The sequence below is a fragment of the Papio anubis genome, chromosome 17 (assembly GCF_008728515.1).
Source record: "Papio anubis isolate 15944 chromosome 17, Panubis1.0, whole genome shotgun sequence".
Taxonomy (NCBI): domain Eukaryota; kingdom Metazoa; phylum Chordata; class Mammalia; order Primates; family Cercopithecidae; genus Papio; species Papio anubis.
The window spans coordinates 6,421,344-6,562,715 of NC_044992.1; the positions used below are offsets into that span (position 1 = coordinate 6,421,344).

General features: G+C 46.9%; 5 protein-coding genes, 2 long non-coding RNA genes and 1 pseudogene across 21 annotated transcripts; 4 read left to right on the top strand and 4 right to left on the bottom strand.

Annotated features, from left to right (window-relative positions):
- Positions 1 to 29,381: 29,381 nt before the first annotated feature.
- On the bottom strand, positions 29,382 to 91,977 carry LOC103878624. Of its 8 annotated transcripts, none has more exons than XR_001896189.3 (6): positions 91,785 to 91,977; positions 89,659 to 89,739; positions 89,396 to 89,489; positions 34,048 to 34,144; positions 32,060 to 32,169; positions 29,382 to 29,738 (listed from the first exon to the last, which is right to left on the bottom strand). It is a non-coding gene; the product is annotated as an uncharacterized LOC103878624 (long non-coding RNA). The 8 variants fall into 8 exon arrangements; XR_638863.4 differs by lacking the exon at positions 29,382 to 29,738 and adding an exon at positions 30,764 to 31,105; XR_002517960.2 differs by lacking the exons at positions 29,382 to 29,738; positions 34,048 to 34,144 and adding an exon at positions 30,764 to 31,105.
- On the top strand, positions 75,916 to 90,351 carry ALOX12 (arachidonate 12-lipoxygenase, 12S type). The gene is made up of 14 exons (XM_003912209.5): positions 75,916 to 76,130; positions 76,715 to 76,916; positions 78,087 to 78,168; positions 78,281 to 78,403; positions 78,519 to 78,622; positions 78,872 to 79,032; positions 80,231 to 80,374; positions 81,490 to 81,699; positions 85,234 to 85,320; positions 85,830 to 85,999; positions 86,445 to 86,566; positions 89,347 to 89,447; positions 89,556 to 89,726; positions 89,843 to 90,351. Exons 1-14 carry the CDS (start codon positions 75,996 to 75,998, stop codon positions 90,020 to 90,022), a joined length of 1,992 nt encoding a protein of 663 aa, XP_003912258.2. The 5' UTR covers positions 75,916 to 75,995; the 3' UTR covers positions 90,023 to 90,351.
- A 33-nt stretch (positions 91,978 to 92,010) lies between the features above and the next one.
- Positions 92,011 to 97,103, top strand: C17H17orf49 (chromosome 17 C17orf49 homolog). Of its 7 annotated transcripts, none has more exons than XM_017950301.3 (8): positions 92,011 to 92,346; positions 93,252 to 93,328; positions 93,725 to 94,456; positions 94,640 to 94,734; positions 95,359 to 95,460; positions 96,082 to 96,272; positions 96,491 to 96,595; positions 96,838 to 97,103. In XM_017950301.3, exons 3-8 carry the CDS (start codon positions 94,436 to 94,438, stop codon positions 96,900 to 96,902), a joined length of 579 nt encoding a protein of 192 aa, XP_017805790.1. In that variant the 5' UTR covers positions 92,011 to 92,346; positions 93,252 to 93,328; positions 93,725 to 94,435; the 3' UTR covers positions 96,903 to 97,103. The 7 variants fall into 7 exon arrangements, with proteins under 7 accessions (XP_017805790.1, XP_017805792.1, XP_003912259.1 ...); XM_017950303.3 differs by having other exon boundaries at positions 92,158 to 93,102; XM_003912210.3 differs by having other exon boundaries at positions 92,224 to 92,350.
- On the bottom strand, positions 95,403 to 99,356 carry LOC103878622. The gene is made up of 3 exons (XR_638859.4): positions 98,960 to 99,356; positions 96,650 to 96,969; positions 95,403 to 95,599 (listed from the first exon to the last, which is right to left on the bottom strand). It is a non-coding gene; the product is annotated as an uncharacterized LOC103878622 (long non-coding RNA).
- Positions 99,357 to 102,619: 3,263 nt separating this feature from the next.
- BCL6B (BCL6B transcription repressor) lies at positions 102,620 to 109,236 on the top strand. 2 transcript variants are annotated; one of them, XM_003912212.4, is made up of 9 exons: positions 102,620 to 102,698; positions 103,260 to 103,450; positions 103,681 to 103,902; positions 103,999 to 104,346; positions 104,674 to 104,798; positions 106,058 to 106,222; positions 106,306 to 106,436; positions 106,551 to 106,688; positions 107,112 to 109,235. In XM_003912212.4, exons 2-9 carry the CDS (start codon positions 103,272 to 103,274, stop codon positions 107,226 to 107,228), a joined length of 1,425 nt encoding a protein of 474 aa, XP_003912261.1. In that variant the 5' UTR covers positions 102,620 to 102,698; positions 103,260 to 103,271; the 3' UTR covers positions 107,229 to 109,235. The 2 variants fall into 2 exon arrangements, with proteins under 2 accessions (XP_003912261.1, XP_017805794.1); XM_017950305.3 differs by having other exon boundaries at positions 102,654 to 103,450; positions 107,112 to 109,236.
- Positions 109,237 to 114,950: 5,714 nt separating this feature from the next.
- On the top strand, positions 114,951 to 119,169 carry SLC16A13 (solute carrier family 16 member 13). Its single transcript, XM_003912213.5, has 4 exons — positions 114,951 to 116,151; positions 116,298 to 116,441; positions 117,366 to 118,103; positions 118,808 to 119,169. The coding sequence occupies exons 1-4, from the start codon at positions 115,953 to 115,955 to the stop codon at positions 119,008 to 119,010; spliced, it is 1,284 nt and encodes a 427-aa protein (XP_003912262.1). The 5' UTR covers positions 114,951 to 115,952; the 3' UTR covers positions 119,011 to 119,169.
- Positions 119,170 to 120,681: 1,512 nt separating this feature from the next.
- On the bottom strand, positions 120,682 to 122,699 carry SLC16A11 (solute carrier family 16 member 11). Its single transcript, XM_003912214.5, has 4 exons — positions 122,371 to 122,699; positions 121,989 to 122,132; positions 121,057 to 121,824; positions 120,682 to 120,969 (listed from the first exon to the last, which is right to left on the bottom strand). Exons 1-4 carry the CDS (start codon positions 122,570 to 122,572, stop codon positions 120,740 to 120,742), a joined length of 1,344 nt encoding a protein of 447 aa, XP_003912263.2. The 5' UTR covers positions 122,573 to 122,699; the 3' UTR covers positions 120,682 to 120,739.
- Positions 122,700 to 129,902: 7,203 nt separating this feature from the next.
- LOC101017214 lies at positions 129,903 to 130,876 on the bottom strand (annotated as a pseudogene).
- Between the last annotated feature and the right edge of the window lie 10,496 nt (positions 130,877 to 141,372).

Here is a 141,372-nt window from a genome sequence, read left to right on the forward strand (position 1 = left end):
AAACATACTTTGGCATAAACACTGTATTATATGCAATTACTTTTTGTAAAATAATTTTTGTAAAGCCATCAGCTATATATCCAAATGATTTTTCACCTGAGGTGTAAGACAGGAAAATGTTTAAATCAATACATAAATCAAATCATCTGCACTGGCATTGTTAACCTAGAAGCAAGTGGCTGCATAAAGAATAGTAAGAGCAAGGATATTTAGTCCATACTTTCAAATGGGGCTTGATGATTTGAAACAATAAAGTTGTTCACTGGCAGAATTTCCCACCAAGTCTGTATAAATTATGTGTTATTTGATAAAAGATAGCCACAATGAAGCTAATTTTTTTATCTTCAGTATTTGCTTTTAAGAGAAAAATCCCAAAGCTTGTAGGGATTTCTAATGCCAAAAAAGATGATGAAATGGGAGAGTATATTTAGCAATCACAGTGACTAAGCTCATGGTAACTGGCATATGTATAATTTTAGTCTGCATTCCAATTATTTAAACTGAGATGTTCTTGATCAGTTGAACATACTGTGAGTAGACTATCTCTTTCTCCGAGAAACAAGATGGACAGATCTTCAGAGAATGGCCCCACTGAAGCTCACTGGTAAATGAGCTTTCTCCAGATTTTGCTGATTTCCTGAGTTTTTCCGTAATTCCTCCGTGCCCTGGCCATTTTCTGATCATGGCCTTCCCGTTGCCCTTATTCCTCAAAGTTTGGCAAATTTTTCTTCGTTTTTTGATACAAACTGGAAACTGCCTTTGGTTTTATCTACTTACTGAACACAGATGCCATCTTGGGATTATACCGAGATTTGTGAAGTTATTCAAACAGAGCATCTTCCTGCCTTGTCCTCCCTCTTGCTGGAAAACAGCAGACTGTACCACCTGGCTTTCGGTTATGTTCCACAAAGATCAATGAATAGTTCCTTCAAAATAGAAGTCTGCAGCATTATTTATTAAAGTTCTCCAATTATAAATAGATTCCTCTGTAAGCAACACTCCACAGCAGTTGGAATCTCCTCGGACATGGGGACAATCACTGATGAAAACCAGGTAAGTGCAGCCATAAAAAAGGATGAGTTCGTGTCCTTTGTAGGGACATGGATGCAGCTGGAAACCATCATTCTCAGCAAACTATCGCAAGAACAGAAAACCAAACACTGCATGTTCTCACTCATAGGTGGAAATTGAACAATGAGAACACTTGGACACAGGAAGGGGAACATCACACACCGGGGCCTATTGTGGGGAGGAGGGATGGAGAGGGATAGCATTAGGAGATATACCTAATGTAAATGACGAGTTAATGGGTGCAGCACACCAACATGGCACATGTATACATATGTAACAAACCTGCACGTTGTGCACATGTACCCTAGAACTTAAAGTATAATAAAAAAAAAAAAAAAGAAAGAAAAGCAGGTACGTTTTGAAGATCTCCAGTTGAATGTTGCCTCAGTACCTCAAAAGCATCTTCAAATGCTTGACCCAGCTTGTCTCGTTCAACACAAGTTAATGCTTCACTAATAAACTGATGATTCCGTCCATCAGCGCCCAATCTAGCATGTACTTGTAGAAGTGGAAAGAGTCTTCCCCTCCTTTGAAACACCCACCTGCACCCCCCATCACCCACTTTAATTTTGTTAAAGCAGTTTTGAGTTGGGTTTCTGTCATCTGCTACTGAAAAGTTCCTGAGTAATTTATACCTGAGAATGAGATAATTTAAGTAACAGGCCCTAACATATGAAAATAGCTGAGATAATGTGGGGTGCAAAACAGAGAGGAGATAATTATTCCCATTCCTAAATAATTATTTGAAAATTTTTGTTATATAGTAGAAATGCAACTCGCTATCTGATGGTTTGTTAAATCTTTGGACACAGCCCCAAGAAAAATAGCAAGATATTGAACATTACCTGTGGCCTCAAATAATATTTTATGAGAAAAGCAGAAGTTCAGTCCAAGCTATACTATCTAAAAGCAGAGAGGGAATAATGAAACTTCATTTTTTTAGAAAAATCTTTATACCTATACCTTGCAATCCTTGAGGACTGGGAGTCAGAATTTGTAAAGGCCAGATTCTGCATCCTAAGCTAAAATGTGTGAAGACAAAAACAAAGAAATAAAGAAATACCATACTAAAATATTGGGAAAGAAATTGAAAAGGACACAACAAAATGAAAAGATATTCTAGGTTCATGAACTGAACTACTTAATATTGGTAAAATTATAATACTACTCAAAGCAATTTACAGATTAAATGCAATCCAATTACATTATCTACAAAAATAGAAAAAACAAATCTTAAAATGTACATGGAACCACAAAAGACCCCAAATAACCAAAGCAATCCTGAGCAAAAGGAACAAAGCTGGAGGCATTACACTACCTGACTTCAAGTTTTACTACAAAGCTATAGTAACCAAATCAGTATAACACTGGCATAAAAACAGACAGAATAGACCAGTGGGACAGAATAGAGAATGGACATGTAAATCCACACATTTACAACCAACTCATCTTCAACAAAGGTACCAAGAACATATAATGGGGGAAAGGATAGACTTTTCAATAAATGGTGCCAAGAAAACTAGATAACTATATGCAGAAGAATGAAACTAGATCCTTCTCTCGTACCATATACAAAAAAATCAAACCAAGATTGATTAAAAGATTAAATCTAAGACCTCAAACCATGAAACTACTAGAAGAAAACATTGAGGAATCACTCCAGGACGTTGGTCTAGGGGAAGATTTATGTCAGATCTCAAAAGCATAGGCAAACAAAGTAAAAAGAGACAAATGGGATTATATCAAGCTAAAAACTTCTGCATAGCAAAGGAAATAATCAACAAAGTGAAAAGAAACCCCACAGAATGGCAGAAAATATTTGCAAACTAGCCACCTGAGAAGCTGTTAATAACCAGACTCTATAGGGAGCTCAAACAACTCAATACCAAAGGAAAAAAAAAATCAAATTTAAAAATGGGCAAAAGATCTGAGTAGACATTTCTCAAAAGAAGCCGTACAAATGGCCAACAGGCGTATAAAAAATGTTCAACATCACAAATGATCAGAGAAATGCAAATCAAAACCACAATGAGATATCATCTCGCCCCAGTTAAAATGGCTTTTATCAAGAAGACAGGCAATAACGCAGGCTGGTGAGGATGTGGAAGAAAGGGAACCCTTGTATGCTGTTGGTGGGAATGTAAATTAGTACAGCTACTACAGAGAACAGTTTGGAGGTTCCTCAAAAAACTAAAAATTGAACTACCGTATGATCCAGGAATCCCACTCCTGGGTATATGTCCAAAGAAAGGAAATGAATATATCAAAGAGCTATCTGCACGCCCATGTTTATCGCAGCACTATTCACAATAGCCAAAATATGGAACTGATCTAAGGGTCCATCAACAAATGAATGGCTAAAGAAAACGTGGTATATACACACAATGGAATATTATTCATCTGTAAAAAGGAGTAAAATCCTGTCATTTGCAGCAACACAAATAGAACTAGAAGTCATTATGTTAAGTGAAATAAGCCAAGCACAGAGAGACAAATACCACGTGTTCTCACTCATGTGGGAGCTAAGAAAAGTGGATCTCATGAAGGTAGAGAGTAGATTGGTGGTTACCAGAAGCCAGCAAGGGTAGCAGAAGTAGGGGATTCAAAGAAGTTGATAAATGGATACAAATGTAAAGTTGATAGAAGAAATAAGCTCCAGTGTTCAATAGATGTGTAGGGTGACTATAGTTTACAAAAAGATACTGTACACTTCAAAATAGATAGAAGAGAAAAATGCAAACATTTCTAGGATAAAGACAAATATTTAAGGTGATGTATACAAATTGTATGAACATATTAAGTTATCGTGTGTACCCTGAAACTATGTAACTTATCCATCAATTTTTTAAATTGTTGAAAAAATGATAAATGAATAAATAAAATATTGGGTCTTGGATGAGCCAGAAAATTTGGGAAGTCTGATTCTCTCTCAAATATCATATTCTAGGTATTTTTTCCCAGACAAAAGCATCATACCCCTTATAAAAATGCATCCAGTAGGTTATAATCTTGGGGGAAATGCCACATTATATAGCTTCATTTTTTCGCTCTTGTCGCCCAGGCTGGAATGTGATGGCGTGATCTCGGCTCACTGCAACCTCCGCCTCCCAGATTCAAGCAATTCTCCTGTCTCAGCCTCCCAAGTAGCTAGGATTACAGGCATGAGCCAACACACCTAGCTAATTTTTTTGTATTTTTAGTAGAGATGGGGGTTCTCCATGTTCGTCAGGCTGGTCTCGAACTCCCGACCTCAGGTGATCCACCCGCCTCAGCCTCCCAAAGTGCTGGGATTACAGGCGTGAGCCACGGCGCCCGGCTCCCCTTCAAGTCTTTCACATTGTCCAAATCTGACAGCAAAGAGAAAGCATGATTTTGGGAGATGGGGAAAAGCCAGAATAGATTATTGGCAAGAAATAGAAACCACAAGGTGAGGATCAAGAGTCAAGGGCCAGGTTTAGACAAGATCTCTGGATGTGGTTATTATGCCATAGAATCATCAAATTCATGTCAACTGAGGTTTTAAATACTGGCTAAAAACGCCAAGCCCGGAAATAGGTGTAATTCTTCAGTCCTTCAGTAAATACCCAGGCTATTAAAGTAGGTCATTCCCAGAAATGAAATCCTCCTCGCATCTCTCTTAGAGGTGGCCATGGTGGACACAAAACATAGATATTTATCTTTGGAAGAAGGAGGTAGATCTGTTTTTGAAAATATATATAAAGTATAGTTGTATTTGAAGAAGCAGAGGCATTTTTGAAACTATATGTACAATTAGAATGATATGTGAATATATATACAACCAAAGATACAGGGGGTAAAATGAGGTAAAAAATCTACTATTATTCACTATACAGCACTCATTCTCAACTATCTTCTCAGATCTAAACTTTACTTTTCTGTGGAGAACCCCTTCCCTGTGGTGAGGACAGGGCCAACACTGACTTGTCACCATGATGACATCAGTGGGTACATGACCTAGACTCAGCAAATTATGCCACCCATAACATCGGCTACCATGATCATTTAAGACCTGGACATGAAATCTAAAGTAGGTTCTCCATGGACATTTTCTGAAAGGTATTAGAGAGTGGGCGTAATGGCTCACATCTGTAATTCCAACATTTTGAGAGGCTGAGGTGGGAGGATTGCTTGAGCCCAGGAGTTCGAGACCAGACTGGGCAACATAGGGAGACCTCGTTTCTATGAAAAATTTAAAAATTAGCTGGAGGCCAAGGCGAGTGGATCACAAGATCAGGAGATGGAGACCATCCTGCCTAAGACGGTGAAACCCCATCTCTACTAAAAATACAAAAAAATTAGCTAGGCATAGTGGTTGGTGCCTATAGTCCCAGCTACTTGGGAGGCTGAGGCAGGAGAATCGTGTGAACCCGGGAGGCGGAGCTTACAGTGAGCTGAGATCTCAACACTGCACTCCAGCCTGGGTGACAGAGTGAGACTCTGTCTTTAAAAAAAAAAAAAAATTAGCCAGGCATGGTGATGCACACCTGTAGTCCCAGCTACTCAGGAGGCTGAGGTGGGAGGATCACTTGAGCCTGGGTGGTCAAGGCTGTGGTAAGCTGTGATTGCACCACTATACTCCAGCCTGGGCAACAGAGCAAGACCCTGTCTCTGAATAAATAAATATAAAAGTAATTTTTTATTATACTTTAAGTTCTGGGATACATGTGGAGAACATGCAGGTTTGTTACATAGGTATACACATCCCATGGTGGTTTGCTGCATCCATCAACCCGTCATCTACATTAGATATTTCTCCTAATGCTATTCCTTTAAAATGAAAGGTATTAGGAAGATTTCTTTCCACTGTCAGTCAGGAGAGGAGATGGATGTGGTGCTACTGAAGGTCGCCTTGCCACTCTGCAGTAAAAGAAATCTCTGCAACTAATTTGAGGGAATCACAGCTGACAGATGTAAAGAGGACACAGAGCCCTCCTCACATTGTTAGAATTCCTGGAACTAAACAAATCACTCCTTTTACCTTCCAGCTATGTAAGCCTCCTCCTCAAAAAAAAAAAAATCATTTTTTGTTTAAGTTGGTGTTTGGTTTTCTGCAATTTAAAGCTTTAAAAATCCAACTCAGCAACAACAAAACACAACCCAATTTAAAAAGGGACAAAAGACTTCAACAGACATTTCTCTGAAGATATATAAATGGCCAAAAAACACACAAAAAGATGTTCACTGTCATTAGTTATTAGAGAAAGGCAAGTCAAAAGCACAATGAGATACCATTTTACACCCACGAGGATAGCCATTTCTTAAAAATAGAGAATAAATGTTGGTAAGGATGTGGAGAAATTGGAACCTTCATACATTGCTGGCGGGGATGAAAAATAGTGCGACCACTGTGGAAAACAGTTTGGTGATTCTTCAATAAATTAAACACAGAATTACCATACGACCTAGTAATTCCACTCCTACATACGTACCCAAGAGAACTGAAACCAGGTGTTCAAATAAAAACATTTCCATTTGTTTACAAAATGTTATACACCAATGAACACAGCAGCTCTATTCATAATACCCAAAAGGTTAAAACAATCTAACTGTCCACCAACAGATGAATAAACAAAATGTGTTTTGATATCATAAAGTTAAATGTTATTCACCCATAAAAAGGAATGAATGAAAAATACAACATGTATGACCCTCAAAAACATTATGCTAAGCTGGCCGGGCGTGATGGCTCACACCTGTAATCCCAGCACTTTGGGAGGCCGAGGCGGGCAGATCATGAGGTCAGGAGTTCGAGACCAGCCTGACCAACATGGTGGAACCCCGTCTTTACTAAAATACAAAAATTACCTGGGCATGGTGGCATGCACCTGTAGTCCCAGCTACTCGGGAGGCTGAGGCAGGAGAATAGCTTGAACCCAGGAGGCGGAGGTTGCAGTGAACTGAGATCGCACCACTGTGCTCCAGCCCTGGGAGACAGAGTGAGGCTCTGTCTCAAAAACAAACAAACAAACAAAATTATCCTAAGTAAAAGAAGCCAGACACCAAAGACCACATACTGAATGATTCCATTTATACGAAATGTCCAGAATAGGCAAATCCAGAGAGATAGAAAGCAGATTAGTGGTTGCCATGTGCTGAGAAGAGAGAGAAATGGAGAGTGACTGCTTAGTTAGCACTTCTGTTTAAGGTGATTTTTAAAAGTTCTGGACCTAGAGGTGATGGCTGCATAACATGGGTGAACAGGCTTAATGCCAATGAATTGTACACTTTAAAATGGTTAAAAGTTCACCATAATTTTAAAAACATAAAAGGACCTGACTAATTTAAGCTCCCTCTGCACCATGTAGTCAGGAACTAGGACTTAGAGCTGGCATCGAGTGGAAATTTGTCAAATAAAAATAGCTATCATTTCGGATTCTTAATGAGTCACCAACTGTCCTAAGTATTATTTTACATATTGTAATGAATGCTTTGTGAAACAAAAGCTTTTGTGGTTGTTCCTGATTATAAATTTTATCTTTTTTTAACTTTTATTTTAGGTTCAGGGGTACACATGCAGGTTTGTTGTATAGGCAAACTGAGTATCATGGGGTTTTGGTGTACAAACTTTTATCACGCAGCTGATAAGCATAGTACCCAATAGGTAGTTTTTGATCCTCAGCCTCCTCCCACTCTCCACCCTCACAAAGGCCTCAGTGTCTACTGTTCCCTACTTTGTGTCCATGTGTACTCAACGTTTAGGTCCTACTTCTAAGTGAGAACATGCAGTATTTGGTTTCCTGTTCCTGCATTAGTTCACTTAGGATAATGGCCCCCAGCTCCTTCCATGTTGCTGCAAAGAACATGATCTTGTTCTTTTTTATGGATGCAGAGTATTCCATGATGTATATGTGCCACATTTTCTTTATCCAGTATATCGATAATGGGCATTTAGGTTGATTCTGTGTCTTTGCTATTGTGAGTAGTGCTACAATGAACATATGAGTGCATGTGTCCTTATTGTAGAACAATTTATTTTCGTTTGGGTATTGATATGGTTTGGCTGTGTCCCCACCCAAATCTCATCTTGAACTGTAGCTCCCTTATATAATCCCCATGTGTCATGGAAGGAACCCAGTGAGAGGTAATTGAATCATGGGGGCAGGTTTTTCCCAAGCTGTTCTCATGATAGTGAATAAGTCTCACGAGATCTGATGGTTTTGGAAAGGGCAGTTCCCTTTACACACTCTCTTGCTTGCCACCATGTAAGATGTGCCTTTGCTCCTCCTTCACCTTCCGCCATGATTGTGAGGCCTCCCCGGCCATGTGGAACTATGAGTCCACTAAATCTCTTTTTCTTTATAAATTACTCAGTCTTGGGTATGTCCTTATAGCAGCACGAGAATGGACTCTTGCAGGTATATACCCAATGAGATTACTGGGTTAAATGGGTAGTTCTGTTTTTAAGTTCTTTGAGAGGCTCCACACTGCTTTCCACAGTGGCTGAACTAATTTACATTTTCACCAGCAGTGAATAAGCATTCCCTTTCTTCTGCAATCTCACCAGCATCTGTTATTTTTCAACTTTTTAATAATAGCCATTCTGACTGGTGTGAGATGGTATTTCATTGTGGTTTTGATTTGCATTTCTCTAATGATTAATGATATTGGGCATTTTTATGTTTGTTGGCCACATGTATGTCTTCCAAAAGCTTTTTTTCATAATGAAATTAAGCTTTTAGATTTGCTAGCCATTTGTTTTTAAGAAGAGAGCTTTTAAAGTACCTCAGAGTAGCCTTTAATTTGGGGAGGAATACAGTTTGGTCACTTACTTACACAAAAGCAAGAACCCACCTATTGTTCTAGAGAAAATAGCAGGATTTTCTTTTGTGGGGGTTTGGAGGGGTAGGGAAGATTAACAGGGAGCAAAAGTTTAAATGTTGGTAGAAAAAAGTAGGTGGTACCCCCCCCTTGCCTCCTAAAACAAGGACCTTCAAGAACGAACAGACTAAGGATCCGAGTGATTTCCCTTTGATTTTGTAACTTACTGACATATTTCTAATAAATTGGAATATCTCCAACTGAAGTAAGCTGGCCCTCAGATAACCCCAGAGAAATCTTAAGAGGGCCAGAGGTCTGGAATACGTGCACGAGGGCTAGGTTAACATAGAGGAGAACTTAGTCTGTATCTCATGCTTAACACCAGCCCTGACCAAGCACTTGAACTCTGAGCCCGCCTAGGTGAAAATGACTGCTTATATATGTGACCTGAAGGGATTTGAACACTTCTATGGGTTGACGCCTGACTGGAAGTAACGTTGGAGAGAAGAGGTAGCACACCCTGAGAATTGCTGACCTCGAAGTTGAGGTGATTCCTGAAACAGGGCCAACCTTTAAATAAGCTTCTCACCTTTCTATTTTCACCAACATCTCCAGGAAGTGATGAAGACAAAAACACCAGGGGACGATAGGGCATTTAGAGGACGAATCAACCTTTCTTGTTTCTTCCCTCACAGTCAGTATTAATAAAGACGAATTCCTTTAGACTATCACAAGAAGATACTGCAGAGGAAAGATAAAGCTTCTTGCAATTAAGAGGTCACAGTCATTATAATTTGAGCATGAAAGGACTGGATGAAGAGAGATGTGGCCAGAGTTCTAGTTCTTGTTTTGGAGGACTAGATGGTATCAGATTAACCCCTCTGCCAAAATTATTTATAAACTCTGGGCAAAATATAACAAACAAGTCTTTGAAGGGACTGGGGATAAACCTAAGCAGGCAGAAACTGAGCAGGGAACAGACAGTCCTCAAAATGAAGGAAGCACGTGAGATGAGCCTCACATTTACTAAGATGTTTCTCCTGAGGGACTTCCCAGCTTGCTGCTGCACACAGCGGAAGAGATCTCAAACAGAAAGCAGCAATGTTAGGGGATGTGGAGCCAGAGATTGGAGTTTGGGGCTTCCAGAGAAGCTGAAAATTGAGGAAATTCCCAGAAAACGGGGACCTATGGAGGGAAAACCCAAAATCTGCTTGCAAATCCCCTTCAAATCCTCAGCTGACTCCTAACCTTCATGTGCACAGGAGAGAATCTAAGGGATACAGCAAAAAAAACTAGCAGCTCGGAGGCAGCTGAGCATATTTTAGCAGCTTCCTACTCTTAAAGGCATCTGAGAAATCCTGTGGCCAGCCAGGTCCAGTTCTGTTCTGCCCATGAGCAGTAAATCAGTCACACTGACACAGGTTTTGCAAAAGAGAAGATTTATTTGCAGAGCTGCCAAGTAAGGATGTAGGAGAACAGCTCTCAAATCTGCCTCCCCAAAGGTAAGGCTTACAGATATTTCTGGGTTAGGGAAATGCGATGGTCTAAGGGTTGGGGAAGGTGATTGACAGTAGGGAAAAATGAAGTCACCGGTCTGTTCTGTGCAAGCAGAGCCGGAGTTCCTGGCATTTCACAGGACACACGTACAGAAAATGGCAGCATTAGCATGATCTGAAAGTAGGATTTTTGGCACTCTGACATCAAAAGGCCACCTCTTGGGCACTTGAACAGGCCCAGCTGATGCGCTGGTGGTCTCAACCAGTTTGAACTGAATGGTAGCTAGCCTAAGTTTCTAAAAGACAAGAGAAGTGACCATTACCATGGTGACCTACGAATGTTATCTATAAAGTAGCCAGAGAAGGTTACGTTTTAGTGTTCAGGGGGGAGGCCTTCAGCTACCACCACCATCAGCTTCATGGAGAAAGAGAAAACAAACTAAAAGCAAGCAATCGAAAGCAAGCAGGGCAGGCCAACCTGATCAAATGAGTCCCTGGGTTCCAATCCCTTATCTTTTGCATTTGTGTACTGAAATATTTATCTAGGAAATGAGGTGATGGCCTCGATTAGCTTCAAATCAATTATGAAGAGTAAAGGAGTAAAGAGGAAACAAGATTGGCCATGTGTTGATAATTATCAAAGCTGAATCATGAGCAAACACCTCCTCATATAAATAGTCCTTAAAAATCAGATTGCTTACAGAATAGCAATGGTTGGACTTACAGTTAACTTCTCAGGTGTCTCGAAACATCTATGGAAAGCAGAACAGTGAAATGACACCTTCTAGGAATTGTGCGCATGTGTGAGGACATAATGTCTTTGTTTTGTCCCCAGAAATTCCTCAATAATGGAAATTCTAAATTATATATATATTACATATATATAATTATATATTATATATTTATATATAATTTATATATATTTTTTGGAGACAGAGTTTCACTCTGTTGCTCAGGCTGGAGTGCAATAAGTTTATAAAAACGGTTGAAGATAACGATGAAAAATATTGTGTATAAAAATTTAGAATTAAAAGCAGACTCAAAGAGGTACCTGTGCACCAATGTTCAGAGGTATCGTTCACAATAGCCAAAAGGTGGAAACCAGTCGAGTGTTTGTGGATGGATAAATGGATACACCAAATGTGATATATACAGAGTGGAATATTAAGCCATAAAAAGGAATGGAATTATGATACATCCTAAAACATGGATGAACCTTGAAAACATGTTAAGTGAAATAAACCAGACACAAAAGGATAAATGCTGTGTGATTCCACTTATATAAAGTACCTAGAATGAGTGAATTGTTAGAAATAGGAAGTGGATTAGAGATTCTCAGGGGCTGAGGAAAGAGGAGAATGGGAAGTTACTGTTTAACAGGTATAGAGCTTGAGATGAAGTTCTGGAAACGGACAGTGGTACTGTTGCACAATAATATGTACATAATGCAACTGAATTGAACACTTAAAATTATTACAATGGTAAATTTTATATTATGTATATTTTACCACAAAAAGTATATATCCACATATATAAACCACATACATATACAGATATAAACACACACACTATATATCTAGTAAATTGTTTTTCTTCTATCAATTGCAGAAACAAAAAACTGAAGGCAGAAGTATATCTAGGGAAAGTGGTTCACTTCATATTGATTAAATGTTCAATTCATCAGGAAGATATGAGTTTAAATTTGTGTGACCCTTATATAATCTCAAAACATATGAAATAAATACTGAACTACATGGGGAAGCAGACAAGACCACAATCCTAGCAGGAAATTTAATACACCTTCCTGAATAATTGATGGAACAAGTAGATGAAAAATCAGTAAGAACATAGATTTGAACACAATTAATTGACTTGATCAAGAGGACATTTATAGAACACAGCACCCAACACTGCGTACCACACATTCTTTTCAGGAACACGCAGGACCTTTACAAAGTGAATCACGCTGGACAATAAAGTCAGTCTCAAAGTTAGGAGACTGCAATCAGGCAAGACATGCTATGGGTAGTATGAGCAAACAAGCCAGACCTCAATAGAAATGACCTGTTTTGAAGATGGCATGATATTAACACAGGGATTGACAGGTAGAACTGGAATAGAAGAATGAGAGCCCCAAAACAGGCATATATGGACACTTCATTTTCAACAGAGGTGGTGTCACCAGCTGAGGGTAGTTGTCCAGGTTCTTGGCGTTTTGAACAAAGAACTGGACAAAATGGACAAAGCAAGGCAGCAAAAGCAGAGATTTGTTTTAAACGGAAGTACACTCCACAGGGCGGGGAGTGGGCTCATGCAAGCCGCTCAAGAGCCTTGGTTACAGAATTTTCTGGGGTTTCAATTCCCTCTAGGAGTTTCCCATTGGCCCCCGACCAGTCTGATTGGTTGCAGGAGGTGGCCAATCAGAGGTACTTTCATTTTTCAACTGCCAGGCAGAAAAAGGAAGGACAGCCACTGTCGCACAGAAAAAGGGGGGGTTGAAGAGTAGCCTCTGATATCCAGTGAGCATGAATGGGCCTTAGGTTTCCTGCCTCCAGACCCTATTCTCCTGCCTCATTTCCCCCCTGAGAGACATGATCCCCGTAAGTCTTTATGTGAAGCAGAGGGACTGATGGTCTTTCTGTAACTGCTTCATACTGACTTGACTGACAGTCTCTACCCATTGGGAATCACAGAACTCTCATCCTGCTCTGTCTAGTGGAGACAGGGTAGTTTCTTGATGACCAGGGGTGGTGAATTCATTTGGAACTGGCTGGAACCCTTACTGCACGATCATCTCCAGGCAAGAGGAAATGAATTTAGTTAAAAGATTTCATGGGAACTTCAGGAGGTGGATACCTATGCTGTCAGGAATGTGTGTTATAGAAATGAATTAAAATATTCTACTTAATTACTAGGAAGTGATTCCAGCTATTTGAAAGAAGGCAATTAATCTGCAAAAAGATACAAAAACATGACTGTTATCCAGCCTACAGTAACTATGCAACAAAAACACCAAGGAAAGCTGGTAGGCATTTATCTTTTGGCTGTCTTCTAAACAGGTACTTCAGGGCTGCCACAGGTTCACAGGTGTAGTGGCTGATGGGAACTTCAGGTTCCAAGTCCGGGGCTTCAGGTATCACAGACTTGATCCTTGAAAGGTGTATCCAACTATCTAATCCTAGTACTTTGACTGCAGAAGGCGTGGCCAGTATCACGGAAAACGGTGCCTTCCATTTGGGTTGTAATTGCTGAGCAGGTGACCCCTCCTTCCATGCTTTAACAAGCACCTTATCCCCTGGCCTGATTTGGGGTTGCTGGTTAGTTCCCATTGTGGCAAGCCTTTGCGTTCCAAACTTCTGTCAAACCTGCTGACATTGTCCTAGGTTAACTAGGTATTTTACTAAACCAGCTGTTTCGGAATCAGTAATTAGATCATTAGTTAAGAAAAGCCTTCTGTAATCCCAGCACTTTGGGAGGCCGAGGCGGGCAGATCACCTGAAGTTAGGAGTTCAAGACCAGCCTGACCAACATGGAGAAACCCCCATCTCTACTAAAAATACAAAATTAGCCAGGCGTGATGGTGCATGCCTGTAATCCCAGCTACTTGGGAGGCCGAGGCAGGCGAATCGCTTGAACCCGGAAGGCAGAGGTTGCAGTGAGCCAAGATCGAGGCATTGTACTCCAGCCTGGGCAACAAGAGCGAAACTCCATCTCCAAAAAAAAAACTAATAGCCTTCGTATAACATTTCATATGGGCTTATATTAATTTTTGCTCTAGGGGTATTACAGATTTTTAAGAGAGCTAGGGGCAGAAAGCTGAGCTAAGCTTCTGATGTTTCCTGATCAAGCTTAGCTAACAATTGTTTCAGAGTCTGGTTAGCCCTTTCTACTTCCCCAGAGGATTGAGGCCTCCATGCTGAATGTAAATAGTATTTGAGTCTGAGAGCCTTAGCAACCCCTTGAGTTATTTGGGAGATAAAGTATGGGCCATTATCACTTTGGAGACTCTGAAGTAACCCAGACTGGGGGATTCTTTCTTTTAAGAGAACCTTATAACCACAGTAGCCTTCTCTGATCTGGTAGGGTAAGCTTCGACCCAGCCAGTAAAGATATCTATTAGCACTAACAAAAACGTATATCCTCTGCCAGCTGACATGTGTGTGAAGTCTGATTACCCGTCTTTTCCTGGGTATGTTCTATCAGCGTCCTCTAATAGAACTCCCCTCTGGACTGGTTCTGTTAGAGGCATTCTGTGTCCTGGGCTGTTCCGTGCACACAGTGAGCAGGTTTGACAGACATGCTTAACCACAGAAGATCAGTGAGGCCCAGTGAAGAGCCTGTTAACCATGGCCAGGGTGGCTTCTCCCCTCATATGGAAAGAGTCATGCAGGGTTTTTACAATTCTCCATCAGGCTGCTTGAGGGAGATGTGGGTTTGATACCATATACCACCAGGATCCTTGTTTTTGTCCCCCTTGCTCCTTTATTAACTGTTTTTTCTGTGGTGTGTATTCAGGCTCCACTGGGGAATCACAGAAAAGAAGTCGAGCCGGAATCTGTTGGGATTGCACCCGGAGAACTACGGCTTTCGCTTCTCTATCAGCCTTTCTGTTTCCTTGTGCTGTAAGGGTTAAGTCCCTTTGATGCCCCCTACAATGAATGACAGCTACAGCCTTTGGCAGGTGTATGGCTTCCAAAAGCTGCAGAATTTCAGGCCTCTGCTTTATAGGGGAGTGTTTGCTGGTTAGCAGCGCCCTTCCTTTCCAGATTGTAGCATGAGTATGGCAAGGGTTACCTTGCCCCGTGGAACCTCCCTTACTTCATCATTTACTGCCTTAGTTATTCCCTTTCTCATTCCTCCAAGGAGAGCCTCAAGAAATTTAGCCCCGTTGTTCATTCTCACGGGAGCATTATAGTCCCAATTAGGATCACTTGTGGGGACTGTGTCTGGGCCCAGGTGATTGCCCTGAGGGTTTTGGGCAAATAAATCGTCTGCTTCCCGGTGGGCAGCCTCAAAAGATTCATTCCTTTTCAAAGAGGGTGCAGGAGGTTGCTAAAATGAACTGAACATTTCTCCATGAGAGATAAAGGCTAAGGTCGAAGTTTGGAATCCATCTGCTAATTTCCTGGGATTCTCAGAAGAGCTTCCTAGCTTTCCCTGACATTGTTGTATATCAGTTACAGAGAAGGGGGCCTGCACTAGGACTGGCCCCTGGACTCCTGCTGCTTCCTGAAGGGGTAGCGGGGCTGGAGGGAGAGGGGAATATGGTGTTCCCCTCCGAGTGTGAGGCGGACCTACTAGGGTTCAGTGTTTGGGTTTTAGCCTCAGGAGCACTTGGCAAGGAGCTACATGGGGGCGGTTATGTTCACCCTGAAAGGTTCACCTTATGAAGGGGGGTCGTCTATAATATCTAGTCCTGCCTTCGGACTTTCTTTGCGGGAATGATTAGGTTTTGGCGTGGGGCCGTGAAGGCCTGTACATATGGTATTTCTGACCATTTGCCGTGCCAGAAAACAGCTGCTGAAAGACTGAAAAAGAGAAGGACTCAGGTCCCTCACCCAAACCGGGTGGTGGTGATCAGGCGCTTCCACGTGGAAACCTTTCAGTTTCCCTGAAGAGTGGCCCCGACCAGAAACCTGGGGTTGCCTCCGTGCCTAGGCGCTGTCCACCGAGGGTCCCGAGTTGGAGAGGAAAAGAGAAAGAGGAAAAAGAGAAAAATAAATCCCAAACGTTGGGCTTACCTCCTGGCTGGTTCACCAAAATATGTTACCGGTGGAGGGTGGCTGGCCAGGTTCTTGGCGTTTTGAACAAAGCAATTGGACAAAACACACAAAGCGAGGCAGCGAAAGCAGAGATTTACTCCAACAGAGGACAGCGGGCTCAAGCAAGCAGCTCCAAAGCCTGTTACTGAATTTTCTGAGGTTTAAATACCCTCTGGAGGGCTCCCATTGGCCCCCGACCAGTCTGATTGGTTGCAGGAGGAGACCAATCAGAGGTACTTTCATTTTTCAACTGCCTCGCAGGAAAAAGGAGGGGTTGAAAAGGGATGAATCGGGCTTGGGTACCGAACCTAAGCCCACTTCAACCCCTCCTTTCCCTCATAAGCAGCATGAATCAGCCTTCGGCTCCCTGCCTCCAGACGCTATTCTCCTGCCTCAGTGGTAGTGTAGATCAGGCGAGGAAGTAGAAATTCTGATAGACAGTGCTGGGACGGGAAGTGTCCATATGGAAAAGAATGGAACTTGACATCATACATAAATAAATTACAAGTAGATGAAAGGTCTAAACATAAAAGGCAAAACTAAGCAATGCATATAGAAGTGTCAAACTACAAACATTTGCAAGGAAGTGATTGTCACACGTTTGGAGAGTGGTTACTAACAGGAAGAGGAAGAGGTTTATTGCAGGTAGGGGATGGAGTCGGGAGAGGGACTCTGTCCATAGTCTAACTCTGGGTTGTAGCTATCTGGGTACTTTTTAATTTGCTTTAAATTATTTTTTAAATTGTATATAAATATGGTGGCCTTTTGTATATTTTATACAGTCCATACTAAAAATGGTTAAGAAAAAAAACATGACATATTTATTTAAAGATAACCATCACCATAAGTTAAATCATTGAGTAACTTAAAGCTCACAAGTAATATTTAAGAATACCCAGAAAATTCTTGTCCTCCTAGAAAATAAATATAGCCAAAAAGAACAAGAGCCCTCAAAAGTCCAAACTGCACCGTTTGGTAAGTCCCCCACCATTTCACAGACCTTGGTCAAAGTGGAACATTCCACGGGGGTTCGGGCTGTGAGAAACAGCCTTCCTCTTATCCTATTCTGCTAGGAGAAAATGCAAGGAACACCACACTCCACCAGAACAAGGGCCAAACCTCCTGATCAAAGGAACATCTGATCACTATCCTGTCAGACAGCAAGCCGGACTGCCCAGGCCCCTCCCACCCACACCCGTAAGTACCCCGGCCTATAAGCAGCAGTGGGCACTGACATTAAGCTGGTCCCCACCTCTATAAGTTTGTCCTGGACATAAATGCCTGCGTTTGCTGTTGAGCCATTCTCTTTTCTCTCTCTCTCCCTCTCTCTCTCTCTTTCCTTTTCTTTTTTTTTTTTTTTTTTTTTTTTTGAGATGGAGTTTCGCTCTTGTTGCCCAGGCTGGAGTGCAATGGTGCGATCTCAGCTCACCGCAACCTCCATCTCCTGGGTTCAAGCGATTCTCCTGCCTCAGCCTCCTGAGTAGCTGGGATTACAGGCATGCGCCACCACGGCCAGCTAATTATGTATTTTTAGTAGAAATGGAGTTTCTCCATGTTGGTCAGGCTGGTCTCGAACTCCCCACCTCAGGTGATCTGCCCGCCTTGGCCTCCCAAAGTGCTGGGATTACAGACTTGAGCCACTGTGCCCAGCCTGTGTGTCTTTCTTTAACCCTCGCCTCCGTTCAAAACCTAACAAAAAGCACAGGCAACAAAATTAAAAATAGACAAATGGGATTACATCAAACCAAAAGGACACAACTGACCAGCATTAACATTAAAACAGAGATCTTAAGACTGACAAAACAGACTCTTTGTAGCAACAAGATAATAAATTTCAACCTGACTCTAGTATAGCCTCATATGCCAGATAGTAGACCCTGAAAGAAATCAAAGGATTTCACCCCAAAATAGATTTCTTTGACATACTTTGAAATGGCCTTGCAAAGCTGTCTTTTGTGGGGAAAATCTACATTCTGTAGAGCATCCCCTTCCCTTTCCAGGTCTTTTCCTGATCCAGGAGAGATGAACTAAGAGTCTGGCACCTTTTTAGCTCTGGTAAGAGACATGTACCACCTATGCTCTCTGAAGTCTGCTGCCTGGAGACTTCATCTGCATAACAAGAACTGGTGCAAGACAGGAAAGCCCCCAAATTGAGGCTAAGCCCTGAAGGGGTCTTGGCTTCACCCAGCAAAGAATTCAAGAGTAGGCCAGGCGCGGTGGCCCAAGCCTGTAATCCCAGCACTTTGGGAGGCCGAGATGGGCGGATCACGAGGTCAGGAGATCAAGACCATCCTGGCTAACACGGTGAAACCCCGTCTCTACTAAGAAATACAAAAAATAGCCGGGCGAGGTGGCAGCGCTTGTAGTCCCAGCTACTCGGGAGGCTGAGGCCGGAGAATGGCGTGAACCCGGGAGGCGGAGCTTGCAGTGAGCTGAGATCCGGCCACTGCACTCTAGCCTGGGCGACAGCGTGAGACTCCGTCTCAGAAAAAAAAAAAAAAAAAAAAAGAATTCAAGAGTGAGCTGCTGCTGTTAAATAGCAGCTTTCAGTGAAGCAGCAGTGTACTAGCAGCAGCAGAGGTCCTCCTCCTTGCAGACCAGGGTTACCCCATAGGCAGTGTGCCCAGAGTAGCAGCTCAGAGGCAGGTCTGCACTCATACCCACTTCTAATTATATGCAAATTAAGGGGGTTATGCAGAAATTTCTAGAATGAGGGTGAGAGCTTCCCAGTTGTCAGGTCATTGCCATGGAAAGGGGCAGTAACCTCCAGGTGTTGCCATGGCAATGGTCAACTGACATGGCACACTGGCATATGTGTCTTATAAGGAAGTGCTTCTGCCCCACCCTACCTGCCCCGCACCCGGACCTGTTTTTAGCTAGTCTTTAACTGGTTTGGTGTCCTAGCCCCACCTCTAGAGTCAAGTCCTGCCTCCCACCTCAGAATCTTGGTCTTAACCCAGACAATTCCTTATCTTAACCCAGACAATTCCTTTCTATTGATTCCAGGTCCTTAGATAATAACAACTTGGCTGGGTGCAGTGGCTCACGCCTGTAACCCCAGCACTTTGGGAGGCCAAGGTGGGTGGACACCTGAAGTCAGGAGTTCAAGACCAACCTGGCCAACATGGTGAAACCTCATCTCTACTAAAAGTACAAAAATTAGCCGGACGTGGTGGTGCACGCCTGTAATCCCAACTACTCAGGAGGCTGCAGCAGGAGAATCACTTGAACCTGGGAGGTGGAGGTAGCAGTGAGCCTAGATCGTGCCATTGCACTCCACCCTGGGTGACAAAGGGAGGCTCCGTCTCAAAAAAAAATAAAAATAAAAAAGATAACGTAACTCTTTCAACCAATTTCCAGTCAGAAAATCTTTCAATCCACGTATGACCTGGAAGCTGGTACCCTGAGTTGTCCCACCTTTTCAGGCTGAATTGACGCCCATCTGACACGTATTGATTGGTATCTGTGAACTTCTGTCCCCCTAAAATATATAAAATCAAGCTATGACCCGAGCACCTTGGGCACATGTTCACAGGACCTCCTGGAGCTGTGTTGTGGGCCTTGGTCACTCATTTGGCTCAGAATAAACCTTTTTAAATATGTTACAGTTAGTTCTTGTTGTCAACAGCCTCCTGTCACTTTCCCTTGAGAAGACACGCTTTTGGAGAATACTCCCAGTGCCCACCTTTCTTGTGCCAACTAAGAAAACTTCTCTTCATCATAACCTGCATTCTCGTGGAGAGTCGCTTGTTACTCACCAGGCAAACAAACCCTGGTTTTCCAGGTAACAGTCGGTCCTCTGTATCCACAGATTCCACCTCTGCCATTACACAGGGCTAAGTGTATGTAAAACCTGTCATTTAGAGCCATGTGATTTAAAGAAAATTATCTCACTCATGGATTTGATGGGTGCTGATACGCACCTGGCTATAAGCTATTGGTGTATCCACAAGCTCTTTGGAACAGAAACCCAACTATTACAACAGACCCCGAAATTTTGTGAGCGCTCAAAAATTTCTGCTCGAAAAATAGATTCTCACTTTCTGCTTAATTTTTCTGTAAATCTAAAATTTCTCTAAAGTCTATGAATTTAAAACCTATATACTCTGGCAATGGGTAATATTGTCTTTAGGAAAAACTGGTAGTCAGTGGTTCCTTGTTAAGCAGTTACAAAATTTAAGTTATGGCATTTCTGACTTCAATTCTAAGAAGCAAAACTAAAGTAGATGTGTTTTGCTTTAGAAAGAATGTAAGGAAAGCTGATTTGTGAAGTAAGTACTTCCTAAATGAAGATGAATTCCTGTTTAGATAAATCAGGAGAGGAAGTTAAACTGAGTGAGCGTGGGAAGGAAAAAAAAAGATTCCTTTGAGAGATGTGCTGTTTGAGCATAATTGAAAGTGACTGAGATGTACAATAATGAGGGAACCAGGCAATAATTCATTAATGGAGGAGCAGCATTACTCTAAACAAATATTTGCTTTTACATAATTAACCAAACTAAAATGATCTGAATGGAAAAGTAGTTTGGAGTATTAACTATGTACATGATTACTCTCAAGCAGATTACGGGCATAAATGGCCGTTGTATTTCACGTAACTGCCCATCAATAGCTGTCAAAGGAATCTCAACCCTCCACTGACCACAGTTCAGATAGACTTTCCATTTAGATGCCTGTTTGGTGCCTCAAGGTCTTAGACATTGCCGAAATGACAGTTGTCCTGGATATTTCCAGGAACACCAGTTATTATGCTCAGAATGTTATGATAACTCTTCTATTTATTACCTACAGCTAACAATCTAATGATGGTTATTTTATAGTGTCTCTGGAAATTGGAAAGGTAATCATAACTTCTACAGACAGAGTGCAGTGAGACTTAAAAGAAAAAGGCCTGAATTATATAATTAACAAATATCCATTTTTAAGCATAAAATCCTTTGGGTTTTTTTATTATTTTGGGTAGTGTTAGGTACATAGCTATGAGAAGGTATCCCAAGCCCGTTTTCTCCTCCCAGTCTTGTGTCCTAAAATTTTCCTAATGTGTCAAGAGAGTGTCACTATAGCCCTGTGACTTAGTAGATATCGCACTAATGAGATATTGACTCAGGATGAAGCTGGGAGAAAGTAAAGGAATGCCTAAACCAGAGATCTCTGCCAAGATTCACACCACCACCTTTCAAAACTTTGCAGCCTACGAAGAGCCAGATATTGCATAATCCAGATCATGTTTTCCAATATTGTCAATGGAAAATCCTAAAGTAAGAGATTCTCAGAATCAGAGATACTACTTCAACCTAGATTCTTGTCTCAGTGTGGATGATAAAGACAAACAGGTTTAACTCTGACTTGGTACTTTCTTCCATGTTCCTAAGCTATAATATAAATATGCAATACTAGAAGGTCATAACTATCCACAATAAAATGTCAATGCATTTATTTATTAATATGCTTCATTTCAGACAGAATTAACAATCTTATTCTTCTGACACATAGCACTTAGTGAGCCCCGTGAATAAACTCTTGAGGGAACCTTAATCAGACTCTGACTAAATACAGGTTTTGACAGATGTCTTAGTCCATTTTCTGCTGCTATAACAGACTATCACCCACTGGGTAATTTATAAAGAATAACAGTTTATTTGACTCACAGTTCTGGAGGCTAGAAAGCCTAAGTAATATGGTGTCAGAATCTGACAAGGACCTTCTTGCTGCATCAACCCATGGCAGAAGGGCAAGCAAGCACACAAAAGAGAGTGAGAAAATGGGGACATAATTCCCACGATAACTAAGCCACTCCCATGATAATGTTAATCTATTCATAAGGGCCAAGTTCTCATGACCTAATTACCCTTTAGAGGTCCTATCTCTTAATACTATCATGATGACAATTAAATTTCAACATGGGTTTTGCAGGAGACATTCAAACTATAGCAGCAGGTATAAGCAGGTTTAAGTCAAAAGTCCATTGCTAGCTATGACTTACTGATGGGAGCCATTGAAACAGTTACACACATAGGAAACTACCTTGTTTTGACTCTTCAAGACATTTTGTACCAGATTATATTGGATTATACGTAGGGTGGAAGCAGGTTTTTGCATGCCCTCACTTGCCTTACATATTTCCTATGTTAGGCTCTTCTGTGAAAACTTCTTGTTAATTTTTTAAATCTGACACTTACTGAGTAACTCTACATTTTTGCACTTCTCGTTTCCAGTAATCCATTTTATCTCTGATTATTTCTTTGTCTTCATTACTGCCGTTTTATTTTAGCCTTGCAATCTATTTGATCTTTTCACTAATATTTCTTAGCCTTTTTTACTCATTTTCTATAAATTCTAGGTCATGCTTCAGCTACTTTGGTACCCCTTTAAATTCTTTAGTTTCTAATAAGCTTTTCAGAATTCCTAAGGATAGCTAAGTAATTAAACATTAGAAAAAGTGCCTTTAATTGTTATAAACAATCACTGTTATGTCACCTATTAAATGTAAACATTTCCATAAGAACCAGTGTAGTTTTTTCATGATCACTGGAAACTTGCCCATTTGTGGGCTAGAGTGGTCATGTGAAAAACTCAACAACGAAACCATTTCCCATTTTACAATTTTGTTTTTTGGGAAATTTGTTAAATTATTAGATTATAAACCATATCAGACATACAAAAAAGTATAAGCATTTTATATGAAGAAATTTCATAAGAGTAGTCTCTTGTTACTCTTTTTATCATCTTACGCTGAATGACTTTCTTATTTTTTCTATTTAAAAGGTTTGGGAGCCAAATGCTTTTGTAGGGGTATTAAATAAAATGTATAGGAGGTCATTGGTTTTGACTGAGCTCCTATACTAAGCCCAACAGACCAAACCAAAATGGAGTCACTCATGCTACAGGTCCACATCATCAACACAAAGCTAAGTTGTTTATCTGACCTTCCAAGAAATCAGGAGAGTGAGACATAACAGTCAAATACCCAAACAACCCAATTTTAGCTGGTATGATAAGGAAGTCCACTCTGCTTTAATCTTTACAAGGGAAGTAACTCTGAAACAACCCGTCTACCTTTTATTTTCTATTTCTGCTTTCCTCAGCCATTTTCTGCCTATAAAACCAACCACCTCTGTTCAGCTCATCAGAGCACTCATTCTATTTTGTACGATGAGGTGTTACCTTATTCTAGAATTCTAGAATGGCAAATAAAAACCAGTTAAGGTCTCTAAATTTGTTGTAATTTTGTCTTTTGTTTTTTGATGGGGGTTAGCCACTTTTGTATCCTCTGATAATATTTTATTGTGTACAACATGTACACCTGTACACCATTCTCCTTCATTTGTTTACAGATATGGCAATTTTTTCTTCATGTCAAAAATATCTACGTCTATTGTAAAAAAAAAAAAAAAAAAAAAATTAAGTAATTTGGATGAACCGAAAAGAAGAAAAATAATATAAAAACTATACAAAATTCTACCACCTTGAGGTGTTTCTTTTTTGTATACTTCCTTTTGTATAACCAGGGAGGAGGCCTACACTGCTTATTTCTCCTTATGAAGGAATTTCCCCTCGTATAACTCCTGTTGCTAATGCTGCCTTATTGTGTACCACGTGGCCCCATTCCACGAGTCACGCAAATCACACTGATGATGAAAACCTACCTATATTAGTCAAGGTTTAGTCAAGAAAACAGACACCACCCTAGACTTTTCAAACCAAATAAAGAGGAACGTTAATAAGGAAATCGGTTACACAGGAAATGGAAAAGCTGAGAAGCCAAACACAGGATGGGGTGATGAGGCAACTGAGAGGTCGGCAGCAGCCAAAAGCAACGGCCACGCTGGAACTAAAGGGTCAACGGGAGAAGTCAGTTTCATCAGAGCACGGAAGCTGAGGCCAAACCAAAAGAGCCAGAACTAAGGAGAGGGTATTTCCCCCATGGGAGCTGGAACCACAGAGCGAGTGTTTGTTTGGGAGGAACTGGAGACACACAAGAAAAGCTGTCACAGAAAACAGAGAAATAGGGGGCAATATCCTAGCCTTTCCCCTCCTCCCACCCTCCAGTCATCTGCTATCATCTTTCTGTGGCCAAACTTACCCAGAAGACTTCAGGCAAAGGAAACGATGGGAGGTGGGGTGGGATGGGAGTAAGCACAGGCAGCTGGCCAACAATTGTCTAAGAGTAGCCCCTGAATTGACTGGCCACACATCACCTATGGCATAGTCTTGCCAAAAATGTTTAAGCTGAATCTAATCATGAGGAAATAATCAGGCAAATCCATATGGAAAGACATTGTACAAAACAACCAGCCTAGACTCTCCAAAACGTCAATGTCCTAAAAGACAAAAGAGGACAGAGAACTTATCTAAATTAAAGAACATAAGGGAGGCTCATGCCTGTAATCCCAACACTTTGGGAGGCAGAGGCGGGAGGCTCACTTGAGCCCAGGAGTTCGAGACCAGCCTGGGCAACATAGTGAGACCCCATCTCTACATACAAAAAAGAATCAAAAAATAAGGCGGGAGGATCACTTGAACCCAGGAGGTCAAGGCTGCAATGAGCCATGATCAAGCCACTGCATTTCTACCTGGGAAAGGGAGGGAGATCCTCCTGTCTTTCAGAAAAACAAAACATTAGGGAGACATGGCAACTAATTTTGATGTGTGATCATAGATTAAATATTGGATCAAAAAAGAATGGCATATAAAGGGCATTATGGGGCAATTGTGGAAATATGAATATAGTTAGTACACTAGATAGTTGTATATACATGTTAAATTTCTTGAGTGTGGTAATTTGGTTGTGGTTATGTAAGAGAATGCCCCTGTTCTCAGCAGATACATGCTAAAGTATTTAAAGGTAAAATGTCATGATGTCTTCAACTAACTCCATATATATATGTCATATATATATATGTCACAGAAAACAGAGAAATAGGGGGCAATATCCTAGCCTTTCCCCTCCTCCCACCCTCCAGTCATCTGCTATCATCTTTCTGTGGCCATATATATATATGCATGGAGAAAGAATGTGTGATCAAACAAATGTGGCCAATGTTAAAATTGGTGAATCTAAGTGAAGCATCAATAGGCATTCATGGTACTGTTCTTGCAACTATCCCAAAGGTTTTTTTGTTTTTTTTTTTTTTGTTTTTTTTTTGAGACAGAGTCTCACTCTGTTGCCTAGGCTGGAGTGCAGTGGCACAATCTCGGCTCACTGCAACCTCCGCCCCCCGGGTTTAAGGGATTCTCCTGTCTCAGCCTCCTGAGTAGCTGGGATTACAGGCGCCTGCCACCACACCCAGCTAATTTTTATATTTTTAGTAGAGACGGGGTTTTACCATCTTGGCCAGGCTGGTTTGAACTCCTGACCTCGTGATTCACCCACCTCGGCCTCCCAAAGTGTTGGGATTACAGGCATGAGCCACTGCGCCCGGCCCCAAAGGCTTTTCAAAATAAAAACACAGGAAAAAAAAAAAAATAGGATGGCCTTTGACCTCTGACCACTGACACAAGGTAAGGAGATGAATTCAACCAACTGTTCTTAGGAATTTAAACCTAAACACAGAAAAAGAATTTGCTACTTAGCAATAAAATTGGAGGTGACAGAAAAACATGTAGAGTTCAGCTACAGCAAACTAAAATTATGTACACACCAAAATTATGAGATGGAAAAAAAGATACGGCAAGTTGTTTACAAAAATAGCTGCCACAAATGCTCCTCATCTAGTAAGCACTTCTCCCATCATGAGGTGAAATCTATGTCTCCCTGCGTTCTAGACTGGCCTTGTGACTTACTTGGACCAACAGAATGCAGAGGTGACATGGTGCCAGTTCTTGACCACCAAGAGGCTTGACATCTTGCATTCTCCTTCTCTTGGAGCCCTGAGCCACTATATAAAGAAGACTAACTGCCCAGGAAACAACAGATGCTGGAGAGGATGTGGAGAACTAGGAACACTCTTACACTGTTGGTGGGAGTGTAAATTAGTTAAATCATTGTGGAAGACAGTGTGGCGATTCCTTAAGGATCTAGAACCAGAAATACCATTTGACCCAGCAATTCCTTTACTGGGTATATACCCAAAGGATTATACATCATTCTACTATAAAGACACATGCACACGTATGTTTATTGTGGCACTATTCACAATAGTAATGACTTGGAACCAACCCAAATGTCCATCAGTGATAGACTAGATAAAGAAAATGTGGCACATATACACCACGGAATACTATGCAGCCATAAAAAAGGATGAGTTCATGTCCTTTGCAGAGACACGGATGAGGCTGGAAACCATCATTCTCAGCAAACTAACACAGGAACAGAAAACCAAACACTGCATGTTCTCACTCATAAGTGGGAGCTGAACAATGAGAACACATGGACACAGGGAGAGGAACATCACACACCGGGGCCTGTTGGGGGGTGAGGGGCTAGGGGAGGGATAGCATTAGGAGAAATACCTAATGTAGGTGATGGGTTGATGGGTGCAGCAAACCACCATGGCATGTGTATACCTATGTAACAAAACTGCATGTTCTGCACATGTACCCCACAACTTAAAGTATAATAAAAGAAGAAGAAGAGGAGAAGGAGGAGGAAGAGGAAAAGAAGAAGAAGAGGAGGAAGAGGGAGGGGAAGGGGAAGGGGAAGGGGGGGAGGAGGAGGAGGAGGAGACTGACTGCCTGCTGGAGAGACTGGTCTGGCCAGTCCTTTGCTGTTGTAGACACCTGTGCTGAGCCACACATGTGAGTGAAGCCACCCAGACCCTCCAGCCCCAGGCAGGGTGGCCCAGCCAACACTACAGGGAGCAGAACCAAGCTGTTCCTGTCAATCCCTTCCCAAAGTTCAGCATTGTACGCCAACAAATAAGTAGTGGTTGTTCTTTTAAGACAATACATTTTGGGGAGATGCATTATACAGACAATTCCCAACCCACAAGGGTTCAACTTGGTATTTTTCAACTTTAGGAAGGTGCAAAAGCGATACACATTCAGCAGCAACTGTACCTCAAGTACCCATACAACCATCCTGTTTCTCACTTTCAGCATCATATTCAATAAATTACATGAGACAGTCAACACTTTATTATACAATGGGTTGTGCGTTAGATAATTTGGCCAACTGTAGGCTAATGTAAGTGCTCTGAGTACATTTAAGGTAGGTGAGGCTAAGCTACTTTAGCCTAGGTTAGGTGTATTACATGCATTTTTCACTTAACGATATTTTTGACTTACAATGGGTTTATCAGGACACAGCCCCATCATAAACACAGGAGCGTCTGTATAGCTAATAGGGAACAGAGCAGACAGACACACAGAGATGCCTGCAGGAAATGCTAAGTTTTACTATTCCAGTTCCTTCCTTGCGTAGGCTCAAAACAACTCCTACCCTTTCTGAGTCAAACTGAGCAAGTCTCTGTTGCTTACAGCGAAAAAAGAGCCAGAGAAAAAAATGGCTCTTCCTGGCTGCTCTGCCTATGGAGTAGCCGTTCTTTTATTCCTTTACTTTCTTAATACACTTGCTTTCACTTGAAAATAATAAAATGTAGGGCCCGGCGCGGTGGCTCACGCCTGTCATCTCAGCACTTTGGGAAGCCAAAGCAGGCAGTTCATGAGGTCAAGAGATGGAGACCATTCTGGCCAACATGGTAAAACCCCGTCTCTACTAAAAATACAAAAATTGGCCGGGCGTGGTGTTGCACATCTGTAGTCCCAGCTTCTCGGGAGGCTGAGGCAAGAGAATCGCTTGAACCCGGGAGGCGGAGGTTGCAGTGACCCAAAATTGTGCCACTGCACTCCAGCCTGGCGACAGAGCTAGGCTCCATCTCCAAAATAAATAAAATAGGCCGGGCGCGGTGGCTCATGCCTGTAATCCCAACACTTAGGGAGGTCGAGGCAGGCGGATCACGAGGTCAAGAGACGGAGACCATTCTGGCTAACATGGTGAAACTCCGTCTCTACTAAAAATACAAAAAGTAGCTGGGCCTGGTGGCGCGCGCCTGTAATCCTGGCTACTCAGGAGGCTGAGGCACGGGAATTGCCTGAACCCTGGAGGCGGAGGTTGCAGTGAGCCAAGATCGTGCCACTGCTCTCCAGCCTGGCAACAGAGCCAGACTCCGTCACAAAAAAATAAATTAAATAAATAAATAAATAGTCTCTTCTTATCCTTTCTCTTTGCAGGTATTTTTGTTATCCAAAGATTCTGAATAAATATCTCTTATTTCTACTTGTTTCATTGACTTCTCCTTTTATTGAGTAACAACACCTGATTTTGAGACAGAGTCTCTCGCCTGTCGCCTAGGCTGGAGTGTGTGCGCCGGATCTCGCCTACTGCAAGCTCCACCTCCCAGGTTTACACTCCATTCTCCTGCCTCAGCCTCCCGGGAGTAGCTGGGACTACAGGCGCCTGCCACCTCAGCCCCGCTAAGTTTTAGTAGAGACGGGGTTTCACCGCGTCAGCCAGGATGGTCTCTCGGCTGGAGTCCCGGACCTTTTGTGATCCTCACTGGCCTCGCCTCCCCAAAGTGCTGGGATTACAGGCTTGAGCGACCGTGCCCGGCCAACACCTGATTTTTAAAATGGTTTGTTGTAAAATGCATCATACAAACAGAAGGATGGATAAAATTTTAAAAGTAATGGCAAATTAAAAGTAATGGCAAAAGCCACAATTACTTTTGCACCAACCTAATATTATAATAATAAGGTAAATAATCATCCACCCAGTTTAAGATATAAAACATAACCAGTCCTTTAGAAACCTCTGCTTATCCCTCCCCAACTGTGGTCTCTTCTCCACCCACAGTGATAACCACGATGATGACTTAATGTTAATCATTCTCCTATTTCCTTTACAGTTTTCCACCAATATATACATCCCTAAACAGCATGACTCAGTTTTGAAAAACTGAGCAGCAAGCACCAATCTAGAAGAATAAGGAAAGGGTGATGTTACCACTGTTTGAGGAAGGCTCAGGAGAAGATAAACTGAACGGCCTCTCGGTCATTGTCTGGCTTCAGCTTCCCTAAGCATTTATAAGAGCCTTTTATGGGAAAATCATTGAGTCAGATGGTGAGTAACACTGGGAGTCACCGGGCTCAGCACAGGTGAGACATACGGTGGCACTGGAGAATGGGCCGGGTTTTAGATGTTTGACAAGGACATAGTCAGAAGGAGATGGCTGTTCTGTATATTCTGCTCATCACGACTTCCCGTCCACTTCCCAGAAGAGGTCAAGGCAGAACATTTCTAGACAACACCCACAGCAGATCAAGTATCAGAGCATTGGAGGAATGAGCAGGAACTTTATCAGCATGTGGACAAAATAAGGTCAGTACAGAGGAAAAATCTGGGCCAGACTCTGGGTATTGAGTCCTTGATTTAAAAGTTAGCGTGATGGCAGTGGGGACGGTGGTGATGGAAGCCCTCAGTGTGTCTCTCCTTGGAGTCCTGGTGTCCCGCTTCTTCAGGCTGGACGTGTTTCCTTCTGCACCTAGTTCATAACTGTCATTCTGGACTCTCCCATCACCCTTACCCTAGAGTCCCTTCACCACTCTCCTGTGTTAGATTCCTACCTGTTGTGCCCCATGTGTTCCTTCTTGGCTTGTCCTCTCATTCAAGAAGCACAGCCTCCAGTAGCCCCTTAAGAAAGAATGCATGTGAAGTAAATCTTGCATATCTGAAAATGCCCTTATTTTACACTCATATTTGGTTGATAGTTTAGCTGGGTACAGAATTCTAGGCTGGGAATAGTTTTTCTTAAGAATTTTGAAAAGCACTGCTCTGGTGTCTCTTGCCTCTACCATTGTTTATCGAAGCCGGCAAAACCAAAGCTGATTCCCGATCCTTTATATTTGATCTTCGTATGTACCCTCTCCCTTGCTCTCTAAGCTTTTACAATCTCTTGGACTCTGTGTTCTGAAATGCCATGACAATGTGTCTCCACAGGTCTTTTTTCATCCATTTTTCTGGGCACTTGAAGAACTCTTTCAATCTGGAAACTCATGTCCTTCATGAGTTTTGAGTAAACTTTTCTGTATGGTTTTATTGATGACTGCCTCTCCTACATGTTCTTTTTCTCTCTTGAACACATATTATTCAGATATTGAACACGCCAGTCTTAATCTCTAATCTTCTTTATCTTTGCTTTCCTATTTTTCATCTCTGTGTCTTCTTGGGCGATTTCCTCAAGTTTATCTTCCAACTCTTCTGTTACATTTTTCAGGTCCACTCTTTGCTTTAATTTTTAAGGGCCCTTTTTCCTTCTCTTGAAATGTATCGACCGGGCGCGGTGGCTGAAGCCTGTAATCCCAGCACTTTGGGAGGCCGAGACGGGCGGATCACGAGGTCAGGACATCAAGACCATCCTGGCTAACACGGTGAAACCCCGTCTCTACTAAAAAATACAAAAAACTAGCCGGGTGTGGTGGCGGGCGCCTGTAGTCCCAGCTACTCGGGAGGCTGAGGCAGGAGAATGGCCTGAACCCGGGAGGCGGAGCTTGCAGTGAGCTGAGATCCGGCCACTGCACTCCAGCCTGGGTGACAGAGCGAGACTCCGTCTCAAAAAAAAAAAAAAAAAAAAAGATGTATCATGATCTTATTCTGCTCTTATAACACGGGTACAATCTATTCTGTACCTTTCCAAGTATATGAATAGTAGACTTTTAAAGTTTTTATATCCTTGTTTATTCTATGGGGTTGTTTTGTTTTTCTTTACTTTTGTTTTGGGCTTTATAGTCAAGGTCTGAAGCAGCATCTGATTCTTCTTTGAAGAACTGCTACCTCCCATATTCTCAATCCATGTGAGTGAATTGCATCATTTGCTAATTCTTTCAACTTAAATAAGAAACTTGTGATCCCCCTACACTTCAGCTCTGAAAAACTCTCCTACTCTGTTTCAGGGGAGGTAAATTCAGATTTTAGTTCTGGCCTCTCTCCCATTGCAATAGCTTTGAATAAAGACTTCCTTGCCTACTTGATTTTATCCTGTGCAATTTTTGCGTTGACATCTATATGCAAAAAAAAGAAAGAAAGAAACTTGCTTTAGTTTGGATGTTTGTCCCCTTCAAATCCCATGTTGAAATTTGATACCTAATGTTGAAGGTGGGGCCCAATGGGAGGTATTCGGGTCATGGGGGTGGGTCCCTCATCAGCAAATTAGTGTCTTCCCTCAAGGGTAAGTTCTTCTTCTATTCATTACCAGGAGAACTGATTGTTAAAAAGAGCCTGGCATGGCCTCCACACCTTGCTTCCTTTCTCACCATGTGATCTCCGCACATGCTGGCTTCCCTTCACCTTCTACCATTAGTAGAAGCAGCCTGAGGCTCTCACCTAATGCAGATGCCAGTGCCATGCTTCTTGTAAAGCCTACAGAACCATGAGCCAAATCGGCCTCTTTTCTTTAGAAATTACCCAGCCTCAGGTATGCCTTTATAGCAACACTAAATGGACTAAGCCAATAATTAACCTGCCTGACCTTCAGTTTCTTCATCCATACAATGAGGGTGGATATGGCATCTGTTTCAGTAGGATTGCCAAGAGAATTTAGTGAAATAATACAGAGGACACAGATTATGTGTTCTTTTCTGGCTTAGGAAGGTTAAATTGCTTAAAGTTACACATCAAATCCTGGGACTTAGACTCATAATCTGACACATAGTCAATACTCAATCAATTTCAGCTATCATTATTATGACATAGTTCAAATGGGACTCACACCTCCTCTCAGTTAAAGAGAGGAGTACATGAGCCAGACCTGGCCAATGAGATTCAGCCCTAGGATTTTTGCTAGAATGATTTGAAAGGAAATTCTCTTGTCCTGTTAGATTATTAAATTGGTAAAGCATAATCCCAGAGCTGCCGGTAGCTCTCTTTAACAATGCTTTTAGAGAGTCTATCTGAAAGTAAAGCCAAACCAAGAGATGGAAACAGATTACTGAGGATGAGGCTGGATGCAGTCTTACCTGAAGACATTTTGACCCTGGACTTTCCAGTATTATGAATCAATATTTTCCTTTTCTTTCTCTTAAGCCATTTTTAGGTGAGTTTTCGTTACTTGCAATAGAAAGAATCCCTTGTAATGCAAAAAAAAAAAAAAAAATACTGTTTTGAAACTATGTATTTCACTGACTATAACATTATCATATATTCATGTTATTAAAACTATTCTTCAACATTATTTTGTGTCTGGTATTTTATTTTATGAAGTCCATATTAGTGGACAGATACATTGTTATGAATTTTCAGTATTATAAATAACACTGAAATGAATATCCTCATAGCTAAATTTTTGTGAATATCATGATTGCTTCCTGAAACTAAATTCCTAGAGGTGGAACTTCTGGGTTAAAAGTTGCATGAAATATTAAGAGTTTTGTTATATATAGTAAAACTGACCCCTTGAAAGGTGATACCAATTTTTGGTTTCACACCAGAAACATATAAGAATGCCTATTTTCTCCATCCATTGCCTATAGTTGGTAGTATTTCTCTTAAAATCTCCACCAAGTTAGTAACCTATGCACAAAAATGGTACCTCACTTTACTTCATATTTATTTATTATCTACCGTGCATAGATTTTTCATTAATTTGTGCTAGATTCAGTTTGTTACTATTTTATTTAGGAATCCTGCATCTATATTCTGAAATTGGTTCTTCTGGTACTCTAAGTGCTCAGGCTTTTTTCTGGTTTTATACAATAAATTTTAAACATAGAGGTTTGAAGATGGAAAACCTGGGTTCGAGTCTGAATTCCACAATACGATGTGGAACCTTGGGCGATTTAATTTTCCTAACCCTGAAGAAGAGTAACGCAGTGGAAAGTGAGCCATTAAACCCCCGCAGAACCTGGAAAGGCTCAGCCCTGGGAGGTTCAGGGTGGAAAGGTGAGCCACAGAGCCAAAATCAAGGGGGTGCTTAACAGTGTGTCACAGAGGATCAACCACCAAATCCCCTCCTACCCCACACATGCAGGTGAAAAAACTGTTGTGTATACTGACTGTGGTTGTGGTTACATGAATCTATACATGTGTTAAAATGTGTAGAACTGTATACCAAAAAGCTAATTTTATTATATGATAATTTTTTAAAAATTTTTAAGAGGCATAAAAAAAAAAGAATACCAAAGGAAGGCTAGGGAGGTGTTAGATTTTAATAGAGACAAGAGACATGTCAATCAAATACAATATGTGACCCTGGATTTGAACCTGGATTCAAGGCACCTGATTTTATTTATTTATTTATTTACTGATATAGAGTCGCTCTGTGACCCAGGATGGAGTGCAATGGTGCACTCTCTGTACACTGCAACCTCTGCCTCCCAGGTTCAAGCAATTCTCCTGCCTCAGCCTCCCGAGTATCTGGGACTACAGGTGCACGCCACCACGTCTGGCTGATTTTTGTATTTTTAGTAGAGATGGGGTTTCACCATGCTGACCAGGCTGGATGTGAACTCCTGGCTCTCAAGTGATCTGCCCGCCTGGGCCTCCCAAAGGGCTGGGATCACAGGCGTAAGCCACCACACCTGGCCCAAAGTAACTAATTTTAAAAAGACATTTTTAAACACTAGTGAAAATATAAATGCATACTATTAAATGATATCATGGTATTATATATTACGATATGATAAATGATATGGTAGTTATGTATGAAGGCTGTGTATTTTTAAAGTCCTTATCAATTAAAGACACATACTAAAATATTCAAAGGTGAAATGACATGATGTCTGGGATTTGCTTTAAAATATTCCAGAATATATATATATACACATATATAGTAAATACATGGAGTACAACAGAATAAGAGTGGGATTTTTTTCTCTTTATTCACTGCTGTGTCTTCAATTTCTACAAGTTTGGGGGTATGTGGTAGATACTTAACAAATATTAGTTGAATGAATTAGTTGAATGAATTCATCTTATTGCCTGTCTCACAAACTGTGACTGTACATACCTTTACTGATGTCTCTATCTCTTAGCTCAACTATCACTCCTGACTTCTCCCATGTACAGTACTGCAAATGCTCATTGATGAATCCACGTCTAAAATCCTGCTCAGATAGAAGGAAAAGTCTTCACTGGTAAAGTTCAATAAGCAGAGTCATCACAAGTTTTCCATTTTCTTTTATAGTTTTCACTGTACATATGAGCCCATGATAATCTGGCCCCTGACCAACTTTGCAATTACACACTCCCACTGTCCCCTTCCGTGAAACCTACATCCAAGTCCCACAAAAAACTTACTGTCCGTCACAAGCACCTTGATATATTAAATTTCTGTGCCTTTGTACCTGGAGTTCCCTCTGCTTAGGATGCTCTTTTCTCTTTATACATCTGGTAGTGAGTTCTGTTCATTCTTCAAAATTCAGTCCAGGAGTGAAATCAGTAACAGGGCAGAATAGGATGCTCCAGCTCTCATCCCCCCATAGAAACACCAGTTAAGGCAGGCAGTGACAGATAAGAATCATTATGTGAGAGGCCTGGAGTCTGGCTGAGGTTCCAGCACCCCGCTGGAGCAAATCAACCCAAGAGTGGAAGCATCGAAAAGGGTAAGAAGTGCAGTTCCACTTTACCTGCATCAGCCCTCCCCCAAGGAGGCAAAGCTTGTGCTGAGAGAAGCTCCTTTGGCCTTCAATCTCTCCACAGGGGAAGGTAAAAGCATAGTGAACACTTGGCTTCCCTAGACTTGAAGAACATTGCCCAGGAGGCTCACTTCTGTCTCCCTGCCCAGAATACAGAGGGTCAGCATGACTGATCATCTAGGAACAGGGAGAAGGGAATGGAGTGCACAGCAACCAGCATGTGGTTTCAACAACCAACCACAGATGCTGCCAACTAGCTCACAGACTCCAGCAGGAGACTTGCCCACAAATCCCACCAGATGACTCACCTGAGGACCCTCCACCCAATGAGTCTACGCAACCTGCATGCCCCACCACCATGTATGGGGTCCAACACACCACTGTGCATGACCTACATTAACTGCTGCTGAGAGAACATGAACATTAACAACAGGCATGGATCTTAGCAGCTGGCTCAACTGTGCTGGACTTACAGGAAAATATCAAGCAAACTAATATACATATCGTAGAAATCCCAAAAGGACCAGAGAAAGAGAAACGCAAGGAAAGCTTATTTTAAAATATAATGACAGAAAACTTTCCAAATCTGTAAAGAAAACAAAAACAAAAACAAAAACACCCAGATCCATTAAGCCCAAAGAACTCCATATACATTGAGAATAAAGAGGTCTTCACCAAGATGCATTATAATCAAATAGTCAAAAATCAAAGACAAAGAGATAACTTTTTTCCTTTTGTTTTATTTTATTTATCTTTTACCTCCTCAAATTCCTTTTACCAGAGAATTTTTAAAGCAGCAAAAGAAAAACAACTCAATACATACAAAGAAACCTCCATAAGACTATCAGTGGGTTTCTCACCAAAAACCCTGCAGACCAAGATAGAGTGGAACGATATACTCCAAGTGTTGAAAGAAAAAAAACTGCCAACCAAAAACATACCCAGCAAAGCCGTCCTTCAAAAAGGAGAGAAAGACAAAGACCTTCCCAGACAAACCAAAACTGAGGAAGTTCATCACCCCAGACTTGCCTTACAAGAAATATGAAAGGGAGACCTTCAAGTTCAAATGAAAGGAACATGTATCAGCAACATGAAAACATATACTCACTGACTAAGGTAAGTATAGTCAAACTCACAATTCTCTAATACCATGATGATGGTATATAGTTGGATACACAATATAAAAAGCTGTAAATTGTGATATAAATAATAAAAATGTGAGGGGAGAAGTAAAAGTGTATAATCTTTGTATGTAATAAAAATTAAGTTGTTACCAGTTTAAAATAGACTATTATAACTATAGGACGTTTTATGTAAGCCTCCTGGTAATCACAAAAACAAAAAAAATCCTATAGTAGATACACAAAAGATAAAAAAAAAAAGAATCAAAGCATACCACCACAAACAATAATAATAAAGCCACAAAGGAAGACAACAAGAGAGGAAGAAAGGAACTACAATTAACAAAATAGCAATAGTAAGTCCTTACCTATCAATTATTACTTTAATGTATATAGACTAAATTCTCTCATCAAGAGGCATAGAGTAGATAAACGGAATTCTTTTTTTTTTTTTTTTTTTGAGATGGAGTCTCGCTCTCTCACCCAGGTTAGAGTGCAGTGACCTGATCTTGGCTCACTGCAACCTCTGCCTCCTGGGTTCATGCCATTCTCCCGCCTCAGCCTCCTGAGTAGCTGGGATTACAGGCACCCACCACCATGCCCAGCTAATTTTTGTATTTTTAGTAGAGATGGGGTTTCACTGTGTTGGCCAGGCTGGTCTTGAACTCCTGACCTTATGATCCACCTGCCTCGGCCTCCCAAAGTGCTGGGATTACAGGTGCAAGCCACCGCACCTGGCCGATAAATGGATTTTCAAAAATAAGACCCAACTATATGCTGTCTACAAGAGACTCACTTTTGATCTAAGGACACAAATAGCCTGAAAGTGAATGGATGAAAAACACATCCCATAAAAATGATAACCAAAAGAGAGCAAAGGTGGCTATACTTACATGAGACAAAATAGACTTCAAGTCAAAAACTGTCATAAGAGACAAAGAAGGTCATTATATATACTAACAAAAAGGTCAATTCATCAGGAAGACATAAGACAGCAATACATAGTAGAAGAAATCAATACCCCCACTCAACAATGGATGGATCATCCAGACAGAAAATAAATAAGGAAACAGTGGAATTAAACACTAGATACCAAATAGATCCAGTGAACATATATGTGACATTCTATCCAACAGAAGCAAAATACACATTCTTCTTAAGCCCACATGGAACATTCTCCAGGATAGATCACATGTTAAATAACGAAATAAGTCTTAACAAATTTACGAAGATTGAAATCATATGAAATACCTTTTCCAATCACAATGAAATGAAACTAGAAATAATAGGAGGAAAATTGGAAAACTCACAAATATGCAGAAATTAAGCAACACACTCCTGAAAAACCAATGGGTCAAAGAAGAAATTCAAAGAAAAGACAAAAATATCTTGTGACAAACAAAACCAAAAAAAAAAAAAAAAATACCAAAATGGGATGTATGGGATGCAACAAACGCAGTTATTGCAAGGAAGTTCACAGCAACAAATGATTACATTAATAAGAGAAAAGATCTCACATAAACAACCTAAAGTTACACCCCAAAGAAATATAAAAATAAGAACAAAGCCCAAAGTTAGCAAAAGGAATAATAAAACTTAGACCAGAAATAAATGAAATAGAGACTAGAAAAACAATAAAAAGAAATCAATGAAACAAAGAGTTGGGTTTTTGAAAAACACAAAATTGATAAACCTTTAAACTAAGAAAGAGATGAGATGTAAATAAAATTATAACTGAAGGATGAGTCATTCCAACTGATACCATGAAAATACAAAGGATCATAAGAGGTTACTGTGACCAATTATACACCAACAAATTGGGTAATGAAAAAATGGATAAATTTAGCCGGGCATGGTGGCTCACGCCTGTAATCCCAGCACTTTGGGAGGCCAAGGTGGGCAGATCACGAGGTCAGGAAATTGAGACCATCCTGGCTAACACGGTGAAACCCCGTCTCTACTAAAAATACAAAAACAAAAATTAGCCAGGCACGGTGGCAGGTGCCTGTAGTCCCAGCTACTCGGGAGGCTGAGGCGGGAGAATGGCATGAACCCAGGAGGCGTAGCTTGCGGTGAGCCGAGATTGCACCACTGCACTCCAGCCTGGGTGACAGATCAAGACTCTGTCTCAAAAATAAAAATTAAAAAAAGAGGATAAATTCTCAGAACTTACAACCTACAAAAACTAAGTCAGGAGAAATACAAAATCTGAACAGAGTACTAACAAAGACTAGATGGCTTCACTGGTGAATTCTACAAACCTTTAAAGAAGAATTAATGCCAATCCTTCTCAATTTTTTCCAAAAATTAAAGAGGAGGGAACACTTCTAAACTCTTTCTACAAGACCAGCGTTACCCTGATCCCAAAGCCAGATAAGAACACTACAAGAAAAGAAAAATACAAGACAATATCCCTGATAAACACAAATGCAAAAATCCTCAATAAAATACTAGCAAACAAAATTCAACAATACATTAAAAGAATAATACACCATGATCAAGTTAGATTTATTCCTGGAATGTGAAAGTGGTTCAAAATACACAAATCAATAAAAGTGATTCATTACATTAACAGAATGAAGGGTAAAAATGATCATCTCAATAGATGCAGAAAAGCATCTGACAAAACTTAAAATCTTTTCATGATAAAATCTCTCAACAAATTAGGTACTGAACAATGTAACACAACATAATAAGGCCATACATGACAAGCTCACAGCTAGCATCATACTTGACAGTGAAAGTCAAAAGTTTGCCTCTAAGACTGAGAACAAGACAAGGATATCCATTCTCACCACTTCTATTCAACATAGTACTAGAAGTCCTAGCCAGAGCAATTAGGCAAGAAAAAGAACGAAATGGCATCCAAATAGAAAAGGAAGAAGTTAAATTGTCTCATTTGCTAACATGATCTTATATGTAGAAAACCCTAAAGATTCCACCAAAAAAACTGCTAAAACTAATAAATGAATTCAATAAAGCTGCAGGATACAAAAATCAACCTACAAATATCAGTAGCATTTCTATACCCTGACAATAAACTATCCAAAAGCAAAATTAAGGTAACAATCCCATCTGCAATAACATCAAGAAGAATCAAATACTTAGGAATAAACTTAAATAAGGAGATGAAAGACCTGTACACTGAAAACTATAAAACATTAATGAAATACATTGGAAAGTCACAAATAAATGGAAAGATATCTGCAGGACAGTTATTTGGGGGGAGAGGGTCTTGCAATGACTTAGTTCTTCCCCGTTTATTGCTTGTAGTTCCCAAGAATAACTATAAAATGTGCTGGGAATTCACCATCGTGAGATAAGGAGTTGGCCAGAATAGCCCAGGTTCTATTCCAGTCCACCCTAGAAATAAGATGTCCTTCAGTGATTTAGCCCAGTATGTCATATATCCCAGGGTATTAAAAAAAGCCAGCCAGGTGCGGTGGCTCACACCTGTAATCCCAGCACTTTGGGAGGCCAGGAGTTCGAGACCAGCCTGGGCAACAGGGCAAAACCCCATCTTTACTAAAAATACAAAAATTAACCAGGCCTGATGGCACACTCCTGTAGTCCCAGCTATACAGGAGGCTGAGGCAGGAGAATCTCTTGAACCCAGGAGGCCGAGGTTGCCGTGAGCCAAGATCATGCCACTGCACTCCAGTCTGGGCAACACAGTGAGACCCTGTCTCAAAAAAAAAAAAAAAAGCCAGGGTAGGCTGCTTTTCTTGAGAAGGACCCTCAGCTGCAATACAGGTGGAGCACACACATGTGACACTCCATCCACCACAAGCAGCTTTCCAGAGACTCGGGGAATGCTTGCAGTAACACTGGGCTTCTGTTGTCCCTTGCTGCCTATCTGTAGGTAATAAATCCACTATATTTAATTTGTTGCATATGAGTGTGTTCAGTCTTACTGGACTCAGGGAAGTTGGTAATCAGTGAACAGTAAACCTATTCCACAAAATTCCATGTCCATGAGTAGGAAAAATCAATATTGTCAAAATGTCTCTACTACCCAAACTGATCTAAAGATTCGCTGCAACCCCTTTCAAAATTCCAATGGCATTTTTCACTGAAATAGAAGAAAAACAAAATCCTAAAACTTGTATTGAGCTACAAAAGACCTCTAATATCTAAAGAAATTGTGAGCAAAAACAAAAGAGCTGAACACAAACATTAAAAAAAGAAACTAGACCTCATTTATACCATACACAAAAGTCAACTCAAAATGGATTAAAGACTTAAATGTAAGACCTGAAATCATAAAAATGTTAGAAGAAAACATACAGGAAAGCTCTATGACATTGGTTTTGACGATAATTTGGGGGGTCCATCAAAATCCATATCCATTTTCGGACATGGTACCAAAAGCACAAGCAACAAAAGCAAAAATAAATAGGATTATATCAAACTAAAAAGTTTCTACACAGCAAAGAAAACAATCAACAAAATGAAAAGGCAACCATAGAATGGGAGAAAACGTTTGCATACCATGTATCCGATAAGGGGTTAATATTCCAAATGTATAAGGAACTCATACAACTCAACAGCAAAAAAAAAAACAACCTGATTTTAAAGTGGGCAAAATACCTGAACAAACGTTTTTCCAAAGGAGACATACAAATGTCCAACAGGTATATAAAAGGGTGCTGAACATCAGTCATCATCAAGGAAATGCAAATCAAAATCACAATGAGACCTAATCTCACACCTGTTAGCATGAGTATTATCAAAAATTCAAAAATAACAAGTGTCGGCTGGGCGCGGTGGGTCACGCCTGTAATCCTAGCACTTTGGGAGACCGAGACGGGCGGATCACGAGGTCAGGAGATCAAGACCATCCTGGCTAACGCGGTGAAACCCCGTTTCTACTAAAAATACCAAAAAAAAATTAGCCGGGCGTGGTGGCGGGCGCCTGTAGTCCCAGCTACTCGGGAAGCTAAGGCAGGAGAATGACGTGAACCCGGGAGGCGGAGCTTGCAGTGAGCGGAGATTGCACCACTGCACTCCAGCCTGGGCGACAGAGCAAGACTCCGTTTCAAAAAATAAAATAAAATAAATAACAAGTGTCGGTGAGGATGTGGAGAAAAGGGAACTCCTATACATTGTTGGTGGAAATATATATCGGTACAACTCATGGAAAATAGTGTGGTGGTTCCTCAAAAAATTAAAAATAGAACTACCATATGATTCAGGAACTCACTTCTGGGTATATATCTGAAGGAAACCAATCAGTATCTCTGGATGTGTGCACTCCACGATCACTGCAGCATTCTCTGCAATATTCAAGGTGTGAAAACAAATGTCCATTGATGGATGAATAGACAACAAAATTGTGGCATATATATATACACACACACATATATATATGATGGGATATTATTCAGCATTTTTAAAAAGGAAATGATTCCATTTGTGACCATCATATGGACCTAGAGGGCACTATTTTAAGTTAAATAAGGCAAGCACAGAAAGACGAGTATAAGATCTTACCTATATGTGAAATCTAAAATGGTCAAATTCAGACTGGGCGCAGTGGCTCACGCCTGCAATCCCAGCACTTTGGGAGGACGAGGCGGGCGGATTACCTGAGGTCAGGAGTTCGAGACCAGCCTGGCCAACATGGTGAAACCCCGTCCCTACTAAAAACACAAAGATTGGCTGGGCATGGTGGTGGATGCCTGTAGTCCCAGCTACTCGGGAAGCCGAGGCAGGAGAATCGCTTGAACCCGGGAGGCAGAGGTTGCAGTGAGCCGAGATTGTGCCACTGCACCCCAGCCTGGGCAACAGAGTGAGACCGTGTCTCAATAAAAACACAAGGGATGCAGGGAGGGGAAAATGAGGAGGTGGTAATTACAGGGTACAAAACTTCAATTATGCAAGATAAATAAGTTCTGGAAATCTACTATGTGGCATACTTCCGGTAGCTAACAATGCTATATTTTGTACTTAAAATTGCTAAAAGAGTAGATTTTATGTTAAGTGTTCTTGCCAAAAAAAAAAAAAAAGCACCACACATCATCATCATCATCATCATTATCACAGAGGGGGACAGGAGGAAACTTTGGGAGATGACGATGGGTTTGATGGTCATGTTGGTTTCCCAGGAATATATTTATCGGCAAATTCATTGATGCGTGATCATTAAATAGGAATAGCTTTTCATATCAATCATATCTCAATAAAAGTGGTTTTAAACTTTTTTTTAAGACTTCAGTATTAACTTCTCATTGAAAACTCCCCTGACTCTTCCAATCTCTGTGCTCCTAGGCTTCAGTCAGGATTCTTCTTTTCTTTCTTTCTTTTTTTTTTTTTTTTTTGAGACGGAGTTTTGCTCTTGTTGCTAGCCCAGGCTGGAGCACAATGGAGCGATCTCGGCTCACCACAACCTCCACCTCCCAGTCCCAGGTTCAAGCGATTCTCCTGCCTCAGCCTCCCGAGCAGCTAGGATTACAGGCGTGCGCCACCACCCCCGGCTAATTTTGTATTTTTAGTAGAGATGGGGTTTCTCCATGTCGGTCAGGCTGGTCTCAAACTCCCGACCTCAGGTGATCCGCCCGCCTCAGCCTCCCAAAGTGCTGGGATTACAGGCGTGACCCAGCACTCACACCAGACCCAGGCCATGCCAGTCAGGATTCTTACACACTTTATTTTTGTTGTTACTGCAAGGCTTCTTTTCCCAGTAGACAGTGGGTCATAATAATAATACTTATTATCATATACTAAACCAGTGCTTACTAGTTACTATTCCAATCATTTCACTCGTATTGACCTTTAATTTTCGCAAATATCATTCAGTGTAGGTACTTCTTTTCACAATTTACAAATGAAGCAACTGAGGCACAAAGATGAAATAGCTTTCCCAAGGTTACACATCTAGTAATAACGGAGACAGAATTGCAAACACGGGTCGTCTGGATCTGTGGTCTGCGCTCTTAACCACTATTCTACGCAGAACAGCCTCTCCACACAAAGTGCTGGGTGCTTGGCTGCAACCTCTGCCGAACGTCATTTTAAGGTTTGCCAAATGTATTTGTCTAAAGAATGCGTTTGGTCAGGCACGGTGGCTCACGCCTATAATCCCAGCACTTTGGGAGGCCGAGGCGGGCAGATCACCTGAGGTCAGGAGTTCAAGACCAGCCTGGCCAACATGGTGAAACCCCGTCTCTACAAAAATACAAAAATAAGCCAGGCATGATGGTGCGTGCCTGTAATCTCAGCTACTCAAGAGGCTGAGGTGGGAGAATTGCTTGAAACCTGGAGGTGGAGGTTGCAGTGAGCTGAGATCACACCATTACACCCTAGCCTGGGCAACGGAGAAAGACTCCATCTCAAAAAAAAAAAAAAAAAAGATATCAATTCTTCCTAGATTGATCTCGGCATCAATAAAAATCAAAACCTCAGACAGCTATTTTATAGAAGGGGACAAGCAGAATCTCAAGTTTAAATAGAAAAGTAAAAGATCTAGAATATCCAAAACAATCTAGAAAAATAAGAACAAAGTTGGAAGACTTATACTATCTGACTTTCAAGACTTAGCTAACTATAAAGCTAGCTCAGTAATAGATATTAATATATGAAACAGTAATATATATTATTAGCAAGAGTATTGGCATCAGGATAGACATATAGATCAATGGGACAGAGTCCAGAAATAGACCTACATGTATATAATCAATTGATTTTCAACAAAGGTATAAAGATAATAGAGGATAATCTTCACAAAAGGTGCCAGAATAATCGGATATCCATATGCAAAACAATGGCGCTCAACATCTCACACCATGTAAAAATAATTCAAAATAAATAACAAACCTCAGTATATGAATGGAAGCTATAAAACTTTATTTATTTATTTATTTATTTTTTTTTTTGAGACAGAGTCTCACCCTCTCTCCCAGGCTGGAGTGCAATGGCGCGATCTCAGCTCACTGCATTCTCCTTCTCCTGGGTTCAAATGATTCTCCTGCCTCAGCCTCCCGAGTAGCTGGGATTACAGGCACCCGCCACCATGCCCAGCTAATTTTTGTATTTTTAGTAGAGACGGGGTTTCACCATGTTGGCCAGGCTGGTCTCAAATTCCTGACCTCATGATCCGTCCGCCTCAGCCTCCCAAAGCTATAAAACTTTTAGACAAAAAACGTAGGAGAGAAATGTTGTGACTTTGGCTCAAGCCAAGTTTTCTTAAATAAGACACAAAAATACAAGCTACCAAAGAAAAAAAAAAAACTTCATCAAAATTTAAAACTTATTATCTTCAAAAGACACAGTTAAGACAATGGAAATTTCAAGTCCAACAAAGCTTTCTTTTTTAAAAGACAGCAAAAACTCAAGGCACTGACTGAGAGAAAAAAAAAATTGTAAAACATGTATCTAATAAAAGATGGTATTCAGAATATATAAAGAACTTCTACAACTTCATAACAAGAAGACAGCCCAATAAAAAAAAAATGAGGACAAATTTGTTAACAGACACTTCACTGAATAAGCTATATGAACAGCAAACAGGTACATGAAAAGATGCCCAACTTCATCAGTCACCAGAGAAACGCAAATTAAAACTAGAATGACTAAAACTTAAAAGACTATTAAAACCAAACATTGGGGAGGTTTGTAGAGCAAGTGGAACATCGCTGGTAGGAAAGTAAAATGGTACAACAGCTGTGAAAAAGAGTCTGACAATTTCTCATAAAGTTACACACACAATTACCACATGACTCAGCAATTCCACTCCTAAGTGTTTACCCAGGAGAAGTGAAAACAGTCCACACAAAGACCCAACAACATATGTTCATAACAGCATTAAATTACGTTCAAAGCAGCCAGGCGCGGTGGCTCATGCCTGTAATTCCAGCACTCTGGGAGACCGAGGTGGACAGATCACGAGGTCAGGAGATCAAGACCATCCTGGCTAACACGGTGAAACCCCGTCTCTACTAAAAATTCAAAAAATTAGCCGGGCGTGGTGGTGGGCGCCTGTAGTCCCAGCTACTGGGAGGCTGAGGCAGAAGAATGGCATGAACCTGGGAGGCGGAGCCGAGATCAAGCCACTGCACTCCAGCCTGGGCGACAGAGCGAGACTCTGTCTCAAAAAAAAAAACAAAAAAAAAAATTACGTTCAAAGCAGCACTGTTTCCTAAAGCCAAAAGCTGGAAACAATCCAAATGTTCATCAACAGGTTGATGAAATGGATGATCAAATTGTGACATTTCTATACAATGAAATATTGCTCAGCTACAAAAAGGAATGAACTTAAGATTAAATAGATTAAATAAGATCAAATAGAGGCACTTCTTCCTATACTTCTCACTAAGTATAGCTAAAACCATGGATATTATAGACAAAACAAACACTAAAAAGCTCTTAAAGGTGGAGAGAAGACAGAGCAGGTGGAAGCCTTGGGACCTTGGGAATGGCATGGCAGTGAGTCCCCTGGGTTTTCTTTTCCTCCTCATATATCTGGAACTGGATGCTGGAGAAACCACTGGAAAGACCAATGGGCACAAACCAAAAAAAAAAAAAAAATCCCCAAGAAAGCCTGGTCTCTCTGGCCAAAAGACCAGAAAGGAGTAATTTGGCAAGACAGAAAACTTTTAGACAAAAATCACACCATCCTGGCCAAACATCATGGAAAGAACCACAACCCTGTTACCATCCCATTAGCAAATGCTGAGTGGCAGCCTGGATTTCTACCCTCACCTGGCTGGGACAAGGCACATTTAAAATTCCCCCGCTGGGCTGGGTACAGTGGTTTAAGCCTATAATCCCAGCACTTTGGGAGGCTGAGGGGGGTGGATCACTTGAGGTCAGGAATTCAAGACCAGCCTGGCCAACTTGGTGAAACCCCGTCTCTACTAAAAGTACAAAAAAATTACCCGAGCATGATGGTGCACGCTTGTAATCCCAGCTACACAGGAGGCTGAGGCAGCAACATCACTTCAACTTGGGAGGCGGAGGTCTCAGTGAGCTGAGATTACGCTATTGCACTCCAGCCTGGGTGACAGACTGAGACTTTGTCTCAAAAAATAAAAAGACGTTTCAATGACCAATTATAAACACACTTGAAACACATAGAAAATGAAAACTATCAGCCGGGATATAAAAAATTTAAAAAGAACCAAATGGAAATTTTAGAACTGAAAAATAGAACAACCAAGGTAAAAAGCTCAGTATATGGGCTTAATAGCAGAATGGGGGAAACAGAGGAAAACTCAGTGAAATGCAAGACAGAATAGAAATTGCCCAATCTTGGCCTGGCGCGGTGGCTCAAGCCTGTAATCCCAGCACTTTGGGAGGCCGAGACGGGCGGATCACGAGGTCAGGAGATCGAGACCATCCTGGCTAACACGGTGAAACCCCGTCTCTACTAAAAAATACAAAAAACTAGCTGGGCGAGGTGGCGGGTGCCTGTAGTCCCAGCTACTCGGGAGGCTGAGGCAGGAGAATGGCGTAAACCCGGGAGGCGGAGCTTGCAGTGAGCTGAGATCCGGCCACTGCACTCCAGCCTGGGTGACAGAGCAAGACTCCGTCTCAAAAAAAAAAAAAAAAAGAAAAGAAAAAAAGAAATTGCCCAATCTGAACAACAGAAAGAAAATAGGAAAAGAAAAAAGAAAAAAAAGAATCTCAGGGACCTGAGGGGCTACAACAGAGGATCCAGAAATCACATCACTTTAGTCACAAAAGGAAAGGAGACAGGGGGTGGAGCTGAGAAACTATTCAAAAATATAATAAATGAAATTTCCCCAAATTTGGCAAAAGATCTAAATCTACCTTAGCAAACCCCAAACAGAGTAAACTCAAAGAAATCTATGCCAAAGACACATCATCATCAAATATCTAAAAACTATCCCAAGACAAAGAAAAAAAAATTGAAAACAATGGGAGAGGCAGACAACGTTATACCTTCAGGAAGAAATAATTTGAGTGACAGCAGATTTCTCATCAGCAATCACGGAGGCCAGAAGGAAGAAGAATAGCCTTTTTGAAATACAATCGCACATCACTTAACCATGGGGATACATTCTGAGACGTACATCACTCTGAGAAATGCATCACTAGCCAATTTCAGTGTTGTGCATACATCATAGAGTGCACTTAAACCTACGTGGTATAACCCACTACACACCTAGACTATATGGTATAGTCCATTGCTCAAAAAAACTGCACAGCATGTTACTATACTAAATATTGTAGGCAATTGCAACACAATTGTAAGTATTTGTGTATCTCAACACAGAAAAGGTACAGTAAAAGTATGGTATTAAAGATTCAAAATGGCACACCTGTACAGGGCACTGACCATGAGTGGAACTTGCAGAACTGGAAGTTGCTGTGGGTGGGTCAGTGAGTGAGTGGTGAGGGAACGTGAAGGCCTGGGGCATTGCCGGACACTCCTGCACACTTTATAAACATTGTACATCTCCCCTACACTAAATTTATCTTTAAAAACTTCTTTCGGCCAGGCACGGTGGCTCATGCCTGTAATCCCAGCACTTTGGGAGCCCGAGGCGGGCAGATCATGAGGTCAGGAGTTCGAGACCAGCCTGATCAACATGCTGAAACCCCGTCTCTACTAAAAATACAAAATTTAGCCAGGCATGGTGGTGCGCGCCTGTAGTCCCAGCTACTCAGAGGCTGAGGCAGGAGAATCACTTGAACCCGGGAAGTGGAGGTTGCGGTGAGCCGAGATGGTGCCACTGCTCTCCAGCCTGGGCGACAGAGTGAGACTCTGCCTAAAAAAAAAACAAAAAAACAAAAAACAGAAAACTTCTTTCTTCAATAATAAATTAACTTTAGCTTACTATAACTTTTTTACTTTATAAACTCTTTAATTCTTTTTAACTTTTTGACTCATTTATAGTAATGCTTAGCTTAAAACACAAACATATTTTACACTTGCACGAATTTTTCCTTTATATCCTAATTCCATAAGCTTTTTTCTATTTAAATATCTTTTTACTTTTATTTTATTATTATTATTATTTTTTTTTTTTTTTTTTTTTTGAGACGGAGTCTCACTGTATCGCCCAGGGTGGAGCATAGTCGCACCATCTCTGCTCACGGCAACCTCCGCCTCCCAGGGTCCAGCAATTCTCCTACCTCAGACTCCCGAGTAGCTGGGATTACAGGCACCCTCCACCATGCCCGGCTCATTTTTGCATTTTTAGTAGAGACAGGGTTTCACCATGCTGGCCAGGCTGGTCTCAAACTCCTGACCTCAGGTGATCCACCTGCCTCGGCCTCCCAAAGTGTTAGGATTACAGGCGTGAGCCACCGCACCCCACCTATATATGCAGGTTTCTTACAAAGGTAGATTACATGATGCTGAGGTTTGGAGTATAACTGAACCTGTCACCCAGGTGACGAGCATAGTACCAAATAGGTAGTTTTTTAACCCCTGCCCCGAGCCCTCCCTCCCCACTCTTGTATTCCCCAGTGTCTATTGTTCCTGGTTTTATGTCCATGTGCACCTAATGTTTAGCTCCCACTTATAAGTGAGAATATGTAGTATTTGGCTTTCTGTTTATGCATGAGTTTGCTTTGGATAATGTTCTCCACCTGTATCTATGTTGCAGCAAAGGACATGATTTCATTCTTTTGATGGCTGCATAGTATTCCATGGTATAGATGTACCATGTTTTCCTTATCCAGTCCACCATCGATGGGTACCTAGGTTGATTCCATGTCTTTGCTGTTATGAGTGGTGCTGCATTGAATGTATGGATGCATGTCTTATTGCTGGAATGATTTATTATCCTTTGGGTGTATAACCAGTAATAGAATGGCTGGGTGAAATGGTTGCTTAACTCTTAGTTTTCTGAGAAATCTCCAAACTGCTCTCCACAGGGGCTGAACTGATTCACATTCCCACCAACAGTGTACGAGCATTCCGTTTTCACTGCAGCCCCATCAATATCTGTTATTTTTTTTTACTTTTTAACAAAGCCCCTTCTGACTGCTGTGAGATGGTATCTCATTGTGGTTTTGATTTGCATTTCCCTAATGATTAGTGATTGTGAGCATTTTTTTCATATGTTTGTTGGCTGCTTTTATGTTGTCTTTTGAGAAATGTCTGTTCATGACCTTTGCCCACTTTTTAATGGGGTTATTTGGTTTTCGCTTGTTGATTTATTTAAGTTCCTTATAAATTCTGACATTAGGCCTTTTTTGGATGCGTAGTTTGCAAATATTTTCTCCCATTCTGTAGGTTTTCTGTCGAATCTGTTGATGGCTTCTCTTGCTGTGCAAAAGCTTTTTAATTAGGTCCCACTGGTCAATTTTTATTTTTCTTGCAATTATTTTTGAGGATGTAGCCATAAATTATTTGCCAAGGCCAATGTCGAGATTATTTCATAGGTTTTCTTCTAGGGTTTTTACAGTTTAAGGTCTTACATTTAAGTCTTTAATTCATCTTGAGTTAATTTTTGTTTATGGTGATAGGTAAGAGTCCAGTTTCAATATTCTGTATATGGATAGCCAGTTATCCCAGCACCATTTATTGAATAGGAAGTCCTTTCCCCATTGCTTGTGGGGTTTTTTTGCCGTGTCGAAGATCAGACAGTTGTATGTGCAGCCTTATTTCTGAGTTCTCTATTCTGTTCCATTGGTCTATGTCTCTGTTTTTGTACCACTAACCACTACCATGTTGTTTTGGTTACTGTAGCCTTATAGTATAGTTTGAAGTAAGCTGGTGTGATGCCTCTGGCTTTGTTCTTTTTGCTTAGGATTGCTTTGGCTATTTGAGCTTTTTTGTTGTTGTTGTTCCGTATGAATTTTAGAATTTTTTTTCTAATTCCGTGAAGAATGACATTGGTAGTTTGATAGGAATAGCACTGAATCTGTATGTTGCTTTGGGCACTACAGCCATTTTAATGATACTGATTCTTCCAAACCATGAGCATGTTTTTCCACTTATTTGTGTCATCTATAATTTATTTCAGAAGTGTTTTTGCAGCCCTCCTGTAGAAATCTTTCCCTATCTTGGTTAGCTGTATTTCTATGTATTTCATTTTCTTTGTTGCTACTGGAAACGGGATTGTGCTCTTGACTTGACTTTCATCTAGATTCTAGATGTTATTGGTGTATAGAAATGCCACTGATTTTTGTACATTGATTTGGTATCCTGAGACCTTGCTAAAATCATTTCTCAGATCTAGTAGCCTTTTGGCAGATTCTTTAGGGCTTTCTCAGTACAAAATAATATTGTCAGTGAAGAGACATAGTTTGACTTCTTTTCCTATTTGGATGCCTTTTATTTCTTTCTCTTGCCTGACTGCTGTGGCCAGGACTTCTAATACATTATGTTGAATAGGAGTTGTGAGGGTGGGCATCCTTGCCTTGCTCCAATTCTCAAGAGAAATTTCTTCCAACTTTTGCCCATTCAGTATGATGTTGGTTGTGGGTTTGTCATTGATGGCTCATATTATTTTGAGGTATATTCCTTCAATGCCTAGTTTGCTGAGGGTTTTTATCAGGCAGGAATGTTAGACTTTATCGAAAGTTTTTTCTGCATCTATTGAGATGACCATATGATTTTTGTTTTTAATTTTGTCTATGTGGTGAATCACATTTATTGATTTGTGCATATTGAACCAACCTTGCATCCCAGGAATAAAGCCTACCTGATCATGGTGAATTAACTTTTAGATGCGCTGTTAGATTCAGTTTGCTAGTATTTTGTTGAGGATTTTTGTGTCTGTGCTCATTAGGAATATTGACTTAAAGTTTTCCTTTTTTCTGTCTCTGCCAGATTTGGGGATCAGGATGATGCTGGCTTTGTAGAATAAGTTAGAGAGGAGTCCCTTCTCCACGATTTTGGGGAATATTTTCAGTAGAATTGGTACGAGCCCTTCTTTGTTCATCTGATAGAATTTGGCTGTGAATCCATCTGGTCCGGGGCTTTTTTGGTTGGTGGGTTTTTTTTATTACTGATTCCATTTCAGAACTCATTATTGGTCTGTTCAGGGTTTTAATTTCTCCCTGGTTTGATCTCGGAAGGTTGTGTGTTTCCAAGAATTTATCCATTTCTTCTAGATTTTCTAGTTTGTGTGTATAGAGGTGTTCATAATAGTCTCTGGAGATCTTTTGTATTTCTGTGGGGTCAGTTGTAATGTCATCTTTGTAATTTCTGTTGTGCTTATTTGAATCTTCTCTTTTTTTTTCTTTGTTAATCTAGACAGCAGTTTATTAATCTTGTTTACCCTTTCAAAGAACCAACTTTTGGTTTCATTGATCTTTTGTATGGATTTTATGCATTTCCATTTCATTCAGTTCTGCTCTGATTTTGGTTATTTCTTTTCTTCTGCTGGCTTTGGCATTAGTTTGTTCTCGTTTTTCTAGTTCCTTTAGGTATGATGATAGAGTGTTCATTTCAGATCTTCCTAACTTCTTCACGTGTTTAGAGCTATAAACCTTCCTCTTAACACTGCTTTGGTTCTTTCTTCCTTCCTTTCTTTGTCTCTTTCTCTTTCTCTTTCTCTCTCCTTCCTTCCTTCCTTTCTTCCTTTCTTTCTTTTTCTTTATTTCTTTCACAACGGAGTTTCACTCTGCCGCCCAGGATGGAGTGCAGTGGCACGATCTCAGCTCACTGCAACCTCCGTCTCCCGGGTTCAAGCAATTCTCCTACCTCAGCCTCCCAAGTACCTGGAATTACAGATGCGCACCACCATGCCTGGCTAATTTTTGTATTTTTAGTAGCGATGGGGTCTCACCATGTTGGCCAAGCTGGTCTCAAACTCTGGACCTCAAATGATCTACCCACCTTGGCCTCCCAAAGTGCTAGGATTACAGGCATGAGCCACCGTGCCCGGCCTTAATGCTGCTTTTGCTGTATCCCAGAGATTTTGGTATGTTGTGTCTCTGCTTTCATTAATTCCAAACAATTTTGTGATTTCTGCCTTGATTTTGTTGTGTGCCTAAAAGTCATTCAGGAGCTAGTTGTTTAATTTGCATATAATTGTGTGGTTTTGATCTTCTTAGTAATTTTTTTCTTTTTAAACTTTTTTGTTAAAAACTGGCCAGGCACAGTGGCTCACTTCTGTAATCTCAGTTACTGAGGAGGCTAAGGCAGGAGGATCACTTGAGGCCAGGAGTTCAAAACCAGCCTGGGCAACATAGTGGGACCCCACCTCTACAAAAAAAACAACAAAAGATGTACATGGGACCTCTTAGTCCTATCTTTGCAATTTCCTGTGAATCTAGAATGATTTCAAATTAAAAAAGGCTTTAAAAATGAATGAGCTACATACGCCCCTTCAGAAATGAGATATTTTGTATATGATTAATTTTAGAAAGATTTTGAAGCTGGAGTTTGTCCATGTGATTTAAGATCAAAGTATAGTATAGTATAATTATAACGTTCACATTATAATTTCCTATCATAATAGTCTTTATTTATACCTATTAAAGTATTGCTTTGCCATGTGGTTTGTTAAGAATTTTTTGAGACTGAGTCTCACTCTGTCGCCAGGCTGCGCAGGGCGACCTGCTCACTGCAACCTCTGCCTCCTGGGTTCAAGTGATTCTCCTGCCTCAGCCTCCTGAGTAGCTGGGATTACAGGTGCACAAAAATTTTTGTATTTTTAGTAGGGACGGGATTTCATCATGTTGATCAGGCTGGTCTCGAACTCCTGACTATGTGATCCGCCTGCCTTGGCCTCCCAAAGTGCTGGGATTACAGGCGCGAGCCACCATGCCCGGCCAAGAAATTTTTTTAGGTAATGAATTACCGATAGCCACAATAAAGTGAATAAATTACAAAGACATGATGCTGAGTGGATAAAACCAGATACAGAAGAGTATATTATAAACAATTCTATTTATATACAGCTTTAGAAAAGACAAATCTATAGTGACAGAAAGCAGACCAGCTGTTTTCCTGGGGCCAGGGAGACTGACTGGTATGGGCACAAAAGAACATTGAAGGTAATGAAAATGTTCCCTATTTTTATGTAGTGATGGATACACGGGTGTATCCTTTTGCTGAAACTTGGAAACGTACATTTGAAACGAACACATTGTATTGTACATGAGCTATACCTCAGATACACTTGATTTAAAATTCCTTCACAAAACATTAGAAAGATAATCAAATTATATCATTTTATGAAAAAAAAGAACAAAATAACTTAAGATACAGTAAAATATTTAACTGTATATTTTTGTTATAAAATATGGCATATTTGGCCATTTGGGTTTAAGATGATTGAGAGAGTCCAATCCAATTGTAAGACATATCCTACACATATCAAAAGCCTTACTAACATTGATATTTGTATAAAACAAAGTCATATATTGTGCATCCTCATATTATCCTCAAAATCTGATAGGTGGAACCTTAAAGGCCTGTTTTCATTGATCGGTCACTTCACTGGCTGTGCAGAAGTGTATCCCACCATAAACCAGAAAGCAATCACAGTTGTACAGATATAATGAGGGGGAAATGCTGCTTCAATAGAAGACTTTCTTGATATACTCTACTCAGATTACAGGAGACTGAGATCCAGCTACTACTTGAAATATTTTACTTAGCCATTATACAAAAGTACAGGGTCACCACAAATAACCCCGAAGAGAACCCCAAACCTAAAAATTTTTTAACAAATTTCAAAACGTTGGTGATAAATTCTCTGTACTATCTTTGCAATTTTCCTGTAAATCTAAAACCATTCTAAAATTTAAAGTTTATTTTGTAAAGCTATTGTTTTATAAAATCAATCACGGAATATTTTTTAATGTTGGTCACACTGTGGCATGAGCGGGTAGTGTGACATTTCTGAATCACATATCAGTGGAATCTTGATGTCACCAATTTTACATGTCACTTTTTGAGGTTAGGTGGAGACCGCACGTCCTCACAGATTAATGCTGTAAAGTAGATTTATGAAAGGGAGACTTTAAAAACCCCACCCAAGACACACTCCCAAAAAGAGTATTGCTGCTGCTTGCAAAAACACCTCCAGATACCAGAAACCACTGAAAAGATAATAAATATTACTATAAAATTAACACAAACTAGTGCCGAGCATGGTGGCTCACGCCTGTAACCCCAGCACTTTGGGAGGCCAAGGTGGGTGGATCACCTGAGGTCAGGAGTTCAAGGCCAGCCTGGCCAACATGGTGAAACACTGTCTCTACCAAAAATACAAAAATTAGCCAGCCGAGGTGGTGGGCACCTGTAATCCCAGCTACTCGGGAGGCTCAGACAGAAGAATCACTTGAACCTGGAAGGCAGAGGTTGCAGTGAGCCGAGATCACGCCATTGTACTCCAGCCTGGGCAACAGAGTGAGACTCCGTTTCAAAAAAAAAAAATTAACACAAACTAACTGGCCAGCGTAAGGTGATCTCTACATAATGATAGAGAAATTTGGAAGATTATCTGTGTAAAAATACAAGTTGAATAGGAGATGCCAAATCAAGGTGGCTGACTTTAAAGGACCTCCTCTAGGAACTGGTGGACAGAACTGTCGATATGATTTGAATATCTGGCCCCTCCAAATCTCATATGGAAATGTGACCCCCAGTGTTGGAGGTGGGCCTAGTGGGAGGTGTTTGAGTCATAGGGGCAGATCCCTAGTGAATGGCTGGGTGCCATCCTTGAAGTAATGAGCAGTAATTAGTTCATACAAGATCTAGTTGTTTTGAAGCGTGTGATACCTTCTCCCTCACTCTCTCTTGCTTACTCTCTTGCCATATGACATGCCTGCTCTCCCTCTGTCTTCCAACATGACTGGAAGCTTCCTGAGGCCCTCACCAAAAGCAGAGGCTGGCACTATGCTTCTTATACAGCCTGCAGAACTGTGAGCCAAATAAACCTCTTTTGTTTATAAATTACCTCGCCTCAGGTATTCCCTAATAGCAACGCAAAGCAGACTAACGCTAATACAACTGTCTTCTATCCCTCCTAAGTTTAATGGGCAGGAACCAATATAATAGTAAAATAATAGTAATAATAAATTCTCCTGAAAAAAAAGGGGATGACTACTTCCAACTACATGAAGAATTTAAAAAGAAATATTAAATAGTGAGTCAACATAAAACCATAAGGCCAGTTACCAGGCAATCTTCTCATACCCAAATGCGTCGACATTTATCGTGGCTGACCCACCCATAGAAACATGAAAAAAAACCTACGAGGTGCCAACTTCCCATGCCTGAGGGGTGAAGGTCCCAGCAATTTCGAGAAAATATCCCCACAAAAAGGACCCAGGTGGTTGGGCACGGTGGCTCACGCCTGTAATCCCAGCACTTTGGGAGGCCAAGGGGAGTGGATCACCTGAGGTCGGGAGTTCGAGACCAGCCTGACCAACATGGAGAAACCCTGTCTCTACTAAACACACACACACACAAAAAAAAATTAGCCAGGTGTGGTGGCGCATGCCTGTAATCCCAGCTACTCAAGAGGCTGAGGCAGGAGAATCACTTGAACCTGGGAGGTGGAGGTTGCAGTGAGCCGAGATCCCACCATTGCATTCCAGTCTGGGCAACAAACGCGTAACTCTGTCTCAAAAAAAAAAAAAAAGGAGGCAGGTATGAGAATAGCAAGAAATTCACTCCACGTGCAAACTCGCTTGCATAAATCCTGGACTGCCAGGAAGAATGCCACTTACAGGCTGCTACATTGTTAGTTTTGTAGCCCCAGTCTACAGCTGCCCAGTGCTCCAGCCTACAGACCGTACCTCTGCTTCACCTCTGGCATTACTCAGGGCTCTTTTGTCCACATGTAACAGAAAGTGAATTCAAAGTGGCTTTTTAAAATAGGCATTCTTAGGCCAGCAGTGGCTCACACCTGTAATCCCAGCAGTTTGGGAGGCCGAGGTGGGCGGATCAGCTGAGGTCAGGAGTTTGAGACCAGCCTGGCCAACATGGCGAAACCCTGTCTCTACTAAACATACAAAATTAGCTGGGCATGGTGGTGCTTGCCTATAATCCCAGCTACTCAGAAGGCTGAGGCAGGGGAATCACCTGAACTGGGGAGGCAGAGGTTGCAGTGAGCCAAGATTGCACCACTGCACTCCAGCCTGGGCAACAAGAGTGAAACTCCGTCTCAAAAAAATTAAAAATGCAAAAATAAAATAAAATAGGCATTCTTGTCTCACATAAGTTGGAGGGAAACAGAAAAGAAACAATAAAAATAAAAGGAATTTATTGGTTCCTATAATATAAAAGCTCAGGGTTAGTCTGACCTCAGGCATGGTTGGATCAAGGGGTTCAAAGAATATCATCAGGACTCAGGCTCACTCTCTTGCTCCCTCTCCATGACCTCGATTTGCTTTCCTGTATGTTGGCTTTATTCTCTGATAGGCTTTCTCCAAGAGGGTCACTGGAGTCAACAGGCCTGTAGTCTACCAGCTTGGCAGCCACCGTGGAAACACAAAGATTTCATTCTATTTCCATCAAAGCCCCAGAAAAGGCCTCTTTAGCTCTGATTAGCCCATCGTGGATCATATGTCCGTCTCTGAACCAATCACTGTCCAAGAAGATGTGATACTCTCATCGACCAGCGTTCAATGAGGACCTACTCTCCTAGCAGTAGACTAGCAGAAAAATAGTAGGACACCCTGAGATTCACCAGAAATATCACAGGTGAGTAAAAGCAACAACAGCCAAAGAGAACAGGAATCTCTGGCTGACTGAGCAGGTTTTCAGGCTTTGTTCTTCCAAAGATAATAACCCATAAAACTTAACAAGCCTCTCTAAGGAGTCTGGGGTTGTTATGAGTTATTATATGTAAACAGCACTTAGGAAAATGTCTGGCCCAAAGTGAATACTGTAGAACTGTTAGCGAACATCATGGAAGAAAGATCCTGGGGAAGGGAAAAGCACATACTCTAGTAGTCAGGGTGGAGGCACAGAATTGTGTAAATATTAAAAGGAGTGTAACCTAATTTTGTAACAAACTGGTGAAACAGGATATATGAGTTAAACTACTTTTTGCTTCTTTGATTCATAATTTGAGAATGACAAAACTGTTTTAAAATAAATCTTTTCCGTCACCAACACAAGGGGATTTGATATAAAATAAAATATCTGGCCAGGTGCGGTGGCTCATGCCTGTAATCCCAGCACTTTGGGAGGCTGAGGCGGAAGGATCCCTTGAGTCCGGAGTCGCAGAGCAGCCTGGGTAACATAGGTTGACCCTGTCTCTACAAGAGTAAGAAAATTAGCTGAATGTGGTGATGCCTGCCTATGGTTTCAGCTACTTGGGAGGCTAAGCCAGAAAGATCACTTGGGGCCAGGAGATCGAGGTTGCATTGAGCTATGATCACATCACCACACTCCAGCCTAGGTGACAGAGTGAGACCCTGTCTCAAAAAAAAAAAAAAAAAAAAAAAGAGAAGAAGAACAAAATATCCAATACTGGTTATAAGATGATGATGAACTCATAGATACTGCAGTCTACCCTTCTATACCAAATTCTAACCACAGAAAGAATAGAAGCATATTATAAATAAATTAATAATTATGCTCAAAAACCAGAAATGCTTGCTGGACTGGGGAGAGAGAACATGCTAAAGGCAGAAATCATACTGAGGTAGGAGGCAGGTGGGACTCATCTCCAGACCAGATTGAAAACTGACTGAAGGCTGGGTACAGTGGTTCACGCCTGTAATCCCAGCACTTTGGGAGGCCGAGGTGGGCGGATCACCTGAGGTCAGGAGTTTGAGACCAGCCTGGCCAATATGGTGAAACCCCTTCTCTACTAAAAATATAAAAATGAGCCAGGTGTGGTGGTGCGCACCTGTAATCCCAGCTACTCAGGAGGCTGAGGCAGGAAAATCGCTTGAATCTGAGGTGGAGGTTGCAGTGAGCCAAGATTGCACCACTGCACTCCAGTTTGAGCGACAGAGCCAGACTCCATCTCAAAAAAAAAAAAAAAGAAACAAAACTGACCAAAACCAGAAGAGGCGCTGAAAGAACCTCACTGCCCATCACCGTAAGACGCTCCTATCAGCACCATGACGATGTACCATTGCCACAGCAACACCCAGAAGCTCCTGCCCGTTTCCTAGCTATCCTGAATAACCTGCCCCTTCATTAGAACGTCACCAAAAGTGGGCATAAATATGGCTTCACACCACCCTGGGCTGTCCTCTCGGACAGGCTCCGGCGTAGCCCTGCTCCCCGGGAGCAGTCACAGAGCTGTGACACGGCCACCTCCTCAGTAAAGCTGCTTTCTTCCAGCACTAGCTTGCTCTTGAATTCTTTCCTGAGCAAAGTCAAGAACCTGCCCTGCATCAATACTAGACTAGATGGAAAGGGGGAACTGTAGCCTAGAGTACCTGCAGGAATACACAGGAATACACAGGAGACTTCTCCTTCAGGAGGAAGCAAAGAGCATGCCCTGAGGCGTGGTAGCCACAGGAAGCACTCCACAGGGAGTGTGGAGCCATCACACCCAGCACACACGCCTCCCATACACCTCATGAGCAGCCCAACCCACCCACTCCCAGCTTTCAGTGAAAATAAATACCTATCAGTCGGGCGCGGTGGCTCATGCCTGTAATCCCAGCACTTTGGGAGGCCGAGGAGGGCAGATCACGAAGTCAGGAGATCGAGACCATTCTGGCTAACACGGTGAAACCCCGTCTCTACTAAAAAATACAAAAAATTAGCCGGGCGTGGTGGTGGGTGCCTGTAGTCCCGGCTACTCGGGAGGCTGAGGCAGGAGAATGGCGTGAACTCAGGAGACGGAGCTTGCAGTGAGCCGAGATCGTGCCACTGCACTCCAGCCTGGGCAACAGAGGGAGACTCCATCTCAAAAAAAAAAAAAGAGAGAAAGAAAATAAATACCTATCATTCCATCGCCTAGGTATTATGTATTATGCCAAGCAATGCATTTGCTCTTTTTCCTAATGCTCTCCCCCTACCCTCTGCCCTCTCCTGACAGGCCCCAGTGTGTGTTGCTCCCCTCCCTGTGTCCATGTGTTCCTATTGTTGAGCTCCCACTTATAAGTGAGAACATGTGGTGGTTGGTTTTCTCTTCCTGCGTTAGTTTGCTGAGGAAAACGGTTTCTAGCTTCATCCGTGTCCCTGCAAAGGACATGATCTTGTTCCTGTTTATGGCTGTATGGTGTATAGGTACCACATTTTCTTAATCCAGTCTGTCACTGATGGGCATTTGGGTTGACCCCATGTCTTTGCTATTGTGAATAGTGCTGCAATGAACATAAGTGTGTATGTATCTTTAGCAGAGTGATTTATATTCCTTTGGGAATATAAATCCTTTATATTTGGGAATATACCCAGTAATGGGATTGCTGGGTCCAATGGTATTTCCCATTCTAAAACTTTGAGGAATCACCACACTGTCTTCCACAATGGTTTAATTAATTTGCATTCCCACCAACAGTGTAAAAGCACTCCTATTTCTCCGCAACCTCATCAGCATTTGTTCTTAACTTTTAAATAATCACCATTCTGACATGGCACACATTTATCCATGTAACAAACCTGCACATCCTGCACATGTACCCCAGAACTCAAATGATTTAATTTTTTTAAAAAAAGAAAATAAACACAAGGTGCAACCCTGACAGCAGTGGCAGCACCCTCTCCCCAACTGAGCTGTGAAAGCCAAAACAGCAGTCTAGTAAATAACATCAACTGTAAACAGCTGTGCTTCAAAAAAGACTCACCAAACAGTTGAGAAGTTCCTAACACCATAAGAGAGAAACAAACTCAAAAAATTGGAGGAACTTACACCCAATAAAATTAATAAGGTATCAGGATATGACTTTAAAATAAGTATAATGAATATCTTCCAAGAGATAAATGTGGGTAGTACAATCATGAAACAAGAACTGGAAGTTACTGAATGAAGCAATTTGTGATCTTCAAAGTAAAAAATCAGAACATTTGAAATTAAAACTCAATGGCAGGATGGACGGAGCTGAAGAGCCAACTTGTAAATTGGAGGACTCAGCTAAGCAGTTCTCTGAAAGTGCAACACATAGAAATAAGGCTTTGTAATGTGAGGAAGAAACATTGAAAAACATGGAGAATAGGTCCAGAAGTTCTAATCAGCTTCTAACAGTTCAAAAAGGAGAGACTAGAAAAATGGTAGGAAGGCACTATTTAAAGAAATAATGTATTGCAATTAATTGTGAAGGACTGAACCAATGCTCCCTTCTTCACTCCCCTCCCTTCCCATGAAAATGCCAGTTGATGGGTTAAAAAGGAAGGCATAAACCTACCAATACAAAAAGAATTGCAAAGGATACATGAGTATATAAGAGATGGCATCTGACTGGGCGTGGTGGCTCACACCTGTAATCTCAGCACTTTGGGAGGCTGATCACCTGAGCTCAGCCTGACCAACATGGAGAAATCCTGTCTCTATTGAAAATACAACATTAGCCAGGTGTGGTGGCGCATGCCTGTAATCCCAGCTACTCGGGAGGCTTAGGCAGGAGAATGGCTTGAACCCAGGAGGCAGAGGTTGCAGTGAGCCGAGATCACACCATTGCACTCCAGCCTGGGCAACAAGAGCGAAACTCCGTCTCAAAAAAAGAAAAAAGAAATGGCATCTACATTTTGGTAGCTGAAAGCAGATAAACAAGGGGTCATCAATTCGCAGACCAGGGAAAGTTAAAAGTCAAATGCCTGCAGTATGCAGAAGCAGCAATAAGCACAAACCCTGAGAAAGACTCAGGAAGGGGAGTACAGTCGTTCCCCCTTATCTGTGGTTTTGCTTTCCCTGGTTTCTGTTTCCTGCAGTCAGCCACAGCCCAAAAATAGGTGAGTACAGCACAGTCAGATATTTTGAGAAAGGCCACATTCACCTAACTTTTTTTATAGTAGACTGTTATAATTGTTCTATTTTGTATTAGTTATTGTTGTTCCTCTCTTTTTTCACATTTTTCTTTTTTATTTTTCTATTTATTTATTTTGAGATGGAGTCTTGCTCTGTCACCCAGGCTGGAATGCAATGGCACGATCTCAGCTCACTGCAACCTCCACCTCCCAGGTTCAAGCGATTCTCCAGCCTCAGCCTCCCGGGTAGCTGGGATTACAGGCGCCCACCACCACGCCCAGCTAACTTTTTAAATAGTTTTTTCTTTATTTTAATTTGTATTTATATTTGTTTATTCCTAATGTTCTTAATCTCTTACTAGGCCTAATTGATATATTAAACCTTATCATAGAGATGTATGTACCATATAGGAAAAAACATCCATAGTATCCCTCAGTGTTCATGGGGAGATTGTTCCAGGACCTCCCATAGTCTAAGGAAAGTCCCCCCTCTCTCATACCAAAATCCTTGGATGCTCAATCCTCAAATGCTATATAAAATGGTGCAGTATTTGCATTTAACTTACGCACATCATCCCATACACTTTAAACCATCTCTAGATTACTTATAATACCTAATAGAATGTAAACGCTATATAAATAGTTGTAATACTATATTGCTTAGGAAATAATGACAAGAAAAATTCAAAAATTTTGAATTGTGGTCAGTGCAGATTCAAATTTTTTCTCATATTTTCGATACACGGTGGGTTGGATCTATGGGTTCTGCCCCCATGGATAAAGAGGGCTGACTGTATCTATAGGTTTGGTATGTCTATGGTTTCAGGTATCCACTGGGGATCTTGGAAGTTGAAAGATCTCGCCACTAGATAAGGGGGGCTACTGTACCAGTAACTCCTGAAGGTTACTGAAGGTAGGGGTACACATGAGGCTGAACACAGTAGAATTGATGGAAAGTCTATATAAAGGCCAGGTGCAGTGGCTCACGCCTGTAATCCCAGCACTTTGGGAGGCCGAGGCGGGTGGATCGCCTGAGGTCAGGAGTTTGAGACCAGCCTGGCCAACATGGTGAAACCCCATCTCTACTTAAAATATAAAAATTAGCTGGGCGTGGTGGTACGCACCTGTAATCCCAGCTACTCGGGAGGCGGAGGCAGGAGAATTGCTTGAACCCAGGAGTCAGAGGTTGCAGTGAGCAGAGATCATGCCATTGCACTCCAGACTGGGAGACAAGAGCGAGACTTCGTCCCAAAAAAAAAAAAAGAAAGTATATATAAAAAGCAAATGAGCCTCATATTCCTTTATCAACCATTCAGTGGGGCAGTTCCCCCTCCCCTCCTGCAGAAGACTGGAAGTTTATCATCCGACAGCAGAGGGATGCTGGACTTGGGACATCAGGCAAATGTGCCCTATGGAACAAAAGAAAATGTAACAAAAGCAACACACTGAATGGTGACTCCCCAGTCCTCTTCAAATACTGCCAACAATGCTGACGGTTGGGCATCTACACCCCAAACAGGAAATTAGAAGGTTGGTCTCTGAAGACACCAAGCATCCCAACAGAAAAGACCTACAAATACTGACCGTGGGAGGAACCGTATCCATTATCAATTGACCAGATCTCTGCTCATTACATTGAAAAAACCCACAAACAGTCCTGATTATCTTTTTTGGTGCCTCGCTCTTAAATAAAGTCAAGGACCAGGGGCCGGGCACAGTGGCTCACACCTGTAATCCCAGCACTTTGGGAGGCTGAGGCAGGTGAATTATTTGACATCAGAAGTTCAAGACTTCGAGACCAGCCTGGCCAACATGGTGAAACCCTGTCTCTACTAAAAATACAAAATTAGCTGGGCATGGTGGCGCATGCCTGTAATCCCAGCTACTAGGGGGCTGGGGCAGGAGAATTGCTTGAACTTAGGGGGCAGAGTGTGGTGAGCCGAGATCGTGCCATTGTACTCCAGCCTGGCGACAGAGCCAGTCTCAAAAACAAAAAACAAAAAAAAGTCAAGGATCAACAGATATTTAAAAAGAGGAACTCAGAGAGAACAGGAATAACGAAGAAACAGATTTTTTAAACTATATTTACTGTGTTCAGAAATACTAGAGAAGATTAGCATCATTGAAACAAGAGCAGGATGTTTTCTGAAAGCAACAAAGAACAAGACAGAAAAGGTTCAAGAGCAAAAAAATGTTTTAATTCAATAGAAGAGGTGGAAATCTCCAAGAAAGTGGTAAAAAAAAAGAGAGAGAGAGAGAGAGACGGAGATTAGAAGAGACAATGACAATATAAGAAGTTTTTGTTTTGTTTTGTTTTGTTTTAACTGAGTCTCTTTCTGTCGCCCAGGCTCGAGTGCAGTGGCACCATCTCAGCTCACTGCAACCTCTGCCTCCTGGATTCAAACGATTCTCCTGCCTCAGCATCCCCGAGTAGCTGGGATGACAGGGGCCCGCCACCGTGCCTGGCTAATTTTTGTATTTTTTGTAGAGATGGGGTTTCACCATGTTGGCCAGGCTGATCTTGAACTCCTGACCTCGTGATCCACCCACCCCAGCCTCCCAGAGTGCTGGGATTACAGGCATGAGCCACCATGCCCGGCCAATATAGAAACTATTAATCAGATGTTTAAGTCACTGTATTTGGGAGAGGTTTGTTACAGAGCTTAGCCTATACTTTCACTAACAAACATACATTCAAAACTTTGAGGGAAGTTTATTTCCCATCCAGGATTCTAGTCTTAGGCAAATTACCAGTCAAGTTTAAGTTGAATAGAGACAGTTTCAAATATGCAAATGTCAAAAAATGTACCTCTTAAGCACTCCTTCTCAGCAAATGACTGGAGCAAAGACTAATGTCACGTGCATGTGTATGTATGCTAGGTGCACAGTAACCAAGACATATGCCCAGGCACACTGGCTCACACCTATAATCCCAACACTGTGGGAGGCAAGGTAGGAGGATCACTTGAGGCCAGGAGTTCAAGACCAGCCTGAGAAACACAGGGTGACTTTGTCTCTAAAAAAAATAAAAATAATAATAATAATTAGCCTGGTATGGTGGTGAGAGCCTGTAGTCCCAGCAACTCGTGAGGCTAAGGTGGGAGGATCAGTTGAGCCTAGGATTTCAAGGCCATTAATGAAGAAACTAAAGAAGGAATAAATGAAGTTTATCCCTTCATTTGTTAAACAGATAAATAATATCTACCACTTAGGGTTTTCTAGGATTCAACTGAACACATTACTTTTCTTGCTTCCATCAAAACCATTCACACACACACACACACACACACACACAGAGCCCTGATTGCAGCCAATTGTTCTTGAGGATAGGAAGGCAATGTATGAATCTTAAGAGAGTCCATCTGCATTTTTCAGTTTCCAGACACTGGTGGAGAAGACAGTGAAACCGGAGAACTTGACCTTGGAAAAGCATTTATTTATATTAAGAAGTAGATGGCCCATTATTATTTACGAAATACCTTGAAGAGACATTTTGGTTTTGGAAAGAGGGCTGACAGAGCAGTGCTCGGAAAGGAGCACTGAGAGATAAGGAAAGGAGCACTGAGAGCTCGGAAAGGAGCACTGAGAAACAATGAGAGATAAGTTGTTTTACATAATAGAAGAATACAGACTTCACCTGATTATACTAAACAGAACCGAGATAAAGTAAGATTTTCCACAACGGCACTCAGGGATGGCGATGGAGGCGCTGTGGATCAAGTCAGCCAGAGAGAAATTTCTGGGGGCTGGAACGGTTACAAAACAATGTTAAGAATATAGCCAGGTGTGATGTCACACCCCTGTGATCCCAGCTACTTGGGAGGCTGAGGCAGGAAGATGGCTTGAGGCTAGGATTTCAAGGCCAGCCTGGGCTACGTGGTGAGATGCTGTCTCTGAAAAAAAAAGAAAGAAAGAAGGAAAAGAATGTTAGGAAGATAGATGGCTAATATCAAGCTTTACAGCTGATCCTGTCCTTATTTAAAATTCTAATAGTTTGTTCATTATGGATTTCTTCCATTCATTTGGGTATTTTAAATATTGCATTAAATTGTTATTTATTTTAAGCACTGAGTTTTTGGTGCCCCCTTAAATATGGCACTCAAGGAGAGTGCCTCGATGGCTTCACCCTGGTCCCTGCCCTTCTAAACCTTCAGGAAAAGTCTGTGACATGGACCAGCTCTGTGTTGATGATAGCTGCCAAATTGGGTTCAGCTCAGGGTGGAACAAAGCAGGCAAGACATGAAAATTCTCTATAAATCAGTGAGAGCGATTTGAACAATGGAGGATTACAAGGTAAACCTTAGAGCAAAGAGAAAAGTAAACAGAGCATGGAATAGTGACGGGGTGTTGCTGGGGATACCAGAGAAAAGGTGAAGTTTTGCTGTCCCCCGTGCCCACTGTTGGACCCTAAAGCTCAACCGTTCGTTTAGCTGAGCTTTTTCCAGATAGAATGAGAAATTCAAAATACCCTGGCTGAGCTTCCCGCTGGGTCCTGAAAGGAGAGTCCAAGGGTTGGGTGCTGGGTCCCTGAGGAATAGTCTAGCAGTGGGGGCTTGAAGTGGGGGGCCAGGATGGGCCTTCCAACCTCTTTACAGGAATGTTAGAGGCTGGGCGCAGTGGCTCACACCTGTAATCCCGGCACTTTGAGAGGCTGAGGCAGGTGGATCACTTGAGGTCTGGAGTTCGAGACCAGCCTGGCCAACATGGTGAAATCCCGACTCTACTAAAAATACAAAAATTAGCTGGCCGTGGTGGTGCATGCCTGTAATCCCAGCTACTCAGGAGGCTGAGGCAGAAGAATCGCTTGAGCCTGGGAGGCGGAGGTTGTGGTGAGCCGAGATTGCACTACTGCACTCCAGTCTGGGTGACACAGTGAGACCCTGTCTCAAAAAAACAAAAAAATAGAAATGTCGAGTAGAGCCAGTTCCAGCATAAGTGAATGCAAGGCGTTCAGAGATGCCATTCAGCGCACAGTATGTGTAGGATGGCTGTTTTGACATCATGTTTGCTTAAAATACAAATTGATAACAAATAAGAATGGTGCTCGTGTTCATCCCTGCTCCACCACTGATGTCTGGGGAGATAAGAACAAGGAAGGGGCTCCTGTCGGCCTCTGTCAGGCAAAGCCTCAGGGTACCTGTTCCACCCCTTGATGTTCTGATGAGTCCAATGTTTTATTTTTCCAGTGTCAGCAAACGAGCAGTGAGTACTACTAGAGGAATCATACCCTTGACTGGGCACGGTGGTTCATGCCTGTAATCCCAGCACTTTGGGAGGCTGAGGTGGGCAGATCACCCGAGGTCAGGAGTTTGAGACCAGCCTAACCAACATGGGGAAACCCCATCTCTACTAAAAATACAAAATTAGCTGGGCATGGTGGCGCATGCCTGTAATCCCAGCTACTCGGGAGACTGAGGCAGAAGGATCGCTTGAACCCGGGAGGTGGAGGTTGCAGTGAGCCGAGATCGCACCACTGCATTCCAGCCTGGGCTCAAAACTCTCTCGAAAAAAAAAAAAAAGAAAAGAAAAGAAAAGAAAGAAAGAAAGAAAGAAATCACACCCTTGAACAAACAGGTAAATTCATGATCAACAACTTTCGCCTAGTGTCTCAGCCATGCCAAACACTCCTCTCCCCGCCCCTCATTCAGCTCTCTCGCTGATGCCCTCAGAGTCTATTCAGACTTTCTCCACTCTCCTTCTATCTCTGAAATGCCCCTACAACTCCCTTGACCCTCAGAAGCCAGATCCTTGTCAACCACTTCACAGAGAAAATGCAACTCACCAGATGGGATATTTCCTCACACGTCATTTTCTTTTTTTTTCTTTTTTTTTTTTTTTTGAGACGGAGTCTGGCTCTGTCGCCCAGCCTGGAGTGCAGTGGCTGAATCTCAGCTCACTGCAAGCCCCGCCTCCCGGGTTCACGCCATTCTCCTGCCTCAGCCTCCCGAGTAGCTGGGACTACAGGCGCCGCCACCTCGCCCGGCTAATTTTTTGTATTTTTTTAGTAGAGACGGGGTTTCACCGGGTTAGCCAGGATGGTCTCGATCTCCTGACCTCGTGATCCGCCCGTCTCGGCCTCCCAAAGTGCTGGGATTACAGGCTTGAGCCACCGCGCCCGGCCCCCCACACGTCATTTTCAAGTTCATTTGCTGCCAATTCCATTTGTTTTGATTTGTTTTCTATCACAAAGGAAGAATTGTCTCTCTTGCTTCAGGCCATGTTCCTCTACTTTTTTCCATCATTGCCCCCTTACGGAGCCTTTAAGACTTTTTTAATTTTTTATTTATTTATTTATTTATTTTTTTGAGACAGAGTTTCGCTCTTGTTACCTAGGCTGGAATGCAATGGCACAATCTCAGCTCACCGCAACCTTCGCCCCCCAGGTTCAAGTGATTCTCCTGCCTCAGCCTCCCAAGTAGCTGGGATTTCAGGCATGCGCCACCACGCCCGACTAATTTTGTATTTTTAGTAGAGATGGGGTTTCTCCATGTTGGCCAGGCTGGTCTCAAACTCCCAACCTCAGGTGATCTGCCCGCCTCAGCCTCCCAAAGTGCTGGGAATTACAGGTGTGAGCCACCACGCCTGGCCCTAAAACATTTTTTCCTAATTGCTCCCCCCCCTACTACCTTGTGAAATTTTAACCCCTTAATACATGTTTGTGTACTCTGACCCTTTCAAGGACCACAAATCATTGCAATATCCAAGATGTGGTTGCCCACTCTGAGAATGCATGATCTATCTATGGCCACAGCACCCTGAACGCATCCAGTCTCATCGGATCTCAGATGCTAAGCAGGGTCAGGCCTGGTTAGTACTTGGATGGGAAAATGCAGATATAAGGCCAGTTCCTCCACCCATTCTCCAGATTTTGCCTCCTCCCTCAGGGTCTTCCCCTCATCACTTACACCCAAGGCCTCCAGCATCGTAACCTGTCCCTCTCACTAGCTCTACTGATTACCCATCTCCAGCTCTGGCCTTCTGTCTGTTCCCTTCACAGCCTATTTCTCAAAAGGCAGGCTACCCTCCAAAATGCACTCTGCCTCCATCTCTCCACTGAATCTATTCTCTGTAATATCACGAACACACTCTGTGGGCCCACACGCACACACACTCTTTCAGCCAGTATTCCCCTGTAAGAGCACATTACCAGCCCTTGCCTAGGACATAGCAATACTGAATGATGTCTTTCACCACAACTGTTTATAACCATCTGAAGCCTTTTTCCCAGCTTTACTGAGGTATGACTGACAAACAAAAGTTGGCTATTTTAGGGTGCATGACGTGATGTTTACTATATGTCTACATTTTGAAATGATTGCCACAATCAAGCTAGTTAATATATCCATCACCTCACATAGTTACCTTTTTTTCATTGTGCTGAAAATACTTCAGCAAATTTCCAGTATACAATACATTATTATTAACTATAGTCACTGCTGTGGTTGGGATATGGTTTGTTTGTCCCCATCAAATGTCATGTTGAAATTTAATCCCCAACTGGGAGTGGTAGCTCACGCCTGTAATCCTAGCAGTTTCAGAGGCTGAGGTGGGCAGATTGCTTGAGCCAAGGCATTAGAGACCAGCCACCGGCAGCATGGGTGACTTCCCCTGTCTCTACAAAAAAAAAAAATTAGCCAGGCATGGTGGCACATACCTGTAGTCTCAGCTACTAGAGAGGCTAAGGTGGGAGGATCGCTTGAGCCCGGGGAAGTCAAGGCTGCAGTGACCTGAGACTTCACCACTGCACTCCAGCCTGGGCAACAGAGTGAGACCCTATCAAAAAAAAAAAAAAAAAAAGGAAATGTAATCCACAGTGTAGCAGTGTTGGGAGGTGGGGCCTAGTGAGAAGTGTTTGGGCTACGGGGGTGGATCCCTCATGAATGGCCTGGTGCCCTTCTCACAGTAGTGAGTTCTCACTCTCATGAGCCTGGATTGATTTGTGGGGGAATGAACTCAATCCCATGACAGTGCGTTATTTATAAAAGCCAAGAGCTGCCCACCCAGGTTTTGGTTCCTCTTCACAGGTTACTCCCATTTCCCAGCACTTAGGCCAGCCACCATGTTTCAACTCATCACAAAAGCCTTCACCAGCCAGGTGCAGTGGCTCATGCCTGTAATCTCAGCACTTTGGGAGGCCGAGGTGGGTGGATCACGATGTCAGGGTCAGGAACCATCCCTGGCCAATGAACTACAATCCTACTAAAAATACAAAAAATTAGCTGGTCATGGCACTGGCCTTGTAGTCCCAGCTACTCAGGCAAAGGAGCAGTTGAACTGCTTGAACAGGAGTGAAAGGTGGTTGCAGAGAGGGAGTGAGGATGAAACCTGCCTCCAGCCTGGCAACAGAGCAAGACTCCCATCTCAAAAAAAAAAGAAAGAAAAGAAAAGAAAGTGAGATAGCAGCCCGAGGCAGTGAGCTCAAGCCTGTAATCCCAGCACTGGGAGGCCGAGGCGAGGTGGATCGCGAGGTCATGAGATCGAGACCATCCTGAAGCTAACCCAGTGAAACCCGTCTACACTATAAAATACAAAAGCCTGGCAGGGCCGAGGTGGTGAGAGCCTGTAGTCCCAGCTACTCAGGAGGCTAGAGGCAGGAGATAAGAAGTGAACCGGAGAGGCAGGAGGCTGTAGTGAGCTGAGATCGGACCTGCACTCCAGCCTGAAGGCGACAGAAGCCGAGACTCTGTCTCAAAAAAAAAAGAAAGAAAGTGAGATAAGCGGCGGACAGTGGCTCAAGCCTGTAATCCCAGCACTTTGGGAGGCCGAGGCGGGTGGATCGAGGTCAGGAGAATCAGAGACCATCACAAGCTATGCGGTGAAACCCCGTCTCTACTAAAAATACAAAACTAATGAAACAAGGTGGCGAGCATGAATCTAGCTACTCGGGGAGGCTGGGCAAGGAGGAAATAAAGTGAACCGGGAGAAGCGGGCTTACAGTGAGCTGAGATCCGACCACTGCCTCCAACCTAGGCGACAAGAAGCGAACTCCTGTCTCAAAAAAAAAAAAAAAAAGAAAGTGAGATAGCATTATTACTAATATAGAGAAAGCTTTAGTGGTTGGGAGAGATTAAACAATCCACAACATTCCCTTAAACCAAGCCTAATCCAGAACAAGGCTCAAACTTTCTTCAAGTCTTCAAGTCTGTGAAGGGTGAGAGAGGTGAGGAAGCTGCAGGAAGCTAGCAGAGTTGACTCGTGAGATTTAAGGAAATTAGCCTTCTCCATAACATCAAAGTGCAAGGTGAAGCAGCAAGTGCTGATGGAGAAGCTGCAGCAAGTTCTCCAGAAGATAATTGAAGAAGGTGGCTACACTAAACAACAGATTTTCACTGCAGTTTAAAGTCTTATATTGGAAGAAGATATCATCTAGGACTTTCATAGCTAGAGAGGAAAAGTCAATACCTGCCTTCAAAACTTCAAAGGGAGGCCGGGTGCAGTGGCTCATGCCTATAAGTTTAAAGTCTCATATTGGAAGAAGATGCCATCTAGGACTTTCATAGCTAGAGAGGAGAAGTCAATACCTGCCTTCAAAATTTCAAAGGGAGGCTGGACGCGGTGGCTCACGCCTGTAACCCCAGCACTTTGGGAGGCCGAGGGGGTGGATCACAAGGTCAAGAGTTCGAGACCAGCCTGGCCAACATGGTGAAACTCCATCTCTACTAAATATACAAAAATTAGCCGTGCATGGTGGCACATGCCTGTAGTCCCAGCTGCTCGGGAGACTGAGGCAGGACAATCGCTTGAACCCGGGAGGCGGAGGTTGCAGTGAGCCGAGATCGTGCCACTGCACTCCGGCCTGGGCGACAGAGCGAGACTCTGTCTCAAAAACAACACAAAAAAAAACTTCAAAGGGCAAGGTGAGTCTCACGAGAAGCTAATGCAGCTGGTGACTTTAAGTTGAAGCCAGTGCCCATTTATCATTCTGAAAATCCAAGGGCCCTTGAGAATTTGCTAAATCTACTCTGCCTGTGTCTTTACATGGAACAACAAAGCCTGGATGACACATCTGCTTACATCATGATTTACTAAATATTTTTTTTTTTTTTTTTTTTGAGGCGAGTCACAAGCTCTGCTCGCCAGGCTGGAGTGCAGTGGCGAGGATATCTCAGCTCACCACAAGCTTCCGCCATCCTAACTACGCCATTCTCAGCCTCCGGTAGCTGGGACTACAGGCTCTACCGCCCGGCTGGATTTTTGTATTTTTCGTAGAGGCGGAGGAGACTCACCGTGTTAACCAGGATGGTCTCGATCTCGACCTGCGTGATCATCCGTCGACACCTCCCAGAAGTCTTTGGATACAAACTTGAACTACCTTTCCAACCGAATTATAAATATTTTAAACCCACTGTTCATACCTACTGCCCACAAAAAAGATTCCTTTCAAAATATGACTACTCATTTAGAATGCACCTGTCACCCAAGAGCTCTGATGGAGATGTACAGGGAGATTAATGCTGTTTTCGTGACTGCTAACACATCATTCATTCTGCAGCCCATGGATCAAGGAGTAATTTTGACCTTCACATGTAATCATTTCAAAAAAACAGGGCCGAGGCGGGTGTATCACCTGAGGTCAGGAGTTTGAGACCAGCCCGACCAACATGGTGAAACCCTGTCTCTACTAAAATTACAAAAATTAGCTGGATATGATGGTGGCGGGGACCTGTAATCCCAGCTACTCGGGAGGCTGAGGCAGGAGAATCGCTTGAACCCGGGAGGTGGAGGTTGCAGTGAGCCGAGATTGTGCCACTGCGCTCCAGCCTGGGCAACAAGAGCGAAAACTACGTCACACACACACACACACACAAAAACCTGACTGCAGTTTGAGCCACACTGGCAGAGGAGAAAGGAAAAGGATGAAACTATTCTTGTGTAGAAAAACTCTTTAACAAGCCTTTTTGGCTCCGAAATGTAAGGTCTACCCCCATCACCCACATCCCCTGGGCCATAGCCTAATGGAAGAAGCTTTGATCAAGAAGGTAAATTAGCTGAGTGCGGTGGCTCACGCCTGTAATCCCAGCACTTTGGCAGGATGAAGTGTGCAGATCACTTGAGGCCAGGAGTTTGAGACCAGCCTGGTCAACATGGCAAAAACCTCTCTCTATTTAAAAAAATATATATATATACACCAAAACTTAGCTGGGTATGGTGGCAGGCGCCTATAATCCTAGCTACTCAGGAGGCTGAGGCAGCAGAATCGCTCGAACCCAGGAGGCGGAGGTTGCAGTGAGCCAAGATCATGCCACTGCACTCCAGCCTGAGCAACAGAGTGAGACTCTGTCTCAAAAAATAATAATAATAATAAGTTAAATTGTTCTGTAGAGAGGTAATGGGAATGCGGGAGTTGGCTACTGGCATAGACAGCAGGGAATCAGGAGTTTGAAAGAAGAAAGTTTACATTTGGCATGCACGTGTGCCCACGCGGGCTTTCCTACTGCAAAGGGCGCTGGCAAAATAAAGCCCCTGGTCCTTCCTATATCATAAATAAGCAAAATGGCAGTTGTCAGGGACAAATAACAATTTAAAAATAAAACGGCCAGGTGCGGTGGCTCGCCCCTGTAGTCCCAGCACTTTGGGAGGGAGGCCAAGGCTGGTGGATCACTTGAGCCCAGGAGTTTGAGACCAGCTTGGGCAACATGGCAAAACCCCATCTCTACAAAAAATACAAAAATTAGTCGGGCGTGGTGGCGCGGGCCTGTAGTCCCAGCTACTGGGGAGGCTGAGGCAGTATAATCACCTGAGCCTGGGAGATCGAGGTTGCAGTGAGCCGTGATGGCGCCATTGCCCTCCAGTCTGGGTGACAGAGTGAGACCCTGTCTCAAAAAAAAAAAAAAAAAAAAGCCTCCTAGTCAGTTTGAGCTATTATAACTAAATACCAGCCAGGCACGGTGGCTATGCCTGTAACCCCAGCACTTTGGGAGGCCAAGGTGGGGGAATCACCTGAGGTCAGGAGTTGGAGACCAGCCTGGCCAACATGGTGAAACCCCGTCTCTACCAAAAATACAAAAATTAGCCAGATGTAGTGGTGCCCACCTGTAGTCCCAGCTACTCAGGAGACTGAGACAAGAGAATTGCTTGAAACCGGGAGGTAGAGACTGCAGTGGGCCAAGGTTGTGCCATTGCACTCCAGTCTGGGCAACAGAGCAAGACTCCATCTCAAAAAAAAAAAAAAAAAAAATTAAAGGCTTAGTTCTCCCTGTTGAAAATAAGGGAAGAGACTTCTCCACCCTCTCTTTTCTTGGAAAATTTGCTTTAGAAAACTTGTAAATTTTTTTTTTTTTTTTTTTTTTTTTTTTTTTTTTTGAGATGGAGTCTCGCTCTTGTCGCCCAGGCTGGAGTACAGTGGCACAATCTTGGCTCACTGCAACCTCCACCTCCCAGGTTCAAGCGATTTTCCCGCCTCAGCCTCCCAAGTTGGTGGGGTTACAGGCATCTGCCACCACACCTGGCTAATATTTTTTATTTTTAGTAGAGATGGGGTTTCCCCATGTTGGCCAGACTGGTCTCAAACTCCTGACCTCAGGTGATCCACCCATGTCAGCCTCCCAAAGTGCTGGGATTACAGGCGTGAGCCACCACACCTGGCAAGAAAACTTGTAAGTTATTTTCTGTCTCTTCAAAATGTGTATAAATCTTTTCAGAAGCCACACAGCCCTTTGCCAGCTCTACTACTCAGGAATGTCTTTCACAAAGACCCGGGAGCCATCTCCTTGAAATGTAAACACCAAGAAAGATGGAGCCTTCATTTCCCAGTTTCTGTGGGAGGGTAGGACTAACTTAGATGGACACTTTGCTTAAGCTGCAAAACTATCTGCTGTCATAAAAATCTGAAAAGCTGGCTGGGCACGGTGGCTCATGCCTGTAATCCTAGCACTTTGGGAAGCCGAGGCGGGTGGATCACCTGAGGTCAGGAGTTTGAGGTCAGTAGCCTGGCCAACATGGCAAAACCCCATCTCTACTAAAAATACAAAAACTAGCTAGGCTTGGTGGCTCACACCTGTACTCCCAGCTACTCAGGAAGCTGAGGCCGGAGAATCGCTTGAACCTGGGAGGTGGAGGTTGCACTGAGTTGAGATCACGCCACTGCACTCCAGCCTGGGCAACAGTGAGACTCCATCTTAAAAAAAAAAAAAAAAAAAAAAGTGAGAGAGAGAGAAGTTTTTCTTCTGATTAAACCAATTAGCTAACATAGATGGTCATCACAATTGTCAGATGCCTCTAGACTGCACTATATGTGACAAATGGTGCTATCAAGTCCTCCTAAGGATTAGTTTTTCTTGAGAACACGTATGTAATGGGCCGTAACTGCTTAGCTAGATAAGAGTGAGACTTCCTTCTGCCTCTGCAGTCTCTTAGCAACTGCCTGTGGTGTGCATCACATTCTGGTTTAATGTTTATTCAATAATAAAACTGTTTTCTTTCTTCACTACTTTCGTGGAGAGGTTTTTTCTGGGTTGGGAGAACATTGTGCTTCTAATTATATTCTCCCAACATAGCACATGTGCTTAAAAGGGAAACAAAAGGGGGAGGGGGAAGGGTCTAGAGTGGTAAGAGCTCTAGTGAGAGACTAGGCCTAGAGAGGGACATGGAGAAACAGCATGGGAAGAGGAACGGGAGAGGAGCAATGCTAACATGCGCTTGTAAATAATAAAATCATAGCAGCTAATACATAGAGGGACTATGCGCCACGCACTGTTCTCACTGTTTAGCCATATTCACTTATTTAGCATGCGCAGTAGCTTGAATCTGTTCTCTCAATTATTCATTCCCTCTCTCTGCACATGGCCGTGGAGTACACTGGAGTGGGCAGAAAAGGAGTCACAAAACAGCAGAGAAACAGTGCTTTTGGAAGTAGGTATGAGACAAACTCTTTTCTAGGCAAAAGTAACCCACGAAAATGTGTGTGGAAAGGCCAGATCCTACTATTAGGCAGGATGGGAATTTGAGCCATTTTATTTGGATATTACAGAATAGGGTGACCCCAGAAAACTGGAAGAACTGGGGACCAGCAAATGGCAGACCTGCAGTCCTGAGTACAGAGAATGTAGGCCAGAGTGGACCTAGAAGACAAGAAAGGGAATCGAATCCAGTAAGGGGCAGACACTTCTGGGAGGTCTGGAGGCTGGAAGGCGGGGCTGAAACTCCCACTCACTTACCTCTACCAACAACTAGGGCATCAAGTCATTTTTGAGGACTGGCTCAAGAAGGCAGATTTACCTTACACAGATTTACCTAGCCCAGGCCACCAGATACATCCACGGAGAGTCAAATGCATATCATCACTTGGATCAAGATCTAGACAGAGACCTGTGCAGCAGGCTTCATCTGACTGATTCCTGGACGGGAGACAAAGCCTGAGCTCCGAATCATCCTTCAATGTTTACAAAGGCCCTAAACAGCAGTTGGCCAATTGCTGTTCCTGGATTTCCAGGAGACCTGAGACCCATGAAGGACCAGGAAACAGCTTGGGGATAAAAGATTAACCTGGAACCTACTGGAGCGGAAGGGGCTGCGCTCACCTGGAAAGGACAAAGCTCGTGGGAAAGGACAAAGCTCGTGGGAACTGCCCATGTAGGCCAGGTCCCTAAGCAATTCCATCCGCACCGGAACAACCCGACTGGTGTTCCTGGGCGCCTAACACTGTCCGTACCCGCTATGGAGGTTGGACAAAATGAGATTTTCACTGCCCTGCCCCAGGCCTCTCTCAAAGGTCTGGCCCATGATATTTGGTGTACATTGGCACCCCAAAGCCCAGATATTTGAAACGGGGTGGGGAGCAGGTGTTGAGCTGCTACATTTCCAGGTTCTAGGTAGCCTGGGGAACCCCTGGTCATTGACAGAAGCACAGCGTTCAAGGCCGGCAGAGCTCAGGTACTAGAAGACACATGGGCAGCGCCGGGTCTAGCTGCGGGACATCCCCAGACCCCAGCACAGCCTCCCAGGCCGACCTTCCAGAAGCCGGCCCACTGCCTTCCCCGGGTCCCAGCCCAGAAAAGCGAAGACCTTCCCCTCCGTTTGAAAGATGGACTCATCCCCTACTTCCTCCTAGCTCCCTAGAAGACCTGGAGACCTCGGGAAGTGTCCTCATCCATGTTCGCTCCAACCCAGGGGCTCCTGCCCACCCCGATCCCGCTTCCCGGGAGGTGCAGGAAAGCCAGCCGCACCCACCCCGTTGGCCTCACCCCGGCTCGGGCCCCTTTATCATCCCGCAGCTACGCTCCGACCAGGAGGCACAGCCAGTCCCCGCAGCCGGCTCTACCGCTCTGCTCGCAGGTTTGGGCTAGTCTGGGGCGGGGACTTGGGAGCGCCTAAAACTTGCGAGGAGGGCGGGGCCGCAGACCCGTCATTTAAAGGTCGGAACTGGCCCTGAGGCGCCAGCAGCCCTGGGCGGTCCCGGGAATCGCGCAGTACCGGGATCCCCTCGCCTAGGCTGCTGGGGGGCGCCATGGGCCGCTACCGCATCCGCGTGGCCACCGGGGCCTGGCTCTTCTCCGGGTCGCACAACCGCGTGCAGCTTTGGCTGGTCGGGGCGCGCGGGGAGGCGGAGCTGGAGCTGCAGCTGCGGCCGGCGCGGGGAGAGGTCAGCGTGGGGAGCGAGGGGAGCGGGGGCAGCGGGGGGAGCGGGGGCAGCGGGGACTCAGGGCCGGGCCGAGCTGGGCTTGCGGCGGGAGGGCGGGAGGCTGGGGGCGAGGTGACAGCGCGACCTCGCGGACTGGGACTTCCACGAAGTTGGGACGCGTGGGGCAAGATCAGGGACAGGGTCCGGAGCTGGGATCCCGGGCTGGGCTCAACCCCATCTCCCTTCCCCGCCCCTGGTCCCGGCAGCCTCCAGTTCCTTCTCCCACTGACCCAGAGCCAAAGTAAGTATAAGGCGAGGGGCCAGACGTGAAGCTACTCCAAGCACCGGCGCGGGGAGAGCTCAGTTAATGGGACCCACGGGGGCGATGCTGCTCCAGCATCAGCTCCAGGCACTGCGGGCCCTCGTTCTCCACCTGACTCCGGACGTCTGAGACCCAAAGAGCAGATCTTGCGTGGGCGGGAACGAGGCGATGCTGTCTTTGGCGGCCCTGAGAAACTGAGGTTGCACAGGAGAGCGGCTCCGTCCTCGAAACGGCGTCGGTCGGGTCCCTCCTACTAAGTCTGGCCTGGGTCTGGCCCGCACAGGAGGAGGAGTTTGATCGTGACGTTGCAGAGGACTTGGGGCTCCTGCAGTTCGTGAGGCTGCGCAAACACCACTGGCTGGTGGACGACGCATGGTTCTGTGACCGCATCACGGTGCAGGGCCCTGGAGCCTGCGCGGAGGCGGCTTTCCCGTGCTACCGCTGGGTGCAGGGCGAGGACATCCTGAGCCTGCCCGAGGGCACCGGTGAGAAGGCGGCGTCGGGGAAGGAGGCGCAAGGTCCCGGGAACTGCTGCGGGGCTAGGAGGACAGAGCTAATGACGGTCGGAGCGGACTTAGAGGATGTATGGGCCCAGCGCAAGCGAAGTGTAGGGAACCCAGGGTGCTGGACAGGAAACGGGAAGGAGTTATGAATTCCCAAAGTTGTACACAGGCTAAGAGAGACTGCACTTGAGGCTGGAGGCAGGGAGTAAGTGATCTGGAGATCCCATCTTCCAAGAAGGCAAAGACAGAAAGTGGGAGTTGCAGCGATCCAGGAAAACAGAGATGCAAAGTAAACGTAGGAAGGAGATGTCGAGGTGACTCAGAAGTCAGGTGAGGGGACCACATGGAACAGGAGGGGGTGGGTGACCCGTGAGAGCAGACAGCTAAGGGAAGCAAACAGAGGATGCTGGAGAGCTGGTTTGGTTGGAATAACACGGAAGACACCCGCGAAAGACAAGCAGCGCACTGGCCAGCAGGAGGCAGGGAGGAATGAGGATGGCAAATACTGAATTTTTAACCACTGGTAACGAGTAAAAGAGAGATGAATCCAGAGACGAGTGAGGGTGGTAGGGATGGAACATCAAATCTATGACTTTGAGACAGGTGAGTGTAAATGCAGAAAAGAGCCAGAATAAGTCAATAGATACAAACTATGATGGTAAATCCAGAAAGGTGAGGTTAAAAAAAAAAAAAAAAGGCAAATGTAGAATCTTTTGAGGACAGGTGAAGGTGTGGCAGGTGAGGTTTAAGATGTGAAATTAATCAAAGCAATTTGTAGTAGACAGTAGGCGTAGGTGTAGAGGTGACTAAGATTTCATCACCTTAATTAAGGTGATTTTTTTCCAACCATAGATATTGATGAAGTAAGGCTAGGTAGGGGAAGATGAGAGAAGGAGCAAGAAATGGTGGCAAACAGGAGGTTTTTATCTATAGGCGAAGGATGAGGGCTGAAATAAGAGAAAGCAGGGGTGCAAAGTTGGCAAAGATGGGAAAAATGTGTCTGGGGGATAATCAAATGAGGCAAAGCCAAAGATAAACGCAACAGTGCATGGCTGAAAACATGGAATACGGCTACCCACAGGGAGATGAGGACAAGAGGTGGGCATAGGACCAGACAGAGCCGTGAGGCCAACTGTCCTCATGTCTCCCCAGCCCGCCTGCCAGGAGACAATGCCTTGGATGTGTTCCAGAAGCATCGAGAGAAGGAACTGAAAGACAGACAGCAGATCTACTGGTGACCACCCACCCCTTAAACTCCCCCTGCCACCACTATCCCACCCCGTCCCTGCCCCTGCCCCCATCACTGACCATGACATCCTTCCTGAAGCTTTGTCCTCAACTCCTAGCTGGGCCACCTGGAAGGAAGGGTTACCCCTGACCATCGCTGCAGAGCGTAAGGATGATCTACCTCCAAATATGAGATTCCATGAGGAGAAGAGGCTGGACTTTGAATGGACACTGAAGGCAGGGTGAGAAAAAGGCTGGACCTAGGAGTGAAATAAGGGCTGGGAGGTCCAAGAATGATGGTAGATGGTGAGGAACTGAGGGATCAGCTGATGAGTTAAGCCTCAATACCTGTCCTAGGGCTCTGGAGATGGCCCTCAAACGTGTTTACACCCTCCTGAGCTCCTGGAACTGCCTAGAAGACTTTGATCAGATCTTCTGGGGCCAGAAGAGTGCCCTGGCTGGTCAGTGGTTCCCCCAGGTCTCCATAATCCTTTAATGGCCCCTCTGGATGACTCATCACACTCCACAGTCCCCTGTAACTCTTTGCAAGAAGAGACCTTATCATATCTGGTCAACTCAGAGAGGCCTTGAGAATGAAAACTCAGAAGCTGGGTTCAGGGTGGGTCATATACCTGAACCCCTGGGGTTGACTCTGGAGGAGGGATATGCAGGCTGTGGTACATATATCCTCCTTCCACCGCCCCCCACAGAGAAGGTTCACCAGTGCTGGCAGGATGATGAGCTGTTCGGCTACCAGTTCGTCAATGGTGCCAACCCCATGCTGTTGAGACGCTCGACCTCTCTGCCCTCCAGGCTAGCGCTGCCCTCGGGGATGGAAGAGCTTCGGTCTCAACTGGAGAAAGAACTTCAGGTACCTCTCCTTCCCCTGCCTGGCACTGTTCTCTCCTTAGTAGTGTGGTGAGAACGGACAGATAGAAACCAAACTGAGTCAGAGGAAGGCAGACTGCAGTACTGCGCTGCCCCTTGGTGCAGTCCTGTGCTGGAAAAATACAGAAATAAAATATGGAGCGGAAAAAACTATGAGGAGCTCCCAGCATGAAGGGGAAAACAGAATGGACCCCCAGCACACAGCGAGGGGCTGGAGATGTTAGCAGGAACAGTGACATGCGCTGGCCGCAGTGTTTTGGACTCCAGTGTTCACGGGCAGGGAGAAAAGTGAGGAAGTGCCATCAGGTGCAGAGAATCTGGGCGGCTTTCTAGACAAAGAGAGCGGGGTTTGGAAGCGATGGACTGTCCTGAGGACAAGCCTAGGCAAAATGTGTGCATGTGCACGTGTGTGCTGTATGTGGTGGCAGGGGCAGCGAGGAGAAGCTCTCTGGAATATTTGGCAGAGGAGGTGAGATTTGAATAGGGAAGGAAAGAGCATTTGCTGAGCTGATAGGAGCCAAAACCAGAGCGCACACCATTCAGGAATGATCGGAAAGGTGCCTGGCCATTTGACAGGGGATCAGTTTACAATGCCTGTGATGCCAACTGGATTGAGCAGGCCTGGTTCCAAACCCAGATCTGCCACCACATCCACGCACAAGACATCTACCCTCAGGCCGGGCGCGGTGGCTCAAGCCTGTAATCCCAGCACTTTGGGAGGCCGAGATGGGCGGATCACGAGGTCAGGAGATCGAGACCATCCTGGCTAACACGGTGAAACCCCGTCTCTACTAAGAAATACAAAAACTAGCCGGGCGAGGTGGCAGCGCCTGTAGTCCCAGCTACTCGGGAGGCTGAGGCAGGAGAATGGCGTGAACCCGGGAGGCGGAGCTTGCAGTGAGCTGAGATCCGGCCACTGCACTCCAGCCTGGGCGACAGCGCGAGACTCGGTCTCAAAAAAAAAAAAAAAAAAAAAAAAAAAAAAGACATCTACCCTCACCAGACTGTTTCTTCACTTTAAGATGACAGGAACTGGACCAGGGGCTCTAGTTCTCCCAGCAGGACTCCGGTACTGACACAGGAGAACGGCAAGAAGCCAGACTAAATCTCTTGCCCTTTGCCCTGGCCCCCTGGGGGTAGACTTTGAACTCTCAAAATGGATACATCCCTCCTGTCCCCAGAATGGTTCCCTGTTTGAAGCTGACTTCATCCTTCTGGATGGAATTCCAGCCAATGTGATCCGAGGAGAGAAGCAGTACCTGGCTGCCCCCCTCGTCATGCTGAAGATGGAGCCTAACGGGAAACTGCTGCCCATGGTCATCCAGGTAAGGGCCCTGGGCCTCTCCAGCAATGCTGCACTCTGTTCACCTCAACCTCTGCTCCCAGGGACCCAGCCCCCGGCTCTTGGCTCCCAAACCCCATCCTCACTCAGTGAGACTTGCCTTCATGTCACTATTTGCCTGTACTCTCGTCTCCCCTGCTCTCGTCTCCCCTGCCTCATCCAACTAGAAGTACTTGTTCAAGAGTCAAAATGGCCTCTTGGAGTTCTCATCCTGTATCCAATGGTCCTCAAACTTCAGTGTGCATCAGAATCACCTGAAGTGCTTGTTGAAATGCAGATTTCTAGATCCCACCACCAGATTCAGTATGTCTGGGGTGGGAACTGAGAGTTTGCGCTTTTGTAAGTTCCAAAGTGATGCTGACACTACCAGTTCAGGACTACACTTTGAGAATCACTATTTAATCTCTCTGTGGCCTCTGACTCTGAACCCTCATCATCTCTTCAATATCTTGTCTCTCAATTTTTTTTTTTCTTTGAGACATAATCTCACTGTATCACCCAGGCTGGTGTACAGTGGTGCGATCTTGGCTCACTGCAACGTGCGCCTCCTGGGTTCAAGCGATTCTCCACCTCAGTCCCTCCAGTAGCTGGGACCACAGGCATGCGCCACCACGCCTGGCTAATTTTTGTATCTTTTGTAGAGATGGGGTTTCGCCATCTTCCCCGGGCTGGTCTTGAACTTCTGGGCTCAAGTAATCTGCCTGCCTCGGCCTCCCAAAGTGCTGGGATTACAGGTGTGAGCCACCGCACCTGGCCTTCTCTCACTATTCCTAACAGTCAGGTGACAAGAACTGTCAATAATCTCACACCTCCTGCTTCTCTTTCACATTCCACCACCCTCTGAGCGCCAACCACCATCTGGCCCAACCAGAGAACAGGGCCTCCTTCTGGACCCCCTTCCTCCAGCCCCTCCTGCCCTCCACCTGACATCAGGGCACTCCAGCTAGCGAGCGGCAGGCTGGGAGGGTTCGCAGTCCTCCTGCCAGACTGTAACCTCCTAGAAGGCAATAATCTTACTTAGTCATCTCTGTTTCCTCGAGAATGCTGACTAGAATGTCATATACGGGATGGGAGTTCAATCATTTCTCTTTCTCCCAGATTCAGCCTCCCAACCCCAGCTCTCCAACCCCAACACTGTTCCTGCCCTCGGACCCCCCACTTGCCTGGCTCCTGGCAAAGTCCTGGGTCCGAAATTCAGATTTCCAACTGCACCAGCTCCAGTACCACCTGCTGAACACGCATCTGGTGGCTGAGGTCATAGCTGTCGCCACCATGCGGTGCCTCCCAGGACTGCACCCCATCTTCAAGGTACTTATTAATCTATTCAATCACATATCCCTCAGACCCCAGAGAGAGGAACAGCCCAATATCAAATGATATTGCAGCAGCAAAAACTCTTTGTCGCAATATGTGACTGAAGAGGAGACTGTATCGATATCTTGAGATGTTGATTTTAATTACGTGTATTAAGTTTAGTCACTTAACATTATACAGGAACCCTCTGAAATTCTCAGAGATCTGACCATCTAGCAGTGTGCTCACAGCAGAGCTTGAACACTGTTAGTAAAACAAAAGCCGTATTCCTACCTTAGATTTAGTATTCAGCCAGAAAAACAAGTGGTGCCCATAAGAACCAACCAGAGAACAGTATCTGGTACTAGAGTTTGAAATCACAAGGGACAGCCTATAACAGTCTAGTATTGATGAAGAATGTTTCTCCCCAACTGAGGAGTCAGCTAAGTAGAAACAGATCAAAAGACAAGGAAGAGCAGCCAGCAAGCCACTCATACCTGCCCAACAGTAAGGTAGATAGAGATGTACGTTAGCATGGTAATGACAGGAATGAAAAGGAAAGAATCTAAAATGTAGTGAAGGGAGGAAACAGTAGCTGCAGCTTGCCTGGGTGTAAGAGAGAGAAAAGCCAGAAGTCCAAGCTTCTGCCACACCTGTAAGTCCATGGGGCGGGTGTGTTATACTGACCTAGAAATACTGTGGTTTTAAGAGCTGGGTGTGGTGGTTCATGCCTGTAATCCCAGTGCTTTGGGTGGCCAAAGCAGTATGATTGCTTAAGACCAGGAGTTCAAGACCAGCCTGGGCAACACAGCAAGTCCCAGTCTCTAAATTAAAAAAAAAAAAAAAGAAAGAAAGAAATACTATAATTTTATAAAACAGTGAGTTCAGTATATATCGCTAGGGAGAAGGCAAAATAAGACCTGTGCTTGCTTAAGAAAATGTTTTTAAAATCTTGATGAGGCTGGGCGCAGTGGCTCACGCCTGTAATCCCAGCACTTTGGGAGGCCAAGGCGGGTGGATCATGAGGTCAGGAGATCGAGACCATCCTGGCTAATGCGGTGAAACCCCGTCTCTACTAAAAATACAAAAAAATTAGCGAGGCGTGCTGGCGGGCGCCTGTAGTCCCAGCTTCTCGGGAGGCTGAGGCGGGAGAATGGTGTGAACCCGGGAGGTGGCGGAGCTTGCAGTGAGCGGAGATCGCGCCACTGCACTCCAGCCTGGGCAAAAGAGCGAGACTGAGACTCCATCCCAAAAAAAAAAAAAAATCTTGATGATACTTTACATATAGGGAATGTGGCAGAGGGAGCACAAAAATGATACAAGCTTACAAACCAGAGTAATTGTCAGAAACAGTAAAGTTAGGAGAAACCAGAGTTGGCAAAAATGAGGTGTCCGGTTTCAGCTACACGGAGTTTGATGTATTGGCAAGATATGCAAGTAAGTCCTGGGTAAAAACAACTGAATTGTTTTCAGCTGGGGGCCTCCACCCGGACCCCTCCAGCCTGGCCAGCACAGCTGTGCTGCCTCTGGAGTTACCCCTTCAGTAACATAGACAAGATGGAGACCAGTCTGATGAGTGGAATCTTGGATTGCCTTCATCTCATGCTGTCTCCTGCTTCTCCATCCTCTGCTCCACACGAACAAGAGAAGCCTCTATTTGCACTTACAATTCCCTTTCCTAGTTCAGTGCTCTCCGTGTCTCCACTCACCACAGTAATGCCATCCCCCCGGCAGACAGCTGACTTGCTGGCAGGTGCACACAAGGGTCAAGCCTGCAGCTGTTCTTTTTTTTTTTTTTTTTTTTGAGACGGAGTCTCGCTCTGTTGCCCAGGCTGGAGTGCAGTGGCCGGATCTCAGCTCACTGCAAGCTCCGCCTCCCGGGTTTACGCCATTCTCCCGCCTCAGCCTCCGAGTAGCTGGGACTACAGGCGCCCGCCACCACGCCCGGCTAGTTTTTTGTATTTTGAGTAGAGACGGGGTTTCACCATGTTAGCCAGGATGGTCTCGATCTCCTGACCTCGTGATTCACCCGCCTCGGCCTCCCAAAGTGCTGGGATTACAGGCTTGAGCCACCGCGCCCGGCCTGCCTGCAGCTGTTCTTAACAGTGGCCTATGCAGGCTCTGGCTTTGGATTGCTGGGGTCTTAGTCCTGAACCCCGGCCTCAATAATTTCCAGATGTCCTCATAAGTTCCATCGTGAGGTTGTTAGAGGTTAAAATGACTTAATGGTGTGACACAAGCTAAATGCTACAAAAAACGTTAGTTCTTGCAATTTTTTTTTTTTTTTTCAGACAAGTTCTCACTCTGTCACCCAGGCTGGAGTGCAGTGGCGTAGTCATAACTCACTGCAGCTTCAAACTCCCGCGCTGAAGCGATCCTCTAACCTCAGCCTTCAGAGTAGCTGGGACTACAGGTGTGCACCACCATGCCTGGCTAATTTTTTTTTATTTGTTGTAGAGACAGGGTTTTGCTATGTGGCCCAAGCTAGTCTCAAATTCCTGGGCTCAAGCGATCCTCCTGCCTCAGCCTCCCAAGTAACCTGGACTGCAGGCACACGCCGCCACACCCGGCTAGTTCTTGCAATTATTATTATTAGGGATTGTTCATCCTTAGGCATCCTCTCTCCTCATGTGGACTTTGGCCTTTCTGTGACATTCGGCATCTTTCATGAATCTTCTGAAAAGCTTCAGATTAACGTGAGCTGCTCTGATATCTTAACACCCAAGGTATCACTTGGGTCACTGCCAGCATCCAGCATCAACAATTCAGACAAACAGCAAAACTGCTTAAAACCTGCATATTAACTACGTGGAAAGGAAGACAAACAGTCTAAGATAAAAAGAAACACATGTAAGGACCAGGTGGCCTTTTTTTAATAGCTAAGGAAAAGCAGGACGGGAGGGGTCCAACAGTGCCTAAGTAGAGGTGGAAAAAGATTTGCTTAAACAGGTAGCTGAATACAGCTCTTCTAGTTCTGACCAAAAGTACTCTCCCCACCCATCCCCTGAAGAAACCCAACCGTGAAACAACTAAAAGATGGAGATGCAGCTCTGATAATAAGCAGGGAGGCTAGTTTCAGAGAATGTGAATGACAGAGGAGGTAGCAAAGAAAATCAGAAGGGGCTGATTCATAAGACACCTATACTCAAGGTGGAAACAATGAAGCGGACAGCTACTATTCCAGGACTCTTGCGTGGACTGGACACTCTCCAACATCCTTAGGTGAGCAGCACCACAGCCCCTGAGATAAGAGAGTCTATTACTGCCCCCTGTTGACAAAAGAAGAGATTGCAGATTCGAGGGTTATTAACTTGGCCAAGTCTCAAAATGAGGAGTAAAGTGTAGGTTAAAATCCTGGTCAGTCTGGCTCCAGGGCCCAACTCACAGGGAAGTTGGAGAGCACGAGGGTGAGTGATCAGAGCAGCAGGAGACCAGCCTGTCAAGAAAAGCATCAAGAGGAGAAGGCGCCATGCTGGGTGCCACGCCCTACCAGGAAGGACCTCAAGCATGGCCTTCACCAGTCACACCCTCCAATCCCCTCCTCTCCAGCTCCTGATCCCCCATATCCGCTACACCATGGAAATCAACACCCGGGCCCGGACCCAACTCATCTCAGATGGAGGAATTTTTGATAAGGTGAGGAGGGCACGGGGCATGGCACTGCCTCATCCATCTCTCCATGAGCTACCCCTTTCAGGATCCAAGACCAACTATGTGTGAATGTCCTCACTCTTAACCTATGAACCTGTCCCTTTTATACCCATGTCTTTTTTTTTTTTTTTTTTTTTCTGAGACACAGTCGCTCTGTCGCCCAGGCTGGAGTGCAGCAGCGTCATCTCAGCTCACTGCCACCTCCGCCTCCTGGGTTCAAGCGATTCTCCTGCCTCAGCCTCAAGTAGCTGGGATTACAGGCGCCCACCACCATGCCCAGCTGATTTTTATATTTTTAGTAGAGATGGGGTTTCACTGTGTTGGCCAGACTGGTCTCGAACTCCTGACCTCGTGATCCACCCGCCTTGGCCTCCCAACGTGCTGTATACCCATGTCTTAATATCTGAAAATCTCACATCTGCCCCGCTTTATGGAAGATGCGATGGTTCTCCAGCCCTGTTTCCCCTGCTAAGACTTGTGATCTCCTGTCCCAGGCGGTGAGCACAGGTGGAGGGGGCCATGTGCAGTTGCTTCGTCGGGCGACGGCTCAGCTGACCTACTGCTCCCTCTGTCCTCCTGACGACCTGGCTGACCGGGGCCTGCTGGGACTCCCAGGTGCTCTCTACGCCCGTGATGCTTTACGGCTCTGGGAGATCATTGCCAGGTAAGGATGAGCTGACGAATGGGGGAGGAGGAGGGCTCTGGCCTGAGGTCAGCATGGGGCAAAAGCAAGAAGGTCCAGACAGGAGAAGCAGAGAACTCAATTCTGGGGAGAGATGAGGAAGAGTGAAGTCACAGGGGGTGGCTCTGAAAATGAGGAGACTGGGATGGGGCAGAGAGAGGAGGTGAGGGGAGCTGTTGGGGGAGACTGGGGGAAGTGTCTGGAAAAATCAGGATTTCTGAGGATGTGTGACAGCAACCATGTGAATTCCTAGAACTAAGGACCCAAATCTCCCATGAGATGCTAGTGTGTTTAGAGGGCTGAGGATGTCCCAAAGGCAAGGTCTCTTCCCAGATACTGTGGAAGCATTGGGCAGATGCCACAGAAAGAGGAATGGAGGTCAGAGGCCAGGGCCTTCTGCTCTCAAGTGCCTTTTCCCCCTGGGCAGGTATGTGGAGGGGATCGTCCACCTCTTCTACCAAAGGGATGACGTAGTGAGGGGGGACCCTGAGCTGCAGGCCTGGTGTCGGGAGATCACGGAGGTGGGGCTGTGCCAGGCCCAGGACCGAGGTAAGATCCATTCCAGAGAGAGAAGAAGCTCCTGGGAGACTCTGCTAGGGCCCCTTCCCAGCCCTGCCCTTCTGGGGACAGGACCCCAGCCTCTCATCACACCTCCCTTCCTCCCTCCACACAGGAAAGCATACGTATCCCATTCCCACCTCCTCAAACTCAGGACAATTCTAGAGACCCAAGGACTGTCCTCCTCAGATTGCCTGGCCATCAACCCCTAGTCCCACCCCACCCCTGTCACAGATGCCCCTGAACTGCCATATCCTGGGGCCACCAGGCCAGAGCCACAGCTGAGAGGGGTCTGCACAGTCCCTGCTGGGCTCATATTCTCCCCTGATGGTTCCATTTTCCTAACTGAGGATGTAAATGGGAAGATTTTCCCTCCAAAACCCGTAAGGACCCACCCTGGCTTTCCGTCCCTCTCTTCCTGCCTGCCACTGTCCAGCACGCCCAGAGGGTCCAGGAATACGGCACGCTTGCTACAGTGCAAGGTCAGCTCTTGATGCAAGCTCAATCCTATACATGCTTTGCCTCAAATCCAAACTCAGCACCCTGATCCTTGGGGCTCAGGTTTCTTTGGCTAATCCAACCCTCCCACCCGAACCACCCCTTGGCCAGAATCTAGCCACTACCATATGTGAACCTCTGAGGAAGAAAAAGCCTTTGCTGAGCTCTTAGGTTTAATCACACAGGCCCCAGCCTGGACTGCTGTCACTCATCCTTTGGCCCCTCCCCTTCACACTTCAGATCTAGGCCTTGAATACCATCCTCTGCCTCTGTGGGACAACTACAGACGTTTACTGGGGAGCCCTTATGGCCAATCCTGGGAATGTGGCAAACATCCTTACCCTGGAGGGAGCCTCTCCCTGGCGAAGCTGCACCACCCCACCCTTCCAGGAACAAACTCTCTCTAGTTCTTCTCAGTACAGTCCCTTAGACTCCTAGCAGTTTGGGCTACTACAACAAAACACTGGCCGGGCACGGTGGCTCACACCTGTAATCCCAGCACTTTGGGAGGCTGAGGTCGGTGGATCACAAGGTCAGGAGTTCGAGACCAGCCTGGCCAACATAGTGAAATCCTGTCTCTACTAAAAATACAAAAATGAGCCAGGCGTGGTGGTGCGTACCTGTAATCCAGCTACTCAGGAGGCTGAGGCAGGAGAATTGCTTGAACTTGAGAGGCGGAGGTTGCAGTGAGCCGAGATCACTTCATTGCACTCCAGCCTGGGCAACAGAGTAAAACTCTGTCTAAAAAAAAAAACAAAAACAAAAACAAAACCACACACCATAGACTGGGTGGCTTACAAACAACAGAAATGTATTCCTCACAGTTCCAGAGGCTGCAAGTTCAAGATCAGGTTCTGGCGAGAGCCCTCTTCCAGGCTGCCCACAGTCGATTTCTCCCTGTATCCTCACATAGCAGAAAGATAGCAAGCTAGCTAGCTAGCTACTCTGTCCTCTGCCCATTCAGGAGGGCTGTATCCTCATGCCCTAATTATCTTGTGGGGCTCCACCTCCAAATACCATCACAATGGGATTAGATTTCAATATAAAAACTTTTCAGAGCCAAAGATACTCAGTTCATGACACACGTTAATTTAACCTCCACTAACTGCCCTCCCCCTTGTTCTCTTTCAGTTCTCATAGCTCACCTCTGTCTAGTTTTCCCAACAGGCATTTTAGAGGCTAAAATTAAAAATGCTGTGGGATTAGCAGTCAGGAATCTGAGTTCAAGGTCAGCCTCTGCCTTTTCCCGACTATGCAGTCCTGACAGTGTATTCTCTACGGGCTTTGATTTTCTTACCTATGAAATGAGAGTAATTGTATTTATTCCACTTAACTGATAAGATTATCGGGTCTCCCAGCACTTTGGGAGGCTGAGGTGAGCAGATCACCTGAGGTCAGGAGTTCGAGACCAGCCTGGCCAACACAGTGAAACCCCATCTCTACTAAAAATACAAAAATTAGCCAGGCATGGTGGTGGGCGCCTGTAATCCCAGCTACTTGGGAGGCTGAGGCAGGAGAATCACTTGAACCCGAGAGGCGGTGGTTACACTGAGCCGAGATTGTGCCACTGCACTCCAGCCTGGGCAACAGAGCAAGACTCCGTCTCAAACAAAAAAAAAAAAAAAAGATTATCGGGTCTCTGAGCCCCCATATCCACTGTAAAATGAGTGGCCTGAGCTAACCTTTGTGGGAGCCCCCCTAGCTGTGACACTGGACATCCACGACTTATTCCCCACCTTGTAACACAGACACTTGTAATTCTGTCTGGGTATAGGAGTAAGCATTCCTAAATTATTTATTTATTTTTTAATTTTTAAATAGAGACAGGCTCTTGGTCTGTCACCTGACACCAGCAATCCTCCTGCCTTGGCCTCCCAAAGTGCTGGGATTACAGGCATGAGTCACCGACCATGCATCCCTCAATTCTTAACCACTTTTTGAGGCAAGGGATATTTGGTCACTCAGAACTTTTCAGCCCCCAATGCTTCCATAACAATAATTATTACTTATTGAGCATTTATTATCGACCAGGTGATTTTGATACACCATCTCATTTATAATGTAGGTATCATCCATATTTTACAGGTGAAAAAACTGAGGTTCAAAGAGGTTAAGCTGGCCTATGGTAACTAAGTGTAAGTGACTGAGCCAGGACTCAAACCCATGTCTGATGCAAATATGTCTAAATAAAATGAACAAATACTCATCAATTCTAAAATACGGGCATCCCAAAACAATAACCTTTGTTCCTCTCCTATTCCTTTCCTGCCCAGGTTTCCCTGTCTCCTTCCAGTCCCAGAGTCAACTCTGCCATTTCCTCACCATGTGCGTCTTCACGTGCACTGCCCAGCATGCCGCCATCAACCAGGGCCAGGTATGGACAGCTGAAAGCCCAGGTCCCTGAAGGCAAGGTGACCTGAGGGAGAGATGGGAGTTCAAACCCTAAGTACCAGGGTTCTAGGGTTACAGTTTCTTCCTCCAGCTGGACTGGTATGCCTGGGTCCCTAATGCCCCATGCACAATGCGGATGCCTCCACCCACCACCAAGGAAGACGTGACAATGGCCACAGTGATGGGATCACTACCTGATGTCCAGCAGGCCTGTCTTCAAATGGCCATCTCATGGCATCTGGGTCGCCGCCAGCCGGACATGGTGAGAGGGGACTCTGGGGAGAGGGAAATGACAGTTGGAAAGGAAATATTAGAGTGGGGACTGGGCTCTAGGTGCGTTCATCTTTAGAAACTGACTGATCCTTTGTTCTGTCTCAGGTGCCTCTGGGGCATCACAAAGAAAAATATTTCTCAGGCCCCAAGCCCAAAGCTGTGCTAAGCCAATTCCAAACAGATTTGGAAAACCTGGAAAAGGAGATTACAGCCCGGAATGAGCAACTTGACTTGCCCTATGAATACCTGAAGCCCAGCTGCATAGAGAACAGTGTCACCATCTGAGCCCTAGAGTGACTCCACCTGCAAGATTTCACATCAGTTTTAGGACTGACATTTCTATCTTGAATTTCATGCTTTACTAAAGTCTCTGCTGCTAAGGCTCTATTTCCTCCCCCAGTGAAACTCCCTACATTAGTATCCCACTAGCCCAGGGGAGCAGTAAACTTTCTCTGCAAAGACTAGATCCTTTTATACGCTTTGCAGGCCCCATAGTCACTGTCCGAACTACTCAGCTCTCCTGCTACAGCATGAAGGCAGCCACAGACAACATGGAAATGAGTGTGACTATGTTCCAATAAAACTTTATGGACACAGATATGAATGTTACATCACAAAATAGTCTCTTTTGGTTTTTATTCAACTATTTAAAATGCAAAAAAATCCACAAACAAATGTGCTTTCTTTGAGACACACACAGCCAGGCTACAGACTGGATTTGGCCCTTAAACTCTGCACTAGCCTGAGGCCCTGACCCTACTTCCAAAACATCCAAGATCATGGAGCAGGGGGATTTCTTAGAAAAATCAACTTCCAGCTAACTCTCCATTCCCGGGAACTAACCTTCATGCCGGGTGGCCGATGTATAAATTCCTGACTCGGTTCTTTGGCAGTTTCCTTCCACCCATATTTCTCCTGTTCACCCATGTACCCCAAAAGTCCCTGAATAAGAATGATGCTTTGGGGGCAGAATAAAAACCACTGCCCCAAAATAGCTGCTTTCTCCAAACAGTCCCAGATGACAGGCACATACTTCATGTCTCAAAGCTACTTTCCCAGCCCCTTTAATACTCTGGGATCTATGTGTTTGTCACATTCCAAGTTATCTTTCACAAGCCTTTTAAGAACAATATGCACAAAATAAATGGACAAGAACTACAAAGTTATTCTAGGCAATGCTAGTGTTTATTTGTTAGGTCCTAGGGCCTCAAGGTCAAATGATCCCTCTCAATTATTCTGAGGTCATTGTCCTCACTAGAGTGGGTACAACTTGCTCAGTGCAAAATTGTGCTCTTCAAACATTCCTTTTTTTTTTTTTTTTTTCCTGAGACGTAGTCTCCCTCTGACGCCCAGGCTGGAATGCAGTGGCGCCATCTCGGCTCACTGCAACCTTCGCCTCCCAGGTTGAAGCGATTATCCCGCCTCAGCCTCCCGAGTAGCTGAGATCACAAGCTCGTGCCACCACGCCCGGCTAATTTTTGTAATTTTTAGTAGAGACGGGGTTTTGCCGTGTTGACCAGGCTGGTCTCGAACTCCCGACCTCAGGTGATCCGCCTGCCCCGACACTCATATTTCTAAATAATTATTACAGATCTGTCACTCATCAGTTAAGCATACAAACGGCTTTTTTGGAGAGGATGACCTATTTATATTTTTAAATCTTATATCCTACCTTATTCAAAAGACCTATCAGTTTTCCTAGTTTAAAGTAGAGAAGCAAAGTGACATTTTTATGTACATTTAACAGGACTGCTTACCTTTACAACCTGCTCAGTCGGCTTTCCCTGGACTTCTCCTAACTGCCCATTTTTCCTGAATTTGGCATCGAGAGTTACAGTATTTCAACTATGATGATAAAATATTACTTAGGAGAAACAGTTCCAATGCCAAGAACCTTAAGCAATTTTAAAGCGTTCTAGCCACAAAACCATGCCTGACCCCCAAAAGGGGGTCCTAACTCCTTTATACTGTCAGAATCTCAATTTTAAAAGGGAGGAGTGAGTAGAGATAGAAACGCTCTCTGTTGGTGATAATCTGTCTTACTTACCATTTCCCCAACACAGGAGAGACTAGGGAATTTCAGGTAAAAATCGGATGGTTCCAATCCTCCGATCCTAAGAGACCATCGCCCCAGTTCCCAAGAGCTCCGCCAGTTTGACTTTTTTGCCCAACGCCTGGTTACTGCCAGTTCCTCGTCACGTGACCTCACAGACTTGGTCACGTGACATGCCAGCCCCTTCCATTCCCGTCTGCGGGGGAAGGGGGACCAAGAAACCGGAGACCCTCGCTCTTCCAATACTCATGCCCTAGCTACAGAGGTCAAGAAGGGCTTCCCCAGGAGCTGTTTCGGTTTCGGACGGTGCCGTTTCCCGCGAAAGTCCTGAGAAGAGTCCAGCCTTGTCCTCCTGCCGCCCCCGGGCGGGATGGTTGAGGCCTAGGCCACGCCCCCTCTGCACCCCTCCGAGGGCATCCTGGGCTTTCTCCCACCGCTTTCCTAGCCCGCTTGCACCTCGGCTATCCCCGACTCCCTTCTTCATGGCGTCGCTCCTGTGCTGTGGGCCGAAGCTGGCCGCCTGCGGCATCGTCCTCAGCGCCTGGGGAGTGATCATGTTGGTGAGGGGACTCCCCAGCAAGGATCGGAGAGGGCCTGAGGGGCTCCGGGCTAGGAGGGTTGGGAGGCAAGGAAACTCTGGGCCGCAGGCAGGCCGGAGGGGCCGGGGATCTACAGGCCCCGAAGAAGGAGACAGACTGAAATTGAAAAATGGGAACTGTTCGAGACCAGCCTGACCAACATGGTGAAACCCCGTCTCTACTAAAAATACAAAAATTAGCCGCGCGTGGTGGCGCGCGCCTGTAATCCCCGCCACTAAAGGAGGTTGAGGCAGGAGAATCGCTTGAACCCGGGAGGCGGAGGGTGCAGTGAGCCGAGATCGCGCCACTGCACTCCAGCCTGGGCGACAGAGCGAGACTCCGTCCCAAAAGAAAAAGAAAAAAGGGAACTGGAGCAAAGGGCCCTGGAGTGGGAGGAGCTGGGGCTGGTAAATGTGGAGACCCCTCAAGGTAGGATAAACAAGAGCGGGGTTCCTGAGAGATGCTTGAGTTGAATGGAGGACATGGGGGGAAAGAGTGCTTGTTCCAGAAATGGGTAGCTGGGCCTTGTTTTCCCAGTAATCCACCCACCGCCACTTCAAGAAGAAATGATACGAAGAAGTGCCGATTCTCCCTCCCCCTTGCGCACTGTCCCGTGATGATGACGCCTCCAGGGAGGACGATAATCTGGGTTCCTGGGAGAGAAGGCTTGGTCACTATTCCTACCCTTGCCTCGGCCACTTGTCTCAATGTCACCACCTCACGCCCTGTTCCAGGTGGCTGAGTCCGAATCCAGTAACCACCACCTCGTTTCGGTTCATCTTAGGCACGGGTGTGGTAGCAACATTAGAAATGGGAGGGGTTTATGAAGTGAACTTGAGGTCAGGTGCCTGAATTCAACAACCTACCCATTCCCCTTTTCCAGATAATGCTCGGAATATTTTTCAATGTCCATTCCGCTGTGTTGATTGAGGACGTTCCCTTCACGGAGAAAGATTTTGAGTAAGTATTCGGGTGGGGGAGGCGGGCTGGGATCAGGTGGGAGGTGGCGAGGTCAGATTACGTCTGGGAGGTCGGGTGCTTGGGGCCCCTAGGTTAGGGAACAGGGAGAGGAGAGCTGCTTTCTTGAGAATGTGGTTAGGAGCTAGGGAGTCCGACCTCAGCGGCCATTCCAAACCCACCACTTTAGCTGTGGCCTCTTTAGGTATTTTACTTTTCTGTGCCTCTCAGTCCACCTCTGCAAAATGGCTGCTATGACACATCTCACCCCATAGGATTGTCAAGAAGATTGAATAAAGCAATACACGTAACAGCGCCTAGACAGGTGCTGGGCACATACTGCTCAGCAAACGTTGGATGCTATTAATGTTTGACACCTTGCTTCATTCCCACCCCCAGGAATGGCCCCCAGAACATATACAACCTTTACGAGCAAGTCAGCTACAACTGTTTCATCGCCGCGGGCCTTTACCTCCTCCTCGGAGGCTTCTCTTTCTGCCAAGTTCGGCTCAATAAGCGCAAGGAATACATGGTGCGCTAGGGCCCGGGCGCGCTTCCCCGCTCCAGCCCCTCCTCTATTTAAAGACTCCCTGCACCGCGTCACCCGGGTCGCGTCCCACCCTTGCCGGCACCCTCTGCGGGACTGGGTTTCCCGGGCGAGAGACTGAATCTCTTCTTCCATCTCTGGCATCCGGCCCCCGTGGAGAGGGCTGAGGCTGGGGGGCTGTTCCGTCTCTCCACCCTTCGCTGTGTCCCGTATCTCAATAAAGAGAATCTGCTCTCTTATGCCCTGTGTCTGTGCTTCAGTGGGGGCGAGCACGGGGCTGAGACTGGAGGTCGGCCTCTGCCTGGGGAGTCCCGACCCCTGAGCGGAAGTGGAGTGAAGTGGTGCGGAAGTGAGGCGAAGGCTTCCCCCTTGGCCTGGGCGCGCCAAGCTGTCGAAGCGACTGCATCTGATGGGGCGGGGAGCCACAGGGTTGAGCCTATCCGCTGCGGGAAGGGCGGGACTTCCTGCGCGGGGGCCTGAGCCGCTCCGTCTCCCTGCTCTCCGTGGTCCCGGCTCGCGTGTAGCGGCGGCGGCGGCGTCTCCGTGAGGAGGCGCGCGGGGCCATGACGTCAGCGTCCACAAAGGTTCGACCTCCCCCGCGGACAGCGCTCCCTGGCGGCCACGGGAGGGCGGGCCCCCCACTTGGCTCGCGGCTCTTCCGCCCCGGGCGGGGGGCGGGCGGGAGCCGAGCCTGGGGTGGGGCTAGGGGCTCCAGGCGGGACGGGGAGGGCGGGCGCCGGCCCCCCGTGACGCTGCCCCGCCCCCAGGTCGGAGAGATCTTCTCGGCGGCCGGCGCCGCCTTCACGAAGCTCGGGGAGCTGACGATGCAGCTGCATCCTGTGGCCGACTCTTCCCCTGCGGGGTACGTGAGCCCGGACTGGGACGTGGACGCTGAGAGCGGGCGCTTGGACTCGGTCACAGACACGGACCCTCTCTAGCACAGGGACAGACGTTAGTTTCCCTTTGTGCCTGGCACAGCACAGAGTAGGTGTTAATAAATGATCGTTGGATGAGGGAATGAATGACAGATAAAAATACAGACAGGCCTATGGCCCAGACTCCTATTTCACAGTTCTCCCTGCTGCGAACGGGTCGACCACAAACCACCGCCACTCCCAACCACCCCAGTTCATGGAATTCCCCCAGACGGCTGCAGGCTGTTGGTGGGTCTGTTTGAAAAGCCCTTCTTGGCGAGTTGGTTTCAGTGTGCTGTGTACAGCAGCCGTTTAACGTTCATGGTGGAAAGGGGTGTCTAAGGTGGAGGTGGTTGTGATTTCTTGTGATTGGGGTCCTCCAGGTTCCCGCAGGGCCCTCAAGAGCTTCCCGCCCGTCCCCCGCCCCTATGGAGGACGTCTTTATGCATCCGTGGAAGGGGTCCCAGAAATCGGAAGGAGGCGGCTGGTTGACTGTGGGATGCATAGCCTGTGGGCTGGCTCCACACCCCCCCCCTCCCATTTTTGCTATCCCCCCTCTCCCCTTCTGACAGTGCGAAGTGGACGGAGACGGAAATAGAGATGCTGAGGGCTGCTGTGAAGCGATTTGGGGACGATCTTAATCACATCAGCTGTGTCATCAAGGAACGGACAGTGTGAGGGAGGGTGGCTGCCAGAAAAGGGCGGGTGGGCAGCCTTCTTCCTCCTTACCCAAGGTTCCATCGTCCTCAGAACTCCTTTCCAGCTCAGCTGCTTCCCTACTTTGTCACTAGTTTTTTAGAATGCCCTTGAGAACTGAAAGAACAGAATTGTCACAGTTGGTCAGAAGTTCCTAAAATGCTGTGGTAGTCCTTCCAAGAATGTGAATTTAGGTTGCCTGAGATGCTCAGTTATTGTATTTGATGATGGAAGTCCCTTGGTTATTTATATAAATTTTGGGGGACTCCACTGCAGTGTTTCCAGGGATATGGTGATCCTGAACTAGTTGATCAGTAAATCCCAATCCACCTGTAAATCACCAAGCCTTACCCGATGTCTCTCCCGGAAGAGAATGAGGAGATGGGCCTTTCCCACTACTCAGCTCAGGGACTCCACTCTCCACATTCCACCCACCCTGAGTGAGTGTAAAACTTTGGGAAAGTGAGAACCCTCCCAATGGGTTGGGGCCCCGACCTGGATTCTTTTCAAGGGACTCCCAGAACCCCTTCACCTCCCCTCCCTTCTTCTGTTAGTCTCTCTGATGACTCCTTTCCTAACCTCTTCTCTCTTTTCTTCAGGGCTCAGATAAAGGCCACTGTGAAACGCAAGGTATATGAAGATTCTGGCATCCCCCTTCCAGCTGAGTCACCCAAGAAAGGGCCCAAGAAGGTGGCATCTGGTGTCTTATCACCTCCTCCAGCTGCCCCTCCTCCCAGCAGCTCCAGTGTCCCCGAGGCCGGGGGTCCCCCCATAAAGAAACAGAAGGCTGGTGAGGGCTGTGGACTTGCTACCTAGGGGTTAAAAGTCCATCTGAGGTTCAGTGAGAGAATTGGGCCTGGGTCAAAGAAGGATCAATCTCTCTTCCTGTCCCTGTGGAGGTTCCCAGAGAGGGGCAGAGGGGAGGGGAGGCACGAAGCTTTGGGAAGATCGGGGCTGGGGGAGAGGCCGTCAGGGGAACCTAGAACGTAGCTTATGCCCCCTTCCCAGATGTGACACTCAGTGCTCTGAACGACTCCGACGCCAACAGTGACCTGGTGGATATTGAAGGGCTAGGAGAAACTCCTCCAGCTAAGAAACTCAACTTCGACCAGGGTAGGAGTCCTCCTCCTCCCACACAGCTGACAGGGTGGGGGAGAAAGGGCTCACCTGGATGGCAGGGCACGGTCTCCGCAGGGGCCCCTCCCTCGTACAGGGGTTTCGGAAGAGAAGGTGCTCTCATACACAGCGCAGGGCATTGGGTCAGTACGTAGCAGGGTGTTTCAGGGAGTTGGGAGTGGCCTCGGAAGCACACTGGGGGCTCGCTCCATCTCGGCCCATTTTACTTCCTGTTCCAGACAGCCTGACCCTGGATTCTGGCCTTCTCATGACCTCTGCTGATCCTCCTCTCCTCTCCTGCTGAGCCTTCCACCTCTGACCTCTCACTGTTCACGCTGGACCTGTGGATCTCCTGGGACTCCGAGCAAGGCCTGCACGAGAGAGGGCTGAAAGGCTGCTGGGGCTGCCACCTCGCTGTGCCCGCATAAGCATCTGCCCCCAACCCCTTTGACCTTCATCTGATGGACATTTTTATACAGAAAACAATAAAGATTTCCCTCTCAGCTTCGTGCTGTCTGTTTAACATTATTAGCAGGAGAGGGCTGTTCCCTCTTCTTTCCTCGGCCCGTGGGGGCTCAGCCCCTCCTCGGTAGTTTTCACCACCCTGCCTGGAGCAGCACAGCCAATATTGGCAGACTTGCTTCCCTGTGCCAATATTTCTGTGCTGCTAGAGCCAGGGAAGCTGGGTGTGGGTAACAAAGACTCCACTTTGTTCTCTTGAGGCAGAACGTGCTCCCAGGGTCTCTGGCCGTCAGTATTCTTGAAACTGTCCTGGAGATTTTAGAGGGGTGCTTACATACCCCACCCTCTCCTTCCCCACCTGGCAAGAAGTTTGTCACAAGGCCCCAGATGTTTTTTTGTGTCACTTCTCCAGGATGGCCTCCCAGGGCCAAGCCTCGGCGGTGCCTCCCCCACCCTCGCTCTAACACCACAGTGTGGTTTGGACGTGGCCACAGTGCCGTACAAACCACAGTGTGCTGCTGGGGCGGGAGCAGGACCGGGGTGGGCTGAGAGGAAGAGAGCACACAGCAGTGCCGGGAAGACCCCAGCACCGCCTCCAGGAGCGGGGGGATAGAGAAGCCTTAAAAGGCAAACATGGCCCCCAAAAACGTTTGGGAGGAACCAGGGACGGACTGAGCAGGCAACTGGAAGGTGATGGACCACAGGGATGAGCTCATAGTATAGGAAGACTGGACCATCTTCCCTTTGTAGGAACTCAGCTCAGGGGATCCCTAGGGTGGGGTCAGAGGCAAAAGAAATAGGGAATGACTGGAGGGACCAACACACTGCCTCCTGTCTCAGCAAGGGCAGGGACCCAAGGTTTCCTGTGTCCGTCCTTCCTCTCCCGGGGTCAGAACCCAAGAGAAAAGCAAGGAGAGACAGAGGGCCAAGGCCAGCAGGGTTGGGAGTTGGCAGTCCAGAGGTGGTGGGGCCGGAACATGGCTGGGAGAGGGGGGCCGGAAGTCGCCCTGGGCCCTGGGCCTGTCACAAGATGGAGGCCAAAGGCAGGAAATGGAGACCAGGGGGAAGGGGAGCAGCAGAGCCCAGGAAGAGGGCCATCTGGACCTGGGGGGCCAGGTATTCAACCCCCAGTGCTGTTCCCACTCCCCAGGGCCCCCCAGGACCCGAGCTGGCCCCCACAGCCACGTCCATCAGTCCATCCACCAGGCCAGGGCAGGCGGGCCCACCCCAGGGAGCCACGTTTAAGCTGAGACAAACATGGCTCTCCCCACCCCCAACTCCAGGCCTTCCCTCAGCCCTTTCCTCCTGTCCAAGACTTGATTTTTTAAAAATACCCCTCGGAAAGCAAAATCCAAGGACCAAAATCCCTTCTGCAAATCAAAATATGACCCTCTAAAATCCAGAAGTTATCTTCTCATATCCCATCGCATCTTTTACCACCCCCTCTTCCGACACACCCCCCAAAACTCTTAGCAATCTGAAAGATCTAAGGTGGTGTATGTAAGCAGTCTTTTTAGGCCCCCGAAGATGCCAGAGCCCTCCCGGACACCCCTATCTGTCCTCCATCAAATCTTGCCAAGGCCGCCTGCTCCTCCACCACCCTCCATAGCCCCCAAGCTAACAGTTGCCCCCAGCTCCCACCTCGGCAGAGCCTTTGTGGGGGGTGAAAGAGAAATTAAACACTATCCTAACGGCTGGGGATGTTGGGGGGCTCTCTGGTCTCAGCCTTTGGTTTCCGTCTGGGGGGCTGCAGTTTAGGGGTGTAAGAGAAAGCCTCTCCAATCATCCCCCCAATTCCAAGACTGACAAAGCCAACCCCACCCCAGCACGCACCTCCAAACCTCCCCCCCAACCGCCACGTCTCTCCTGAAAACAGAGGACACTTCCCTCCCCACTTACCTCAGCTACTCTCCCCTGAGATCCTGGTCCCCTATTTTGAAAAGAGCAAAATTTAGGGTGCATCCCTCACATTTGGGGTGCAGGAGAAAGGAACCGCCCCAGTCGCATCGCTGGCCTCCTTCCTCTCGGCTGGCTCAGGGACTGGGGAGTGCCCTGGGGAGGGGGCACCCCCACAAGAGAGCTCAGGAGGGGTTCCTCCACTCCCAGTCAGAATTGGGGACACCCCCCCAAAACCCGTCCCAGCCCATCCGTCTCCAACTCGGCGGGAGAGGCAGCTGCAATGCCCCAGTCAGATTCACCCAACACTACATTCCTCACCCCATCTAGAGGGGTCCCGGGGTCCCCAAAAAATCCCAAAAAAATCTAGGATGTTGGGAGAACGGTCCTGGACTAGCTCCCCAAATTTGGGGTCCTCAGATACCCCCGTTTTTTCAGGAAAATTCCGTCTTTTGCCTGCCTCCCGCCAGCCCTGCTCTGTCCCGATGCCAATTTTGGAAGTCACTCCCTCCTTCCTCCTCCCCGTCTCTCCAGGCCCCCCCCACCGCTCGGGGGCTAGGGTCCAGGACACCTGGCTTCCAGACCGGGGGGAAGCACTCCTCAAAGGGCTAGGGGCCAGGAGGTCAAGCTCATTGCCCCTGTCTTAAGGAAGCAGGAAAGCCCGTTCCTCCCTTCCCCTCCCCCCTGGCTGGTCTCCGTGGTGGTTTAGGAAAGCCTGGAGGATTGGAATCTGCCATTGCTGTTGCACAGGCAGTTTTTTTTTCTTGGGTTGGGGGGGTGGGCGGTGGGAGGGAGAGAGGGGAGGAGAGCCGAAGAGAGAAGGGACCCAGGCGCGAAGAGCTGGCCTGGCTTACCCTGTAGCCCCGGCTGCCGTGGGGAACCCCTCCCCCCCATCTCACCCACACTCTCAGTCCTCTGTCTGCTTTCTGTTTGGGGCTCATCCTAGAAAATCAGGGTACAAGAATCACCTCCTTGTACCCCACCAGCACCCCTCCTTGCCACACTTCCAACAGCACTGCCCTGGTCAGGGGTGTCCACTTTGTGAAGGGACACCCCGTTTTCCTCCAACTTCCCCCAAACTAAGGGGTGCTCCCTTAAGAAATTGGGATTCAGAGCCTGAAACCGCCTTTTCTCCCTCACTTCTCCCTCAAGCCACATAATAATAAAAGGAGATACCACACCCTTTCCAAGTTTCTCCCTTCAAATCCTGGGCTTATTTGGGGGTTCACTAAAGAAACTTCTCGAATCTGGGGTGAGAGGGTACTATAAGCAAAAGACATCCCAAACCAGGGTCCCAATTACGTGAACCCCCAAATCAGTCTCACCTTATGATTATCCCTTAGCTTCACCAAAAGCATCCAGTGACAAAACACCCCCAAAATAAGGACACCCCAGAACTTTAGTCTCCTGTCCTCGCGGCCCTCACCTTGTTTCTCCCCCAGGGAAAAAGCTTATTGGGTATCCATAGATACACTGGAATACCCTACGTCTTTCCACTTTGTGGAACATGAGTTTCCACAAGACTCAAATACAAAAGTTTGCTCCCCCCTCCCCAGACCCCCAATCACAGATAGCCTCGAACTTGCTCCCAGCTTCCTATAATGTTCCACCTCAAACTAATTTTTAAAACTCCAAATTGAACTTCTTATCCCCCAAATCTAATCTGAGCCTTGAAACGTAGATGGCACCCCAAAATAGACTGCACCCCCAAATCGGCATGAGTACTTTGGTTCTGCTGATAGTCCAAAATGACACAGATGAGCACAATCTCCAAATTGTGGGTGTCAGAACCCGCAGAACTAATGTAGCTTCAAAGTCAGCCCCATACCTGAAACTTACCATATAGGCCTCAAAGGCTGAATGCAGCCACCGGTGCTCACAATCAAATCAACACCCCATAATAAACAGGCACCCCACAACTGACCAAATAATACTCCATCCTGATGCCAGAGGGAGCCCTTAGTCTAATTCTCATCTCCAGGCTGGGCAGAGACCTAAATAACCCTCACATGTCAAAGCCACCTCATCGTCACCTCATCGTCCTGAATTTCCCAATTCCCGGTTTCTCAGCTGTTCTTTCATGCATTCAAATAAAGACACACTCCGGTCTGAAGGCGAGGGCCCCCCGCCTGATATCTAGCCCCATGGACCATGGCCGGTCAATCCTGACCGACTGTACACTCTTCCCAGCCCAAATCCGGGGAGCTTCTGCCTTGCAGCTGGATTCAGCTCTAGCACCCCTTCTCCAAATGAGCTTTGCCTCGCCTCCCCGCAATGTCTCCCGAAACAAAATATGAGGGTGTGATCCATGCCCATCTCTCAGATCAGGGACTTCAAATTAGGGTTGTTAAGCCCCCTCCTGCCCTCTCTCCCTTCTCCTTGTTTTCCCTTCTCTTGTTTACCCCACCCAATTTTAATATTAATGTGCAATTAAAAGTCACCTCCAAAGACATCTGGGTAGCAGTGTCTAGCTTAATTCGAAAAGAAACCCGGAGTTCCCAGGCTCAGGTCCCCCTTCTTGTCCCACCCATTCCCCTGGCTCCTAAAGCCCACGATTTCTCACCTCAGGTAGGAACCCCAGCCTGAGGAGAAAGTCCCCTCGGTCCCCTAACTCTAGCTCCCTCCGCCCAACCCTAGTCCCCTCCTAGGAGACAGAGGTGCAAAATAAACCCGCGCAAAGGGGAGGAGGCTAAAGGTTTCAGCCGCCCAGACCAAATGGATCCTGCGCCCGGGTCTGAGCGCACCCCCGGCCGGGTGGAGACTAGGGGCGAGGCGAGGCCAGTGCTCGGCCGCCCCCTCGTGGAAGGAGCCGCACATTGCAGAGCCTTGCCTACTTGCCGCGCTGGACCCCGGCGTCCCGCCAGCCTTCAAGCGTAGCCGACGGGCGGGTGCCCGAGGCCCTCCTGAGCTGGGATTGGGGGAAAGCGAGCGGGCTTTGGGCGGGAGTCCGTCTCTCTGGATCCCTACAAGGACTCAGAAGAGAGTCGGGAGCGAGAGAGGCCGGACGCCTGGGTCTCCCGAGCGTCTCTCGCCCCTCCACCCCCACCTCGGGGCTTTCCCCACCTCCTCGAGGGGAAGCAGCTGGCGGAGCCGTCCGGTCGCAGGACAATGGAAGGAAACCGACTAGAAATCATATCCGCCCTCTCCCTACCCCGCCCGGCCAGAGCCCCCCTTTTTGTAGGCCCGGGTACAGGAGCCTGTCATTCACACCACACCCTCCCCCGTCTGAGACCCCACGGGAGCCCACTGTCGTCTGCCCAAACCTGCTGTCTCGTTGGGCTCCCCCTTTTCTCCCTTAACACAGTACAAGAAGGGGAGAGGGGGTGCCTTATGCACTTTGTCCCGCAGCAAAGGTTGGCTCCTGGCAAACCCTCCCAAAAGCCAAAACACCAATTTTCACTGGCCCAGGTCTTCCGACGACTCAGAGTCCCATATTTCCAACCTCGATATCCCTAATCTCCTCCCCAATTCCAATATCCCCGTCCTCGTGTCCACTTGCAGTGACCCAAGACCCCCTACGTTACGACCACCCCTTGTTTCTGAGGTCCCGCCCTCGAGACGGAGACCCCGCCCTGGGCTCGCCATCTGGAGAGCGAGGGAGGAAGGAAGGATACAGACCCAGGCGTTCACCCCACCTCCACCCCCGCCCCCGACATCCCGGCCAGATAAAGGAGCCGAGGCCAAGAGGGGAGAGAGACCCCGCCCCCCTTAAGAAGAGAAGACGGGCCCCTGCAGGACGGGGGTAAGAACAAGAGACTGAGGGAGCCAGACTCCTGGGTCCCCCAAGAGGGTTGGAGCTCGTGTGGAGCTTGCCATCAGCAAGCCTGAGTCCCAGAAACTGGGCTAAGCTAGGGATCTGGGGACTAGATAGGAGTCGCAGAATTCCGTAGTTCGGGGAAGAGAGCCTCGGCTGGGGTTTGGAGGTGTGTGGACGGCAGGCCGTCAGATCTCTAGGCAGGGTCGGACACCTGAGACACAGGCGGGCAGAAGGGAGTGGCGGTGCTGGAGGGGCACTGGGAGTCGAACCCAGGGCGATGGGCGCGGGATTCCCCACGCTCGCCAACGACGCACGGGTGTGGAACCTTCAGCTGGCTCCAAGCGCTGTGGGATCTGGAAGAGGCAAGGGAGCGAGGGTGTCGTAGAGGGTATAATGAACAAGAAGAATTAGGAGGGAGGCTGCGTGTGCCGGGGCTAGGGGCTGGAGGCCCTGGCTCTAGCTGCACCACGGAAGGAAAAGGCAAACAGAGGAGGGAAGGCGTCTTAGAACTGCCTGGATCCAGAGCACTTTCCACGGCCTCTACAGGCCTGCGTCGCTATGGGTTCCCCCGCCGCCCCGGAGGGAGCGCTGGGCTACGTCCGCGAGTTCACTCGCCACTCCTCCGACGTGCTGGGCAACCTCAACGAGCTGCGCCTGCGCGGGATCCTCACTGACGTCACGCTGCTGGTTGGCGGGCAACCCCTCAGGGCACACAAGGCAGTTCTCATAGCCTGCAGGTTCGAGGGGTGGGGCCGGGGCGGGGCCAAATGGGAAAGGGGTGGGACCACAGGGCCTTTGAAAGGGAATCCGAAGCCAAGTCTTTCAGAAGCAGGAGGCGGAGCGTCCGAGAATTGGGGGCGGGGTGATAGTGAGGAGGCGGGACTTTTCAGGGGGCGGGGCTTCCTAAAGCGGCGCGTGTCTCCCTTGGTTCCCCAGCCCCTAAGGGACCTATCTGCTCTCTCTCCAGTGGCTTCTTTTACTCAATTTTCCGGGGCCGTGCGGGAGTCGGGGTGGACGTGCTCTCTCTGCCCGGGGGTCCCGAAGCGAGAGGCTTCGCCCCGCTACTGGACTTCATGTACACTTCCCGCCTGCGCCTCTCTCCGGCCACTGCACCTGCAGTCCTTGCGGCCGCCACCTATTTGCAGATGGAGCACGTGGTCCAGGCATGCCACCGCTTCATCCAGGCCAGGTGAGGGACCCCGGCTCAGCGTTCTCTGTGGGTGAGGTGTTAAGGGCAAAGGCAGAGATTAGGCAATGGCACTAACGTTCATCACACTTTCCCCAGCTATGAACCTCTGGGCATCTCCCTGCGGCCCCTGGAAGCAGAACCCCCAACACCCCCAACGGCCCCTCCACCAGGCAGTCCCAGGCGCTCCGAAGGACACCCAGACCCACCTACTGAATCTCGAAGCTGCAGTCAAGGCCCCCCCAGTCCAGCCAGCCCCGACCCCAAGGCCTGCAACTGGAAAAAGTACAAGTACATCGTGCTAAACTCTCAGGCCTCCCAAGCAGGGAGCCTAGTCGGGGAGAGGAGTTCTGGTCAACCTTGCCCCCAAGCCAGGCTCCCCAGTGGAGATGAGGCCTCCAGCAGCAGCAGCAGTGAAGAAGGACCCATTCCTGGTCCCCAGAGCAGGTACAGAGTCTAGAACCTCAAGAATTTGTCAGAGCTGGCCTCAGCTAGAAGACAGAATCATTGGGCCTTCGTGGTCAGGAGGAAGGATGAAGGGAAATAGGGGGTGCGTTTCAGAGACACTAGCTCACGTTAAGGAGCTGGCCAGAGACCAGGTTTATTCAGCAGGGTGGCACTTGGGCAGTACGATGGATGTGGCTCATTGGTCAACAATATTGGCTCACCTCCAGAGGGCAGGCCTTTGGCTCCGAATTTCCCAGGAGAGAACCCCCATCCCCCATCCATACAATCTCTTTTAACCCTTTCCCCTGGGCCTTGCCATCTGCCTAGGCTCTCTCCAACTGCTGCCACTGTGCAGTTCAAATGTGGGGCTCCAGCCAGTACCCCCCACCTCCTCACATCCCAGGCTCAAGACACCTCTGGATCACCCTCTGAGCGGGCTCGACCACTACCGGGTAAGAGACCCTCTTTCCTGGCTTTTCTCCCATGACTGCTCCAGGCAAGTTTGTGCCAAAAAAGCCCCCTAGAAAGGCCTATTCCAATGGTTCCTAAACTTTATTACAAATTAGAATCACCTAGGAAGCTTTTAAACTCTCACCGCCCAGGTCACACTCCATAGACTGAAATATCTGGACCTGGGAACGAGTCATCAGTATTTTTCTAAAGCTCTCCAAGTGCTTCCAACGAGCAGCAAAGTTTGAGAATTTCTGGCCTATCCTCTTTCGGAGCTGAATGATCAGCCCACAGCTTGTCAGGGCCTCTCTGGCAGGCTGTCATTCAGAGTGGTGCCGGTGAGGAGATTTTAGCCAGGCACGGTGGCTCATGCCTGTAATGCCAGCAGTTTGGGAGGCCAACGCAGGAGGATCACTTGAACCCAGGAGCTCAAGGCCAGCCTGGGCAACATAGTCAGACCTGGTCTCTACAAAAAATAAAAATAAAAATTAGCCAGGCATGGTGGTGCGCACCTGTAGTCCCAGCTACTCAGGAGGCTAAAGTGGAAGGATCGCTTGAACCTGGGAGGTGGAGACTGCAGTGAGCCGATATCACACCACTGTACTCGAACATAGGCAACACAGCGAGACCCTATCTCAAAAAACAAAAAAAAACAAAAACAAAAGAAAAAAAGGAGGAGAAACTGAAAACTCCTCCCACTAGCAGGGGCCTCCACCTACCACTGCTTTTTTTTTTTTTTTTTTTGAGATGGAGTCTCACTCTATCGCCAGGTTGGAGCGCAGTGCCGTGATCTTGGCTCACTGCAACCTCCATGTCCCAGGTTCAAGCGATTCTCCTGCCTCAGCTTCCCGAGCAGCTGGGACTACAGGCGTGCGCCACCACCATGCCGGCTAATTTTTGTATTTTTAGTAGAGATGGGTTTCACCATGTTGGCCAGGATGGTCTCCATCTCTTGACCTTGTGATCCGACCGCCATGGACTCCCAAAGTGCTGGGATGACAGGCGTGAGCCTCCGCGCCTGGCCACCACCACTACTATTGAAGAGGAGATTAGCTGAGTACTCAAGTCAGACGGATGTGGAGTCAGATCTGGCTCATCTTACTATCTCCTTACTTGGCCTTGAGCAAGGCGAACCAGCCGCAGAAGTCTTAACAATAAATTGGGAAAAAGAAAGCCCGCTACTGCGTGGTTTGAGGTTTCAGTAGTACCTAGGTAGCCCTCATTAGTAACTATGGTTGCCGTTACCCACTCCCCTTCCCAGGAAGTGAATTTTTCAGCTGCCAGAACTGTGAGGCTGTGGCTGGGTGCTCATCGGGGCTGGACCCCTTGGTTCCTGGGGATGAAGACAAGCCCTATAAGTGTCAGCTGTGCCGGTCTTCATTCCGCTACAAGGGCAACCTGGCCAGTCACCGCACAGTGCACACAGGTAGGGGAGGAGAGGGCCCTGGCCGTCCAGCCCACAGGTGTCCTAGGGCAGAGTCCCTGACCCCCCATCTTCCCTGCCTCTAGGGGAAAAGCCTTACCACTGCTCAATCTGCGGAGCCCGTTTTAACCGGCCAGCAAACCTGAAAACGCACAGCCGCATCCATTCAGGAGAGAAGCCCTATAAGTGTGAGACGTGCGGCTCACGCTTTGTACAGGTAGGGAGCCAGCCTCCAAGTGGCTTCCAAGGCAAACCCGCAAGAGGTGGGGTGGGCCAATAGGGAGGGATCTGTCCCTCTCAGAGACAGGACTTGAAGTCTCCTCCCTCCCAGGTGGCACATCTGCGGGCGCACGTGCTGATCCACACGGGGGAGAAGCCCTATCCTTGCCCTACCTGCGGAACCCGCTTCCGCCACCTGCAGACCCTCAAGAGCCACGTTCGCATCCACACCGGAGAGAAGCCTTACCACGTGGGTACCCAACCTGGCCTGCCCAGTGCCTTAGAATTACCTCTGCTTTGCCGAGGGGTGGGCTCTGAGAGGTGCAGGCCTGGCTGTCCCTGGATCTCTTAGAAATGAGTGGTGGCCGGAAGAGTCCAAGCAAATAAGGGATGGAGGCTGGGAGTAGGGATGGGCGGGTATAGAAGTGATGCCTCTGGGCTGAGCGCTGTTTTCTCAGAGAGGAGCTACAAGCGGGAAAACCTTTGCTAAATAAGGCAGGGTCTATCCCGTCAGCCACCCTGAGGATTTGGGAGGATGTGAGAGTCAAAGAGCTGATCTTCCGCTGGACAGTTCCCTCTTGGGCGAGCTGGACAGGCCCCCCCTCTGCCCGGGCTCAACACCTAAAAGGTGATTGTGGATGAGGCAGGACCTGACCCAGCTGTCCTCCCACAGTGCGACCCCTGTGGCCTGCATTTCCGGCACAAGAGTCAACTGCGGCTGCATCTGCGCCAGAAACACGGAGCTGCTACCAACACCAAAGTGCACTACCACATTCTGGGGGGGCCCTAGCTGAGCGCAGGCCCAGACCCCACTTGCTTCCTGTGGGTGGGAAAGCTGCAGGCCCAGGCTTTGCTTCCCTATCAGGCTTGGGCATAGGGGTGTGCAAGGCCACTTTGGTATCAGAAATTGCCACCATCTTAATTTCTCGCTGGGGAGAGCAGGGGGTGGCAGATCCCGGCTAGATCTGCCTCTGTTTTGCTGGTCAAAACCTCTTCCCCACAAGCCAGATTGTTTCTGAGGAGAGAGCTAGCTAGGGGCTGGGAAAGGGGAGAGATTGGAGTCCTGGTCTCCCCAAGGGAATAGCCCTCCACCTGTGGCCCCCATTGCATTCAGTTTATCTGTAAATATAATTTATTGAGGCCTTTGGGTGGCACCAGGGCCTTCATTCAATTGCATTTCCCACTCCCCTCTTCCACAAGTGTGATTGAAAGTGACCAGAAACACAGAAGGTGAGATCACAGCTCTGCTGGCAGAGATTACTAGCCTGGGCTCTCTCCTTTGGCTTGGGTATTTTATATTAATTCTGTCATAACTTTTATCCTTAGACTTGTTCTTGTTTGCTTGTTAGTTTGTTTAAAATGGAAAAAGGGGTTCTCTGTGTCCTGCCCCTGTAATTCTAGGTCTGGAACCTTTATTTGTTCTAGGGCAGCTCTGGGAACATCCGGGATTGTGGAATTGGGTCAGAAACCCTCTCTGGTATTCTGGATGTTGTAGGTTCTCTAGCAGTCTAGCAATGGATGCAGACATTTCTCTGTTCTTCAAGGGTGATAGGAACCATTATATGGAGCCCAAAATGGAGGTAATAATAAATGCCTCCTGGAAGCTGTGGGTGCAGGGGATTCTGTATCTAGATTCTGTATCACTCCAAGTGGAGGCTGGCAGCTTTTTCTGCAACATGGTCCAGAATCTAAAATGACCCATTAATCTGGTCACTTGGATTTGGCTCTACTGTATTCATCTATAATGGCAGAGACCCACCAGGGCTCCAGTTGAGTCCATCGCCCTCCCACGGGGGCCTGTTCTTAGCACTGAGTTCATCGCTCCATGGGGGAGAGATCAGACATTCCTTATCAGAGATGATGTGACTTTTTCTGACTCTGCCCAGTCTCTGTGAATGTTATGACCTAGGGAAGAATCATGAAACTCTTTGGCTTGATTAGATGGTAAAGAGTGTTAAGCCATCCTTTACTACAGAGGCAGCTGGGTTTCAATGTTACTTGGGGTTCTCTCTATTGAGTTGAGCCCTTCTTTAATAGGTTTTGGATATCTTCTGGCAAGTGTCCAGATGCCAGAACCTTCTCTGCCTCTGGAAGTGATGGTGCTTGGTAACCTTACCTTATAAAAGCTGGGTCTGTGACCTGGTCTTCCCATCACTGCATTCCTGTCTGGAACCAGTGAATGCGTTAGAACCTTCCATAGGAAAAGAAAAGGGGCTGAGTTCTATTCTGGGTTTGCTGTAGTTTGGTTGGGATTATTGCTGGCATTACAGAAAAGATTGGCTAGCTGATAGGCCAAAGGCCTGTTCTAGTTGACCAAGTTTCAAGTAGGATTAAGAGGTTGGTTGAGGGGTGCAGTTTCTGGTGTAGGCCGGGTAGGTAGAAAGTTAGGAATGGGGTTGCCTCTTGGCTGGGTGGAGGCTCTGAAATGTTAGAAGATGTCCTGAAGCCTTGATTTGTAGTTCTGCCCCTTGTTGCCCTGGGGCCTATTTGATTATGGGACAAGGGTAGAAAGTAAGAAGCACTTTTGAATTTATGGGGTAGAACTTCAAGGATAAGTCAGTTTTTGTGGCTGTCACCTGGGGACTGGTGAGAAAGCTACTCTTGTCCTTCTTCCCTCTTTCTCCCCATGACCCCATTGCAGAATTAAAGGAGAAAGAAGGGAAGGTGGAGGAGTCTGTAAGAAGGAACCATGATTTATATTTAGCAGATTGGATGGGCAGGTGGAGAATGCCTGGGGATAGAAATGTTAGATCTTGCAAGATGAGATCCTTGGAATAAAGAAGCCTCTCTGTGCTGCCTGCTGTGTCCTGGGTTCTTGCCTTCGGGTCTCGGGGAGCGAGGAAGAGAGCTCTTCCTCCTGGACAACATCTGGGATTCTGTACCATTCTGCTGTCCCTTCCCACCAGACCTTTTAAATGGTCCTCGTTGTCCCTTTCCCTGCCCTTGCCTTCCTGCTCATTGTGTAGGAACCAGTGACTTCATGAAGTTTCTCCGGAGCCACCTGCATCCTGCTGCTCTGAAGTCACTTCCTGCCTGAGGTGTGGAGGCGGCAGGGAGAAACCGGGAAGCCACTAATAATATCAAAAGGCTGGGGCTTGCATCTGTGCTAGGGATCTTAATGCTCGGGACATGCCTCCATCACCAAGGAAAATGGATAGGATTTTTGTTCCCTAAGGACCACAGGGGCTGGAGGTGGCACTGAGAAGACTGAGTTGGAACTAACATGCCAGCCCACCCTCCCCCAGCAAGGGTATCTTGAATCTATCCAGGGTCCAGTGCATGCATCTCTCCCACCCTTTCCCCTGTCCTGTATGTGTGCTGGGTGCGGAGATCACTAATTTTGATGTTACCTCCCTCTGGGCCTTAAATTCCTCGTCTGTGGAAAAGTCAGTTACCACGATCTCTGCAGCTGCCTCCCACATTGAAAGTTTGTAGTTGTCTTAGTCCGTTTTCTGTTGCTTATTATAGAATACCTGAATCTGGGCAATTTCTAAAGAAAAGGAATTTATTTCTTACAGTTACAGACACTGAAAATTTTGCCCAAGGTCAAGTGGCCACATCTGGTGATGCTCTTCTGGTTGGAGGGGGCTCTCTGCAGCGCAGGGTATCAGCTGAGGGGTAGCAAGTGTGCAAACTTGGCCAGCTCAGGCCTCTCTTCCTTTTCTTATAAAGCCACCAGTTCCCCTCTCATGATAACCCACAATTCATGAATGGCAAAGACCTCAGGATCCAATCATCTCTTTGTTGTTGTTTGTTTTTGTTGTTGCTGTTGTTGTGAGATGGAGTCTCGCTCTGTCTCCCAGGCTGGAGTGCAGTGGCGTGATCTCAGCTCACTGCAAGCTCCGCCTTCTGGGTTCACACCATTCTCCTGCCTCAGCCTTCTGAGTAGCTGGGATTACAGGCACCCGCTACCACACCCAGCTAATTTTTGTATTTTTAGTAGGGACGGGTTTCACCGTGTTAGCCAAGATGGTCTCGATCTCCTGACCTCGTGATCCACCCACCTCAGCCTCCCACAGTGCTGGGATTACAGGCGCGAGCCACTGCGCCCGGCACCTGATCATCTCTTTAAAGCCTCAGCTCTCAATACTGTCATGTTGAGGACCGAAAGTTTCCATATGAATTTTTGGAGGAGACATGCAAACCATAGCATTCTGTCCCTGGGTCCCCAAAACTCATGTGCTTCTCACATACAAATACATTCATTCCATTCCCGTAATCCCAAAGTCTTCACTCGTTGCAGCATCAAAGACTCACCTGTGAGCTAGTTATCTATTTCCAAGTTATGAAACAAGTTATCTACTTCCAAGATATAATGGTGGGAACAAGCACAGCGTATACATTCCCATTCCAAAAGGGAGAAATTGGCAAGAAGAAACGGGTGAAACAGGCCCCAAGAAAGTCTGAAACCCAGCAGGGCCAACATTACACCTTTTCTATTTTTTCTTTTTTGAGACAGAGTCTAGCTCTGTCGCCCAGGGTGGAGTGCAGTGGTACAATCTTGGCTCACTGCAACTTCTGCCTCCTGGGTTCAAGCGATTCTTCTGCCTCAGCCTCCCAAGTAGCTAGGATTACAGGTGCCCACCACCACACCCAACTAATTTTTGTATTTTTAGTAGTGATGAGGTTTCACTGTGTTGGCCAGGCTGGTCTCGAACTCCTGACTTTGTGATCTGCCCGCCTCGGCCTCCCAAAGTGCTGGGATTACAAGTGTGAGCCACCGCGCCTGGCCAACATTACATCTCAAAGGTAGAGGATAATCTTTTTTGACTACATGTGGAGCCTCCTGAACACAGGGTGGGAGTTGGCTCCCCAAGGCTTCAGACAACCCAGCCCCTATAGCTTTGGTGGGTGGGTTGGAGTCTGGTGCCTGAAGTTTCCTGGGAGCGGGGTGGGGCACTGCCTGCTGCCTGTGACTCCAAAGTTCTAGGGGCCTGGTGGTGGTCCTGCTTCCATGGCTGTACTAGGCATTGCCCTCCTGGGGACTCTCTGCATTGGCCTTGTTCCTATGGCTCCACCAAGGACTACCCCAGGGGGGGACTCTGCAGTGGCCTCGCTTCCACAATTCCAATAGGCACTGTCCTGGCAGGCACTCTCTGAGGCAACTTCAACATCACATTTCTGCTGGGCATTGCTCTGGTGGGGGCTCTCTGCGGTGGCTCTGCCCCATGACAAGTCTCTGCCCGGGCCCCTAGGCTTTCAACAACGTCCTTTGAAATCCATGTGGAGGCTGCCAGAATTAGCACCACAAGGATGCAGTAAAGGTCTATGATTTGCACCTTCTGGAGCTTCAACACAAGCAACACACACACACACACACACATAAACACACACAAAAAAGCAACACCTGGGGCTACCTAAGCTACCACCAGGCTTGGGGGGGCCACAGAGTGCTACACTGGGGTGTGGGGTGTAGAGTCCTGAGGTTGCCCTGGGCAGTGAGCCCATGGAGAACACGCAGGTTTCCCCTGAAACCCTCTGTCCTCCAAGGCCTCTGGGCCTGTGATGGGAGGGGCAGCCTCAAAGACCTCTGAAATGACTTCAGGGACTTTCTTCCCTTTTCTTGAGGAATAGCACCTGGCTCCCTTTTAGCCATGTTAATCTTTTTAGCAAGCAGTGGCTTGGCCACACCCTTGGATTCATCTCCTGAAAACGCTCTTTCATTCTCTACCACATGGCCAGGCTGAGAATTTTCCAAATGTTTCCACTCTGTTTCTCTTTTCTCTGTGAGATCATCATAAGCAGTTAGAAGAAACCACACAGCAGCCTCAGCATTTTGCTGCTTAGAAATTTCTTCTGGCTGCCAGATACCCTAGTTCATCACTCTCAAGTTCAGCCTTCCACAAAGCCCTTGGGCATGGACACAGTTCAGCCAAGCTCTTTGCCAGTTCATAACAAGGATGGCCTTTACTCCAGTTTTCAATACCTTGCTCCTCTGTTCCATCTGAAAGCTCACCAGAATGGCTTTTGCTTCCATATTTCTTTTTTTTTTTTTTTAGATGAAGTCTCGCTCTTTCGCCCAGGCTGGAGTGCAGTGGCACTATCTCAGCTCACTGCAACCTCCGACTCCCCGGTTTAAGCAATTCTCCTGCCTCACCCTCCCGAGTAGCTGGGGTTACAGGCGCGTGCTACCATGCCCAGCTAATTTTTGTATTTTTAGTAGAGATGGGTTTCACCATGTTGGCCAGGATGGTCTCAATCTCCTGATCTCGTGATCTGCCCGCCTCAGCCTTCCAAAGTGCTGGGATTACAGGCGTGAGCCACCACGCCCAGCTGCTTCCATATTTCTATCAACATTCTAGTCCTAAACACTTAACCAATCTCTAAAGAATTCCAAGCTTTTCATAGTCTTCTTGTCTTCTAAGCTCTCACCAGAATCTAGGCTTTTTCTAGCCTACTCCTCCAAATGCTTCCAGCCTCTGTCCATCACCCACTTCCAAAGCCACTTCATCATTTTCAGGTTTTCATTACCAGCAATACCCCACTTCTGGGTACCAATTTTCTGTCTCATCCGGTTCATTTTCTGTTGCTTACAACAGATTATCTGAAACTGGGTAATTTGTAAAGAAAATGAATTTATTTCTTACAGTGTGGAGGCTGAGAAATCCAAGGTCCAGGGGCCTCACTCTCAAGTGAGGGTCTTGCTGATATGGGCTCTCTGTGGTACAGAGTGTCACATGGCAAAGAGGGCTGGGCATGCTAATGTTCTAGGTCAGATCTCTCTGAAAAAGCCAGCAATTCCTCTCCCATGATAACCCATTAATCTATTAACCTATTAGTCCTTTATGATAGGGTTAATCTGTTAACCTATTAATCCACTATGGTGGGCTAATTCATGGGGATTCATTAATCCATTAATCCCATCCAATCCCCTTTTAAAGGTTCCACCTCTCAGTACTGCCATGTTGGGGATTAAGTTTCAATATGAGTTTTTGGAGGTAACATTCAAACCATCGCAGTGGTTCTTTCTCAATCTTTTTAAACCCATGACCTGGATTTGATTTTTTTTTTTTTTTTTTTAATCAAAAAACAAAAACTAGGCCGGGCGTGGTGGCTCACGCCTGTAATCCCAGCACTTTGGGAGGCCAAAGCAGGCAGATCATCTGAGGTCAGGAGTTCGAGACCAGCCTGACCAAAATGATGAAAGCCCGTCTCTACTAAAAATACAAAAAATTTAGCCGGGTGTAGTGGCAAACACCTGTAGTCCCAGCTATTCGGGAGGCTGAGGTAGGAGAATCGCTTGAACCCAGGAGGTGGAGGGTGCAGTGAGTTGAAATCATGCCATTGCACTCCAGCCTGGGCGACAAGAGCAAAACTCCATCTCAAAAAAAAAAAAACAAAAACACTAAACTAAAACCTTCCTTCACCTCCCACTACAGCAGCTTATCCCCTGTTGAAAATAAGACCAATAAGACCAGCTAAGCTAACATTACTTGGCTCCTGCTGCATGTCAGGACATAAACTAAGCATTTCAGTGCATGGATTTTCTAACTGAACCCCACGGGCAACCCTTAATAGTAGGTACTATTAACTCCAATTTACAGATGGGGAAACCCACTGAGAGATTCAGCATCTTGATCGAGTTAAGTAATGAAGCCAAGATCGGAACTGTGGGCCAGGCACGGTGACTCACACCTGTAATCCCGGCACTTTGGGAGGCCAAGGCTGGTAGATCACTTGAGGTCAGGAGTTCGAGATCAACCTGGCCAACATGGTGAGACCCTGTCTCTACTAAAAACACAAAAATTAACTGGGCGGTTGTGGTGGGAGCCTGTAATCCCAGAAACTCAGGAGGCTGCGGCAGGAAAATCACTTGAACCCGGGAGGCGGAGGTTGCAGTGAGCTGAGATCATGCCACTGCACTCCAGCCTGGGCCACAGAGCAAGACTCCATCTCAAAATAAATAAATAAATAAAAGACTGGAACTGTGATCTGATTCTAAAGACCAAGTTCTTAATCACTATGGAATACAGCCACACCAATTTCTGCATCTTTGGCATATTCCCCACCAGCTGACATTTTGACTCTTAGAAAGTATATGTGTGTATTATTGATGATTACTTTTATTTCCCACATATAAAATTATTTAAGGCTCAATATGTTTTTTAAGACTACACAGCCTCCCTCCCTGCCTCCGCTTCTTGTTTGCTGCTTTCCCCAGTAATCTGGGAGTGAACCTTGAGTTCACAGTTTCCAGGTCAGGGTCCTGGGAAGTATAGCTTATAATGAAGGAACAGGAAATCCAAGCCATTGGTGTTATGGAGACTGGGAAGGACTGGGGAGTGTTTGCTAGGGGCCTGAGGACTAGTTGGGTAAGAGGGGGCTGACTGCTCCAGTGGCCGCGGTCATAGTTTCTCTCTTTAGTCGACCCCACCATCAGAGCAAAAAAGGTGGTTAGGAAGTGGTTGTTACTAGAGGGCAGAGGAAAAGGTTCCAGCCCCAGTGAGGAAGAGGCAGGTGGTGGTGGTGGGGCCCGGCCCTGTGTGAGCTTACAGCCGCCCTTCCTCTCCTCAGTTATTTTTGGTCTCTGTGACCTGTAGGTTTCCTGTTAGTGGGAACAGAAGTGACAGGAACGAGTTCCCACTATAGAAATGAACGCCGGGAGTCCAACTCATTCCCCTTCTCTCTTCCCTTAGCCTTTGAACTTCTCAGGGATCCAGGCCTCTAGGTCTGCGTGCCTAAGGCTGTGTGTTAGTGGCTTCAGGCGCTGCGCCAGACACTTCCTTTGAGTCTCATCTCCTAACCCCTCCCCTATCCCCAGTAGGGCCTTGCAATTCCTGGACCCCTCGTTAAAGCAAGACAGTCCTTTCCTCTGCAGAACCAGTTTACCCACCAGTTTACCCACGTGTGGCTCTGGGTGCTGAAATGGGGAGGAGTTGGCCGCCAGGTGAACAGGAGACAGAAGCACCCCGGAAGCTTCCTGGCAGTCCCCGCGTCACGTGGGGCTCTACCTAGTCGGCCTCCTAAGGCCCCTCCTTACGCATGCGCCCATTCACTGCCGGGTCCCCATCCATGCCTGAATCCCGCCCTGCCCTTCTGGTTCCGCCCCTGCCCGGGAGCCCCGCATCCTCATTGGCGAGCTCTGGACGTGGATGTTGGCCAGGGTGGCCCGGCGCCGACACCCCAGTGATAAAATGGACCATCCACGAGGAAACTAGCGCGCTCCAGGGGTGTGGCTCAAATCGCAGTTCCGCCCTCTGGCTCCCAGCCCAACACCGAACCGGGATCGATCTGGCGGCGGCTTGAACTAGCTCAGCTGCGAGCTCGCGGAACCACGCCTCCGGGAGACTCTGGCCCGGCCGGCGCGGGCCTGGTCTTCAGTCCTATATCGCCCCCGCTTGGGAAAAGGTGCAGGGGCCTCTCGCCGCCTCGTCGGGACCGTCCTCTCTACCTGCCTCTGCAACCCATCTCGGCCCCGAGCCACCCGGCAGCGGGGGTGGGTGTGCAGAGGTGCGGCGTCCAGAACCCGGCTCCCGCAGAGGCTCGGGGTGGCAGCAGCCCTGTTACGGCTTAGATGGCGCGCAGGACCGAGCCCCCCGACGGGGGCTGGGGATGGGTGGTGGTGCTCTCAGCGTTCTTCCAGTCGGCGCTGGTGTTCGGGGTGCTCCGCTCCTTTGGGGTCTTCTTCGTGGAGTTTGTGGCGGCGTTTGGGGAGCAGGCAGCGCGCGTCTCCTGGATCGCCTCCATAGGAATCGCGGTGCAGCAGTTTGGGAGTGAGTGCGGCGCCTGGATCTGGCGGACTGCGACCCTCGGAAGGGAGAGGGAATGCGGGGACTGGGAAGGAGAAGGGCGAGGGGCGGGAGATGCTAGGCGGGGAGACGCCTGAGATCTTCTCGCAGCGCCCCTTCCACTTCCTCAGGCCCAGTAGGCAGTGCCCTGAGCACGAAGTTCGGGCCCAGGCCCGTAGTGATGACCGGAGGCATCTTGGCTGCGCTGGGGATGCTGCTCGCCTCTTTCGCTACTTCGTTGACCCACCTATACCTGAGTATTGGGTTGCTGTCAGGTGAGAGCCTGCACAAGGGCAGGAGAGTCAAATGCTTAGATCGTTGAATGTTCACCTCCTTCCTGCTCCTTGCAAAGGGTTCGGGGAGAAGCTGAGGGAAAGTTTAGCTAGCACCTGTACCCAGAAGGGAATTCTTAATAGGAATGACTAAACCGACAAACATGATGAGGAATTAGGAAATTCAAGGATGATGCAACCTGGCCTGGCGCCGTGGCTCACGCATGTAATCCCAACACTTTGGGAGGCCGAGGCGGGTGGATCACGAGGTCAGGAGATCGAGACCATCCTGGCCAACATGGTGAAACCCCGTCTCTACAAAAAATATATATATATATAGCCGGGCGTGGTGACAGGCGCCTGTAGTCCCAGCTACTCGGGAGGCTGAGGCACGAAAATGTCGTGAACCCAGGAGGTGGAGCTTGCAGTGAGCTGAGATCGCACCACTGCACTTCAGCCTGGGCAACAGAGCGAAACTCCATCTCAAAAAAAAAAAGAAAGAAAGAAAAAAGAAAGAAAGAAAAAAAGGTGCTAGGTACTGTGACAGTGAAATCGATATCATTATTCTATTTACAGCTAAGGAAAAGCTCTAAAGCTTATACAACTTGGCAAATGAAGGTCACACAGCCAGAAATGGTAGAACCCAGGTCTGACTCCAAAGTTCTGTGCTAATTACCTTACAAACTTTGTCTCTAATCTTCCACAATCCCAAAAAGTGTATTATTACATTTTGCAGTTGAGAAGGTTGAGGCTGGGAGTGTTAAAACACACAAGGTTACACAGCTAGAAAGTATCCAAGCCAAGATTGTATCCCAGGTCTGTTGGACTCCACAGCAAGTGCTACATTCTGCTGCTGGGCAATGCGGGGATTACTGGGTGCCTTGAGCTCCCTAAGAGTTCCTAACCCCACTTCTTCCTTTTTGACAGGCTCTGGCTGGGCTTTGACCTTTGCTCCGACCCTGGCCTGCCTGTCCTGTTATTTCTCTCGCCGTCGATCCCTGGCCACCGGGCTCGCCCTGACAGGCGTGGGCCTCTCCTCCTTCGCATTTGCCCCCTTTTTCCAGTGGCTCCTCAGCCACTACGCCTGGAGAGGGTCCCTACTGCTGGTGTCTGCCCTCTCCCTCCACCTGGTGGCCTGTGGTGCTCTCCTCCGCCCACCTTCCCTGGCTGAGGACCCTGCTGTGGGTGGTCCCAGGGCCCAACTCACCTCCCTCCTCCATCATGGCCCCTTCCTCCGTTACACTGTTGCCCTCACCCTGATCAACACTGGCTACTTCATTCCCTACCTCCACCTGGTGGCCCATCTCCAGGACCTGGATTGGGATCCACTACCTGCTGCCTTCCTACTCTCAGTTGCTGCTATTTCTGACCTCGTGGGGCGCGTGGTCTCTGGATGGCTGGGAGATGCAGTCCCAGGGCCTGTGACACGACTCCTGATGCTCTGGACCACCTTGACTGGGGTATCACTAGCCCTGTTTCCTGTAGCTCGGGTTCCCACAGCCCTGGTGGCTCTGGCTGTGGCCTACGGCTTCACATCAGGGGCTCTGGCCCCACTGGCCTTCTCTGTACTGCCTGAACTAGTAGGGACTAAAAGGATTTACTGTGGCCTGGGACTATTGCAGATGATAGAGAGCATCGGGGGACTGCTGGGGCCTCCTCTGTCAGGTAAGTGGAATGGGGTTCCCAGGGGGTGAGGGCTGCCGTGTTGCACAACTAGGGGAGGGTACTATTCTCATTCCAGTTTATGTGAATATTGCCCTCTGGTGTAGTACAGTACACAGCCTGTGTGGCCAACCATAGCATCCCTGAAATGGGTCCATGGGGCAAAGAACTTGGGGCTGGGAAAGTCTGAGCGGAAAGGCAGAGAAGCTAAGGGGAACCCTTGGCAGGGCGCCTACAGCTCGGGTTTTCAGAGGACCTGGCAGAACCTGGCCAGACACAGACGCAGCATTCCAGTGTCCACCCTTTCCTTTGGCCCACTGGGCCCCACACCAGGTATCTGAGGCACCTGGTCAAAGTTCTGCTGGCTCAGGTTGCCAGAAGTTTCAGACCGTTATCTCCTCTTACCCATTAACTGAAGCTTTAGAAAGGCTACAGTTGCCAGAAAGAAAGGCACAAGTATGCCTGACTCAATCTGGATCTCCAGATCCCTGCAGGCTGGTTTGGAGGTCCTTTCTGAAGGCGGGGAGGTGGTTGAAATTAACTTTTGAGGCCCTTTTGGAAAACCAGAGTTCTCAAGTTTATCCAACTCCATGGGAGTTCTAACTCCTCTGAGATGATAAGTCTTTCCTCCACCCAAAAATGTATCTGAGACGTCAGCCCCAGTAAATAGATCACTCATGTGTATTGTTTTTCTCTCTTGGACCTAGGCTACCTCCGGGATGTGACAGGCAACTACACGGCTTCTTTTGTGGTGGCTGGGGCCTTCCTTCTTTCAGGGAGTGGAATTCTCCTCACCCTGCCCGACTTCTTCTCCTGCTTCTCAACTACTACCTCCAGGCCCCAGGACCTTGTAACAGAAGCACCGGATATTAAAGTTTCCCTACCGAAGGAGGGGCTGGAAGAGGACTGAACTTCACAGAGTCAGGCCCGGAAAGCCAGAGCTTGACAGCTCCAGGTCTTCTCTTGCCACGTCTTGGTCTCCACAGAACCACAGTGCCTTAAGATTCTCGATCTGCCTCCCCCTAGAGCAGGCCTGGGGCTCCTGCAATGTGTGTGCCAACCCTTTGTATTTTTGTATTTTGTTGAGGACTCTTATTTATCCTCCTTTACTGTCCTAACATTTTCTTTTTTTTCTTTTTCCCGAGATGGAGTCTTGCTCTGTTGCCCAGGCTGGAGTGCAGTGACATGATCTCGGCTCACTGCAACCTCCGCATCCTGGGTTCAAGTAATCCTCCTGCCTCAGCCTCCCAAGTAGCTGGGATTACAGGTGGAAGCCACCGCTCCTGGCTATTTGCCTTTTTTTTTTTTTTTTTTTTTTTTTGTATTTTTGGTAGAGACGGGGTTTCATCATGTTGGCCAGGATGGTCTCGAACTCCTGACCTTGTGATCCACCCTCCTCAGCCTTCCAGAGTTCTGGGATTACAGGCGTGAGCCACCGCACCCAGCCTCTCCTAACCTTTTCTAAAGGACCCAGGAGTTTTAAAGGATCCGGGAGTTCCTGCTTCACTGAGTGTGAATCAACTGTGAAAATCAAAGGCCAAGAGACTTATCATGTTTTATATACCATCTCTAGTGTTGCCTCCCAAGTTTCTTCTCTGAAGATATATGTTTGGGAAACATGACTGTCTCTTTGAGATAAAATCAAGTAAGAAATATAGATAATAATCACAACCTCAGAATGAGCTGGGGCCCGTATGCTTGGGTTGGCCGAATGGTGTCATGCCTGGAAGTGGAGGAGGATGTCCAGGAGCTCTGATGACCCAAGGCATTTTAACCCTGGACTCTGCTCTCCAGGCCGCCACCACATACCTCCCTCTTCCCCATTATCCCTGTGGCTTAGAAAAGAAATTGAGGGCCGGACGCAGTGGCTCACACCTGTAATCTCAACACTTTGGGAGGCCGAGGCGGGTGGATCACGAGGTCAGGAGTTTGAGACCAGCCTGGCCAACATGGTGAAACCCCGTCTTTACTAAATACAAAAATTAGCTGGGCGTGGTGGCATGTGCCTATAATCGTAGCTACTGGGGAGGCTGAGGCAGGATAATTGCTTGAACCCGGGAGGCGGAGGTTGCTGTGAACCAAAATTGCACCACTGCACTCTAGCCTGGGCGACAGAGTAAGACTCTGTCTCAAAAAAAAAAAAAAAGAAAGAAAAAGAAAGAAAAGAAATTGAGAGAATGCTGAGGACACAGGTTATAGACGTGTGGATAGCTTTGGTAGAACTGAAGTCTGAGCCTAGGATTCTTATATTTCCCTCAGGCTCATAGAAGGAGATTGAAATGCAGGGAAGAGTTAGTCTGGGAGGTCTGGGGACTAGGGTAAGGGACATGAAGATGGGGCAGATAGCACCCATGAGCAACCCACCTCCAACCCCAGCAACACACTGAAACTGGCTGCCAGACAACTTTGCAAAGATTCCCTGTTCCGGCCAGGACTTGGGCAAAGAGAAATGGGTTGCCTGGACAGACAGTCGCCCTTCTTCATACCCAGGGCCTCCTGGGATCCTGTTCCTTTGAACCAGCCTTTCTGGCTGTCTTAAGTAGAATATTTTCAGGGTCCTAGATTGGTGAACAGTTGGAGGTTTCAGGAAAACCCAATAAAAATTCTTTATTGGGGGAGGGGCTCAAACAAGAAAATAATCAACAAGTGGTGTCCAGAGTGGAGCGAGGGCCTCCTGGGGACACCAAGACTGCCTGGGGAGCGGGAAGCAGCTCCCCCCTCTCTGGGGGAGGCGTGGCTGGAGGGGAGGCTGGACCACAGGAGGGCAGCGCCTTGGGCAACCCTATGTAGATGAAGCTGCCGGAGAGGATCAAAGAGCCAGACACGAGGAAAGAGGTGGTGAAGTCTCCTGTCTCATCCCTTAGGAAGCCTGAGGAGATGGGTAAGGGAATTTAGAAGCCCCTAACCCCAGGGGCAGAGGATAGTTGTAGGCAGATATGCGAGCTCAGGTCCTTACCTGATAGGGGAGGGCCCAGGAGCCCTCCGAGGCTCATCAGCATCATCACCAGTCCCGTGGCCTGCACCACACCTCCGATGCCCACCAGCCCAGGGAGCACACCGAAAACCAGCGGGGCGTAACTCCCCGCGCTCAGCCCGTAGGCCACAGCAGCGGCCAGCAGGGGACCCCCCCAGCTCTCTTCGCCCCCCACCACGGGCACCAGTCCCACCACCCACAGCCCCAGCCCAGTCAGAGCCCCGAATACGGCCAGCAGCCGCGGGAGAGGCACCCAGCCTTGGTCTGCCAGCCACCCGCAGACCAGCCGGGCGCCCGCATCGCCCACCGCAGCCACGGCCACCACCAGCGCTGCCCCGTATCCCCCCAGGCCCCGTTCTAAAGCGTGGGGGGCCAAGTGCACGTAAGGAACGAAGTACCCGCCCCCAACCAGGGCTGTGCCTAGAGCAAAGATCGAGAAGGCCCGGCGTGTGAAGAGTCCCAGGCCGAGGGCAGCTAAGGGACTACGCGGTGGGGCTGGGGGGTCGCCAGGAAGGGCCAGGGGTAGCAGCAGGGCGCCACAAGGGGTGAGGTGGAGGGTGATCGCGCCGAGAAGGAGCAGAGCGCCCCGCCAGCCGAAAGTATCGAGGAGAAGCTGCAAGGCAGGCGCCAGGAGCAGCGAGGAGGCCCCGTTGCCGGTGAGCGCCAGCCCCACCGCCAAGACTCGACGGCGGGAGAAGTAACGCGAGAGGGTGCCTAGGGCAGGGGCGAACACCAGGGCCCAACCAGAGCCTGCGAATGAATGGGAGGGGATGGGGGCCGGCACTGGGGACGCCAGCCCCAGCATTCCCAGTCCTGCTCTCCGCACCAGGCCCTCGCCTCGTTCGCTACCCCAGTCCCACAAGCTCCTGTCCCCACCTTCACCCTGAATGACCCGGGCATCCCCCTTCCCTCACCAGCGAGGAGGCCCAGGCCGAGGTAGAGGTGCAGCAGACTGCGGGCGAAAGCCGAGAAGACGAAGCCCAGCGAGGCGAGGACGCCCCCAACCATCACCACCGGGCGGGCTCCCCAGCGCGTGCTCAGGGCGCTGCCCACCGGGCCTGGAAGGGGGCGGAGTCAACAAAAGACACGCCCCCGGACCCCCAAACTCTCTCCAACACCTCTCATTGGCTGTTTACCTCCCTCGAACTAATGGTTCCTCTCCTTGACCTTAAGATGCACTCTTTTCTAGAGCCGGTCGCCCTTTCTCAGGTTGTCGGGTAATCAAGTGGGTCTCCCATCCCTCCACTCACAGCCCCTCCTCCCCGTTCCCGTCTCTCGCCTCAGAGCCCGCCTCACTGGCTGCCTGCTGCACCGCCAGGGCCAGGGCGCTGATCCACGCAGTGTCCTGGGCGCTTCGGTCAAAGTGCTCGGCAAGGTCAGGGAAGGCAAGGCCCAGCGAGCGCAGCAGCCCGTAGGACAGCCCGTTCACCGCGAAGGCTGCGGCCGCCACCACCCAGCCCCAGCCCCCGTCCGGGGGTCCGGCGGCCTGGGGGGTCATCGCCGTCTGCGGGGGTGGGCAAACACCTGTGAGAGAAGCCTCCACGCCTGTGCTTCCGCTGGGGAGCTGGCATCCCTGAGATCCAGCCTCTGGCTGCTCCTCCGGGGTGGGCCGGTCACCCCAAGCGCGATGGCGCAGAGCAGAGGGAGCCGGAGCCAGGCCTAGGGCTGGAACTCCTGGGTCCGCGCGAGGTAACGGGACGGGGACAGCCAGATCCCCCAGGCCCGGGGCTCCCCGTCCCACGTACACTCCTTCCCCCTTACCCGACCTCTCCGGGCTGTGCGGGGAGGGGAAGGGCGAGGAAGGGCTGGGCCCGGCTTTCTCTCCGCTTCCCACGCGGGCGGGGGCCCCGAAGGGGAGCGAGAGCAGCGATGGAGCCCAACTTGGATGAGCTCTCTCGGTAAACAGAGATCACCACAGGGGCCCGAGCCACCTGGGACGCCGTGGGTACGGAGGGCGGGGGCGAGCTGAAACAACCAATCCGCCAAGCCGCGGGTGAGGCCAGACACCAGTCCCACGGGGATTGAATTATGTACACACACAACCCCCAGCCCCGGGGAGGGAGCGGAGAGGAATGAATGCCGAGGGGCCCCGCCCTGCTCACACCCATGCACCTGCCGCCTGCTGCGCGCAGGGGAGACACGTGGATTGCAAACCCCATCGAGCCCGGGGTCCACCGCCAACGCGGGGAAATAGGGATGGTCCCAAAAGCCTGAGGGGATGAGTAGTTTTGTTTTCAGGAACGTTGCTGAGGACCAGGTAAATCTCGGATATCAGATCACAGACTTCCAGAGTGCCAGAGCTGTGCTTAGAATAGCAGACCCCCAGGCCGGGCGCGGTGCACGCCTATAATACCAGCACTTTGGAAGGCCGATGTGGGTGGATCACCTGAGGTCAGGAGTTCGAGACCAGCCTGGCCAACGTGGCGAAACACCATCTCTACTAAAAATACACAGAAATTAGCCAGGCATGGTGGCACGAGCCTGTATTCCTAGCTACTCCGGAGGCTGAGGCAGGGGAATCTCTTGAACCCAGGAGGCAGAAGTTGCAGCAAGCCAAGATCATGCCACTGCACTCCAGCCTGGGCGACAGAGCAAGACTCTGTCTCAAAAATAAATAAATAAATAAACAAACAAACAAATAAATAAAATAACAGGCCCCCAAGGATAGAGGGATGAAACAGGACTCTCTCAAAGTGAAGACCTGTGATGTGCCAGGCACTATTTACACATGCTATCATTTCATCTTATAATAACCCTATGAAGAAGTTGTTGCTCTCTTTTATTCATTTATTTATTTTTTTTTTTAGATGGAGTCTCACTCTGTAGCCTAGGCTGGAATGCAGTGGCGAGATCCTGGCTCACCGCAACCTCTGCCTCCTGGGTTCAAGCGATTATCCTGCCTCAGCCTCCCGAGTAGCTGGGATTACAGGCACATGCCACCACTCCCGGCTAATTTTTGTATTTTTTAGTAGAGATGGGGTTTCGCCATGGCCAGACTGGTCTGGAACTCATGACCTCAGGTGATCCACCCACCTCGGCCTCCCAAAGTGCTGGGATTACAGGAGTCAGCCACCGCGCCCGGCCGGTGTCGTGCCTCTTTTATAGATGCAGTAACTGAAGCTCACAGGGAAAAAATGGTGTGAATATTTGAATTTAGGTCTGTCCAACTGTGGGACCTACAGGGAGAACAATCCCGGAACTGAAACAAAATCTGGCACAGTTAAGAGAAATATGCTGGATACAGCTTGATGCAAACTACCCTGGAAAGGGCGGAACCATTGCAGGGACAGAAAACACAGGATTCTAAAATAAGGGGTCACTGGGAATAGAAAGGATTCTTGAGATCAGAATCTCTAAACACTTAGGTTAGAATTTTATTTTTTATGTATGTATGTATGTATGTATGTATTTACAGAGACAGGGTCTTGTCCAGGCTGAAGTGTAGTGGTGCCGTTATGGCTCCCTGCAGCCTCGACCTCCCAGGCTCAAGCGATCCTCCACCTCAGCCTCCCGAGTAGCTGGGACTACAGGCTCCACGCCACCATGCCTGGCTAAATTTGTTCATTTTTTGTAGAGAGGGGGTCACAGTATGTTGCACAGGCTGGTCTCAAGCTCCTGGACTTAAGCAATCCTTCCACCTCGGTCTCCGAAAGTGCTGGGATTACAGTCTACCATGCCTGGCCAGGTTAGAATTTTGAAAGCAAAGTAAGAAATCAGGTCATGGAACCCAGGTATTGATTTTTTGAAACACTTTATAGAAAATGTCCTTTTTGACAGGTTGACATTCTTTACCTCAGCTGTTTGAATTCCCAGGTGTGTTCTTTGGTTTAATTATTAAACATACGATTCAGCAACCTAAGTTGGGATCATGCATCCACCGAGCCACATGATGGCAGTGTTTCCTAATTGTTGGGAAAGAATCTGCGTGTAAAGACAAGAAAAACGCTTCTTAAGGAGCGAAACTGTAAACATGAAAAACACAGCATGACCTTCAACGGCTCTCCACTGCCTAAAGAGGGAAAAAATTACATTTCTGTACTCTGTGCAGGCCTTTTACAAGAATCAAAGGTAGACCTAGGTTACCGTTCCAAACCGTCTCTCCTCCCTCCCTTTTGCAGCCTCCCATCAGCCACTATCTTCTCTGCTCCGTGGACATGCCTAGCTTTTCCTCACTCCTCAATTTTTGCAAATGTCATGCTCTCTGCTTGAAACGTCCTGTTCATGAAGGTCTAAGGTGACAGACACACCTTAGGAAAGTGGCCCCACCAGTTTCCCAGCCCGGAGTGCTGTTGTGAAAGCAGGTCCTCAGCCACCGGGGAGGGCAGGGATCCTGCTTCCTGAGAAGGCTGCTGAAGACTCTGCTCCAAGCTAAACGAATCACCATCTCCCCATGGTGAGGCAGAAATGCAGGGCACTCAGAGCGAAGACCTGGCCCTCTGCGTCTGGGAGTTGTGCTAAGTGATGCTGAGCACCTTCGCAGGATGCTTACAAAGCCAGAAGGGTATCCTAGAGCCTGGGACTGGGGCTGTGCAAGAGTACATTCCTCTTCTACCTCAGGCTCCCTATATTCTTAGCGAAACTTGTCATCTTTTGCTGACGGAATAAAATAGCACAGAGATTAGGAGAATAGACTCCCAAGTTAGATTTCCTGGGGTTGAATTCCAGCTCTACTGTAGGATCCAGCCCTACGGGGCTTAGGGGGTGTTCTCCCCGTGTGCGGAGATGAGACTGTAATAAATACACAAGACAAAGAGATAGAAGAAAAGACAGCTGGGCCCTGGGGACCACTACCATCAAGACACGGAGATCAGCAGTGACCCAGACCGGCTGGGCATGCTGATATTTGTTGCATACAAGATAAGGGGGCAGGGTAAGGGGCATGGATCTTCTAAGTGATTGACAAGGTGAAGCAAGTCACATGATCACAGGACAAGGGTCCCTTCCCTTTTAGGTAGCCGAAGTAGAGATGGAGAAGGCAACATATGTCAGCGTTTTCTTCTATGCACTGATAAGAAAAATCAAAGACTTTAAGACTTTCACTATTTCTACCTCTATCTACTACGAACTTCAAAGAGGAACCAGAAGTACAGGAGGAACATGAAAGTGGACAAGGAGCGGTGACCATTGAAGCACAGCACCACAGGGAGGGGTTTAGGCCTCCGGATGACTGCGGGCAGGCCTGGATAATATCCAGCCTTCCACAAGAAGCTGGTGGAGCAGAGTGTTCCCTGACTCCTGCAAGGAAAGGACACTCCCTTTCGCAGTCTGCTAAGTAATGGGTGTCTTCCCAGACACTGGCGTCTCTGCTTGACCAAGGAGCCCTCAAGCAGCCCTTATGTGGGCGTGACAGAAGGCTCACCTCTTGCCTTCTAGGTCACTTCTCACAATGTCCCTTTAGCACCTGACCCTACACCCGCCGGTTATTCCTAGGTTATATTAGTAATGCAACAAAGAGTAATATTAAAAGCTAATGATTAATAATGTTTATAATAATGACTGATAATTGTCCATGATCATCTCTATATCTAATTTGTATTATGACTGTTTTTATTCTAACTATTTTCTTTATTATACTGAAACAGTTTGTGCCTTCAGTCTCTTGCCTCAGCACCTAGGTAATCTTTCGCCCACATTCTACTACTTAGTAACTATATGATCATGAGCAAGTGTGACTCAACCTCTCTGTGCCTCAGTTTCCTCATTTCTACAATGGGGATAATAACAGTAGCTACCTGATGGGTTGTTATAAGAATTAAATGAGTCACTGTGAATACATATGTAAGTAAGTAATGTAGAACGGTGCCCAAATATGACATGTGTTAGAGCTCATTGCCGCTATTTTGATGGTCTTGTTCTCGTCACCTGTTTCAGCGCAGTGGCCTGATTTCTGCCTCACTGCAAAGCCCTTGCCTCGGTTCATGCCATTCCTCCTGGCCTCAGCCTCCCGCGAAGTTGACTACAGGCCCACCTCACCATGCCCAGCTAATTTTGTATTTTTTAGTAGAGACGGTTTCACCATGTTAGCCAGGATTTGTCCTCGATCTCCTGACCTTGTGATCTGTCTCGCCTCAGCCTTCCAAAGTGCTGGGATTACAGGCATGAGCCACCTCGCCACGCCTGGCCTTTTAGAGACAGAGTCTCACTCTGTTGCCCAGGCTGGAATGCAGTGGCACAATTTAGGCTCACTGCAACCTCTGCCTCCCAGGTTCAAGTGATTCTCCAGCCTCAGCCTCCCAAGTAGCTGAGATTACAGGTGCCCGCCACCATATTCAGCTAACTTTTTTGTATTTTTAGTAGAGACGGGGTTCCACTATGTTTGCCAGGCTGGTTTTGATCTCCTGACCTTAAGTAATCCACTCACCTTGGCCTCCCAAAGTGCTGAAATTACAGGTATGAGCCACTGCACCCGGCCTCCATTGCCGCCATTGCTGTGAGTTGAGGAACCTGGCTGGACCCAACAGCACCGCAGCCCTTCCCCACCTGGCTACTTCTGCTAATGCCTCAAGGTCAAGGCAGCACATTGCCCTGGTAAGTTCTCAGTAGCACCACATGGGTTATAAAATGTGAATGGCTATAAAGAGATTCAGTGGAAATTTCTGCTTTTCTTTTTTTTTTTCCTTTCTTTTCCCTTAGCATTTTCCAAAGTTTGTGCAAAAATGCTGGTCTCCCTGTCTTAACTCTAAAAACAAAAGAGAAGGCCAGGTGCAGTGGCTCACACCCATAATCCCAACACTTTGGGAGGCCCAGGCAAATGGATTACCTGAGGTAAGGAGTTTGAAACCAGCCTAGCCAACCAACATGGTGAAACTCTGTCTATACTAAAAATATAAAAATTAGCCGGATGTGGTGGCGCATGCCTATAATCCCAGCTACTTGGGAGGCTGAGGCAGGAGAATCACTTGAACACAGGAGGGGAGGTTGCAGCGAGCTGAGATCATGCCACTGCACTCCACCCTGGGCAACAAGAGCAAGAATCCGTCTCAAAAAAATTAAATAAGGCCAGGCGCGATGTCTCACACCTGTAATCCCAGCACTTTGGGAGGCCAAGGCAGGTGGATTACCTGAGGTCAGGAGTTCAAGACCAGCCTGACCAACATGGAGAAACCCTGTCTCTACTAAAAATCCAAAATTAGCCAGGCGTGGTGGTGGGCACCTGTAATCCCAGCTACTTGGGAGGTTGAGGCAGGAGAATTGCTTGAACCTGGGAGGCAGAGGTTGCCGTGAGCCGAGATTGCGCCATTGCACTCCAGCCTGGGCAACAAGAGTGAAACTCCGTCTCAAAAATAAAAAATAAAAATAGTAAAATAAATAAATAAATAAGAATAATAAATAAATAAAAACAAAAGAAAAGAAAAGGTCAAAATAAGTTTTAGTCATTCATACATCCTTCATACAAAATACTTATAGACAGCTACCATGTGCCAGGTGCCATGCTTAGCGTTTGGGATACAAATGTGAATAAGATACAGTCTCTCCCCTCCCAGTCCCACAATCAAATTGGAGGATCATGGCATGAAGAAAAGAATTCTCAGCACAAGAACAGGGACACATACACCGTAGAGTGGTGCATGGGAAAAACTGACTCATTCCTCTTAGGACTGCTGGGAGGCTTCACAGAAGAGAAGCCCCTTGTGCTGGGTCTTGAAGGATGAGTAGGAGTTTGCCAGATGGATCTGTGGGCAGGGGCATTCCAGGCAAAGGGAGCAGCTTGTGGAAAATCACAAAGGCATGAACCAACTTGGCACATTGTTTATTGTTTGGGGAGCTATAAATAGCTGCTGTGTGGAGAACTGAGCATGTGTAGGAGGATAATGTAGGATTACGCTGCTGGGCAGCGGGCCCCGTCTGAAAGGCCTTGAAGTCCAGGCTAAGGAATTCAGATATTCCTCCAGAGGCTGATACTACTCCAAAATGTCCACTGAAGTAGCACTCACTAATAATGGAAACTGAATACAGAGGAGAGGCGAGTCATGCCACAATCAGAGGGGCAAGGAGAGTTTGCCTTTTGCATGTGGGAAATTTCTTGGAAATATCTTGTTTTATGTTAAAAATTCATGTAGAATTTTTCATTCTACTTTTTCTTTTTTTTTTTTTTTTTTTTTTTTTTTGAGACGGAGTCTCGCGCTGTGTCACCCAGGCTGGAGTGCAGTGGCGCGATCTAGGCTCACTGCAAGCTCCGCCTCCCAGGTTCACGCCATTCTCCTGCCTCAGCCTCCGAGTAGCTGGGACTACAGGCGCCCGCCACCACGCCCGGCTAGTTTTTTGTATTTTTAGTAGAGACGGGGTTTCACCATGTTAGCCCGATGGTCTCATCTCCTGACCTCGTGATCCACCTCGCCGGGCCTCCCAGTGCTGTGGATTACAGGCTTGAGCCACCGCTACCGGCCTCTACTTCTTTTTTCTTTTTTAAGACAGAGTCCACTCTGTCGCCGAGTACAGTGCACTATCTTGGCTCACTACAACCTCCACTCTCCGGAGTTCACGCTGCTCCTGCCTCAGTTCCCAAGTATTGGGACTACTAGGCCCCACAACCACGCCCGGCTAATTTTTGTATTTTAGAGACGGGTTTCACTGTTAGCCAGGATGGTCTCTGATCTCCTGACCTCATGATCCGCCTCCTAAAGTGCTGGGATTACAGGCGTGGAGCCACCAAGGTGTCTGGCCTATTTTTTTCTTTCTTTTTTTTTTTTTTTTTTTTTTTTTTTGACAGTGATACTTTATTGAGCCACTTAGTTTAGCTGCAACATGAGGTAAAAGGAAAAGTTCTCTTGACCAGTATTTACACAGCTGCAGGAAGTAGTTTAGACTTCACGATCTCAAGGGATTCCATCTCTCAAAAGCTGGGATCAAGTCAACAAATTTTATTAACTCCTCGAATTTTCCAGTTGACTCTTCCTTTACAATAGTAACAAGTTCTATTATGTAAGTTTCTTCAAAGCCAAGTTTTATCATAGTTACTAATATCGTTAGAGCTGAACTATTTCAATCAATATCCACTAATTCCACTTCAAAAATGGGTTTTGCATTTGGTGGAATTTTGGCATCAGGCTGTCCTTTCTTTCCATAAGCCCATTCTGGTTCAATCTCCAGTCCAGCCTTTTCTCCTTTACTCATAGTCAAGAGGGCTTCATCCCGTCCTCTGACAACTTTGCCTACTCCAACCTTAAAACTTAAAGTCTTGGCATTTTTCTTCTTCTTTGCACTTGTTTGAATATTAGTATCAAAAACAGTCCCATCTTGTAGTGTTCCTGTATACCAGCAGTGAACAACATCTCCCCTTTTGGGAAAGTTGGTTTTATCTCCCTTTTTCAGAACAGATTTAGTATATTTTGGTGGACCCTTATCCAGGGTCTCTTCAGACTTGGTTTCTTTGGGTTTATCTTCATTAAGCTTCACATTTTTTAACTTGCTCACTTTACTTATACTTTCAGTACCCTTAAAATGCTTAGTTTCAAAAAGATGGTTATAGGCTGTAACCAAGTGGTCCTTGTTAGCTGTCTCGGCCACACGTTTAATGTTTCCTAATAATTTATGTTTTGCAAGAAACGAATCTGAACCGTGTTCCTGCAGAAACTTGATAATACCCTTCTTGGGCAGCTGCTCACTGTGCACCATGCCCGGCTAATTTTTGTACTTTTAGTAGAGACGGGGTTTCACCATGTTGGCCAGGCTGGTCTCGAACTCCTGACCTCAGGTGGTCCTCCACCACACCCGGCCTAAATGTGTCTTACCTGGCATATTCCATTAACAGTCTAGGCCAGGCACGCTGGCTCACGCCTATAATCCCAGCACTTTGGGAGGCCGAGACGGGCGGATCACAAGGTCAGGAGATCGAGACCACCCTGGCTAACACGGTGAAACCTTATCTCTACTAAAAATACAAAAAAAATTAGGCCGGGCGCGGTGGCTCAAGCCTGTAATTCCAGCACTTTGGGAGGCCAAGACAGGCGGATCACAAGGTCAGGAGATCGAGACCATCCTGGCTAACACGGTGAAACCCCGTCTCTACTAAAAAAAAATACAAAAAGCTAGCCAGGAGAGGTGGTGGACGCCTGTAGTCCTAGCTACTCGGGAGGCTGAGGCAGGAGAATGGCGTGAACCCAGGAGGCGGAGCTTGCAGTGAGCTGAGATCCAGCCACTGCACTCCAGCCTGGGCAATAGAGCAAGACTTCGTCTCCAAAAAAAAAAAAAAAAAAATTAGCCGGACGTGGTGGTGGGTGCCTGCAGTCCGAGCTGCTGGGGAGGCTGAGCCAGGAGAATAGCGTGTACCTGGGAGGCGGAGCTTGCAGTGAGCCGAGATCGCACCACTGCACTCCAGCCTGGGCGACAGAGTGAGACTCTGTCTCAAAAAAAAAAAAAAATAGTCTGGGACTTTGGTCAACATCTATATCAAAGTTGTGAGTTGTAAGCCATGGGCACTAATTCTGACTTATTTACAGAAAGAAATGATTTATTACAGGATACTGCATAGTTCACAAAATCACCAAGAAACCTACGGAGCCAAGATTGGCAGGAGCACAGACGGCCACAAGCCTAAATAGGTTGCTAAAGCCACTGTTGTCACCACAGGACACTAGATGTCGCTGCTGGCAGCCCTCTGTGACCACTGGGCCTGGAAACCTCTGCGGTGCCTCAGAAATTTTCTCTGCTTCTGCGCCCTCACATCCACATCCAGTGATCCTGACCAACAGAACCTAGGCCACCTGCTCTCATCCTAGCTGGAAGGGGTGGCAGGAAGAGTGAGAACCTGGTGCAGTCAGTGTCTACAGGCAGATGGATTCTGCCTCCCTTCAAAAATAATAAGGTGGGCCCAGGCACAGTGGCTCACACCTGTAATCCCAGCACTTTGGGAAGCCGAGGCAGGTGGATCACCTGAGGTCAGGAGTTTGAGACCAGCCTGGCCAACATGGCAAAACCCCGTCTCTACTAAAAATATAAAAATTATCCGGATGTGGTAGCATGCACCTGTAATCCCAGCTACTTGGGGAGACTGAGGTGGGAGAATCGCTTGAACCAGGGAGGCAGAGGTTGCAGTGAGCTAAGATGGTACCACTGCACTCTAGCCTAGATGACAGAGTAAGACTCCATCTCAAAAAAAAAAAAAAAAAAAAAAAAAATTAATAATAAGGTGGAAAATTTCTGAAACAAAAGGCTTCAGATGCAAGAGGGCCAAAAATATCTTAAAACTGTGTAAGCCCGGCCGGGCACAGTGGCTCATGCCTGTAATCCCAGCACTTTGGGAGGCCGAGGCGGGCGGATCACGAGGTCAGGAGATCGAGACCATCCTGGCTAACACAGTGAAACCCCATCTCTACTAAAAATGCAAAAAATTAGCTGGACGTGGCGGTGGGCACCTGTAGTCCCAGCTACTTGGGTGGCCGAGGCAGGAGAATGGCACGAACCCGGGAGGCGGAACTTGCAGTGAGCCGAGATCATGCCACTGCACTCCAGCCTGGGCGACTGAACGAGACTCCGTCTCAAAAAAAAAAAGAAAAAAAGAAAAAACTGTGTAAGCCCAACTAAAATGAAGTATTAGAATAGGAATGAGATTACAGTTAGACCTGGTGACTTTTTTTCTTTTTTTTCTGAGACGGAGTCTCCTCTGTTGCCCAGGCTGGAGTACAGTGGCGCCATCTCAGCTCACTGCAACCTCCACCTCCCAGGTTCAAGCAATTCTCCTGCCTCAGCCTCCTGAGTAGCTGGGATTACAGGTGCCAGCCACCACGCCCGGCTAATTTTTGTATTTTTAGTAAAGACGAGGTTTCACCATGTTGGCCAGGCTGGTCTTGAACTCCTCACCTCGTCCCCCCAACTCGGCCTCCCAAAGTGCTGGGATTACAGGCATGAGCCACCGCGCCAGGCCAGACCTGGTGAGTTATTAAAAGCACAGTTCCTGAGTTCCAACTCCCACCATTTCCAGGCATCTATAAAAAGGGGGCAATGCTTCAAAGGATGGTTGGTGAGATTTCAGTGAATTAAAGCTTGGAAAGGACCCAGCACCACTCCAGGCACAGGGCAGGCATCCTACAAATGTAGGTTCCCGTCCATTTCATCACATTTTCTGGCCACGGGTAGCCACCCCTTCATCTCTATGCCAGTCCAATTCTATTCCAAGTCACTGTGCCCCTCCTGTCTGGATTTGTGAGGGGCAGTCAGACCAGAAGGGGCCACAGGGTGATATCTGTCATCTCCCTGCTGCTATACCAACCTCTCAGCTACCTGAGTAGCTGAGTAGCTTCCCTTCGTCTGCCTTCCCAGCCCCAACCTGAGACCTGGGCATCTGACTTGAAGGACACAGGCTCTTAGTGGACATGATAACAACGCCCACATCAGCCCTTAGGGCTGCAGCAGCCCTGCCTGGCCAGAGTCGCTACCTCCCCAGGGAATGTCAACCACGACCAGAAGCCAAGGCGGGAGGGGACAGGAAGTCAGATAACAGGTTTTCTGCAGGGATGTAAATTACACATCTTGGAGAATCTAACATTTGCAAGGCGGAGTTTTGGGGGCCAAGAAAGCAAATGGTGCCTATTTTCTTGGCCCAAGGCAGAAATGCCTTTGTGAACACTGGGAGGAGTTGCACGGGGGCTAAGCCCTGAGAAAGTCCCAAAGCCATAGGAGGGCCCAGACACTGAAGAGGCTGCGACTGGCTGCAGTGGATGCCACACAAACCTCTTCCTGTCCTTGCACAGGGTGGATCTTGTCCCTCCCAGTGTGCTCCTTTCTGTACCTCTTGTTGGCCATGCATCTCCTTGGCCCCTGTCCACGTCTCCATGCCATTTCCTCTGCAGAGCCTTCTCCTGCCTCTCCCCTACTGTCCAAACATTTTAAGTGCTGGGCAGCCTCTCTTCCTTAGGGTTCCTTCCCTCTATCCCATTCAAAGAGCTGTACCCAGCTTTGTCTACCTCCATCTCAAGCTTTCATCCTATCTCTCTCTCCTCTGTTCACAGTCAGGAGTCCCTTGCAATGAGACTGATTCCGGTTTGAAATGCATTTGTGAGGGAGGGTGTCAGGGTCTCACCTGGAGGGAAGTCACACCTGCACAGGCCTACAGAGAGGTGAGACGGGGCCTCAGGCATCTCATCAACTGGGTGCATAGAAAGAGCACCCTTATTTTTTTATTTATTTATTTTTTTGAGATGGAGTCTCCTTCTGTCACCCAGGCTGGAGTAGAGTGGTGCAATCTCCATGCACTGCAACCTCCGCCTCCCGGGTTCAAGCGATTCTCCTGCCTGAGCCTCCCAAGTAGCTGGGATTACAGGCACATGCCGCCATGCCCGGCTAATTTTTTGTATTTTAGTAGAGACGGGGTCTCCCCTTGTTGCCCAGGCTGGTCGTGAACTCCTGAGCTCAGGTGATCCACCTGCCTCGGCCTCCCAAAGTGCTGGGATTACAGGCGTGAGCCACCGCGCCCAGCGAGCACCCTGATTCATGGGTCATCAGCTTCCCCCCTTCCCTGGGCCCAGGGATCTGGGAGATAGGAAGTTGATGCCACAGCCCCAGTAGCTGATGTTTCAGGACAGTGGCCAGTGAGTGCTGAACACAGTGAGCAGCAGGGTGGGCTGAGACCTGAGCTCCACGACTCATAAAGCCCCGCTGTTCTTGCATGGCGTGTGGTTTCTGGGTTTATTTCCCTGTTCTCCTTGAGGAGAGTATATTTATTCCCTGAGTATTCAGGTTGTAGGGCTCAGGGCTGAAAGCATTCCCCGTCCTTACAGAAATGCTAGGGATATGAAAAAGTGCACAGGAGTCTCGAACTCCTGACCTCAGGTGATCCACCCTCCTTGACCTCCCAAAGTGCTGGGATTACAGGCGTGAACCACCGCGCCCTGCCCAAGAGTGTTGACTAAACCATCTAGAACTGCCTGTTGGTGCCTGAAGGGACTTGAGGAGGTTGTAAAACCAAAGATTACTCTGAAGGGGACTCTTCTTGGGAATCTGGTGAGGTTTTTCTGTTTATTACTAGTAATATGATTTATTCTGATTTTTACCACCAATTCCTCCCTCCCCCCCTAAACATATACCGCCCAAGGAGCAAGAAGAAACACCTACACTGTGTGTGAAGAACCTGGCATTCTATCATATCTGGCACGGGCATCGGTGTAGCAGCAACGAATGAACGTGTGTCTCTCTTCCCCAGCCTCGATGACTACTGCTCCATTCTAACTGGTCTTCCTGCTCAGTGTGGATCCCACAGTGTTGACAGAACCAGCTTCTAGTTTCGGCAAGGAAACGGGGCTGATTCTCAGGCAGGAGGAGGCAGAGTACGTATGACTCAATCCCTCTTTGCCTTTAATGAGAGTGACGGAGAAGATTTTCCCTTTAAGAAGGGGGATATCCTGAGAATCTATAAAAGCCTGAAGAGCAGTCATGGAACACAGAGGACAGCAAACGCAAGAAAGGGGTGATTCCAGTTCCTTACGTCGAGAAGTAGAGACCTGCCTCTGCCTCAGTATTGGCTCTGATTGGATGTTTGGAACTGGTAAAGATCTCTGGGTTAATGTGAGTGGTCAGAGGGCAGGAGAGTATAATGGCAAATGAAGTTACTTCCTATTCACTCACGTCCCTCTGATAGAGCAACAGAACCCACTGAGGATGGTAGCTCAACAAACAGTTTTGCTGATGTATGGGAACAATGGCTTTATGGTTTTTGCAACTGCCATCTATACAGTTTTTCTACAGACATCCAAGCCAGTCTCGCCTCATTCTGTTCCTTGTGAGCTTCCGGAACAGAATTACTCCATTCCTAGTCTCAGTTCATTATGGTCAAGGTATAAAACTAGAGGGCTGGTCAGGTACGGTGGCTCACGCCTGTAATCCCAGCACTTTGGGAGGCCGAGGCGGGTGGATCACAAGGTCAGGAGATCAAGACCATTCTGACTAATACGGTGAAACCCCGTCTCTATTAAAAATACAAAAAATTAGCCGGGCGTGGTGGCGGGCGCCTGTAGTCCCAGCTACTTGGGAGGCTGAGGCAGGAGAATGGCGTGAACCTGGGAGGCGGTGCTTGCAGTGAGCTGAGATCGCGCCACTGTACTACAGCTTGGGCAACACAGCGAGACTCCGTCTCAAAAAAAAAAAAAAGTGGAGAGTTTTATGTGTTAACTTCTTTATTTTACTTTATTTATTTATTTATTTATTTTGAGATGGAGTTTCACTCTTGTCACCCAGGCTGGAGTACAATGGCACAATCTTGGCTCACTGCAACCTCTGCCTCCCGCATTCAGGCGATTCTCCTGCCTTAGCCTCCAGAGTAGTTGGGATTACAGGTGCCTGCCACCACGCCTGGCTAATTTTTTTTTTTTTTTTTTTTTTGGTGTACTTTTTAGTAGAGACGGAGTTCCACCATGTTGGTCAGGCTGGTCTCGAACTCTTGACCTCAAGTGATGCACCCACCTCAGCCTCCCAAAGTGCTGGGATTACAGACGTGAGCCACCGCACCCGGCCATATGTGTGAACTTCTGAATTGGCTGATTTTAGGTGGTAGTAGCTATGCCTGAGTGTATAGAAGGTATAGCTATCTTGCTCTCTCATTCTTAGATGGTGCAAATCAGCCTGTGGAAAACTGACGGGGCCGGTGCTCACTGCTCATTCCGATTTATTTCACGGTTTTCTTTTCTCATTCTGAAACCATTCTATCAAATGGCAATAGACTGTTTCTGTCCACCCCCATGAAGTAATCATGTACCACACGAATAATACACAATGAGATTGCTTTTCCACTTATAAAACATGACCAGTTATGACTCATTCTGACATTTCAAAGCCTAAGAATTCCAGGGGCACTACTAGAAGCATCTGTCTACCTTTCCAGCATGATTCATGCATTCGCTTCAGATTCTGTTAACCCTTGCCATTCTTTTTTTCCCAAATCTGGAAGTAGGTTAACTATAAGTGTATCTTTTCATTCCAAATGACAGGCAGGACGTGCAGGTCACTTTACTCTGTGCCAGGCATTAAGCTTGTGGTGGACCCACTACGTGGACAGTTAAACTCCCAGCCTTCTGCCTTCCCCCAAGGGTCGCACCATGTTCACGTTCACCTTGCTACAGCCGCTAAACAGACTTGACTCAGCTTTCCCTTCAGAGTCATGAGACAGCTGCCACTGTTCCAAATCTCCTGCCCTCACAAGGAAACACCCACGACAGGAAGGTAACAAGCACAGCTCCTCTTCTACAGCCCTTTTTTTTTTTTTTTTGAGAAGGAGTCTCACTCTATCACACAGACTGGAGTGCAATGGCGTGAACTCAGCTCACTGCAACCTCCACCTCCTGGGTTCAAGTGATACTCCTGCCTCAGCCTCCCGAGTAGCCGAGATTACAGGCGCCCGCTAATTTTTGTATTTTTAGTACAAAAGTTAGTTAGCCCGCTAACCCATGCCTGGCAAATTTTTTATTTTTAGTAGAGGCAGGGTTTCACCATGTTGGCCAGGCTGGTCTCGAACTCCTGACCTCAAGCGATCCACCTGCCTCAGCCTCCCAAAGTGCTGGGATTACAGGTGTGAGTCGCCATGCCCAGCCCATGGCTTTCTTACGTTGTGTGTCTGTGTCTTTTCTCTTCTTGTAAGGACACCAGCCATATTGGATTAAGGGCATGCCCTACTCTGACATGACCTAATCTTAATTTATTACATCTGCAATGACCCTATTTCCAAGTAAGACCACCTTCTGGGATACTGGGGGTTAGAACTTCAACCTTTCTTTTGGAGGACACAATTCAACACATAACAGGGGGTGTGAGACGCCCTTGTATAATGAATAGTCTCTGCATTACCTAAATCCAAAGATTTTCTGTAGTTTATGACCCAAAAGTCCTTTTTTTTTTTTTTTTTTTTTTTTTGAGACAGTATCTCGCTCTGTCACCCAGGCTGGAGCGCAATGGTGCGATCTCGGCTCACTGCAACCTCTGCCTCCCGGGTTCAAGCAATTCTCCTGCCTCAGCCTCCTGAGTAGCTGGGTTTACAGGTGCATGCCACCACACTCAGCTAATTTTTGTATTTTTAGTAGAGACGGGGTTTTACCATGTTGGCCAGGCTAGTCTTCAACTCCTGACCTCAAGTGATCCTCCCGTCTCGGCCTCCCAAAATGCTGGGATTACAGACGTGAACCATGCACCCGGTCCCAAAAGTCCTTCTGATATAGGACTCCTGCTATTATAGGAGGTCAAACCAGTCCAACCGTACAAGCATCACACATCTCTTCCACAGTCTCATCCCCTCCTTACCTAAAACTCCTTGTCTCCAGGAGCAACCTAGAAAATTTATACGATCACCAAAGAGCAGTTTTATCTCCTTCTAACCAAAGTCCTTTTTCAGAAGAGGGTCTTGTATAACTTTGAATAACAGAAGTGTGTTTGCATAATTCAAGAGCCAGCATGAGAAGTTTCCCAAAATTAAAGAACAGTCTTCTTTCAAAATGCATTCTTGCCATCCGCCTGGACAACATAGCAAGACCCCATCTCTACAAAAAATTTTTTAAATTATCTGGGCATGCTGGTAGACACTTGTGGTCCTCGCTACTCGGGAGGCTGAGGCAGGAGGATCCCTTGACCCCAGGAGTTCAAGGCCACAGTGAGCTGTGACAGTGCCACTGCACTCCAGCCTAGGTGACAGAGCGAGGAGAACCTGTCTCAAAGGGAAAAAAACGTGTTCTTGCCAGACAGAGGAACATTCAGGGTGGTGGTAGTTGTTTTAGTATGTGAAAATGTAGCTTTTAAACAACACTATTTTGGCCAGGCACGGTGGTTCACACCCATAATCCCAGCACTTTGGGAGGCCAAGGCGGGCCAATCACTTGAGGTCAGGAGTTCGAGACCAGCCTGGCCAACATTGTGAAACCCTGTCTCTACTAAAAATACAAAAATTAGCTGGGCATGGTGGTGGGCGCCTGTAATCTCAGCTACTCGGGAGGCTGAGGCAGGAGAATCACTTGAACCCGGGAGGCGGCGGTTGCAGTGAACCGAGATTGTGCAACTGCACTCCGGCCTGGGCGACAGAGCCACACTCCATCTCAAAAAAATAAAATATACTTGGTGGGTTAAAGCAGGAGAATCACTTGAACCCGGGAGGCAGAGGTTGCGGTGAGCCAAGATTGTGCCATTGCATTCCAGCCTGGGCAACAAGAGCAGAACTCTGTCTCAAAACAAATACAAATAAAATAACACTGTTTGGTTGCATCAGCTGTGCCTGATCAGCTGAACTTCCTCCCGGTCCCTGCCCCACTTTCTGAGTATGCTTAATGTATGGAGCCTGTCACCACTTGAATGCCCTAATTTAACCTAATCCCACTCCAAGCATTCCAGCTTCTCAGAGCTGTGACAACCTCCCCTTTCTGCCCCTTCCTGGTGCCTGCAACCCGCCTCACATCATCCTCTCCCAACCAGGCTGAATTGTTTGGTTCTGTTTTCGCTGTGGGGGTGACCATTATAGCATGATCTTAACTCATTCATTTATTTGTTGGCTTTTAATTTAAATCATACAATTTATGTAGGTAGAAAATCCAAGCAGTGCAGAAATACATTAAATGAAAAGCCTGCAGTAGATAATATTTGGAGCAGCCAATGAGGCCTCCTTGTCACCAGCATCAAACCCCTGTGTAACCATTATCCTGCCCCACCACTCGGGCCTCAGTGACAGCTCTCCTTAGTCATAGCCCCAAAGTGGGGGTGGGTATGAACAATAGACATATAAGTCAGCTGCATTTCTGAATGGATTTTCAAACCTCTAACAAAAGCGAACTTCTGAAAGCCAAAATGTGATTCTAGATGGCAACAGTCAGGCCATAGAGGAGAGAAAAGATTTTTTGAATTTCGAAGGTTTGACTTTCAACACCAACAGCCAACGTTTCCATGATGGCAGATCATAGAGGTGACTGCCTAAGGCTGAGTCCAGAGACGAGACAATAATCCAGGGCTAGCCTCACTGCATTGCAGAATAAGATACAGTTCCACTGGGGAAAGAGACAGGAGGATCAGAAAGTAAGTCATTGGCGTGGTTCATTGTAAAAGGGATCAGAGCTCTGCCCACTGATAGGGTCGAACTTCTGGGAACAAGGATGATTGAATGTGCATGGGGTTGGGGTTGAACAGAGCAGAAGGGGTTGTGCTTTGCTTCTCAGGTGAAGGGCAGGCAAAAGACATCAGGGAGACGCCCTTGCAGCAGCAGGCACCGGTGACAGAAGGCAGGGATGACAGCTGGTGTGTGGGCAAAGGGAGCCGAAGAAAAACTCTGCATCTCCCATCACCCCAAAGAGCAGCAAGAGAGTTATCTAAAGATTCCTGCATCCTCAGAGGTTTGTGGAAGAGGTAAGGTTGAGCCAGCAGACACAGAGGCATGGTCCATGGGGCAGGGGGCATGCAGGGTGACCTGTGCTATCAGGAGCCTGCAGAACAGAAAGAAGTATGGACAGCTCAGGGGAGGAAGAGAGAGAAGGAGAAGCAGACCCTGTGAGGAGAAGGCCCCACTCCAAAGAGATACATCATCCCCAAGAGAAGCAGGGAGAAAAGGGAAGGGAAAGAATCCAGAATGGATGGAGGCCAAAAAGGACAGAAAATCTAGCAGTGACTGGTGAGTCAGAGTCGGCCAGGTGGTTTTCGGCTGTTGGTGATAACGTGTGCACCAGAGCATTGCCAGGGTCTGGTAGAGAGAACTAAGCAAAATTCCCGTGTGAGCCCTGGGGCTGTGGAACACCTTGTCTGCTCCTTGGGAACCTCCTTCCCTCCACCCACCTCCCAGCACCAGGAGCTGAGATTGCATCAGTGGAGGGGTAGCTGTGGTTCCCCGTCCTGGGCTCTGTCCATAAGGTAGGACAGACATCTGGACTAGTGATGGCCAGGGGATGGGAGCACAGAGGAAGGAGTCCAGAGTTACAGAGGGACTTAGAACTGCAAGAAGTTCCTTTTTCTACAGGGAATGAAGCAGCCCACCCTGAAAGAAGTCATTCTGTTCTGTTTTGTTTGGAACAGCGTCTCGCTGTGTCATCCAGGCTGGAGTGCAATGGCCCAGTCTTGGCTCACTGCAACCTCCACCTCCAGAGCTCAAGCGATCCTCCCACCTCAGCCTCCCAAGTAGCTGGGACTACAGTCATGAGCCACCACACCTGGCTAGTTTTTGTATTTTTTGTACAGATGGAGTTTCACCATATTGCCCAAGGCTGGTCTCGAACTCTTGGACCCAAGCAATTTGCCCACCTCGACCTCCCAAGGTGCTGGAAGTACAGACGTGAGCCACTGTGCCTGGCCATGAAAGAAGTAATGTTTAAACTGAGATCTGAAGGATGAAGAGATTTTTACCTTTTTAAACAT

Excerpts from the sequence above, each read along its gene's own strand:
- ALOX12 (XM_003912209.5), top strand. The coding sequence starts at position 75,996 with ATGGGCCGCTACCGCATCCGCGTGGCCACCGGGGCCTGGCTCTTCTCC. Across the intron at positions 76,917-78,086 it reads GAGCCTGCCCGAGGGCACCG|CCCGCCTGCCAGGAGACAAT; the intron begins GTGAGAAGGCGG and ends ATGTCTCCCCAG. Across the intron at positions 85,321-85,829 it reads ATGGAGGAATTTTTGATAAG|GCGGTGAGCACAGGTGGAGG; the intron begins GTGAGGAGGGCA and ends CTCCTGTCCCAG.
- C17H17orf49 (XM_017950301.3), top strand. The coding sequence starts at position 94,436 with ATGACGTCAGCGTCCACAAAG. Across the intron at positions 94,457-94,639 it reads TGACGTCAGCGTCCACAAAG|GTCGGAGAGATCTTCTCGGC; the intron begins GTTCGACCTCCC and ends CCCCGCCCCCAG. Across the intron at positions 95,461-96,081 it reads GTCATCAAGGAACGGACAGT|GGCTCAGATAAAGGCCACTG; the intron begins GTGAGGGAGGGT and ends TCTTTTCTTCAG.
- BCL6B (XM_003912212.4), top strand. The coding sequence starts at position 103,272 with ATGGGTTCCCCCGCCGCCCCGGAGGGAGCGCTGGGCTACGTCCGCGAG. Across the intron at positions 104,347-104,673 it reads ATTCCTGGTCCCCAGAGCAG|GCTCTCTCCAACTGCTGCCA; the intron begins GTACAGAGTCTA and ends CCATCTGCCTAG. Across the intron at positions 106,223-106,305 it reads TCACCGCACAGTGCACACAG|GGGAAAAGCCTTACCACTGC; the intron begins GTAGGGGAGGAG and ends CCCTGCCTCTAG.
- SLC16A13 (XM_003912213.5), top strand. The coding sequence starts at position 115,953 with ATGGCGCGCAGGACCGAGCCCCCCGACGGGGGCTGGGGATGGGTGGTG. Across the intron at positions 116,442-117,365 it reads GAGTATTGGGTTGCTGTCAG|GCTCTGGCTGGGCTTTGACC; the intron begins GTGAGAGCCTGC and ends CCTTTTTGACAG. Across the intron at positions 118,104-118,807 it reads GCTGGGGCCTCCTCTGTCAG|GCTACCTCCGGGATGTGACA; the intron begins GTAAGTGGAATG and ends TCTTGGACCTAG.
- SLC16A11 (XM_003912214.5), bottom strand. The coding sequence starts at position 122,572 with ATGACCCCCCAGGCCGCCGGACCCCCGGACGGGGGCTGGGGCTGGGTG. Across the intron at positions 121,825-121,988 it reads CGGCCTGGGCCTCCTCGCTG|GCTCTGGTTGGGCCCTGGTG; the intron begins GTGAGGGAAGGG and ends ATTCATTCGCAG. Across the intron at positions 120,970-121,056 it reads CCTGGGCCCTCCCCTATCAG|GCTTCCTAAGGGATGAGACA; the intron begins GTAAGGACCTGA and ends CCATCTCCTCAG.